Source organism: Scyliorhinus canicula, chromosome 28 (assembly GCF_902713615.1).
Source record: "Scyliorhinus canicula chromosome 28, sScyCan1.1, whole genome shotgun sequence".
Classification (NCBI taxonomy): Eukaryota; Metazoa; Chordata; class Chondrichthyes; order Carcharhiniformes; family Scyliorhinidae; genus Scyliorhinus; species Scyliorhinus canicula.
Genome location: NC_052173.1, coordinates 14320010 through 14464188, shown reverse-complemented (window position 1 = coordinate 14464188; position 144179 = coordinate 14320010). Strand labels below are relative to the sequence as shown.

Genomic DNA, 144179 nt, shown 5'->3' with positions numbered 1-144179 from the left:
TTGGGTCACTGTCTGTGCCGAGTCTGCACGTTCTCCCCGTGTCTGCGTAGGTTTCCTCCGGGTGCTCCGGTTTCCTCCCACAGTCCAAAGATGTGCAGGTTAGGTGGATTGGCCATAATCAATTGCCCCAAAAGGTTATGTGGGGTTACTGGGTTATGGGGATAGGGTGAAGGCGTGGGGTTGAGCAAGGCGCCCTTTCCAAGGGTGGTGGAGACTCGATGGGCAAAATTCATCTGTGCTGTAGGGATTCGATGATAATACTCAGAATCACAGAATAATACAGTGCAGAAGAGGCCCTTCAGCCCATCGAGTCTGCACCGATGCATGAAAGGCATCTGATCTGCCTACCGAATCCCATTTGCCAGCACTGGGCCCATAGCCTTGAATGTTATGAGTCCAGAACTAAAACAAAGCTTTCCTCGACTCAAGGCAAACAGAACCCCAGATATTTCACAATCGCACGATTAAGCACCAAGTGTAAGAAATGCGGTGTTTTATTTATTTGATATTTTCTCATGAAAGCTTTAATTCTGCTGGCTGAAGCGAGACCCCATAGTGCGAATGTGTGCAGTGTTCTCCATATCGCAGGATGTATCTGCAGTGTTTCGAATGTTTCCCTCCTGTCTCCCACTGTATGCATACATTTGTTTGTTTTAACAAACGAATTGAAGAAAGTTCAAGGACAAATAACAATGGTGTTTCTCACACCAGGGAGAGAGCGCTGGATCAAGGTTTCATTTTGGGAAAAAATGTCACGTGGAAAGGGAGAAGTGGGGAAATTGGGTGACGCGAGAGGAAGTGGGGTTGATAAGGAGGATGCGTGGAAAAAAGGAAAGAACGAGATAAAGGATGACAGGACAGAGTTGGGTACAGCTGACAAGAGAATTTGTAGTAGGGGTAGAGATAAGTCAGCTCCAAGCACTTTATAAAAGCGTTGATTGCCCAATGCCAGGCAACAGAGTGGGAGTAGGATTCTCCGTCCCACCAACCCTGTTTTCCGGCACGACACGCCGTTCCCACAGCCAGCCAATGGGATTTTCCATTGTGCCCACCCCCACGCCGTCGGGAAACCCGCAGGCGCGCTACCGGTGAAATTTGGGAACCCGAGAGAGAAAATTGGTTAAAATAAAAGCAAATGACTGCGGATGCTGGAATCTGAGACAAAACCAGGAAACACTGGACAATCCCGGCAGGTCTGACAGCGTCTGTGGAGAGAGAAGTCTGATTTGTGGGATGTGGCAAGTGGTGCCCCCCAGTGGGGGGGCTCAACATTTCACCTTGCATATTAACGACTTTCTTGCAAGACTGGAGAACTGTATATCCAAATTTGCAGATGAAAAAGTGAGAAGGCACAGTAAACTGTAAAGCAAAAGGTTATAAAAGGACATAGACTAAATGAGTGGGCAAAACCATGACAGCGAAAATTCAATGTAAGGTCTAAATCTGAGAAAGACTAATTGGGGTATTTTGTTAATAGTGAGAGGCTTAAAAATGTTGAGGAGCAAGTGAATTTAGGCGTCCAGATAGACAAAGCATGGTAGCACAGTCGTATCCCTTCAATGCTTCACCCTTTCCAATAATGGCATAAGATCAGAAACACTGACACAAATCTTCTGTTCAGGGTTGCAACCCCGAATTCTGACTATGAGCAGACAAAAAAAATACACACACACTTGTCTTCCTCCAATTTTTCAGGGCAATCTTCCGCTCGAGTGTCCTGCAGAACTCAGTCAGTCAGTCAGGAAATATTGGAGGGAGCAATGGTGGGAATCTGTACAGAAACCAAACCCCTTTTCAGGGGACTAGCTGCTATATTCTGCTAAGTAAGAGTTCAAACACCTCGCAACTTTTTCAAAAGCTACAAAGAGAAGGTAAGTCGATGAAGCATAGAACCAGAGAATTCCTACAGTGTAGAAGGAGGCCATTCAGCCCAACATGTCTGCACTGACTCTCTGAAAGAGCACCCTATCAAGGCCCACTCCCCAGCTTTATCCCTGCAACCCCATAACCTCACCTAACCTACACATCTTTGAACATGAAGGGACAATTTAGCACGGCCAATCCACCTAACCTGCACATCTTTGGACACTAAGGGACAATTTAGCATGGTCAATCGACCGAGCCTGCACATCTTTGGACTGTGGGGGGAACCCGGAGCACCCGGAGGAAACCCACGCAGACACGGGGAGAAAGTGCAAACTCCACACAGACAAGGCTGGAATTGAACCCAGGACCCTGGCGCTGTGAAGCGGTAGGTGGACAAGCTAAGTGGGGAAGGGAGTACATATGAATATGGGACTTAGGTGCAGGCCCTTTGCGTTTGCTCCACCATTCAATAAGACCATGGCTTATCTGGTTAGGGTCTCAGATCCACTTTCCTGTCGACCCTCCCATAACCCTTGACTCCCAATTCGATCAAAAAAAAGTCATCCAACCCTGCCTTGAATTAATTCAATGGCCCAACCTCCACTGCTTTCTGGGGAAGAGAGTTCCGTAGACTAACAACCCCTGAGAGAGAAAGAATCTTCTAATTTCTGTCTTAAAATGGAGACTTTTTTAGATCATAAAACGTAGGAGCAGAAGAAGGCCATTCGGCCCGTCAAGTCTGCTCCACCATTCAATGAGATCATGGCTGATCTGATCTGATAATCCTCAACTCCACTTTTCCACGTTAAACTCCAATAACCCCCGATTCCCTTACTGATTAAAAATCTGTCTATCTCGGTCAGCACAGTGGCGCAGTGGTTAGCACTGGTGTTCACGGCGCCGAGGTCCCAGGTTCGATTCGGGCTCTGGGTCACTGTCCGTGTGGAGTTTGCACATTTACTGTGGTACCTGTAATACAGTGGCAGTACCGTATGTGTTACCAGTGGTGTTTACCACAAACATCATGGGCCGAAGGGCCTGTTCTGTGCTGTATTTTCTATGTTCTATCTCAGCCTTGAACATACTTAACGGCCCAGCCTCTACAGCTCTCTGGGGTAAAGAATTCCACAGATTCACTCCCCTCTGAGAGAAGAAATTCCTCCTCATCTCTGTCTGAAATGGGCGACCCCCTTACTCTGAGATGATGCCCTCTGGTCCTAGACTCTCCCACAGGGGAAACAACCTCTCAGCATCGACCCTGTCAAACCCCCTGAGAATCCGATATATCTCAATAAGGTCGCCTCTCATTCTTCTAAACTCCACTGAGTACAGGCCCAACCTACTCAACCTCTCCTCAGAAGAAAATCCCTCCACACCCGGGATCAGCCTAGTGAACCTTCTCTGGCCTGCCTCCAATGCCGGGATATCGTTCCTTGGATATGTGGACCAAAACTATCCACAGTATTCCAGGGTGGTGTAACTTGTACTTTGTATAGTTTTAGCAGGACTTCCCTGTTTTTATACTCATTCTCTTTGAAATAAAAGCCAACTTTTATTCTTTTTTTAAAAAATGTATTTATTCAAAGTTTTTCAATAAGTTTACAAAACCCTTCAAAACGGAAAATAATACAAAGAAAGAAGGGCAACTTGCCAACAGAACAGAACAACTTAACCCTCTAAACGATAAACAGTTTAGCAAATTAACACCCAATTCAAAACAGGACAGAGCATGCAGCCCTTACAAAAAGGGAAAGAAATCGGATGGCGAATTTGATTTTCTCCATTTGGAGAGATTCCGAGAGGTCGGACAGCCAGTCTGCAGCTCTGGGCGGTGCTGCTGACCGCCAGCCAAACAGGATTCTACGGCGGGCAATCAGGGAGGCAAAGGCAAGGGCGTCCGCCCTCCTCCCCAGGAATAGATCTGGCTGGTCTGAAACCCCGAAGACCGCCACTATCGGGCATGGCTCCACCCTCACCCCCACCACTTTGGACATAGCCTCGAAGAAGGCTGTCCAGTACTCCACAAGTCTGGGGCAAGACCAGAACATGTGGGCGTGGTTGGCCGGGCCTCTTTGGCACCGTTCACATCTGTCCTCCACCTCCGGGAAGAACCTACTCATACGGTTTCTCGTTAAGTGGGCTCTATGTACCACTTTTAGTTGCATCAGGCTGAGCCTTGCGCACGTGGAGGTGGAGTTGACCCTATGCAGTGCTTCGCTCCAGAGTCCCCACCCTATCTCCATCCCCAGGTTGTCCTCCCATTTCCTTCTTGTTGCGTCCAGTACGGTGTCGTCCCTTTCTACCAGTCGGTCGTACATGTCGCTACAGTTTCCTTTATCTAATATGCTTGCGTCTAGTAACTCTTCCAGTAGTGTCTGTCGTGGTGGTTGTGGGTACGTCCTTGTCTCCTTTCTTAGGAAGTTTTTTAATTGCAGGTACCTTAGCTCGTTCCCCCTGGCTAGCTGGAATTTCTCTGTCAGTTCGTCCAGTGTTGCGATCCTGCCGTCCGTGTATAGGTCCCTGACTGTCAGTGTCCCTCCGCCCTGCCTCCACCTTTTGAAGGTGGCATCAGTCAGCGCTGGCGTGAACCTATCGTTGTCAACTTTTATTCTTAAACTATGTCCTCTTGTTCTAGTCTCCCCTACGAGAGGAAATATTCTCCCGGTATCCACCTTATCAAGTTCTCGCAGGATCTTCCATGTTTCAATCAGATCATCGTATCAAATGCCTTGTGGAAATCCACATCTACAGGTTCCCCTTTATCCACCTTGCTTGTTACCATATCAGAAAACTTTAATGAATTAGTTCAACATAATTTTCCTTTCACAAAGCAATGTTTTTTTCAAATAAATTTGGAGTACCCAATTATGTTTTTTCCAGTTAAGGGGCAATTTAGTGTGGCCAATCCACCTAACCTGCACATCTTTGGGTTGTGGGGGTGAAACCCAAGCAAACATGGGGAGAATGTGCAAACTCCACCCGAACAGTGAGCCAGGGTTGGGATTCAAACCCGGGTCCTCAGCACCGCAGTCCCAGTGCTAAACACTGTGCAGCCGTGCCGCCCCTTCACAAAGCTATGCTGACTCTGCTTGATGATATTATGATTTTCTAAGTATCCTGCTATCATCTCCTTAATAATGGATTTAAACAACTTCCCTATGACAAATGTTAGGCTAACTGATCCATAGATTGCTGCTTTCTGCCTCCCTCCTTTCTTGAATGAAGGTGTTACATTAGCTATATTCCAAATTGCTGGGACCCTTCCAGAACCTATGGAGCTTTGGAAGATTATAACCACTGCCTCGACTATCTCTGCAGCCACTTGTTTAAAGATCCATGGGTGCAGGCCATCTGGCCCAGGGGACCTGTCAGCCTTGAGTTCGAATCGTTTTCCCAGCACCTTCTCCCAACTGATGTTGATCGTTTTAATTTCCTCCCTCCCGTTCACCTCTTGATTTTCTTTGGGAAATTTTCCAAGTCTTCTGCAGTGAAGACAGACACAAAGTATCCGTTCAGGCCCCTGCTTTATTTGTCATTATCAATTCCCCGTGCAAACGCACTCTCTATAGCTAGCTTTGGTTACCCTTTTCATGTTTAAACACCTACAGAAACTCTTGCAATCTGTTTTTTTTATATTAATAGCTTGCTTTCTCTCGCACTCTGTTTCTCCTGCTTTATTTTATTTTAGTCATTCTTTGCTGGTTCTCAAAATCTGTCCAGTCTTCTGAACATCCTTGTAGATTTCAGTGTTTCTTTCATATATATACGAATCATATATATCAATTTCAATTTGATACAATCCGCAACTTGCTTATTTAGCTACGGATGATGCCACCTTCTCCAATAGTCTTTATTTCTCACTGGGATAAACCTTGGCTGAGAGTTATTAAATATCTCCTTAAAGGTTTGCACTGCATCTGTCCTATCTCTGAACCTAGTTTCGCAGATCACATTAATTAGCTCTGTCTTCATACTCTTATCATTATCTTTATTCACATTTCAATCACTAGTCTGAATTTCCCACTTCTCATCTTCAAGCTGAACGTGAAATTCCATCTTGTTATGATCACTGTCACTTGGAGGCTCCTTTACCATAAGGTTATTGATTAATCCTGTCTCATTGCTCACTGCCAGATGCAGAATATTCTGCTCCCTGGTTGACTAATATACTGCTCAAAGAAATTGTCCCCAATACATTCTAGGAACGCATGTTCTACGCTACCTTTGCCAATCTGATTTGCCCAATCTACACATAGATTAAAGCCATTTAAGATTATTGCAGTCCCTTTCTTATACCGCATTTATTTCTTCCTGTCTACTCTGTCTTACAGTGTAACTACTGTTAGGGGGACTATAAACTATACCTTGCTCTTTCAAACAAAGGTTAACTCTCACCACTGTACTAATGACATCCTTCATTAACAGAGCAGCCCCACCACCTTTTCCGTAAATTGGGCGAGTTAGGCGGTAAAGTGGGTAGGGTGGTAGGTGGGGTGATGAAGTTGGGTCAGGTCAGGTTGGGGGGAATTAGGGCATCAGGGACGGAGTCTGGTGTGAGAGCTATTCAGGTCGAGTCGGGGGAGAGTCAATGGTGGAGGGTGGGGACTAATCAGGTCAAGTCAGGGAAGCGTTAGGGATTCGGGGGTGGGGGAGTCGGAGGGTTGAGGAGGAGTCAGGGCGTGGGGGGTTAGTCAGGTTGGGTTAGGGGGGAGTTGAGTGATGGGGGCTAGTCAGGTCAGGTCGAGGATGCGGAGTTGGGTGGTGGGAGCTATTCAGGTCAAGTCAATGTGCGTGGGTGAGGCTAGTCAGGTCATGTGGGAATCAGGTGGGGGGGGGAGTCTCTGGGTCAGGAGGGAGTCGCAGGATGGGGGTGGGGTTAGTCAGGTTGGGGACTGAGAGGGATCAGTGTGAGTGATGGGAGGGGGGGAGGGCAATTCTGTAGTTACCCAGGTGTTAGACTAGGGTGTTAAACCTGGCTAACATTTCCTGGGTAAGTCAGAATTGGACAAAGTTTCCAACTCTCAGAATTGGAGACTTTTCCAGAGGACTCTGGGGAGCAGGGGGAAATGCCCATCAGTAGTTCAAACTTTCCAGGCAATTCCCACTGTGCTGGGACTTCTGAGGGATCCCGTCCCACATTTTGGGGGTTATGTCAGACTATTTGGAGACCAGAAGATCTGCATAACTCAATTTTCACTTTCTGACTCTCCTGATGGGGTCATGGTTTAGTTTTAGGGTTCTAAGTCACTGCATTGATGGCACTTTAGAAGCATTAATATGGTGCTGGTGAATATTGGGATAAAAATAGGCTCAAATTCTCCAGTTATCAGGATGCTCTATTCCTTCCTGCAGGTTTCCCAGTGGAGCGGCTTCAATGGGAAATCCTGTCCAAGAAGACCTCTTTCGGTTGACACTGCACTTCCTCCTGGAGAAGCACTGTTATCAGTTTTCTCACTGAAAGGTGGACATTTGTGGGATCATCTGGCACTGCCCAGCTTGGCATTCCCGAAAGTGTTATGGCAACAAGATGCCCATAAAATATGTATGGAGCTCCTCCACTTCGCAAAGAAATATCTTTCACACTGGAATATCTTTTCACGTATACTCAAGTGAAGGAGGGCCATATGCTGTGGACTGTTGGCCTGTGGACTTGTACCCAAGCCTAGAATCAGCACCTTTAGCAGAGAGAAACAAAAAGAGCGATAAATTGGGAGAAGAAAAAAAAGTTGGCAAAAATCACCTCATGATCTCATCGCGCAATGTGCTGAAATCTTTATCTTTATCCATTATTCCATCAATTATAAATGAATTACAGCAATAATGCTTGGTTGCTGAAAGAATAACTAAAGCATTACTGTAATTTAGACTCATGTCCGACAATGAATTGCCTTTTATCATCACAAAGATAGATCATATACCTGGCGGCCTCATCTTCACTTATTTCAGATCCACACACTGTCGGCGTATAGACTTTCTGGAGGGAAATCATGTGCACAGGGTATGACTTTGCAGATCGGAAGTGCAACCATTCTCCTATTCCTATGTCATATAAATCCCAAGATCAGACTTGCTACATCAATTCAATTTTCAGCAAAGCTGAACCAAAACTATCAAAAGCAATACTGCCCCTCAAAAACTATACCCCCAAGGGTCTACTGGGACAAATGACATAGACATAGAATTTACAGTGCAGAAGGAGGCCATTCGGCCCATCAAGTCTGCACTGGCTCTTGGAAAGAGCACCCCACTTAAGCCCACACCTCCACCATATCCCCATAACCCAGTAACCCCACCTAACCCAAGGGACAATTTAGCATGGCCAATCCACCTAACCTGCACATCTTTGGACTGTGGGAGGAAACCGGAGCACCCGGAGGAAACCCACGCAGACACGGGGAGGACGTGCAGACTCCGCGCAGACAGTGACCCAGCGGGGAATCGAACCTGGGACCCTGGAGCTCTGAAGCGGCAGTGCTAACCACTGTGCTACCGTGCCACATCATGTGGTGTGGAGGATTCCTTATCATTTCAGGAATTTAGGGTGGGATCTTACAGCCCTTCACATTGGCAGGATCATCCGGCCCTGGTGAAGGTGCCCCCCCCCCCCCCACCCACCCCCGGGCAGGGCAGGTGAGTCATAAAAAATGCCACAGGCATTTAAGGGGATTGGAAGTGCCTGGTGGCAGCCATCTTTGGGTTGTGGGGGTGAGACCCACACAGACACGGGGAGAATGTGCAAACTCCACACGGACAGTGACCCAGAGCCAGGATCGATCCCGGGTCCTATCATAAGGCTTTATGAGATCAGCAATCCACCTTTCGTTTCTGCTTCCTTTCTTTAATCAAGGTTGCCCAAATTGAAGAGTGTGTTGGTCCTGCAGGGGAACCATAACACGAGCTGTTGGGACCAATCTTTCAAAGGTGCAAAGAAGCATAGGAATACACAGGAGCAGAAAGGACAGTTTCAAGATATCTTCTGGCCAGTGTCAATGTTATATGCAGCATCACTGCTACCATCTTGCATGGATAAAGCCCAGGGACAGCTTACAGCAAATCCCCAGCTACTTCCTCCATATCGCGGTAAGGGTTCCAACTTTCTTTTCTCCCTTCAAAAAAATAAACGCGACTCAGGATTTCTCTACGTAGACTACAGTTCAAAGTTGACAGCTCATAAAATGAACATGAATCAGTTTCTTTCAACACACGATGTGGCTCTCTGAGGTGCCTCGCGACATTACAGGTTCTGTTTACAATATTTTTTGAGAATGTTTGAGGTTTGTTTTGTGAGTGAGCTAATTGATGTGTGAGGCAGGGTGGGTCGACGTGGACTGCACTTGATGCAGTGTAGCGAGACAGACCCCCAACACTTGATAAGATGCAACACGATTTCATTTAACGTCTTAACGACTATACATGTTCAACTGTGGGTTGACACTACACTGACTTGACTGGAGACCTGGTACTAGCCTGACCAGACTTACTAGCTACCTTGCACTGGCTATGCTCACGGGCTCTGACTGTCTCAGAGGCTGGGTCCCGAGAGAGCGGGAAAACTGGTGCCCTCTGGCTTTATAGTGGTCGTGTCCTGTCTGGTGATTGGCTGCTCTGTGCTGTGCGCTCACTGGTCATCCTGTGTGTCAATCACTGCCTGTCTACACACCATCATATACATAGATGTATATTATGACACTAATCAGAGCTGGAAACTGTAAAACCCCTCAGGCTGTGTGTCTCACATGAGATTAATATTGTAAACAGAACCTGTAATGTCGTGAGGCACCTCAGAGAGCCACATCGTGTGTTGAAAGAAACTGATTCATGTTCATTTTATGAGCTGTCAACTTTGAACTGTAGTCTACGTATAGAAATCCTGAGTCGCGTTTATTTTTTTGAAGGGAGAAAAGAAAGTTGGAACCCTCACTGAGATATGGAGGAAGTAGCTGAGGATTTACTGTAACCTGGCCCTGGGCTTTATCCATGCAAGATGGTAGCAGTGATGGACACACTCAATCATTCATTGCTCCATCTAGTGTTGAATAACTGCAATGACTTGGGTCCTTGTGTCAGAAGACATGAATAACGGTCTGAAAGTCCCACCATTGCCCTTTGCAAGACACATTTGAAGAACATTTTGGCTTTGCAAGCATTTAAAATGCTTTTGATTTATTTTGGGCATCCATGGTAGGGCAGCAGTTATTGTCAATCCCCAATTGCCCGACAAAAAGGTGGGAGCGAGTCACCTTCCTGAATCGTTTCATGCCGTGTGTACGTAATAGGTGCAGCCAGAGTACTGTTAAGCATCCGGGGTTCCAGGATTTTCACCTGGCAACAATGAAGAGACGACAATATATTTCCAAGCGACTTGGAGGAGAACTGAAAAGGTGCTTCCATGCGCCTGAAGCCCTTGTTTTTGTGGTGGCAGTCGAGCATTTCAATGGTTCTGTTGAAGAAGCCTTGGCTGAAATGCATCTTGTCGATGACACGTGCGACAGCCACAGTGGTGGATATGGTGCCAATAATCAAGCCGCCTGCTTTGTCCTGGGTGATGTTGAGCTTCTTTAATGTGTTGGAGCAGCAATCTGTCATGATATGCAGGCACACACACACACACACACACACACACACATAATGATATACAGTCAAGCAGCTAATGGGCACAGAGAACAGGACGTGACCAATAAGCAGACAGGACACTCAGGGGTGGGGTCTGACTATAAAAGACACGAGGCACTCACACTCCATCTCTTTCCACTGATTAACATCTAGAGAGTCAGTCAAGGGTGTTGTTACAATCTCACACCTCCACCACGTGGCTAAGACCTAGTCTGGTTCAGTCAGACAGAGTAACCACACTTAAGTTAGCAGAGAGTCGAACTCACAGAGAACTGTGCTAACTGTGCTATTAGTTCAATAAACCTGATTGAACTAACTTCAAGGTCTGGAGTATCTTTCTGATCTGAGCTGCATCCAGTTGCAGCCAGTGTTAGACCAGCGTACCTACCACGACACACTCATTCAGGAAAGGGGCGGGGAGGAGGGGGTTGCAGTGGGGGGAAAGTATTCCTTCATGCTCATGATTTGTACCTGAACAGGCATTGGAGAATCAGGAAGTAAAATCTCTTCTAATGCTGTTTTGTTTTTGATTCGTTCATGGGCATCTTATGACCCATCTCTAATTGCCCTTCAACGGAGTGCATTTCAGAGGGCATTTTGAGAGTCAACCACATTGCTGTGGATCTGGAGTCACGTGTAGGCCAGACAAGGTAAGGATGCAGATTTCCTTCCCTAAAGGACATTGGTGAACTCGATGGGTTTTTACGACAATCGGGCAATGGTTCATAGTCATCATAATTGCTACCCGACGCCAGGGTCCCAGGTTCGATTCCTGGCTTGGGTCACCATCTGTGTGGAGTCTGCATGTCCTCCCTGTGTCTGCGTGGGTTTCCTCCGGGTGCTCCGGTTTCCTCCCACAAGTCGTGAAAGACGTGCTGTTAGGTGAATTGGACATTCTGAATTCTCCCTCTGTGTACCTGAAAAGGCACTTTAAGCAGCAGAGATAACCACTGTGTTTTTTGATCATTGCAAATTGTACTGAGCAGCTCCCTTTAATAAGGACAGAAAGTAAAATAAAGAAACATAGTTTTATTTACGATACGATACATGGGCGACACGATGGCACAGTGGTTAGCACTGCTGCCTCACGAGCCGGGGTTCAATCCAGGCCCCGGGACACTGTCCGTGTGGAGTTTGCACATTCTCCCCGGGTCTGCGTGGGTCTCACCCCCACAACCCAAAGATGTGCAGGGTAGGTGGGTTGGCCACGCTAAATTGGAAATTTAAAATAAAAAGAACAATGTGATACGTACACTGCTTGGTAGATCCTGACTGAATTCTTGCTCTGGTCAATGACCTACTGGCCAACCTTTTATACAAAAGTTAATAGAGAACCACCCAGCCTCTAGCGGGAAGTTAGTACTCCATGAGGACCACGAGGAAGGTAACCATTCCTACCCCATCGGCACCCCCCCCCCCCCCCCCCCCCCCCCCCCCGCCCCGCCTTGGAGAATAAGATAAAATATTTCCTCAAATGGATTTGTCCTCAAAATAATTTTATTTCTGGAGTTTCTCCAGTGGTTTTGTTTGCTCGGACACAAGATAGACAACCTGAACAAATGTGAGTCTCAAGGTGATGTAGCATGTCCATCATCTGTCAGGTAAATCTGACCGGGTCATTGGTGACCATGATCGCCATGTTTGTCGCTGTGGCATCAGGCATGGCTTCCTGTACTGAGTTGCTCACCACAGTTGCAGAGTCACTTCGCGGTGTCATTGAGCGATCTTTCACTCTGGCCCACAACCACGTTATAATATCTGTGAGAAGGAGCTAACCTCTGCTTTCAGCTGCTTGACCTCTGCAATTATCGCGGCCACGTTTGTTGAATTAACGAGCCGCTCTGTGTAAACTGGCTCGATTGCTTTGCATCAACAGGTGGATATGGGCAACATCGAGTGCAGCTGCACCAAGTCTGTCAGTGAGTCTAATAAGAGGGCCATTTCTGCTGTGAGAACTGTGAACAACATGGGATTTCCTGTCACGGATTTTCATTTGGACCAATACATTTGCAATGTTTTGGATGAGTTGGGATCATTGTAAGTTATCTGTGTCACTTACTGTGACCCTAATATGTAGGATCGGGGGTCGGTTAGCTTAGTTGGCTGGACAGCTGGTTCGCGATGAGGAGAGATGCCAACAGCGTGGATTCAATCCCCGTACCGGCTGAGGTTATTCATCCTTCACCTGTGGTGTGATAACCCTCAAGTTAAATCACCACCAGTCAGCTCGTTCTCAAAAGGGAGAGCAGCCCTTGGCTGGGATTCTCCGTTTAGAGTCCGCCTGGGTACCGATGTTAGGGAGGGCGGAGAATTTGGCACTCAACCAGACCTCCCAATCATTGCAGCGGCAGCAGAGAATCCCGCTGCTGTTAACAGACGAGGAATCCTGTCCTATGGTCCTCGGGGACAATGGTGACTTCCATCCCAGTTTGTAGGAACACAATCAGGAAACTAGCCATCATTCTCGAACACCATTCCAAGATCCTGCTATTAGAATTTAGAATTGCAGGGCAGCACGGTGCTGCAGTTTTTTTTTTAAATTTAGATTACCCAATTATTTTTTCTATTAAGGGGCAATTTAGCATGGCCAATCCACCTACTCTGCATATTTTTGGGTTGTGGGGGCGAAACCCAGCAGACACGGGGAGAATGTGCAAACTCCACACGGACAGTGACCCAGAGCCGGGATCGAACCTGGGACCTCAGCGCCGTGAGGCGGTTGTGCTAACCACTAGGCCACCGTGCTGCCAACGGTGCTGCAGTTGGCAGTGGTTAGCACTGCTGCCTCACAGCGCTGAGGGCCCAGGTTCGAACCCGGCCCCGGGTCACTGTCCGTGTGGAGTTTGCACATTCTCCCTGTGTCTGTGTGGGTCTCACCCCCACAACTCAAAAAGATGTGCAGGGTAGGTGGATTGGCCACGCTAAATTGACCCTTAATAGGAAAAAAAAAATTGGGGACTCTAAATTTATGTTTTTTGAAAAATTACAATTGCAGTAAACTCCATCTCGCGCCGACTGACAGGACTAGACAGGATAGATGCAGGAAGGATGTCCCCAATGGTGGTGGTGTCCAGAACCAGGGGTCACAGTCTGAGGATTCAGGGTAGACCATTTAGGACAGAGATGAGGAGAAATTTCTTCACCCAAATAGTGGTGAGCCTGTGGAATTCGTTACCACAGGAAATAGCCAAAACATTGTGGGCTGCATCCTTCCGCCCCACCCGCTGCAAGATTGCCACGAGTGGGACATGGACCATGTGTCATGGGAATGTCACTTTAAGAAATGTTTGTCTGCTCAAGTGGCTGCAGTGATGTCAGAGTGTGGGTGGAACTGAGCGCTGGCTCTGCTTTTTAGTTTCGCTTTGAGGAAAAGCTTGGGTGTGTCTGTTTTTCAGTTTCGTTTACGTTTTGGAGAAGCTGCAATCATAGCAGGATGTGTGTGAATGTCAGCAAGCTTATTAGTGTCCATTTGCTGATTTCAACGTGGTATCTGTTCTCAATAGTGAAGTTAAACATGATGTATTTCTGTACAAAGGGTTCTTTTTGCCTTATGGATGTTGCAAGGAAAGATTAAGGATGATGCACGATCAATCACTACTGAAGCGAGATTGTAGTCCAAGGCTTTAATGAACAAGTAGTTACCCCAGCAGCTCCGGCACAGAATGACTGCTGTGGGTGAAACACAGACTCTTATGCTCTGCCTGCTGGGAGGAACCTAGGTACCGCAATACCCCTAATATAGCCTACCACAAAGGATTACTTGGAGTGTTGTATTCTTTGGGGGTTGTATTTGAATTGATAGTTGCTAAGATGTTCACTGTATGTTTTCAAAAGGCTAACTTGAGTTCATAAAATAAACATTGTTTTGCTTTAAAAAATCCTTTTCCATTTCTGCTGTACACCTGTAGAGTGGGCCGTGTGCTCCCCATACCACAATCTAGTAACAGGTGTGGGTCAGGTGAACTCCATGATACACTTTGGGGTTCTCTAAACCCTAAGCCCATAACACGTGACGGTCCATTGACCTCAGGTGGAAATTTGAGGACGCAGGGCAGGTGTGGTTAGTGAATCCCACCATGTATGTTTTCAAGATGGTTAGATAAAGCACTTAGGGCGAAGGGGAATCAAAGGATACGGGGAGAAAACAGGGTTACGCTATTGAGTTGGATGATCAGCTTTGATCAGAATGAATTTTCTGTATTTCTAATACATACGCTCAATCCATTTGTTCAAGAAAGCAAAGCTGAGTTTGTTAACCTTAAATCCCCTGGACCCACTACCATCATGGCTGCAGTATAGTCCCCTTCGCCTGCACTAGATTTCTTTGTTTCACAGGTGGCATGATGGCGCAGTGGTTAGCACTGCTGCCTCACGGCGCCGAGGTCCCGGGTTCGATCCCAGCCCCGGGTTACTGTCCGTGTGGAGTTTGCACATTCTCCCCGTGTCTGCACAAGTCTCAACCCCCACAACCCAAAAAGATGTGTAGGGCAGGTGGATTGGCGACACTAAATTGTCCCTTAATTGGGAAGAAAAATAAATGGGTACTCTAAGTTTTGGGGAATAAAAGCTTTCTTTGTCTCAAATAGGAGCTGTTCCAAGTTCAGAGTGAAATTGTGTTGTTTTGGCAATCTCTCTACAAGTTTGCCCAATTACCATGTCCACTATTAGGGCATGGGACCCAGGGATCTGATTCTGATGTGAGTGGATGAGTTTTAATCACATTTGATTCTCGTTGCCGTAGCCTGCTTGTCTTTTATCTACCTGATCATTTTCTCCCCTTAAGCAGTGGTACTGACAAGCTCACAGCAGGGTTGTCTTATTATGTTGTTAATAGCCATCCGCACTGTTCCACCCTGCTGACATGCTGCAGGGGGTGGACATTTTATCTCAGACCCCTTTTAAAAATATGAGGTGCTTTTTTTCCCCACAAAGTTGCTTGCACAGCGTGCCACAGTACCTGATCGAGAATTCCGATTTCCGTTTCTCTGCTCCTGTCTAAATTATTCTGCCGAACGTTTCAAGGGAAGGGAGTCTGAATCAATCATTGTGAGTTCCACATTCAAATTTATCACTGCTTGTGCAGCTTCAAAGCAATTCCACTTGCAGGGTGGTTTGACTAGCCTGAGCAGTCACCCCAGCGTACCACATTTGATTTCCTCTAATTTTGGAGTACATAAGATTGAAGGCTCAGTGAAGCGGCAAATCCAATCCCATCTCCAAAGAACCCTTCCTGATGGGCCACCAGGGAGTACAGATGCAACTGCTAATCAGGGCTACAGGCATCATCTGTTTCTTTATTGGATCATTGATTGGGCGGCACGATAGCACAGTGGTTAGCACTGTTGCTTCGCAGCGCCAAGCTCCAGGTTCGATTCCCGGCTTGGGTCACCGTCTGTGTGGAGCCTGCACGTTCTCCCCTTGTCTGCGTGGGTTTCCTCCTGGTGCTCCGGTTTCCTCCCACAAATCCCGAAAAACGTGCTGTTAGGTGAATTGGGCATTCTGAATTCTCCCTCTGTGTACCCGAACAGGCGCCGGAATGTGGTGACTAGGGGCTTTTCACAGTAACTTCATTGCCTTGTTAATGTAAGCCTACTTGTGACAATAAAGATTATTATTGAGGGTTAGGCTTTGCTCCTGAAAGCACATTAAGGTATCTGCCAACGTTGAAGCTACTGCAGGTGGTTGCCTCAAACGCACACTTTTTCCCTTCATTCAAAGTCACTTCATTCAAATTCTCTGATAAACCATTCAGTGCCAATTCCGACCTCGCAAATTATATTTGGTTCCTTCAGTGTGGCAAAGTAAAAGCAACATTGTCTGATCAATACTGGATCTTAAATCAAACTGGTAACTGAAAATAAAATCTGAACACGGCCAATTGCCAGAAGCTGGATGGTCCCACCAGTAAAACACCAGTCACTCAATTGTGCTCGGTTGCCACCATCTCCCAGGCTGCTTCAGAGGTTAAAATCTTTATATTCTGTCCAGAGCATTACATTGCGAGATACCCTTCCTCGAGGACCCCAGGCAACGTTTTGTTCTGCAAAGAGAAATACATATTCAATCAGACAGTTGATAACTTCTGTCCTTCCATTTGATTTTACATATGTCCATTCTCTCCAGCATTTGTTTCAAGTCAACAAAGTCAATCCTTAGGGCGAGATTTTCCCAGAAATCGGCAAAGGCCGTTGGCGGGCCAGGAAATCAGTGTTGAGCCCATCGAGGGCAATGGTGGCTTTTCCTACCACATAGTGTGGCACTTAGTGCCGAATATTTTTAATCCACGGCTGTATCGCGAGGGGGTGGCCTTTGATTCCTCTGCCCGCTATCACCTCAGCAATGCAATCACCATGGCGCCACATTTAAAGGCTTCCCCAGTGCTCCAGCCATTCTTCATAAATTGGCGGGAAGTAATGTCTGCCAGGAAAACCACTCCCAAGTTTTCAGATGCCTCCCTGGAGAGACTATACGATGCAGTGGAGGCCCGACATGATGTGCTGTGCACCCTCTGTGGATTGTATTGCAGAGCTCCGCCAGACTGATCCAGGCACAGGAACGTTAGCTTCACCATCCCTGCGGGCTGCTCCACCAAAGTGCAAGTAGCAGTATGAGCCTCATTGTATCTTGTCTCAGCTGCACTTTGTGGCCTCCACAGAGGTGCCATCAGCCACCCCCTCAGTGGGTAACCCTCGTCGCCGTGGCGACAACCCTGCAGCCTCTGTGGACCCTGAGCCATGTCAGGGATCTGAGAGTGGCTCAGAATGCCGGGGTCGTGCACATTCCCTGGGGATCGAGCACACACCTGGAGGATGTGCTTGGCGTGGTCGCAGACCAGCTGAACATTCAGCGAGTGGAAGCCCTTACACGGTAGCACAGTGGTTAACACTGTTGCTTCATAGCGCCAGGGTCCCAGGTTCGGTTCCCGGCCGGGTCACTGTCTGTGCGGAGTCTGCACGTTCTCCCCGTGTCTGCGTGGGTTTCCTCCGGGTGCTCCGGTTTCCTCCCACAAGTCCCGAAAGACGTGCTGTTAGGTGAATTGGACATTCTGAATTCGCCCTCTGTGTACCCAAACAGGCGACGGAGTGTGGCGACTAGGGGCTTTTCACAGTAACTTCATTGCAGTGTTAATGTCAGCCTACTTGTGACAATAAAGATTATTATTCACGTAGTTCACAACTTGATTCCCCGGAGATCTGAGTACCACATGAGTGCAGTCAATGGCATCCTGGTGTGACCGACCAGTTCTCTGGACATGTGTAGTCTTCAGCGACACTGGTTCTCGGACATCTGCAGATGTGTTAGGCGCTGTCTGCAGACTCTGGGTCTAACAAGATGCTTCCAAGCCGTGGCTCTCTGGGGTTCACCCTCTGTGTGAGGAGTAGGCCCTTTCCTCGTCACTGTTCTGCTCCTGCCTTTGATGAGCCAGGTGCCTCCATTGATGTATTCCTCTTCCCTCTTGCCTAAAAGCGAGAAGAATGGCAGTGAGAGTACCAGGTTCCATGTTTTCATGTTCTCCTCATTGCAGTATCAAAGAGAGAGACTTGACAGTTAGCATCTGTCTCCGAAGGACCACTCTTTGCCCAATCATCGTCAGAAGCTACCTCTCAAAGCCTCATGTTCTGACCATCACATTGATGGCCAGTCCTTACTTAACATTCTGCTTTGGCAAGATTCCACACCACATTTTCCCACAGCTTTGGCCCACTCTACTGCCTCCTGATCTCTCATCTCAGGTGCAGGTATTGTCCTAAGCTTCACTCCAAGGCCTTGCACACAATCTGGTGTATGGAGGGCACTTGTCAATACACACCTCAGCACACAGCCAAGCATTAGGAGTACCACTGTTAAATCTCTAAGGGAATATAATTGATTGCCCAGTTGACCAATGGTACAGGCACACCACGGCAGCCAGTGATTTCAGAAGTCAATGCGCCAAGGGTTAAATGCTGAGGAGCAATCAGTGGCACTCACACACATAAGTGGTGCTTGAGTGGACATAATTGCATGACTAGTTTCACTCCAGGTATGTCGATTGAGTTACAGCTGAACGGCTTAGCTGCAACAGGGTAATGCTCACTGACATGTTTCCATTAGCCTTGCTCTTGTTAACATCCCACCTCCAGAAGCCCCCAACTCCTCCCAGATTTGAGCAGAACCATCAGTCCGTGATGACTGCCCACCAACCCATCGCACTGCCTCAGGCTTCCCTTCCCTCTGTGAGGCCATTCCAAGGACCCTGTGGCCCAACAGCAAAAGGCATCTTCAGGAATGGCGCTTTTCACACTCGATAGTCTCCCCTCAAAGGGATGCTCGCCAGGTACACACCTTCTGACATCACGCCACCCTGGGCGGGGGAATGATTCTGACATGCGGGCCCGATAATGAGATGCAAATGTATTATAATGATGTTCCCAACGTTGAACAGCGGGAAATGCAGCCTGTCACTGACGGGGAGAATGGACAATCGCGGCAAGCTTCCACGCCAACATCAAACAGGACTTTGGCCTCCTCACGATATTTTCCGCTCCCTTCGCTAAACCGGTCCGACCCTAACGGAAGCGGAAAATCCCGGATATAATCTTTCCTTACTTGCACTTTTTGTAAGATGTTATCCTACAATGAATGATTATCTACTTAACATTCAATGGGTACGCCATCTTTAGTATATCCCTGGTACAGAATGTCATTTAAAATATTTCATAATTAGAATCCCATAGCCACTGCCTCAAGCCAGCGTTTCAGCATCTAAAGTACTTTTTAGCCAACGCTTTTTGTTTTCCTAGGTTCCCAAGCTAAGGTACAACGTTTCCCATCGGGAAGAGTAGAATGTGAAGCATTGCTAAAAATGCTGCGTTTCATGTTCTTTAGGTCACCTAAGGATGGGAACTAAAGTACACATTTCCCCAGATTTAATTTTAATTACTTTATTTGCCCTTAAACCATTCTCTACTTTAGAGTGTTTCATTGTAGCTCTCAAGTCCAATGCGTCAACATGAGCACCTGGTCTAGTCTGAGCCAGTTTAACTGACCAATCAATGCTCCTCATTTGCTTTGACTAGATATGACATAATATTTCTGTGATGACCTGTACGATAATCGGGAAGTAACGGGGCCTCACGGTAGCATGGTGGTTAGCATCAATGCTTCACAGCTCCAGGGTCCCAGGTTCGATTCCCGGCTGGGTCACTGTCTGTGTGGAGTCTGCACGTCCTCCCCGTGTGTGCATGGGTTTCCTCCGGGTGCTCCGGTTTCCTCCCACAGTCCCAAGATGTGCGGGTTAGGTGGATTGGCCATGCTAAATTGCCCGTAGTGTAAGGTTAATGGGGGGATTGTTGGGTTACGGGTATACGGGTTACGTGGGTTTAAGTAGGGTGATCATTGCTCGGCACAACATCGAGGGCCGAAGGGCCTGTTCTGTGCTGTACTGTTCTATGTTCTAACACTCTGAATAGGATTGTCGACTTACAGTTAGAACATTACGGCACAGTACAGGCGCTTCAGCCCTCGATGTTGCACCGACCTGTGAAACCAATCTAAAGTCCATCTATTCCATTATCATCCATATGTTTATCCAATAACCATTTAAATGCCCTTAATGTTGGTGAGTCCACTACTATTCCATCCCTATTCAACCTAATATTTAAACCAATATATTTTTTTAAAAACCAAGCCTGACTCAATTTTAAATTCTACTCAAATCCTATTAATAACACATTTCTCAAATTCCATAGTACCGCCTCATTAGAAATCAACATGCATTATGAAGATGCTGGAATATTTTCATTTAATACCAAGAAAACACTGCAGGATCTGCTTTTAATTCAATACAACCTATTTTAATCAAAATAGATCTCACCAGAAAATACCACACCCTGGAGGCATCATTCAGGCCATAGATACATTTGTTTAGCTTCCATAGTTTTCCTTCTGCATCTGCAGCCTCTTTCGGTGGATTCAAGAACACTTCTCTGTGAAAAGCATCACGGTTCAGAAATGCAGCATTCATGTCAATTGATCAACATTCCCATGAATGTGTAGTTAGAAGAGCTAGAAAGTTTAAGATTATTTTTCCAGCTGTGGGAGAGTCCACTCCAACATCTATATCACCCAGCCACTCTTCAAATCCCCTAGCAACGGGCCTCCCCTTTCAGGCCCCGCCTGCAAGGGCATTTTCAGTACAAATCTCCCTCTTGATAAAGCCGGTTTCCACTTGCCTCATACCTCAGAATAAACTTCAAACTCTCTTCAGCCATCTAATTCCCATTGTTTTGCCTTGCTTAATAATTTTTATCATTGTCACAAGTAGGCTGACATTAACACTGCAATTAAGTTACAGTGAAAAGCCCCTAGTCGCCACATTCCGGCGCCTGTTCGGGTCACAGAGGGCGAATTCAGAATGTCCAATTCACCTAACAGCACGTCTTTCGGGACTTGTGGGAGGAAACCGGAGCACCCGGAGGAAACCCACACAGACACGGGGAGAACGTGCAGACTCCGCACAGACAGTGACCCAAACCGGAATCGAACCTGGGACCCTGGTGCTGTGAAGCAACAGTGCTAGCCACTGAGCTACTGTGCCGCCCTTATTAGTGGACCCTCAGGCTTACTGGCAGCCACCCAAATGAGGATTTCTAATTCTGTTGCGAGAGTGTTCTGTGACCTTTATTACTTTCTGTAATCTATTCAAGCTGTGGCTCCAGTTGCACATCTGCGTCTGTCGGGCCTACTGGTGCAAGATCGTCCTCTTGCACTATTGGAGGAACATTCTCAGTACATAGGGACATAGGAATTTGGAGCAAAGGTAGGCAATTCAGCCCTTCGAGCCTGCTCCGCTATTCAATCAGATCATGGCTGATCTCTTCCTGGTCTAAAATCCACCTCCCTACCTGTGCCCCATATCCCTTCAACCCATTTTTTAATCAGAAACGTATCTATCTCGGTACGTGATTGTGTTTTGATGTAAGTGACATTTCCAAACTGACCGCCAGTACTTTCAATGCCCTTTATTACTCTGCCCATTCACACCATTCTGCCAGTCATGGACCTAGTTTCTTGGCCAACGTTCAACCAAATATTCAAACCAATATTTAAAGTTGCTAAGAGACTTTCATGCACATACAACAATGGGTGGGATCCAATATTCGCTGGACGCCTCCTGAATATATGTCACTTGTGGACCTACACTGGGTAATTGGCCTATGGATGTGATAGCTCTGTCCTCTGACTCATAAACGCTCATATTAACATTATGCAGCCCTTGATCGGCCACGGTAGCATGGTGGTTAGCATAAATGCTTCACAGCTCCAGGGTCCCGGGTTCGATTCCCGGCTGGGTCACTGTCTGTGCGGAGTCTGCACGTCCTCCCCGTGTGTGCGTGGGTTTCCTCCGGGTGCTCCGGTTTCCTCCCACAGTCCAAAGATGTGCGGGTTAGGTGGATTGGCCATGCTAAATTGCCCGTAGTGTCCTAAAAAGTAAGGTATGGGGGGGGGGGGGGGGAGGTGTTGGGTTATGGGTATAGGGTGGATACGTGGGTTTGAGTAGGGTGATCATTGCTCGGCACAACATTGAGGGCTGAAGGGCCTGTTCTGTGCTGTACTGTTCTATATTTTGATCCTCAAAACTTTCATCACAAAACACATAAGCATTTGTGGTACAAGTGCCTCATTTTCCTCATATCAGCTGCTCAGATTCTAGGATTTTGTAATTCATTCTGATTAATGGTGAGGACTGAATCTCAGTTTGATTGCCCTGTTGGGAAGTAGTGTCTGACCATCACAACCTGTTATCTATAATACACAGCAGCAGGCCCTTCGGCCCTCCGAGCAAGACTTTTCCATTCCTTATGACCCTTTCTGTTGTAATACACCAAATCTCTTGAATTAAATTCTGCTTTGGCTGATCTTACATGATGACCGAGTGCTCTCTGAGACTTTCGCCTTGATGAAAGGCCTTCCCCCTACATGTAAAATATTCAAATGTACACTAATTGTAGGGCCTGGAAGATGATCACACAACATTGAAGGCAACTTGGGTTTTTGCCCATGGACTAATTTAAAGGGACCATACCTTCCAACCGTCTGGAATGAAATATTTGCCCGAACTACCCATGTCAGGGCGGTTGTCATTTTGTAGCCTGGTTGATCAGCTAAATATTTTATGCAGCACTTCATTGATACCCACATGATTCCTTTGTTATGGGCCAGGGTTTAGAGAACCCCAAAGTGTATCATGGAGTTCACCTGACCCACAGCTTTTAATAGATTGTGGTATGGGGAGCACACGGCCCACTATACGGGTGTGGCACAGCAGAAATGGAACAGTATTTTTTAAAGCAAAACAATGTATTTTCTTGAATTCTGTTTAATTCCCTTTTCTTCCCATGTACTGAATGATCTGTTGAGCTGCTTGCAGAAAAATACTTTTCACTGTACCTCGGTACACGTGACAATAAACAAATCCAATCCAATGTTTATTTTATGAATCCCATTAACATTTTTAAACACACACCGGAAACATCAACTAAAATACTCCCCCAAAATAATACGTACTCTATAAGTAACCCTTCATCTTTCCTTACAACATCCAGAAGACAAAAGACCCTTTTTAACACAGAGATCAGGTTTAAATTCTCTACTGAGAGCAGTTATCACTTTCAAATCCTCAAATGATCTGGAGACAGTCTTTGGATTGCAGAGAGAGATCCTTATACAGCTGTTTGCTTTACCCACAGCTATCCAGCTCTCAAAACAAAACTAAAACACACTGTAGCTGCCCGCTAAAAAACAAAAGTGAAAGACAGACAGCACAGCTCCATCAACTCTCTGACATCACTGCATACATAGATACATAGAAGATAGGAGCAGGAGGAGGCCTTTTGGTCCCTTCGAGCCTGCTCTGCCATTCATCACGAGCATGGCTGATCATCCAACTCAATAGCCTAATCCTGCTTTCTCCCCATTGCCTTTGATCCCATTCTCCCCAAGTGCTATATCCAGCCGCCTCTTGAATATATTCAAAGTTTTAGCATCAACTACTTCCTGTGGTAATGAATTCCACAGGCTCACCACTCTTTGTGTGAAGAAATGTCCCCTTATCTCTGTCCAAAATGGTTTACCCTGAATCCTCAGACTGTGACCCCTGGTTCTGGACACACTCATTATTGGTAACATCTTCCCTGCATCTACCCTGTCTAGTCCTGTTAGAATTTTATAAGTCTCTATGAGATCCCCCCTCATTCTTCTGAACTCCAGCGAGAACAATCCCAACCGCGTCAATCTCTTCTCATATGACAGTCCCACCATCCCTGGAATCAGTCTGGTAAACCTTCGCTGCACTCCCCCGAGAGCAAGAACATCCTTCCTCAGAGAAGGAGACCAAAACTGCCCACAATACTCCAGGTGTGGCCTCACCAAGGCCCTGTACAATTGCAGCAACACACCCCAGCTTCTATACTCAAAACCTCTCGCAATGAAGGCCAACAGACCATTAGCCGTTTTTACCGCCTACTGCACCTGCATGCTTACCTTCAGCAAATGGTGTCTTCACAGCGCCAGGGTCCCAGGTTCGATTCTCCGCTGGGTCACTGTCTGTGCGGGGTCTGCATGTTCTCCCCGTGTCTGCGTGGGTTTCCTCCGGGTGCTCCGGTTTCCTCCCACAGTCCAAAGATGTGCAGGTTGGGTGGATTGGCCAGGATTATCATAGAATTTACAGTGCAGAAGGAGGCCATTCGGCCCATCGAGTCTGCACTGGCTCTTGGAAAGAGCACCCTACCCAAGGTCAACACCTCCACCCTATCCCCATAACCCAGTAACCCACCCAACACTAAGGGCAATTTAGCATGGCCAATCCACCTAACCTGCACATCTTTGGGCTGTGGGAGGAAACCGGAGCACTCGGAGGAAACCCACACAGACACGGGGAGGATGTGCAGACTCCGCACAGACAGTGACCCAAGCCGGAATCGAACCTGGGACCCTGGCGCTGTGAAGCAATTGTGCTATCCACAATGCTACCGTGATGCCCTTAGTGACCAAAAAGGTTAGGAGGGGTAATTGGGTTGCGGGGATCGGGTGGAAGTGAGGCTTAAGTGGGTCGGTGCAGACACGATGGGCCGAATGGCAGCCTTCTGCACTGTATGTTTTCTGTTCTAAAATGACTCCCCCAACCACCCACTGCCTGCACACATTAATGGTCAGCTTGGCCTCTGTCTATTTATAGGCGCTTCAGTGAATCTTCAGTGAATGCCGACATGCAATTAAGCACAATTAGTATACAATTCGCAATTTCTCCGAGCAAATCTGTGGCCAGGGTAGAGGGGGATGTGATAATGTTGTGGTGTTGGATAGATTGGACGCAGAGACGGAAGTGCTGCAAACTGAGAATGTCTGCTTGTCAGGCTGAGCGGGGACCTGGTATAATGCTGAATGAAAGCTGATACACAGAATAAGTCGAGACAGATTGGCATCCAGATGTGGTCAGTCGGCCCAACTAGGGTGCGGGATCTCAACTCAGTGAAGGGCCTGGATTCCTAAAGGAAGGAGCGAGTTTTCTTTTTTTCGAAATCCTGATGGCTCCCCCGTTTAGACAAGCGATGAGGACATGGTCGCAGCTGGAGTCGGGCATGCAGAGGAGGAACTGGAAAATCCTTTGGGGCAGCAGGGTAGCATGGTGGTTAGCATAAATGCTTCACAGCTCCAGGGTCCCAGGTTCGATTCCCGGCTGGGTCACTGTCTGTGTGGAGTCTGCACATCCTCCCCCTGTGTGCGTGGGTTTCCTCCGGGTGCTCCGGTTTCCTCCCACAGTCCAAAGATGTGCGGGTTAGGTGGATTGGCCATGATAAATTGCCCGTAGTGGCCTAATAAAAGTAAGGTTAAAGGGGGGGGTTGTTGGGTTACGGGTATAGGGTGAATACGTGGGTTTGAGTAGGGTGATCATGGCTCGGCACAACATTGAGGGCCGAAGGGCCTGTTCTGTGCTGTACTGTTCTATGTTCTATGTTCTATGTTCCTCTCCTCCCTGCCCCCAATGGCAGGCGTTGAATTTCCCATCTGGACAGGACAGGCTGCCATCAGAGATGCACCTATAGTGATACTTGTGTCTGTCTGACCCACATAAACAGTGTGCTTCCTCACTGATGTTAAACTCCATCAGGGTCAGTGCTGGAGGGCTTTGGTGGGCGCAATCCAGATTAACCACCATGATCAGATTGCAAGGATTTGATGGGGTAGATATCTTTTCGGACAAAGCATCTCAGAGTGCAGGTCAATATTTGCCCAAATATGGAAACCATTGCTATTAGTGAAGTGTACAGAGATTGGTCCCCTTCTTGGATATGTTATGCAGCCAAGATTAATTCTTGCAAACATTCCAATTCAAGGTATTTAGCTTTTTGATCTTGTCCACCGCTGATATATCACATTAGGAATAACTATTCGATAGAAACACTCTTCTTTTCCTCAGTTGAGCTTCTATAAAGTTGCAATTTGAGTATTATGTTTAAGAAACTTAATTTACCATCACAATCTATTCTTCTCTCTCTTCTTACCCCCTGCAAAAGAGGTTGTTGTGACCTTTGAGGTTTTGTTACTGTAGCATTCAAAGCTCCCGTGGAATCTTTGACTGGAGCAATCGCTTCCTGTGGTAGATAAAATGGAGGGTTTCCATTTGCAGCATAAACAATCCAGTTATTGTGGAGATGCCACAGTTACTTTGGCAGACGTGAGTTTAGTTTTGAGAAATGGTTTGTGTATATTGTGTGCACATCAGCATTCTCAGGGAATTTTAGATGGCATTCTTTTCTCCATTGAACATGCCCAGTAAACCTACTTGTTACCCAACCCAGCCTTCCTGCACTCTATCCCCTTTCGACTTCTCTCCCAATGTGTTCTCATCCGCAGCAATAGTCGACTGTATGAAATATTTTTAGTTGGCAATGAGCTTGGACGTGGTCCATCGAGTCGATTGTTCTTCGAGGATCCAAATGCTGCAAAGCCTTCCAAAGTCGAATATTCGGTACAAATTTTCTTGTTTTCTGTCTAATTCTTGTCTAATCTATCTAGTAAGTTTTCTTGAAGCTATTTTCCTGGTACCATGTTATATTATATTACTACTCCTGGTAACATGTAATATTACTTGTTGTAATGTATGTTACTCATTTGCTTCTTACCAAGATGCTCTTAAACTCAATGTTGATTAACACTCATAGTCGCCCAATGAAAGCAAATAATTTATTGAATAACTAAACAAATAAACTATGAGTTTGTTCTATTTCAAATACTTTTACTATCTATGAAATAAACAAGCTTGAATAAGAATAAATTATGACTATCTACACTCAACTCTGCGCTAACTCTCTGCTTCTAGTCAGTAGTCACAATACACAAGAAGAGGCGGGAACTCAGATTAAGTCTGTCTTTATACCCCTTGTTAGTGCTGCCATCTAGTGATCACTTAGCTGTAATGACTATAGATTCACCCTGTGTGCATGTACAGATATACAGATCACTACACCTCCTTGTTGCTGTTTATCAAAATGTGTTGCACTCCACAATTGGTTCAACTAGTAAACACTCCTTGAAGCTCAGCCACAAATTGGAAAGCTCCAATATCACACCAATTCAATATCATATCTGTACAGTAGCCTATTTAAGACAGGACATCTGAAGGGGTTGCAACAATTTCCCACATGTCTGGGCTAGTGGAGACGGGGAGGCAGCAAGAAAAATACATAAAATCAGCCAAGGTTCCTACTTCTAGTCATGAGTTTTGCTTAAAAAAAGATACATGTTGTCAAAGCTTTTTGTCTTGCACTCATCAGTACCTCATCCACATAATCATATTGTGTGGGTTTTCTCATGAAAAGAATGTTGATGGACTATTTACCCAGGTGTGGCAGCATTGGTCAGTGACCTGCCCACCTCTAACATCCATACATATCCATCTCTGGTGCCAGTCATTAGATAGCATCAGAAGTGGAATACGTGAATGGGGCGGCACAGTGGTTAGCACTGCTGCCTCACAGCACCAGGGACCCAGGTTCGATTCCGGCCTCGGATGACTGTCTATGTGGAGTATGCACGTTCTCCCCGTGTCTGCGCGGGTTTCCTCCGGGTGCTCCGGTTTCCTCCCACAGTCCAAAGATGTGCAAGTTAGATTTGCCCCTCAGTGTCCAAAAGGTTAGGTGGGGTTACTGGGTTCCGGGAATAGGGTGGAGGCGTGGGCTTAAGTAGGGTACTCTTTCCAAGGGCCGGTGCAGACTCGATGGGCCGAATAGCCTCTTTCTGCACTGGAAATTCTATGAATTCAGTGACTTTTCACTCGGTTGCCTAAGTGTACAAGGGATAATTGGAGTGATTGCTGGCTCTGTCAAACAAATGACCAAATGCAGCACAGATTGGGACTTGGGGCTTGACTTTCAAACCTTTTTTTTTGTCTGTGTGGCACAAAGCCACAAAATAATTTTAAGCATTGGGCCATCAGGGAAATTATACTGCGGTCAACTAAAAGTCATTTAATTTGACAAAAGGAACTTTGTTACTGAGCAAAAAAAGGAACCAATGGAAATTGAAAATTACTGAAAAGGCAAGAATAGAAAGTAATGATTCTTTTGTCAGAATATTCCTGATAATTGGCTCATTTGATTTGGCTTTTAACTTATCATATTTCAGAATTCTCTATCAGATTTCAGCTGGCTAGTTAACCAGTGTGTAAAAATGTACACAGAAGTTAAGATTGAGATTTCCAATTTAAAGTAGTTCAGCTTACTATAAAAAACGACTCAATATTTCAATATTAAAAATATTTGGCTCACCAAAATATATTCCGGGTATAATTTAATCACCACATTGTGCCTGGCGGCGATCTGGACGCGCTGGTTAAATAGCGGAAAGACCAAAATTGAGATTCACGCCAGGCGCGAATCAGTTTGCTGTCTAACCAGTCTGCTCCAAGTGGCAAGTTCCGGATCAGCGCTATTGAGGTCAAATGCAATGGCCTCCTGGGAATTAACCGGCTCCCCAGTGACAAATCACATGGGCGTCGTTTAGTGCTCCTTTTTAAAAACATGAAGGTGGAGCAATGGCTGTTCAGGGTGACTGAGGAGGTGAGTAGCCATTTTCATTTTCTGGCATGCAGCTCACGGGCACTGGAGCCTCTGCCCCCGTGCTCGGGGTTGGGGGTCTCCTCAGGAGGGTTGGCTTGATCAGGGGGGCTAAAGCTTTCCAGGTCAGGGGTCACCCCTGGGACGGGAGAGGTGGGGTGTGGGTAAGGGGCTTTTCGTCTGTGAGGCCTCCAAGCCCTCTTTAAATATTGTAGATACCCATAATGCCCATAACAGGGGCAATTACAGCTGCTGTCTGCATGCCCTACCAAACACTTCCAGGACAGAGCCCCGCTCTTAGTACTATCCTGAAGGTCACTTTAACTCCCTTTGACTGTGAGCAGCCTCTAGCTTCATATCTGAAGGCTAATGAGGAATTGGTTTAATAAGCTGTGAGAGCATTACACAGCTTTCAAATGGCTTCTCGAGGGTGCACAAGCCATGTCTCAGACGATAATTATTGCATCGCATTTCAATCGAACTTTGAAGCTTGAACAGTTCACCTGAACTCCAGAAGCTTCAGCACCATAGAGGCGTTTGACAAAGTCCTGTGTTAGAGATTATTATGCAAAATTAAAGCGCATGGGATTGGGGGAAATATATTGAGGTGGATAGAAAACTGGTTGGCAGAGAGGAAACAAAGAGTAGGGATTAATGGGTCCTTTTCAAATTGCAGGCAGTAACCAGTGGGGTACCACAGGGATCGGTGCTGGGACCCCAGCTATTCACAATATATATTAATGATTTGGATGAGGGAACAAAATGTAACATCTCAAAGTTTGCAGATGATACCAAATTAGGTGGGAGGGTGAATTGTGACGAGGATGCAGGGATCCGACAGCAAGGCCTGGACAGGTTGGGGAGTGGGCAATGGCAGATGCAGTATAATTTGGATAAGTGTGAGGTTATTTACTTTGGAAGCAAAAACAGGAAGACAGATTACTACCTGAATGGTTGTAAGTGTGCAGTGGGACATGGGTGCCTTGTGCACCATTCGCTGAAGGTAAGCATGCAGGTGCAGCAGACAGTAAAGAAGGCTAATGGTATGTGGGCCTTCATTGCGAGAGGCTTCGAGTATAGACGCAGGGATGTGTTGCTGCAATTATACAGGGCCTTAGTGAGGCCACACTTGGAGTATTGTGTGCAGTTTTGGTCTCCTTCTCTGAGGAAGGATGTTCTTGCTCTCGAGGGAGTGCAGCAAAGGTTTACCAGACTGATTCCAGGGATTGCGGAACTGTCATATGAGGAGAGATTGACTAGGTTGGGATTGTTCTCGCTAGAGTTCAGAAAAACGAGGAGGGATCTCATAGAGACTTATAAAATTCTGACAGGACTAGACAGGGTAGATGCAGGGAAGATGTTACCAATGATGGGTGTGTCCAGAACCAGGGGTCACAGCCTGAGGATTCAGGGTAAACCATTTCGGACAGAGATAAGGAGACATTTCTTCACCCAAAGAGTGGTGAGCCTGTGGAATTCATTACCACAGGAAGTAGTTGATGCTAAAACTTTGAATATATTCAAGTGGCGGCTGGATATAGCACTTGGGGAGAATGGGATCAAAGGCTATGGGGAGAAAGCAGGATTAGGCTATTGAGTTGGATGATCAGCCTTGATCGTGATCAATGGCGGAGCAGCTGGAAGGGCCAAAAGGCCTCCTCCTGCTCCTATCTTCTATGTATCTATGTAAGGCAGCAGCCAACAATCAAACACTCAAGAGCTGGACTTCAGTACTGGGATATGCTCGCGACCAAAGGGTAAGTGTGTGGTTCAGGGGAGGGCACTTGAATACGGTCTCTCTGATGTTCTCGGCAGGAGTCTGGGGTCTAGGGGTCCCAGCTGTGGCCGGGGGTGAGTGTGCAGAGCGAGGTTTTCCAGCACAACTGGCTCGGTGGATGGCACTGTGAGAGAAGGCGGGACATGTAAGGGTGGGGGAGGCTTAAGGGATTTGAAGGTCCCGGGATAGAAGCCCTAACTGATTGTTGGTCTCTCTCTTCCTCCAATTTCTTACAGATATACAAAGTATGGCTGGTCATGTCGGCCCCGCAGATGCTGCCCTCGCAGTGCTGGATGCCGGAGAAGATAGCAGCACAATTGCAACACAAAGGACCATGAAGAATGCTCACTGGGCAGGAGACAAACTCACATTTGGTTAAAGGCTCCCTTTCAAACTAAAAAAATGAATAAAATGGAATCATAATTTCGATCATCAAAAACTAAAAATACTAAACACTGAGCTATAATTGAGTAGCTGTGTCACAAAGAGGCCGTTCATATGATTAAATGTTAATCCAGAGGCAATAAATACCTTCCTCTCAAATATAACCTCCATTGACTGAACTGCTAAAAAATACTGCAGCAGATTGTCATCTCCAATTTAGCCAACGTTTGGTAGATTTCGGGGTACCTGGAGTCAGAAGAGAGAAAGTATGACACAGTGTGGTGGATGAGCCGTACAGCCAGGTAACTGTTCAGCTGGCCGATCTCAATTTCTGTCCTCAGCCTTGTTTGGGTGTGGTAATTTCTATATACTGCACAGTGATTTTTTCAGAAAGATCTGCATGCAGATATTTGTCGAGGGTAGAGCTGGGTTTAGTTTGTGATGTCCTCCAGAATCAAATAGTTTCTGAATATTCATCCTTAAGGAAGGGGGAATGAGGCCATTCGGCCCATCGAGTCTGCACCAGCTCTTGGAAAGAGCACCCTACCTAAGGTGGTAGAGGCGGGCACGATAGCGTCATTTAAGATATATCTGGACAGATTCATGAATGGGCAGGGACAGATCCTTAGAAAGTAGGCGACAGTTTTAGATAGAGGATCTGGATTGGCACAGGCTTGGAGGGCCGAAGGGCCTGTTCCTGTGCTGTAATTTTTCTTTGTTCTTTGTTCTCACGCCTACACCCTATCCCCATAACCCCACCAATCTTTTTTTTGGACACTAAGGGACAATTTATCACGGCCAATCCACCGAACCTGCACATCTTTGGACTGTGGGAGGAAACCGGAGCACCCGGAGGAAACCCACGCACACACGGGGAGAACGTGCAGACTCCGCACAGACAGTGACCCAAGCCGGGAATCGAACCTGGGACCCTGGAGCTGTGAAGCAACTGTGCTAACCACTGTGCTACCGTGCTGCCCATGGTAATAATCCAGGGAAATGGTACAATTTGAATTAAAACGTCGAAAGATGACCATGAAACCATTGTCGATTGTTGTAAAAACCCATCTGGTTCAGGGGCTGTTTAGCACACAGCTAAAATCGCTGGCTTTGAAAGCAGACCAAGCAGGCCAGCAGCACGGTTCAATTCCCGTAACAGCCTCCCCGAACAGGCGCCGGAATGTGGCGACTAGGGGCTTTTCACAGTAACTTCATTTGAAGCCTACTCGTGACAATAAGCGATTTTCATTTCATTTCATAATGTCCTTTAGGGAAGGAAATCTGCCGTCCTTACCCGGTCTGGCCTACATGTGACTCCAGAGCCACAGCAATGTGGTTGACTCTTTAACTGCCCCCTGGAGGGCATTTGGGACGGGCAATAAATGCTGGCACAGCCAGTGATTGACGCCCGCATCCCGTAAATGAATTTAAAAAATCAGGTGAAATGAAAAAATGAAATGAAAATTGCTTATTGTCACAAGTAGGCTTCAAATGAAGTTACTGTGAAAAGCCCCTAGTTGCCACATTCCGGTGCCTGTTCGGGGAGGCTGGTACGGTAATTGAACCGTGCTGCTGGCCTGCCTTGGTCTGCTTTAAAAGCCAGCGATTAGCCCTGTGAGCTAAACCAGCCCCTAGGTTCACATATAGGCCAGATTCAAGAGGGTCGCTGATGACCAAGGGCACAGAGGTTGAGCACAAGTCATGGTATTCAGGAGGAGGCGGCAAGCTTTGCGTTGTGTGGGTGAGGGAAGAGGAAGGTAGAACTAAACTATACAATATTTTCAAGATTTGCAATTTAGTAAGAAGCTGATGAGGGAAGGGTGTCTGTTCCATGTAAAAGTTTGGCACTGTTCACGTTGTCTCGAGTCTTGACAAATTGTTTTTTCAATATCTTCTCAACAATTGGCAATAGCTGTTAAATTGTAAGCATCAAATGTCAGCATCCCTCTGCTTCTCTATCCATTAATGGCTTCTAATTACAACTAATTAGCGCAATTTGGCATTGCAACAGTATGTCACATATCTCAATCTTCTGGTATCTTGGATCCTGCCATGACAGGATTTCACATCTCAATACCTATGAATGCATGAAAATAGCATCTTGTTAGTTTGTTCTTGAAGAGACCCAGAATCATGCTCTGGGGGATCCAGGTTCAAATCCCGCCAGGCAGATGAATTCAATAAAAAAAAATTCTGGAATTACGTAAAAACCCATCTGGTTCACTAATGCCCTTTAGGGCAGGAACTGTTGTCCTTACCCGGTCTGGCCTACATGTGACTCCAGACCCACAGCAATGTGGGTGACTCTCAAATGCCCTCCAGGATGGGCAATAAACGCTGGCCCAGCCATCGATGCCCACATCCCATGAAGTAATAAAAAAATATGTTTATGATCATGTTTGTAATTTAAAAGATGACACTTATGTAATTCTCCTTCCGCATAACTTGGTGTGCATGGACAAGTGTAGAAAAAGAAAAAAAGAGACAAGAAAGACTTGCTGATCCAGCAAGCCTAAACCTTAATTGCTATCTTTAGTCCCACTTAAACAACAAGAAAATAAACCATCTCCGCTCTCAATCCACCTTAAATACCAATGACACAGAGGAATACTTGCGTTACAGAGATATTCTTTGAGAAAGACATCTCTTCACACTGCTTTACAGAAACAAATCTGACTCCTGTCAGACCCCTGCAGCAACTCTGGCTGTATCTCTTCCAAAGCTGTTTTCAGCCGGCTTGTTTCAGCTCCCCCTTGTCTGCACTGCTTTAAATACTGTTAAATACTAACTTACAGTGAGAACAAACTGCCGAACTTGTGGTCTCAGCTTCAGCCAGATTAGAACTGAACTGAAAATGCTTTCTCAAAAAGCCTGGTGCCTTAGCTCTATCCAGCAATTACATCATGTCACCAAGCTGAAAACTAAGTTACTCCCCAGGGAATCCCCTTAATAAAAAAAAACTGCATTAGCCCAACCTTTTTAAGATAACTAATTGTACCCCTGGCTCCTAAAATATACTTGCCTTTCAAACTAGGATTTTTTAAAAAACATGACTACAGCAGTAAAACACTCTAACCCAAGGCTTTACATAGAATCTTAGCCCTTACTTCACCAAATACGTATCATACAGTACATCTGAAATTCGTACATTCCTCACAAGATGTTACTTCAGAGCCCTGCATGATATGTGCACGGATGGCACTAGCCCCAGCCATGTGTATAACACTAATTTATCCATGTTAAATTTGATATGCCAGATATAGGCCCATTCTTTTATCACATCTTACACAGAAACAAAGACAGGCCACTTGACCACAGTTGTTCTGTAGCATAACTCTGTATCCCTTGTTACCATGATATACCAAAAATCGTTTGATTTCAGTCTTGAAAATTTCCATTGATCCAGCATCCGCAGCATTGTGGTAGAAGAAACATCCAGAGCTGACTGTTTTCCTATTTTCCTCAGGAAAGGTTCTAACACACCCTCACAATTCTGTACTATCCACCAACTTGCAAATGGTTCCCTCAATGCTTCATTTCAGAATGTTAAAAGTTTGGAAACAGCAGCAGTTCCAATACCAATCCTTGTGGGTTTCCATTAGTAATGCACGCAGACCCACAAACATTCCCAACAACCTTCTGGCTAGAAGAGTAAAACCAATACGGCAGCACAGTGGTTAGCACTGTTGCTTCACAGCTCCAAGGTCCCAGGTTTGATTCCCCGCTGGGTCACTGCCTGTGCGGAGTCTGCACGTTTTCCCTGTGTCTGCGTGGGTTTCCTCCGGGTGCTCCGGTTTCCTCCCACAGTCCAAAGATGTGCAGGTTAGGTGGATTGACCATGCTAAATTGCCCCTTAGTGTCCAAAATTGCCTTAGTGTTGGGTGGGGTTACTGGGTTATGGGGATAGGGTGGAGGTGTGGGCTTGGGTAGGGTGCTCTTTCCAAGAGTCAGTGCAGGATCGATGGGCCGAATGGCCTCCTCCTGCACTGTAAATTCTATGATTCAATGTCTTCTCCAAGATCTGCCCCCCAATTACACAGGACTGTATCTTATATTTTGTGGCAGCTTGTCAGCAGCCTTTTTGTAAATCTAAGCATACACTGCTAACTGGGTTTACCCTCATACACTTAGTGACCTCCTTATAAATTTAAACCAGGTTGGTAATACGTGACCCCCCTCCCCCCCAGCCATACTAAAAGACTTCAATAGCCCCTTCCCTGTTCCAATACTCATACAATATATCTTTGATTTATCCCTTCTGGCAATTCACCCATAACCACAGTCAAGCTAATGGAGGTGGAATTTTCCAGAAGCACAGAAAAGTTACAGCACAGAAGGAGGCCATTTGGCCCATCTTGTCCATGCCAGCTCGAGGACACCCAGCTGCCCTTTCTAATCCCACCTTCCTGCACCCGGTCCATAGCCCTGTAGCTTAGAGCAGGCGTGGGCAGCACGGTAGCACAGTGGTTAGCACTGTTGCTTCACAGCACCAGGGTCCCAGGGTCCATTCCCGGCTTGGGTCACTGTCTGTGCGGAGTCTGCATGTTCTCCCCGTGTCTGCGTGGGTTTCCTCCGGGTGCTCCGGTTTCCTCCCACAAGTCCTGAAAGACGTGCTGTTAGGTGAATTGGACATTCTGAATTCTCCCTCTGTGACCCGAACTGGCGGCGGAATGTGGCGACTAGGGGATTTTCACAGTAACCTCATTGCAGTGTTAATGTAAGCCTACTTGTGACAATAATAAAGATTATTACTATTAAGGTGCAAATCCAGGTATTTTTTAAACGAGTTTAGGATCTCTGCCTCCACCAACTTGGGCAGCGAATTCCAGACTCCAACTACCCTCTGCGTAAAGAAGTTCTTCCTCATGTCCCCTCGACACCTTCTGCCACTTATCTTGAAACTATTTCCCCTGGTTCTAGAATTCTCCACCAAAGGAAACAATTTTATCCTGTCCACTCTATCTCTCCCCTCATAATTTTGTACACCTCAATTAAGACTTGTTACCCATTGAGAATTTTAGTATCCTATCCTTCTCTGCAGTCCAGCTGAAAAATCAGATCCTCTGTAAGCTGTTAAATATACAGGCAAGGGGCGCACTGAGTAAGTCGGTAGATCCCACCAGCCAAACCGGAGACCTCATTCTTCCAGAATTGTATCAACACCCATTTTCACACGGCTGACGTCTACTGCAGGTTGGATTGTTCTTCGGTGGGACAACAATTAGCCTCCAAGGCACAAGAAGATTGGTGGGACGCGTGGACAGCCAAGGTTCCCACTCTTGATTGCCAGAGATCCTTGTTAAAAAATGCAGGAGTGGAATTTAGAATCTGGTTGGACATAATACCCCAGATGATGGCATAGCCCAGAGACTCCGCATCTGGGCACATTTCCCACCATTCAAGTGAATGCAAAATTCAAAGTGAAAGCTAAAATGTGTGGGGCCACACCCAGTCAGGTTAAATACCCACAGAAGATAAACTTGCATGTATATTGTGCTTTTTCACAACTACTGGATGGCTCAAGTGTCTTACAGCCAATGAAATACTTCAGAAGTGCCATCATTGTTGCAATGTGTGATGAATATAGGATTTTTGATATGTTGGATTTTAAGTATTTGGTGAAGTAAGGGTTAAAAGCTTGGGTTAGAGTGTGTTTAACTGCTGCAGTCATGTTTTGAAAGAATCTTGTGTCAAAAGACAACCAAGATTTTAGGAGCCAGAGGTGGAATTAACCATCATAAAAATCTTGGACTCATGCTGTTTTGTTTTGATTAATGGGATTCTTTGGGGGAGTAGATTTGTTTTCAGCTTGGTGAGATGGTGAAATTGCTGGGTGGAGCAAAGGCATTAGGTTTTTTCGGGAAAGCATTTTTCAGTTTCAGTTCTGATCTGGCTGAAGGTGTCCACAGTGAAATTTTTCTGCTCTCACTGTAAATTAATTAAAATATATTAATTGTATTTAAAGCAGTGCAGATTTGTCGGAGGACAAGGGGGAGCTGAAACAAGACAGTTGACAACAGCGTTTGAAGACATCCAACCAGATTGCCAGATTGCACAGGTTCGGACCGGAGTCAGATCTGCTCTGTAAAGCATAGATCATAGAGTTTACAGTGCAGAAGGAGGCCATTCAGCCCATCGAGTCTGCACCATCCCTTGGAAAGAGCACCCTACCCAAGCCCACACCTCCATCCTATCCCCATAACCCAGTAACCCCACCCCACCTTTTTGGACACGAAGGGGCAATTTATCATGGCCAATCTACCTGCATGTCTTTGGACTGTGGGAGGAAACCGGAGCACCCGGGGCAGCACAGTAGCATGGTGGTTAGCATAAATGCTTCACAGCTCCAGGGTCCCAGGTTCGATTCCCGGCTGGGTCACTGTCTGTGTGGAGTCTGCACGTCCTCCCTGTGTGTGCGTGGGTTTCCTCTGGTTGCTCCGGTTTCCTCCCACAGTCCAAAGATGTGCGGGTTAGGTGGATTGGCCATGCTAAATTGCCCGTAGTGTCCTAATGGTGAGGTTAAGGGGGGGGGGAGGGGGGAGTTGTTGGGTTGCGGGTATAGGGTGGATGCGTGGGTTTGAGTGGGGTGATCATTGCTCAGCACAGCATCGAGGGCCGAGGGGCCTGTTCTGTGCTGTACTGTTCTACACCCGGAGGAAACCCACGCAGACACGGGAAGAACGTGCAGACTCCGCACAGACAGTGACCTATGCCGGCAATCGAACCTGGGACCCTGGAGCCGTGAAACAACTGTGCTAACCACTGTGCTACCGTGCTGCCCTAAAGCAGTGTCAAAAGATCTCTTTCGCAAAGAATAACTCTGTAAAGCAAGTATTCTTCTGTGCCATTGGTATTTATTGTGGTTTGAGAGCGGAGATGGTTTATTTTCGTATTTAAGTGGGAATAAAGATAGCAATTAAGTGTATTGTATTCAGTGCCTTGAGTAGTATCGTTTAAGGGTTTATTTTTGCCTATTTTCTGGTGTAATGTCAAAGATTTTAATACTGTATTAGTAATAAAGTTTTGTTTTAAAATACCATATCCCTATTTCTTTGTGAAACCACTCCTGGGGCGAGGTATCCTTTCCTCACTGTCTTACGAAATTCAAATAAAATATTAGCGTTGCTAGCCAAGCCACTGTTGGGGTCTGGTCTGGGATTGTAATAAATGGGAGGAAACATAGCAGTCGCAAGAACACAAGAAACTAGAAGCAGGGTAGGCCACCACATCCTTCAAGCCTGGCCCGCCATTCAATATGACCATGGCTGATCCATGCCGGCCTCAACTCCTTTTCTGTGCCATTTCCCCACACTTTGAACAACTCTGCTACTCCTCCTTGAAATCCATAGAATCCCTACGGTGAAGGAGGCTATTTGGCCCATTGAATCTACACCAGCTCTTTAAAAGAGCACTTGACCTGGGCAACTCCCCTTCCAACCCCTGCAACTCCACACATTGATCATGGCCAATCCATCTCACCTGCACATCTTTGGATACAAAGGAACAATTTAGCATGGCCAATCCACCTAACCTGCACATCTTCCGGAACACCCAGAGGAAACTCATGCAGACACTGGCAAGGGGGGGGGGGGGGGGGGAGACATGCAAACTCCACACAGATGGTCATCCAAGGCCAGAATTGAAGCCGTGTCTCTGGCGCGGTGATGCAACAGTGCTGACCACTGTGCCACCTTAATGCCATTGGAACTTTTGCATCCACCCAGATGGGGTAATCTGAAGGATAGCACCTCCGGACAATGCAGCATTTCCTCAAGTTTGTGCAGTCATGAGGCAGTCTTGATTTGTTTTTTTTTGCACTCAAACCCTGGAGTGGGACTGGAATGTGGAAGCTCAGGAGGTGAAAGCGCTACCAGCTGAACCGTCGGTGCAGAAGAAAGAAAGAGAAAATGCTGGAAAATCTCAGCAGGTCTGGCAGCATCAAGGGAGAGAAAAGAGGCATCTGGACTGGAAGCTCTTTTCTCTCCCTACAGATGCTGCCAACCTGCTGAGATTTTCCAGCATTTTCTCTCTGGTTTCAGATTCCAGCATCTGCAGTAATTTGCTTTCATCCCAGTGCAGAATAAAGAGGTGGCCATAACCCTACTGTTCAAAGAGAGAGCTTTGGGGCTCAGTACCACTCCTCATACTTTCCCAGGGGGGGTTGACAGGTTTGCAGACCAGCCAATGGAGCTCTGTTAAACGGTGCACGTGACCCTCCCCCTCGCGAGATCGGCCCGTGAAGTTTGCGCGGCGGCGGCAGTCTCGCCGCTCCTTCTTCAGGAACCTCGCCGGCGCCATGTTGTCCCGCTTATTGAAAGATCATCAAGCCAAGCAAAACGAACGCAAAGAGCTACAAGGTGGGTGCCGGGCATTGCGATCCTCAGCGCCCGGAGCCCGAGCGGCCATTGACCGGCAGCGCATTCGGCCGCTCGGGTCTTTGAGAGCGAGGCACAGATCTCCATGGAGACGGCCCTGTACTCCCCGCTGATTGGCCCAGCTGGCGGAAGGCCAGCCCATATTTGCATCAACGCGCGAAATGCTCATTCCCGATTGGTGCAATTAGATGTCAATCATGCTGCAAACTGAGGCTTTCACTTCCGTTTTCACCATCTGAAAACAAGTGTTGTTTAATTGTCCAACAGTGGAAAGACACTTTATCTGAGATTTAACTGCAATTTTTTAATGGAAAAGGTTCAGCCTCTCGATCTCAAACTATAATGTGAACTACTTTGTTAAACTTACATCGATCACAATACTGTTATGCTTCTGTTAGCCCATAATACAGTTGTATTTAAAATAAAGAACTGCCACCATTCAACATCTGCATTGACCTCTCCATTGAAAGCTGTCATGAGCTTGCACTTGATGCAGTTCAAGCATAGAATCCCAACAGTGCAGAAGGAGGCTATTTGACCCATTGAGTCTGCACCACCCCTCCGAAAGAGCACAATGCCTCGCCCATGCCCCTCTCTTATCCCAGTAACCATACCTAACCTTTTGTACACGAAGGGACAATTTAGCATGGTCAATCTACCTAACACACATCTTTGGACACTAAGGGACAATTTAGCACAGTCAATCCACCTAACCTGCACATCTTTGGACACTAAGGGGCATTAGCGTGGCTCTCCAACACAAAATTAGTGTTTGTACCGTTTGGCCTTGTATATATTTTTTACTGTAAAGATATGGCCAATCCACCTAACCTGCACATCTTTGGGTTGTGCACGGAGAATGTGCAGACTCCACACAGACAGTGACCCAGGGCCAGGATCGAACCCAGATCCTCAGCGCCGTGAGGCAGCAGTGCTAACAGCCTGCCGTTTCGCTCATTTGAGGTTTTTCAGTTTCCGTTGATCTTTGTTACATTCGGGCAGTGCCCCTATCAGGAGCGACCCTTCTTTGCTTTATCCCTAAGTTTGTTCCCTTCTATTTGGTTGACTGAAAAAGTGGCCAATCCACCTTACCTGCACATCTTTGGACTGTGGGAAGAAACCCACGTAGACACGGGGAGAAAGTGCAAACTCCACACAGACAGTCACCCAAGGTCGGAATCAAACCCAGGTTCCTGGTGCTGTGAGGCCACGTGCTAACCACTGTGCCACCCATATATATGCTGACTTGTTATGTTTTTACACCAATAATTAACATTTTGGACTCTATCCACTTGCTTGTTTAAGGGGTAAAATCATGCATTTATAGAATATTTTCATGACCTTGGGGGTGGGCTAAAGCGTTTCACAGACAATTAATTGCTCATGCTTTTGCAGTGTAGTCACTGATGCTTTTGCAGTGTAGTCACTGATGCAGGCAAGCAGTGCAATGAATTTTCAGACGTTAAAGGTCCACAAACAGCAAATGACCAGTACCACATCTTTATCTTGTGCAGCAACCTTTTGTGTGGCACCTTGTCAAAGACTTTCTGGAAATCCAGATATACCACATCCATTGGCTCCCCGTTATCTACCGCACTGGTAATGTCCTCAAAAACTTCTATTAAATTAGTTAGGCACGACCTGCCCTTTATGAACCCATGCTGCGTCTGCCCAATGGGACAATTTCCATCCAGATGGCTCGCTATTTATTCCTTGATAATAGATTCCAGCATCTTCCCTACTACTGAAGTTAAGCTCACTGGCCTATAATTACCTGCTTTCTGCCTACCTCCTTTTTTAAACAGTGGTGTCACGTTTTTTCCAATCCGCTGGGACCACCCCAGATTCTAGTGAATTTTGGTAAATTATCACTAGTGCATTTGCAATTTCCCTAGCCATCTCTTTTAGCACTCTGGGATGCATTCCATCAGGGCCAGGAGACTTGTCTACCTTTAGCCCCATTAGCTTACCCATCACTACCTCCTTAGTGATAACAATCATCTCAAGGTCCTCACCTGTCATAGCCTCATTTCTATCAGTCACTGGCATGTTGTTTGTGTCTTCCACTGTGAAGACCGACCCAAAAAACCTGTTCAGTTCCTCAGCTATTTCCTCATCTCCCATTATTAAAACTCCCTTCTCATCCTCTAAAGGACCAATATTTACCTTAGCCACTCTTTTTTGTGTTATATATTTGTAGAAACTTTTACTACCTGTTTTTATATTCTGAGCAAGTTTACTCTCATAATCTATCTTACTCTTCTTTATAGCTTTTTTAGTAGCTTTCTGTTGCCCCCTAACGATTTCCCAGTCCTCTAGTCTCCCACCAATCTTTGCCACTTTGTATGCTTTTTCCTTCAATTTGATACTCTCCCTTATTTCCTTAGATATCCACGGTCGATTTAGCCTCTTTCTACCGTCCTTCCTTTTTGTTGGTATAAACCTTTGCTGAGCACTGTGAAAAATTGCTTGGAAGGTTCTCCACTGTTCCTCAACTGTTCCACCATAAAGTCTTTGCTCCCAGTCTACCTTAGCTAGCTCTTCTCTCATCCCATTGTAATCTCCTTTGTTTAAGCACAACACACTAGTGTTTGATTTTACCTTCTCACCCTCCATCTGTATTTTAAATTCCACCATATTGTGATCGCTCCTTCCGAGAGGATCCCTAACTATGAGATTATTAATCAATCCTGTCTCACTACACAGGACCAGATCTAGGACCGCTTGTTCCCTCGTAGGTTCCATTACATACTGTTCCAGGAAACTATCGTGGATACATTCTATAAACTCCTCCTCAAGGCTGCCTTGACCGACCTGGTTAAACCAATCAACATGTAGATTAAAATCCCCCATGATAACTGCTGTACCATTTCTACATGCATCAGTTATTTCTTTGTTTATTGCCTGCTCCACCATAATGTTACTATTTGGTGGCCTATAGACTACTCCTGAAACAAACCTGTTGGGCTTTAACCTGGTGTTGTAAGACTTCCTACTGTGCTCTCCGCAGTCCAACGCTGGCATCTCCACACCATTGTTTCAGGTGTGCAGTGTTCATGGTTTATTCTCTTACTTTTAAAGATTTGCAGGTTCAAAGGTTGGCCTTAGTATCAATCATATTCTGGGGCTGATTTTATTTCTCTCTCTGCCTAATACCCCGCGAGCAGCACAGTGGATAGCACTGTTGCTTCACAGTGCCAGGGTCCCAGGTCCGATTCCCGGCTGGGTCACTGTCTGTATAGGAGAATTAAAAAAAAATTGTATTAATTACATTGGAGTGCTGTTATAGCATTTCATATGCTATTTATCCAGGCCTAACTTGGGCACATAAGTGGGCAGCCAAATGCCCATGGAACTTGAGAGTGTGATGCTGCTGAACTGGCCTTTCGATTTGTAGGATCTGCAAAGATGCATCCAGGACTTTCCTTGGAAAATTGCTCCCTTTATAATCATGTTTGAAGGGGAAAACAAAATCTTGACAAAATTTGCAGAAGTGGCATCCCAGCAAGTACAGAACCCATGTGGATAGAGATGGACGGTAATAAAGGATTAGTTACAAAGGAATAATCAGACTAGTTCATAGTGGAATGGGGATGGAGGGAGAAATATGCAGACAATTTATGGAAGTGAGTAAAATTACATCGAATAGTAATCACGGGGGATTTTAGCTATCCTGAGGTTAATTGGTCAGAAATGGTGAAGAAGATAAGGGAATGCAGTTCCTACATTGTGTACAGAAATCCTTTCTAACTCCATATTTAAGAATCTCAAAAAGAGAGGATTCAAAGAACATGCACTCCTGGATCTAGCAATAGGGAATTAACCAGAGCAAATAAGAGAAGTGAAAGAAGGGGAACATCTAGGCAATAGTGATCACAGTATGATATGCTTTAAGATAATACTTGATTTAGACATGGGGTTGAATTTCCTGGCCCTGCCTGCTGGCAGGATAATCCCGCCGATGGTGACCCCCCCCATGGCGGGTTCCCCAGCGATGTGGCCTGCGCACAACGCAAAATGCCATTGACATTGGTGGACTGTAAGTTCCCAGCACTAGCCGATGACGAGCTGCCACCAGAAAACACGCGGCGGAGGGTTGGAAAATCCCACTCACGGGCATGACAAGTACAAGGATAATTGATTGGAATTTGAAGGGCTGAGACTAGAACTTGGCGAAAATACAATGGGCAACCGTGTTGGCAAACAATGATGAAGGACAGAAACAATCAAACACCCCTCCCACCCGGGTTATTCTCTCTTCCAACTTCTTGGGCAGCACGGTAGCACTGGTTGGCACTGTTGCTTCACAGCGCCAGGGTCCCAGGTTCGATTCCCTGCTGGGTCACTGTCTGTGCGGAGTCTGCACATCCCATGTTTGTGTGGGTTTCCTCCAGGTGCTCCAGTTTCCTCCCACAGTCCAAAGATGTGCAGGTTAGGTGGATTCGCCATGATAAATTGCCCTTGGTGACCAAAAGATTAGGATGGGTTATGGGGATAGGGTGGAAGTGAGGGCTTAAGTGCGTCGGTGCAGACTCGATGGGCCTAATGGCCTCCTTCTGCACTGTATGTTCAATGTTCTTCCACGAGGCAGGCGATACAAAAGTCTGAGAAGACGGACTAACAGGTTCAAAAACAGCTTCTCCCCCGCTGTTAACCAGACCCCTGAATGACCCTCTTATGGACTGAACTGACCTTTTCACATATCTTTTCTACTTCACCTGATGTCTGTGCCTATGTATTTACATTGTGTATTTATGTATGTCCTATGTTTTTTCATTAATGGAACGATCTGTCTGGACTGTATGCAGAACAATACTTTTCATTGTACCTCGGTACACGTGGCAATAATTCAAAATCTAATCCATTTAAAATGGTGTTCCAACAAAACTTGGGAAACTATATTCTGCCAAAAAACACAAGACCAAATTAAACACTAATGAGCCACCATGGACCAATAAAGACATGAGGGAAAATTGAGGATAAAGAAAGAGGCATAAAGATGTGCAAGTTAGATGGATTGGCCATGATAAAATTGCCCCTTATTGTACGTGGATGTGCAGGTTAGGTGGAGTTATGGGGAGAGGGCAGGGGAGTGGGCCGAGGTAGTGTGCTCTTTCAGAGGGTCGGTGCAGCCATGATGGGCCGAATGGCCTCCTTCAGCACTAGGGATTCTGTATTAAGGACATGGAAAGTCAAAGAGAGAAAGACAAGGAGAGAAGTCTAAAACACAGTTAGCAAGGCAAAGATGAACTGAGAAATGTAATTATCAAAGAACATCATTTCAACTGCAGCCTCACGGCTCTGAGGTCCCAGGTTTGATCCCGGCTCTGGGTCACTGTCCGTGTGGAGTTTGCGCATTCTTCCCGTGTTTGCGTGGGTTTCACCCCCACAACCCAAAAGATGTGCAGGGTCGGTGGATTGGCCACGCTAAATTGCCCCTTAATTGGAAAAAATAATTGGGTACTCTAAATTTAATTTTAAAAAAACATCATTTAAAGAAAGTAAAACATTACATGGGCAATTTTTGAACAATAGGGAACTCGGAATGGTGCCACCGAAAGGGATGACAGGATAAATCTTTATTATTGTCACAAGTAGGCTGACATTAACACTGCAATGAAGTTACTGTGAAAAGCCCCTAGTCGCCACATTCCGGAGCCTGTTCGGGTCACAGAGGGAGAATTCAGAATGTCCAACTCACCTAACAGCACGTCTTTCGGGACTTGTGGGAGGAAACCGGAGCACCCGGAGGAAACCCACGCAGACACGAGGGAAAGTGCAGACTCCGCACAGACAGTGACCCAAGCCGAGAATCGAACCCGGGACCCTGGCGCTGTGAAGCAACAGTGCTAGCCACAGTCAGCAATAGTGAAATAGCAGCAATATGCTTCAATATTTACCAGAGAGATGGGATTAGAATTGATACAAACCCATTTAAAATAAAAAGAAATGTTAAATACACTAATCAAACTCGGACGATAAAAATTCCTGGTCTGAATAGATTGCATCATGCATTTTAAAAGAATCTAGAGAAGAGATAATAGAGGCACAATTCCACATATTTAATAATTCAATCATAGAATTTACAGTGCAGAAGGAGGCCATTTGGCCCATCGAGTCTGCACTGGCCCTTGGAAAGAGCACCCTACTTAAGCCTCCACCCTATCCCCGTAACCCAGTAACCCCACCAAACCTTTTTGGACACTAAGGGAAATTTAGCATGGCCAATCCATCTAACATGCACATCTTTGGACTGTGGGAGGAAACCGGAGCACCCGGAGAAAACCACGCAGACACATGGAGAAAGTGCAAACTTCACACAGACAGTCACTCGAGGCCGGAATTGAACCCGGGTCCCTGGTGCTGTGAGGCAGCAGTGCTAACCACTGTGCCACCGTGCCAAGTAACACAATCGGAAAAGACATAGTGCCAGAGGCCAGGGCTTTGATGTCCCTTTTATGACCCGTTGACCAAAACTGTACTCAGTACTCCCAAGTATTGTCTGGCATTAGAAGCTAATATTCCGATATTTAAAAGGTAGATAGAACATGTCCAGAGAGCTGTAGACCAGTCAGCTTAACATTGGTGGCAGAAAAAAATAATGGAATCCCACTAAAGGAGAAAAGGAGTAAATAAATCAGAAACCGTACATATAACAGAGAATTATTAGCATGGATTTCAAAAGGGAAAGCTTTGCTTGCCCAATCTTTTTTTTAATATAGAGTACCCAATTATTTTTTTCCAATTAAGGGGCAATTTAGAGTGGCCTAGTCTGCACATCTTTGGGTTATGTGGGTGAGACCCACGCACACACGGGGAAAATGTGCAAACTCCACATGGACAGTGACCCGGGTCCTCAATGCCGCATGCAGCAGTGCTAACCACTGCGCCACCGTGCCGCCCAGCTTGCCCAATCTTATTGAATTCTTTGAAGAGGTGGGAGAGTGGACAAGAGTAACGCAATCTGTCTAAATTTTACAAACTTATAGAATGGGCCGACAATTGTCAAGGGAATGGGCACTTTCAACCCAGGTAAGTGTGAGTATTGCATTTTGAAAATTAAGAAAACGAGGCCACATATTACTTGGAATCTAAATGGGGTGGAGAGCAAAGCAATCTTGGAATGCAAATACACAAATCACGAAAAATAACGACACAGATTAAGAAGGCCTTAAACAGGCAAGCCCAAGGGCAGCACGGTGGCACAGTGGTTAGCATTGCTGCCTACGGCGCTGAAGACCCGGGTTCGAATCCCGGCCCCGGGTCACTGTCCGTGTGGAGTTTGCACATTCTCCCCGTGTCTGCGTGGGTTTCGCCCCCACAACCCAAAGATGTGCAGGGTAGGTAGATTGACCACTCTAAATTGCCCCTTAATTGGAAAAAATAATTGGGTACTCTAAATTTAAAAAAAACAAGCAAGCCCAAGCACAAGGGGTTGTTTCCAGAGGGATAGAATTGAAAAGTAGAGCAGTTATGCTAAACTTGCATTGAACCTTGGTTGGATCATACTTGGAGTACTCTGTGCAGTTCTGGTCAATGTATTATAAAAGGGGTATAGAAGTAGGATGCAGAGGGGATTTACGAGAGCGGCAAGGTTACACCTATCATGAAAGGAAGGCTGGCTGGGTTTAATTTCTCTTGGAAAGCGAAGGCTGAGGGATGACCTCATGGAAGTCTTTAAATTCATGATTGGGTAAACATGGAGAGAGTCTTTCCACTTGTAGCAAAGATCAAATCCAGAGGATATCAATATAAGTTTTCACAAAGAAATCAAATGGGAAATTCGGAAGAAACTTATTTTAGCTGCTACCAAAGTGTCGTTGAGGTGAATAGTATAAATGTATTTAAGGAGAGGCTGGATAAGTATATGAGGGAGAAGGTAGTAGAGGGCTGTATTGATTGAGTTTGATGAGGAAGGACAGGGGGAGGCCTGACTGGTTGGGCTGAATGGCCTTTTCCTCTGCAGTAAATTTGCTGTAACTCGAAATAGTGACCCAGAACCGGTGGGGGGGGGGGGGGGGGGGGGGGGGTGTTAGTCACGGGCTCAGGGATGATGGGGTTAATCAGGGGCTCGGGAGGGTGGGGAGGATAGACAAGGGCTTGGGTGGGTGGGGGGGTGGTTGGGCGTTTGATGTGGTTCAGGTGGTCTGAGGGTGGGTTGGTAGTTGTTGGGGAGGATAGTCAGATGACGGCAGAGGTTGGTGGGTGCAGTGGTCCGTACCATCGTCACGCAGCAGTTAAACATGGTTTTAATTCTTCTAACTTTTCCTTGGTAACTATTCTGCTAAGAGAGTCGGAACCATCTGAAGTCTCCGATTTAAATCGGAGTATCGGATGGTTCCAGGCACAAGGTAATTACCAATCGGAAGTGTAAACTTCCCATGCCATGGGTACCCTGGTGCAACGTCGGAGGTAATGTTTCTTCATGGAAAGTTGTTTGTTATGACAGATTATAAAATAGCTCTGTTACATTCTGAAGGCTGTCTATTTTTCCCAGGAATTAATGGTACAAATGTCTAGCTATTCACCCTGCAATTCTGAACTTTGCATAAGACCAAATTGCTGTTCACAGGGAGTTTGGGGTTTTCTGGTGGAAGATGCCTTTTGCACTGGATATGAGAAAATGCATCCAGAGAAGATCTGAGTCGTGATGCTCACTGCCTTGATTACGCAGGGTTGCACAAATGTCTTTTCACTTCAGGATGCAGAGGAACCATTTCTGGTTTCCAACAGTTGCAAGTGGCTCAATTATATGTTTCACTGCAATGTTTGCAAACAGATTTAAGAAGGTTTGCCAAACCCTTCTTTGTCAAGGCTTTAAAAGTAACTGAAATTACAGAGCAATTTTCAAGAACAGCGGGGTCATTTTTTAATAAGCAGTGTTTCCACGATCTGCCTCCATTAATCAGTAATTGTCATGGAGGCGTGACAAGTTTAGAAAAGTTTCAAATCATTTGTCCGCTGGCCATCATTGCAAATTTAATGGTTCCCGCCATCATACCTGGGCACCATATTGAAAAGGCACCCAACATCACTGACCCACTGTTGAAGAAAGAAGATGGATCTCTGGGAACACTCTGAAGCTGGATGTCCTCGATGACACTGAATCTGAAAGATCCTCCTGTGGCTGTTCCCTCCACCCACTGCTCTGGTGTTCCAGGGTCCGGGACTGAGGTTTTGATACAGCTTTATAAAACTCTAGTTAGACCACACTTGGAATATTGTGTCCAGTTCTGGTCGCCTCATTATAGGAAGGATGTGGATGCTTTGGAAAGGGTACAGAGGAGATTTACCAGGATGCTGTCTGACTGGAGGGCATGTATTATGAAGAAAGGTTGAGGGAGCTGGGGCTTTTCTTACTGGAATGAAGAAGGCAGAGAGGTGACTTGATAGAGGTGTACAAGGTGATGAGAGGCATGGATAGAGTGGATAGCCAGAGACTTTTCCCCAGGGTGGAAATGGCTGTCACGAGGGGACATAATTTTAACGTGATTGGAGGAAGGTATAGGGGAGATGTCAGAGGTAGGTTCTTTACACAGAGAGTGGTGGATGTGTGGAATGCACTGCCAGCAGAGGTGGTGGAGTCAGAATCATTGGGGACATTTAAATGACTCTTAAGACAGTCACATGGACAGCAGTAAATTGAAGGGATGTAGGTTAGGTTGATCTTAGATTGGGATAAATGGTCGGCGCAACATTGTGGGCTGAAGGGCCTGTACTGTGCTGTACTGTTCTATGTTCTTTGCTGGAGGCCTCCAACCCAAACTCCTGAGGCAGCCCCAGGTCTTGTTCAGGTTAGTCCCAACATCTGCACGCCACCTTGTTCCAGATCTGTTCAGGATGGGCCTGTTTTCCTGCTGGCGTCGTGAAGAATTGGGAATGGTTGGAAGTTTCTGGTCAGACCTTCATCTGCATCCAATGAGCGGGACGCAAATCGGTTCCCCAACCCGCTATGGTGGGCACTTGTGGAAGGTCCCATGGGAAATGTGCACCGGGGTAAAACCAATTTTTGTGCCTCCTGCTCAACTCTCTCTCTCTCTCTCTCTCTCTTTTTCCCCACGCCCCCCCAGCCCGCCATTGAACCATTGTATCTTGTCAACATGGAAATGGGAGAATTCCACCCATGATTAATTTGGCCATCCCTCATTCTGCTGCACACTTTCCACTTCATTAGCTGCAGCACAATTACAATTGGTGAAAAGTATTTACAGTAGCATGTAATAATCTTTATTGTCACAAGTGGGCTTCCATTAACACGGCAATGAAGTTACTGTGAAAAGCCCCTAGTTGCCACATTCCGGCGCCTGTTTGGGTCACAGAGGGAGAATTCAGAATGTCCAATTCACCTAACAGCGCATCTTTCGGGGCTTGTGGGAGGAAACCGGAGCACCCGGAGGAAACCCGCGCAGAACGTGGGAGAACGTGCAGACTCAACACAGACAGTGACCCAAGCTGGGAATCGAACCTGGGACCCTGGAGCTGTGAAGCAACAGTGCTAACCACTGTGCTACCGTGCCACATCTCCTTAATGCTTCCCATGCACTGGAAGTTGTCTCAAATTAACTTTACATTGTAAAGCAGAAACCGGATGGAATGCAAGTTGGGAAAACCTGAGAGGATTGGAGGGGCAAAAAGACAGAATTGAACAGAAGGAATTTGGGGAGAGTTTCAAAGCACAAACCAAGCACAGTGACAGGGAGGGGGATGTCTTGCAGTCGCCATTGGTGTACAATGGGGTGAGGATTGATGTCTTATCATAGGAGCCGTGACTTCGCAAGGTCTTGTGCTGGAGAAGATTGATAATGCAGGTTTGAATAAACAAGGAGTAAGATCTTAGCAAGTCCACTGTGGCATGGGGAGTTACTGAAACCTTGAAACGACGTGACTGATGAGAATGTGCACTTGAGGACCCATGTCTTGTCTTTCTGAATGATGGTTGACTTTGGCTGGCCGAGTATTAGAGAAGTCTAGATTTGAGTTGGTGAAGCCACGGACTGTAACTTCAGCAGCAGGAAAGAGGTACGGGTAGAGTTTGACAATGTTGTAGCGATGGATGAAAGTTTATATCTGGCAAAGTATTTCACTTTTAAGGTCGAGCGACACTAGATACAGTCCGCAGCCGCCACACGAGGTCTCCGAAACGTGAGAGGTCACACGCCCCACGCTGTCGGCGCTCGGCCCATCGGGGGAGGGCCTCAAGTGGCAAGGAGGAGTACACTGTTTTTGAGGGGGCGGAGCATCGTAAAAACAGCGCCGCCCCCAATTTCGGTGTAAAAATGCATTCTCCGGCCGATCGCCAAATGCGATTTTGGCGTCGGCGATCGGAGAATCCAGCCCCTTGAATCACATTGGAGATATATAAGGTATCAATCTCATTGAATGTGGCAGCTGGAAGGGGAAAAGAGTTTATATTTCAATTGTATCTTTCATAACACAAAGTACTCAGCAAATGAGTTTAGAAGTGCAAATGTAGCAGTTTGCTTGTAGCAAGGCCTTCAAACAGTTAATCCATTTTGGCAGTGTTGGTTGAGGGATGAATTTGGCCAGGAAAACTCAAAGTGATTATGCTATCCTGGAGGAGGATAATTAGAGTAGGGATCTGCTGATTATTTGAATTATGGCATTTAAGAGTCAACCACATTGCTGTGGGTCTGGAAGTCACATGTTGGCCCGACCAGGTAAGGGCAACAGATTTCCCAGCGAACCTGATGGGTTTTAATGTCAATCGATGCTCACTGTCTTTGAATTCCAAATTTAAAAAACATGTAACTGGTTTGATTAGTAAGTTTGCAGACGACACAAAGGTTGGTGGAATTGCAGATAGCGATGAGGACTGTCAGAGGATACAGCAGGATTTAGACCGTTTGGAGACTTGGGGCGGAGAGATGGCAGATGGAGTTTATTCCGGACAAATGTGAGGTAATGAATTTTGGTAGGTCTAATGCAGGTAGGGAATATACAATGAATGGTAGAACCCTTAAGAGTATTGGCAGAGAGATCTAGGTGTACAGGTCCACAGGTCACTGGAAGGGGCAATACAGGTGGAGAAGGTAGTCAATCATAGATTATCATAGAATTTACAGTGCAGAAGGAGGCCATTCGGCCCATCGAGTCTGCATCGGCTCCTGGAAAGAGCACCCTACCCAAGGTCAACACCTCCACCCTATCCCCATAACCCAGTAACCCCACCCAACACTAAGGGCAATTTTAAGGGCAAATTATCATGGCCAATCCACCTAACCTGCACATCTTTGGACTGTGGGTGGAAACCGGAGCACCCGGAGGAAACCCACGCAGTCACGGGGAGGATATGCAGACTCCGCACAGACAGTGACCCAAGCCAGAATCGAACCTGGGACCCTGGAGCTGTGAAGCAATTGTGCTATCCACAATGCTACCGTGCTGCCCACAAGAAGGCATACGGCATGCTTGCCTTCATTGGCCAGGGCATTGAGTATAAAAATTGGCAAGTCATGTTGCAGCTGAAAAGAACCTTAGTTAGGCCACACTTGGAGTAGAGTGTTCAATTCTGGTCGCCACACTACCAGAAGGATATGGAGGCTTTAGAGAGGGTGCAGAAGAGATTTACCAGGATGTTGCCTGGTATGGAGGGCTTTAGCTATGAGGAGCAGTTGAATAAACTCGGTTTGTTCTCACTGGAACGACGTAGGTTGAGGGGCGACCTGATAGAGGGCTACAAAAGTATGAGGGGCATAGACAGAGTGGATAGTCAGAGGCTTTTTCCCAGGATAGAGGGGTCAGTTACTAGGGGGCATAGGTTTAAGGCGCGAGGGGCAAGGTTTAGAGGGGATGTACGAGGCAAGTTTTTTACACAGAGGGTAGTGGGCGCCTGGAACTCGCTGCTGGAGGAGGTGGTGGAAGCAGGGACGATAGTGACATTTAAGGGGCATCTTGACAAATAGAACATAGAACATTACAGCGCAGTACAGGCCCTTCGGCCCCTCAATGTTGCGCCACCTGTGAAACCACTCTAAAGCCCATCTACACTATTTCCTGATCATCCATATAGAACATAGAACATTACAGCGCAGTACAGGCCCTTTGGCCCACGATGTTGCACCGTCCTGTGAAACCCTTCTAAAGTCCCTCTACACTATTCCCTTATCGTCCATATGCCTATCCAATGACCGTTTGAATGCGTTTAGTGTTGGCGAGTCCATGACTGTTGCAGTCAGGGCATTCCACGCCCTTACTACTCTCTGAGTAAAGAACCTACCTCTGACATCTGTCCTATATCTATCTCCCCTCAATTTAAAGCTATGTCCCCTCGTGCTGGACATCACCATCCGAGGAAAAAGGCTCTCACTGTCCACCCTATCTAATCCTCTGATCATCTTGTATGCCTCAATTAAGTCCCCTCTTAACCTTCTTCTCTCTAATGAAAACAGCCTCAAGACCTTCAGCCTTTCCTCATATGATCTTCCCTCCATACCAGGCAACATCCTTGTAAATCTCCTCTGTACCCTTTCCAATGCTTCCACATCCTTCCTATAATGTGGCGACCAGAACTGCACACAATACTCCAAATGCGGCCGCACCAAAGTTTTGTACAACTGCAACATGACCTCATGGCTCCGAAACTCAATTCCTCTACCAATAAAAGCTAACACACCGTACACCTTCTTAACAACCCTCTCAACCTGGGTGGCAGCTTTCAGGGATCTATGGACATGGGCACCGAGATCTCTCTGCTCGTCCACACTACCAAGAATCTTACCATTAGCCCAGTACTCTGCCTTCCTGTTATTCCTTCCAAAATGAATCACCTCACACTTTTCTGCATTAAACTCCATTTGCCATCTGTCAGCCCAGCTCTGCAGCTTATCTCTGTCCCTCTGTAACTTGTAACATCCTTCTGCACTGTCCACAACTCCACCGACTTTAGTGTCATCTGCAAATTTACTAACCCATCCTTCTACACCCTCCTCCAGGTCATTTATAAAAATGACAAACAGCAACGGCCCCAAAACAGATCCTTGTGGCACACCACGAGTAACTGGACACCAGTCAGAGCATTTCCCATCAACCACCACTCTTTGTCTTCTATCAGCTAGCCAATTTCTGATCCAAACTGCTAAATCACCCTGAATCTCATGCCTTTGTATTTTCTGCAATAGCCTACCGTGGGGAACCTTATCAAACGCTTTACTGAAATCCATATACACCACATCAACTGCTTTACCCTCATCCACCTGTTTGGTCACCTTCTCGAAAAACTCAATGAGGTTTGTGAGGCACGACCTACCCTTCACAAAACCATGTTGACTATCTCTAATCAAATTATTCCTTTCCAGATGATTATACATCCTATCTCTTATAAACCTATCCAAGACTTTTCCCACAACAGAAGTAAGGCTCACTGGTCTATAGTTACCGGGGTTATCTCTACTCCCCTTCTTGTACAAGGGACAACATTTGCTATCCTCCAGTCCTCTGGCACTATTCCTGTAGACAAAGATGACTTAAAGATCAAAGCTAAAGGCTCAGCAATCTCCTCCCTAGCTTCCCAGAGAATCCTAGGATAAATCCCATCCGGCCCAGGGGACTTATATATTTTCACACTTTCGATGTCTATCCAATGACCATTTGAATGCCCTTAGTGTTGGCGTGTCCACTACTGTTGCAGCAGGGCATTCCACACCCTTACTACTCTCTGAGTAAAGAACCTACCTCTGACATCTGTCCTATATCTATCTCCCCTCAATTTAAAGCTATGTCCCCTCATGCTGGACATCACCATCCGAGGAAAAAGGCTCTCACTGTCCACCCTATCTAATCCTCTGATCATCTTGTATGCCTCAATTAAGTCACCTCTTAACCTTCTTCTCTCTAACGAAAACAGCCTCAAGCCTTTCCTCATAAGATCTTCCCTCCATACCAGGAAACATCCTGGTAAATCTCCTCTGCACCCTTTCCAATGCTTTCCAATACATGCATAGGATGTGAATAGAGGGATATGGACCCAGGAAGTGTAGAAGATTTTAGTTTAGATGTGCAGCATGGTTGGCACGGGCTTGGAGGGCCGACGGGCCTGTTCCTGTGCTGTACTTTTCTTTGTTCTTTGAATCCAAATTTCACCATCTGCCGTGGTGGGATTTGCACCCAGGTCCCCAGAGCTTTATCCTGGCTTTGCAGAAGAGTCCAGTAACCAGTAACGCCAACATCTCCCCATTGTTCAGATTGGAAATTGCAATAGCAATTTCAAAGATCAAATTCTTGTCTGAGCCCTCGCCACTGTTCCCCACTTGAGATTGTCGGCAGGTAACCTACTTGGTTCATAGGATAAATCTACAGGGGAAGAGAACAGTGGAGTGGGATTCATTGGATACCTCTGGTAAAGGGTCACCACTGGCATGATAGGTTGATTAACCTCCTTCTGTGCTTTTCAAAAAATAATTTGGAGTACCCAATTCATTTTTTCCAATTAAGGGGCAATTTAGCGTGGCCAATCCACCTGGCACTCTATGGCATGGTTTTATTGGTATCATTGGTTCCATGTACGAATCTCTTGTAATAATGGCGATTTGTATCAAGTCACCTTCTGTTAGCTGTGCACTTGCATTCTGGTCGCACCTTGCACCCGAAGAGCATCTTTTATTTTTTGATCTGATTATAACTGCGGTCGTCCCAATAGTGGAATTTATTTCCAATCCAGACCATCGTTAAGATAGAATAGCTGCTGTGCAGAATGTAGCTGTTCGAAGCTTTGGAGTTGTCAGATCTGAATTTTCTGGACCTCTGCCTGAATGGCGTATACTTGCCAAAAGCATTTTGAATTCCGTCACTTGTATCTAAGATCCTGAAACTAGGCCATGCATAATATTGGAATGAAAGCAAAAGACTGGTATATTAGGGATATCTTGCTCTGGTTGCCATTAGTATATGCTTTGTAAATTTGCAGTACACTAAAGATGGCAGTGATAGCAAGGATATAGAACTACAGAATTCCTGCAGTGCACAAAGAGGCCGTTCGGCCCATCGAGTTTGCACCCACCTTCTGAAAGAGCACCCCACCTAGACCTACTCCCCTGCCCTATCCCTGCAACCCCACCAAACCTGCACATCTTTGGACTGTGGGAGGAAACCGGAGCAGCCGGAGGAAACCCACGTAGACACAGGGAGAACGTGCAGACTATGCACAGATAGTCACCGATAGTCACCCGAGGTCGGAATTGATAGAATTATCATAGAATTATATTTTATAGAAATTGGAAGCCATTCAGCCAATTGCGCCTGTGCCAGTGCTAGCACCTCTAAGGAAGCTATATTTTCCAACCCCCTTTTATATTATCCCCTTTGAAATGCTGATTCAATCGTCTCTTTTCAATTACCTGACCCCTGCCTCAATAGAAACTTTCAGGAAAGCATTCCATGTTCTAATAACTGTGTGTGATCAAATTTGTTCCAATTCTAGCTTTGCTGTCCTCGTCAAACTGGGGCCAGCTTCATTTTTGAGTGGGATTTTCCTTCTGCCCCCCCCCCCCCCCCCCCCCAATCGCTGGATCCCCAGCGACAGAGGGTGCGAACAACGGGAAACCCCGTTGATAGCTGCGGGATTGGAAGATCACAGCAGTGGGCAACCAGTGTCGAAGATAGACTGAGGCAGACACCCTTTAAAATATATTGTTCCTGGTCCCGATAAAGTGGCAACACCTACCAGTGCTGAACTGCCAATCTGTTGTATCTGAATTGATTTACAATCCTTCTGGACATATAAAATCCTTGCAATGGGCATTGCACCTCGTCTAGGGTCGATATTGAATACTCCCATTTAGTGTTGCTGAGGAAATAATAATCGAAATGTGATACACGACAGAACAGGTACCGCAGCAGGTTGGTTGAGTTTTTAAAAAATATTTTTATTCTCTTTTTCACATTTTCTCCCAAATTTACACCCACCAACAATAAACAATAATCAGCAACAAAGATGTCAATCCCCATATCAATAACAATGATCCCATCCTCCCACCAAACCCCAAACATTAGCCCGCATGTTCACACAAACAAATAACAAAAAGGAATTAGGGATCACCCATAGTTGCCATTAACAGCCCCCCTCTCCCCAACCCTCCCACCCACCTGCCCCAACTAATGTTCGATGTTATCCAGTTCTTGAAAGTGCACAATGAATAATACTCATGAATTGTAGAACCCCTCCATCCTTCCCCTTAGTTCAAACTTAACCTTCTCAAGAGTCAAGAATTCCAGCAGGTCCCCCCGCCACGCCAGGGTACAGGGTGGAGAGGTTGCTCTCCAACCTATCAGGATACGCCTTTGGGCGATCAACGAGGTGAAGGCTACGATATCTTCCTCCGCCCCCGTTTCCAACCCTGGCTAGTCCGACACCCCGAATATGGCCTCCCGGGGGCCCGGGTCCAGTTTCACATGCACCACTTTAGAAATTATCCTAAAAACCTCCTTTCGGCTCATCCTCACCCTCGTGAGGTGTGCTCTGTATACCACCGACAGCTGTATCAGCCCCAACCTCATGCACGAGGTGGAGGCATTCACTCTCCAGAGCACCTCACACCAGAACCCCTCCTCCATATCCTCTCCGAACTCTTCCTCTCACTTTGCTATGATCCCTTTCAGTGGTGCCTTCTCCTCTTCCAAAATAGCTCTGTAAACTGCCGACATTACCCCCTTCTCCAGTCCCCCTGTCGTCAGCACCTCCTCCAGCAATGTGGAGGCTGGCGCCATCGGGAAGCTCTGTATCTCCTTTCTGGCAAAATCTCGAACCAGCATATATCTAAATATTTAGGTTGGTTGAGTTAACAAGGTGCAATGGGTTCGCAGGCAGCAGAAACATCAAGTGCAGTCTGCCCCAGTGCCAGTGTAAATTAACTGTGTGGTGTGGTACTCAGCACTTTAATTCCTGATCTGAGTGAGTTGATCTCGTATGGAGGGTTCCAATTTTTCTCTGTGGGCAGAATCTTCCCAAAATTTTACAGAGTGCTGGATCTGGCGAGGTGGTTTCACATACGCCTTTTCCTGCCTGATTAAACAGCACTCTGTGCAATTCCAGAGTGCTGGCGAGGATCTCACAGGCAGGGGGGTGAGGGGATGGGGTGCCTAATCATGGCCGGTAAAGCCGGGATTCTGAGATAAGGGTGCTCCGATCCCAAAGTTTCAAATAAGGCCCCCCCCCCAAAAATGGAGATGGCCCCCGCCCCCCCCCCTCAAGCATCCCCATGCTGTCATCAGGGTCCCCCCATCACTGAAGCAGGGTTCCCCCCCCTCCCAGCCAGAACCCTATTGGTACTCCCCATCATGTGCCTGCTTGGCACTGCCAGGGGGCACTGCTGAGGTGCCAGGGGACAATATCAGCCTTGCCCCTCAACCCCAGCACTTCTAGGCACCCCCGCGCCTCCAGCTGGGTCATCATGACCGGCTTTTGCTTTTGAAAAGCAGTCGTGATTCACGCCAGTGTGACGCCACACCGCCTGGGGGTGGGGGAGGATACATCGTGGGCGGACTCCACGGCTCAAAGCCATTTAATTACATTAAAATGTATTCAAATTCATTGAACGAGGGCGTAAAGCTAATCAAATCGAGATCTCGCTGGCAAAAATCCCGCTCTGACCCTATCACAAGATTTAGCAGCGAAAACGGGATTTGCGCCTGCTGCAAATGGGGCTAGACCTTGCTGCGCGATTCTGGTCGAGAAAGCGAGCCCCTACTCCCAATCGCTAAAGGGCGTGACTCCCAAGAGAGAGTGCATGTTGGATCACGTGTGATACCCATAGCAATCGAATGACCAGTTGACACTCACTGTCTAGGCTCCGCACATGAAGTGGCAACCAGTTGCGCAAGGCACCGTGGGGAAGCTGGCATGTGTGCAATTGTACCCCAGCAAGACCTGGAGAAAACTGGCATAAAATAAAGTATAGCAAGTAAAATGAAATGCCCTGGCACAAGGACATTTGGCTATGTGGCTCTTCATTTTATGCTCTGTGTAGCAAAATGTCCCCTGCATGATATTTATTGCTTTCCCTTCACTGGTAGTTTTTTGAAAAAGCTATTTGCTGCAATAAAAGACACAATAAGTCAATCCAAAGTTATTCAGCTGTGATTTGCCCATAATTTCCAAGTTGACTCTGCTACGGCAATGCTGCCAACTTTCTGACTGGATCGATGCGGCTGATATGTGAAGTGTTTCCAACCCCTTATCCCATAGTGTTTATTCCTTGAAACCATCCATTACTCGATCACAGCAGCCTCTGTTCTCGAGTTAAGATAAAGCTATTCCACAGTCTCAGTTAGCCCTTTTCTAATTACCCTGGAGACTCGAGTTATTCTCTTAAGCACAGAAGTTAAGGCCTGGCCAGCATCTTTTCCCACAGTCAGAGTAAGGAATAATAATCTCCAAAGCTGTCGTCATTTACTGTCGACCCAGCATCAGAGGGCAGAAAAAAAGGTTTTTTTCTTTCTTAAAATAATTTAAGCAACCACATTGTTGGATCAAATGGAGTGTGATGCAAAGGATTTGCAACCCTGCTACCAAAACTAGTTAATCAGCAGCCTTATTTTTGCATATTGTACCAGTACAGTGTAGGAGATGGTGTCTTAACGGGACACAAATAAGATCAAGACAGCAATGGTTAAAAAAATGCAAATGCTTGAAATTCACAAAAGGTCAATATCTGAGAAGAGAAACTGACAGGGTCACATTTCGGGTCATTGTCAGATCCTTTGTCAGAATTGATTTGCCTGATGCCGTCGATTTTAAGGGATCTGCAAATACGTATGAAGTCAAGCTTTGATGATTAAATCGATATTTCTTTCCTGATTCATTTAATGCATTGGTGATAGAAGCAACGAGAAACACATGACTGACCCGTGACTACTAGTACTCCACCACAGTGTTATTAAGCTTAAAATCTTCAATGACAGAATCTATAGCTGCTTTCATATTGTACCATGCTGTGCGAATGCTGCTGGCTGCTGACACGCGTGTCTTGCATGTCACTCTCCCTCACATTCCCTTCCTCTTACTTTGAAGTCTTTGTACGTTCTTGAGAATTGCCAACAATGGTGTTAAAAGTTAATGAGGTAAACGCTGTATAAAATGACAACATAGAGGTAGCAGCCATATGTAGATTTTTCCAGTTCGGGCACAAGAAAATGCGACTTGGGTAAGCAGTGATAATTGGCCTGTTATTTCTTGAAAGCAACAGTAATTGTTTCTTTCCCTTCAGTTTCTGGATTTTGCAAACTTCATCCATGAGCTGTTTTTGATATTACTGCTTGGAATTGTGGGGACTCATTGGGCGAAATTTCCCAGGTTCTGAGTGAACCGGCGTTTAGCTCTCCAGCTATACAGCCAAGTTTTAACCCAGATTTTGAGGCACTCTGGGTTGGGGGGGCCGGGGGGGGGGCAGAAATTCAAGGGCGTGGTTTACACCATAACTGTGGCGGGGTGAAGCCTGATGAAGCCCGCGCTACACAGATCACCATTTAAAAATGGTGCCCTGATCACAGAAAATACTCCCCCACATACAAGCATCGAGGGGCTCTCCCCCAACACCAGCATCAGGGACTCCTCTCCCACCACCCTAGGGGGCTCGGTAATGAGATTAAAATGAGGTTCTCGCCCTTTGTGGGCGTGAACGTTGTTCCGCTACAGGCGAGGGACGTGGAAAATCAGGAAGCGGAATCTCATTTCCCAATTCTTGCGAGATTTAGCACCCACGTTGCTGTTCTCGTTGATGGCAGACGCGATTGCAAATTTGCCTCCATTTTCTTTTGCTGCTCTGCTTTTTCCTCTCTTTGGGACCAGTTCCTTCTTCCACTGAGCACTTAAGCACTTTATGTCTCCTTGTCTGTGGTAATACCAAGATGGGGAATTCACCATGTGAGGAATTGCATCATCAATGTGGTGCATAATTTCTCCTGTTAATCTAATCAAAATACAATGAAGAAGCAAAGCATCTTTTAATGTTGAATCAAACACGGCCGTTCTGGAACTCCCAAAAGTAAGTAAGTAGTGGGCAAATGCACCATGTGGTGTGGTACCGACCTGCACAGACCAGGAAGGCCGCTGCCTCAATCTTTGGGTTGTGCTGAATGCGTCGACGAGGTGGGAACCGCTCCGGTTACTTTGTGTTTTAATTTTTGGGAAGGAAAAAATCATTCTGTTTGTGACTCCTGAAACCACACCCTGTCCACAGGAAAGGGCTTAGCTGTGATCCTTACCATTCAGCTTGGAAGAGGCACTAGAGAGCTGCTTGTGTCTATAGAGCAGTATCCCAGTTTGGAAGGGAGGGAGAGATGGATGGGTGGGGAGAATGGGGAGGTCTTTTTAAAAATAAAAGCGGGAAGGCATTTAGATTGGTGTGCAGGCCAGAGAGAGGCGAATGGTAACTTTGTGTTCTGGAAAGCTCGAAAGTGTGCTTTGAATGTGTTGTGGCGTGATAAACCATTCTGTCTGCCACAGAATGACGCTTAAGTTATAAACATACATAGAACATTGAACATACAGTGCAGGAGGAGACCATTCGGCCCATCGAGTCTGCACCGACCCACTTAAGCCCTCACTTCAACCCTATCCCCTTAACGCAATAAATCCTCCAACCTTTTTTGGACACTAAGGGCAATTTAGCATGGCCAATACACCTAACCTAACCTTATGATGCTCATTTGGTGACCCACACGATGGGCTGAATGGCCTCCTACACTGTAACAATTCTGTGACAATCACTTAACGGCAGTACAGAGGTCAGTTGGAGCATTTGGATGTGTCCAGCCCATTCCTACATGAGGATGAATGATGTGAGGGTCCAGAGGCTATTCGAATTGTGCATTTTGATATTTGGGTCACGCAGGTGTGGCTACTTTTCTCCCTCATTAAGAGTGCGCAAATAGTTCAGGGTGGCCGTGCAGTTCTTCACCATCTTTGTGTCTTCGTTTTCTTTCAGAAAAAAGGAGGAAGGAAGCTGTTGCAGCTGCTACCTGTCTCACTGAAGCACTGGTGGATCATCTGAATGTTGGGTGGGTATTTGCTTCATCAGTGATCGAAAACAAAAAGAAGCAGAAAACATTTAACCTTTGTCCAATTCTTCAGAATTTATGAAGAGGCAGAAGGTACATTTCTGTACATATTTTGCCATCTTTATGCTAGGTGTTTCTTACTCCTTCAGTATGACAATGTCGTAAGATTTTCCTGACAGCCTTATTTGTTAAAAGTGTTCAAATCGCCCACGATAATTACAAGAGGATAATACTGTAGTCTGATTGCCCCAAGGCAGGATTAGGCTCTGCTCTAGGTACTGTTTAGACAAAATCAGTAATTTGTACTCCCTGAGTTTAAGCCTTTTCACTTGCCCACTGATCCTTATAGTTTGTAAAAAGCCAAAGGCCATCTGTAAAACATGTAAGCATAAAATCCTCCCAAGGTGAGGAGCTGTGCTTGAAAATAGACATAATTTTCCAGTTGTCATCAGTAAACCCACATAGGGTGGACTCTCCACACCTTCCAGGGGTGTGTTTGGGCCATTTTTTCAGCCGCTCTCTGTCCCGTTTATGAGGTAGCTGGCATTTGAAAATGACAGGGAAATTGTGACCGTTTCGTGAGCCCTCGAGGCCTGCCAGGCATGGATTTTCAGACAGGTCTGTAAATGGATGCTCAGCGCTCCTGTCCGAAATGGGTGTGACGCTGCCAGCGCAAACCGGAGTCCTTTGCGATTTCTTGAACCCCGTTCGCAATTTTCCAGAATAAAACGCATTGGATAATTTTTTGTTGTGCCAGGAAGAGTGGCAATGTTGTTACTCGCCTCATAGCACGGTACCACAGTGGTTAGCACAGTTGCTTCGCAGCTCCAGGATTCCACGTTCGATTCCCAGCTTGGATCTCTGTCTGTGTGAAGTTTGCACGTTCTCCCCATGTCTGCGTGGGTTTCCTCCGGGTGCTCCAGTTTCGAGGAGACGAGGGGGAGACGAGGAGGAGAGAGATAAAGCTTGTAAGTTTGGTGCTGGGCAAGTCATTTGAAACAAGAATGTTTGTCTTTCCAAAGCAAATGAAGATACTTGGTTTTGCTTCTCTGCCATGATGAAAGGGCAGAACAAAAGGCCCTAAATCTGTTAATTTGATCCTTCATACACCACATGATTCCAGTTGAAAAGGGCGGCATGGCGGCGCAGTGGTTAGCGCTGCTGCCTCAAGGCGTCGAGGACCCGGGATCGATCCCAGCTCTGGGTCACTGTCCGTGTGGCGTTTGCACATTCTCCCCGTGTCTGTGTGGGTGCCAGCCCCACAACCCAAAGATGTGCAGGGTAAGTGGATTGGCCACTCTAAATTGCCCCTTAATTGGAAAATAAGAATTGGGCAATCTAAATTAATATTTAAAAAAATTATTCCAGATGAAGGGTGGGATTTTCCGTCCTCCCCACAGCGTGTTTTCTGGCGGCAGACGCGGCTCGCCACCAGCCGCTGGCGGGTACTTCAGTTCCTGCCGAAGTCCACACTGTTTTGCGTGGAGTGCCTCTCCCACCGCCAGGGAGCCTGGTGTTTTTGGGGGGGGGGGGGGGTTGTTCGCCTTGAGCAGGACCGGAAGATCCCACCGGCGGGAAGGGCTGTAAAATCCTACCTGATATCTTGGAAAGTCCAGTGGGTGGGATTCTCCGGTCTCGTCCGTGGCGGGACCCGTTGCGAGCGGGAACACCAGTCCAGCCAAAGCTCCGTTAACTTCCAGCGGCACCAGAAAACATCATCCACGAAAGAGGGTGGAAGGTTTCAGCCAAAGGGTCTGACGATAAATTCTGTATACTGCCTGAGCTGAAGCTTCCATTTCATTTTCTTTAATTTTATAAATAAACTGCCATGCTTTCACGTATGGAAAATGAAGCATGGTGTCGAGAGAGCTCAAGGGTGCGGTCGGGAATATTAAATGCTGACGAGGGTATAATTTTCATAATAACAGGTATGATATTTATAGAGATGATAGCGTGTCATTGAAAAGTACCAGCTGTGCAAAACGGCATTCACAGAAGGTAGTCAAGCCAGCGAATGGGTTAAACTTGCAATTGCTTGCAAAATTAGCCGAGTGAGTGGGGCGTTATTACCGATAGATTCTCAGTGTTTCGTATTTCAACACTGAGAAATGTAACCGCTGTAGTAGTAATTGAGTAACTGCGGCCTTCAAGATTGTGCATTGCTGGGCATGGTTATTGTTTTACTTCCACTGTGAAATCCGCTGCAATGGTAGCTGCTTAACCTCAGCCTGACCTATCACTCAGCAGCACTATAGCAGCTGTTGAAGCAGGTGTTGTGGTGGGTGCTGAAATGCTTCACGCGCTCATGGCGAACCCCTGTTCTTTCCTGGTATCACAGCTGCACTTAGGCTAACAATTCCACGCTTCCTTTCTTTCCTCTGTGTCCTGCCATCTCTGGCACGCACCAAGCCCCCTCTCATGTGTGTGTAACGTTTGCAGCCACGGCTGCCTAATTTGGTCAGCTATCTAACAAGAAAGATGGCCTGTCAGTGGAAGGGCAAAATTGGATGACAATGCAGAGTCTGGGGAGGCATGCTGCTCATGACAGAAACATTAAAGCAAAGCTGAATGTTTATGGGGCATGTGCGCGACCCCTTATTTTTAAACTGCGTGTCCCCGAGTTCTAGACTCTCCCACAAGGGGAAACATTGGGTGGGATTCTCCGGTCCCCCAGCCGCGTGTTTCTCTGCGGCACGCCGTTCGATGGTGACGGGATTCTATCTTCCCACCGCTTGTCAATGAGGTTTCCTGTTGTAACCACCCCATGCTGCTGGGAAATCCATGGATGAGAGTGCGCCGCCAGTGGGAAAAGTTAATCGCAACAACTGGAGAATTCCGGCCATCCACTCTGTCAGGTCCCCTCTGGACCCCGTATGTTTCAATAAGATCACCTCTCATTCTTCAAAACACCAAAGGTATACCAAACCTTTCTTCATAAGATAACCCCTTCATGCCAGGAATCAGCTGAGTGAACAGTCTGTGATCTGCATCCAGATCAATTTTATCTGTCCTTAAATAAGGAGACCAAAAAGGTTAAAAAATCACTGTGAAGACTGCACCCCACTATCTCTGGGCAACACGAGATGGGCAATTAGTTAAGCCTCATAAGTGTCCCTCACATCCGGGGAACAAATGTAAAATGCCTCAGTTTCTTTGGGATGTTGCCAGAATACGGTCAGGCAGACACAACCCCAATTTTGCTAATATACATAGATTTGAGGTTTGGGTCCTCTTCCTGCCTCGTCCCTTCTGCAGGCAGATATAAAGAATGTTTTAATACTGTTTTCAGCTGCTACACATGTGGTGAAATTGCATGCAGGAAATTCTACAGCCGTGGCACTTCCTCGGAGCCAAGAAATTTACAGCTGGGCAGCGTTACAATCGAGGGAAAATTCACTACAAATGTTGGCGTGTGATTTGCCAACTTTTTTTTAAAAAGGGGGTGTTTGTTTACTGGGGGGGAGGGGGGGGGGGTGTCAGATTCCCAGAACTATTAATGGAACCATAGCTGAGACCAAGGGAAGCAATTTTCATTCAATTTGCAAAGTTGAAGTGGAACACATTTAGAGGCTTGCGAAAATCCTGTCCAGGTGAATATTTCTTTTTGTGCAGCAATAAGGACTGTAGCAAACGAGTCAGAATCAGTTGTCTAAATCTCACTTCAAGCCTTAACGGTATACCTTTCCTTAGCTTCTACCAAACGTGATGATAGATTGATATGCTGAAAGTCTGTCAGAGATCTGTGGCCTGAGCATAAAGCTACAGTGTTGTAGGTTTTCTAGATTAAAGTGTTTTTTTTTAAATAAAGTTTTCTGGAATGACTCTTGTAAATCAAAAAAAAAGCACTGCTGTAGCTCTTTCCAGAATTCAAATACTACTGAATACCTGAACCACACCTACAGTACCCATTGGCGCCCTTTTATTTTCTTGACAAACCAATTCTTAATTAGTGTCACCCACATCATGAGTGCTATCAATTTACTTCCCTTTTCAGTTGGGAGTGCATCATCCGCTGCACCTTGAGCTCATTATGGGCTCAATACTCTGTTCTGGAGACAAAGTGCTCTCGCCAGCATGGACTTGCTCCTAGTCTCCGCAACCACTCGGAAGGGAGTCCAGCTGCGACTCCCTCTCCTTTACCATGCTAATTTATGCATGGAAGTGAGCTTGCCGGATTCCATGGGGATCCCGGTATTGGGCTGCCATTTTGATCGGGCGACCGGAGATCCAGTGATGCCCCCCCCCCTCCCCATCAGAAGCCCCCTCAGACCCTGCCCCCCTTGGACCCCGCCCCCCCTTGGAACCCCCCCCCCCCCCCCCCGGATGCCGCCTCCCCTCGGACCCCGCACCCCTCGGACCCCGCCCCCCAGACCTTCCCAATGAAACTCTCAATCAGAACCCCTCCCAATCAGAGCCTCCCCCATTCCCCCATCAGTTTTCCCCCAATCAGACTCCCCATAAATCCCCCCATAAGACACCACCCCCATCAGATGCCCTTCATCAGATCCCCCACCGATCAGATCCCTCCCCCATCAGACTCCCCCATGTCACAAGTAGGCTCCAGGTTCGATCCCGGCCCTGGGTCACTGTGTGGAGTTTGCATTCTCCCCGTGTCTGTGTGGGTCTCACCCCCACAACCCAAAGTTGTGCAGGATAGGTCAGTTGGCCACGCTAAATTGCCCCTTAATTGGGAAAAATTAATTGGGTACTCTAAATTTATTTTTAAAAACCACTGCAATGACGTGACTGTAAAAAGCCCCTAGTCGCCACACTCCTGCGTCTGTTTGATAACACAGAGGGAGAATTCAGAATGTCCAATTCACCCAACAGCACGTCTTTCGGGACTTGTGGGAGGAAACCGGAGCACCCGGAGGAAACCCACGCAGACACGGGGAGAACGTGCAGACCCCGCACAGTGACCCAAGCCGGGAATCGAGCCCGTGTACCTGCCACTTTGAAGCAACTGTGCTAACCGCTGTGTTACCGTGCTGCCCCTCATTGCAGTGTTAATGTAAGCCGACTTGTGACATGGGGGGGTCTGATGGGTGGGGGGTCTGATGGGTGGGGGGTCTGATGAGGGGATCTGCTGGGAGGGGGGGTCTTATGGGGGGATTTATGGGGAGTCTGATGGGGGGAAACTGATGGGGGAGGCTTTGATTGGGAGGAGTTCTGATTGGGGGTTTCATTGAGTGCGCATCGGATGATGCACAAATGAAGCAGTTTGACAGTCACGATCAAGCTTGTGAGCAGCCCCCCCCCCCCCCCATCCCCCAAATAAAAAATAAAAGGTTGCACACAAGAATAAACACTTGGCGAGCGGGGAGCATTGTCGAGTTTGTGTCCGCTGCCGATACAGGTCTTTGCTTTTTCTTTGGAGTCGACAGCTTGTTTTAATTTCTACCTCAAAAAAAGTGGACAGTAGCAGTACCCCTCCAAATGAAACAGTTGCCCTCCCAGAACTGAAACATTCTGATTGCCAACCAGTCACAGGCAGGTTAATACCCAGTATTTGTGAGTAGAAAAACAAAGGAGCTGGTCAGCATCCACGTTGCTTCAGCTAGACACGCCATCATCTTCAATCCTTATATTGTTAAATCCTGCCATTTCTTGTTGCGTTTGATCCACTGTGAACTTTTGCAGGTCTTTGTGATACCCCCTCTGATTGGCTTCTCTTTTATATTAAGGATGGACTTTATTTCTCTCTTGGATTAGAAGGGACCCAGAATGATAGTGTAAAACCTTTACACTTCCCCTTGTGGGAATCCTGAGCAGGGTAGCTCTTCTGGCCCTCCCTGCTCCCTACCAACTGCTATCCATATCAAACTCACCCAACCCCCTCTGCCCGATCATTTGCCTTAGTGTCAGGGACAGTTCCCTCTGGTCTGGGCAAAGCCCTCCTCCCAAACAGCTTCTCACCGGCTCCAGATCATTTTGATCGGTTAACATCACCTGACCCTCTGCTCCGCTTTCCCTGACTCGTCTCTTGGGCTCTGTTCCCATCCTGGATGTAAAGTTCAACTCGGATGAGTCTGCAGGCTGTTGAACTGTGGAGTGCATCACAGCTTTGCACAATCTTTAGATTGGCTATGCTGATGCAGTCAGTTGAAGTAGGATGCTAGGCAGCCTGTGTGGAGTATAAGCACTGGCGTAGAGCAGACTAATTGGCCTGTAAATTCTGTGTAATTCTATGTGATCTCACCCAATGGAATTTCTTATTTAAGGTCACTGGGCCAACTGCTAGGACTGGAATCCTGGCTTATTTGTTTCCATGCTCTCGCCTTTTTAGTTCAGTTGGATCCCCAGTTGCTCTCCCAAGATGGGGCGGAATTCTCCAATGTTTCTGTTGGCGGTGTGGCAGACACGGTCGCGGGGGGGGGAGAATTTGGCAGGAGGTATGAAAATCAGTTTCATGCCGGCGTAAAATGACAGCGGAATCTTCTGATAACGCCCACCATGTTGGATCGCGATTCTGCTGGTGGCCGCCGTGAATCCAGTTTGCATCCGACGAATGGGATGCAGTTTAATCCACCCCCCCCTCCGCCACCCACCCGCCAACTTAAAGAAGCCATGGGCAGTTCACAGACATCCGAGAAGGGAAGGTGAAGGACCTTGGAGCGCTACATGTGGCATAGGATGGGTGAGTTTCATCCCCGTGGTTCCTCCGCGAAGCAGCTTACAGAAGGCGGGGGTTCTCCACCCAGCCCTGGGTCCAGCTTCGGACCCCCTCCCAGGAACTAGGTCATAAGTTCAGACCTTTTCCCAGTGTCAGTAATGCATCTAGGGAGAGATAAAGGTGTGACTCCATGTGCGGAGGTGGGGACAGGGACTGTTTCCCACTGCAGAGGCTGATTGCGGGGGGGGGGGGGGGGGGGGGGGGGGGGTTGTGGAGAACAGATCAGTGGTGACAGAAGTGGCATTTTCGAGGGTGAAAGGAAGATGTAATTTCTCCTGGGCATTGTCAAAGGATCATAGAATAGAATCGTTGAATCCCTACAGTGCAGAAGGAGGACATTCAGCCCATCGAGTCTGCACTGACCCTTTGAAAGAGCACTCTACCCATGTCCACTCACCCGCCTGATCCCCATAACCCCTTAATCTAACCTGCATATCCCTGGACACTAAGGGACAATTTATCATGGCCAAGCCATCTAACCTGCACATCTTTGGACTGTGGGAGGAAACTGGAGCACCTGGAGGAAACCAATCCAGACACGGGGAGAATGTGCAAACTCCACATAGACAGTGACCAAGGTCGGAATTCAAACCGGGTTCCTGCCGCTGTGAAGCAGCAGCACTTACCACTGTGTCACCGTGCCGGAAAGGAAAAGGATTTGGTTGCTGCAAACAGCTGAAGTTTGTCCTATTGTGCCATTGTTTGGCTGACCTGGGCTGGATAGCCTGGACACTTACAGCATCAGCAACTTGCACCCATGCAGGGTTCATTTCCCTGCGTGGCCACCTCTTCCCATCTGCAAGGTTGAGTACATCCCACCTGACTTCGACAAAGTCAAGTGGGAAGCACAGAGAAGTGCCACTGAACTTGGGGGCTGGCCCGTAACCTCGCCTTCCTGACATCTCGATAGGTAATGTTGACAGGATATCTGGGCACCTATGGCACCCGAATATGATGGCGGGCCGCACGCCACCCAGCACGTCCCACCGCTCCAGACATCGGGAATCCCCCTGGATGCTAATTAATGACGAAAGGTACGTCTGCGGGATTTCCCGTCGGCCTCCACAGTGGGAAACCATCCCTGTCTCCACCATGCAACTTAGTCCCAGATGGGAGAATTCCGCCCTTAGAATCAAGTGCTGGATCATTCAACGGGATCCTTCGTTTCACCGGCAGCGCACGCACGCCTGCGGATTTCCCAACGGCGTGGGGGTGCCCACAGTGGGAAACCCCATTGGCCGGCTGCCGGGATGGAGGGTCCCGCTGCCGGCGGGGCGCGTCACACCAGACAACGGGTGCGGCGGGACAGAGAATCCCACCCCAGGTCTTTCAGTGTGTACTAGAAATCACACCTATGACCGCTGTCTGTGTTGAGTCTGCACGTTCTCCCCGTGTCTGGGTGGGTTTCCTCCGGGTGCTCCGGTTTCCTCCCACAAGTCCCGAAAGACGTGCTGTTAGGTGAATTGGACATTCTGAATTCTCCCTCTGTGACCCGAACAGGCTCCGGAATGTGGTGACTAGGGGCTTTTCACAGTAACTTCATTGCAGTGTTAATGCAAGCCTACTTGTGACAATAATAAAGATTATTATTATTATCTGCCGTACAGCCACACCAGACAACGCCCTTACCCATTGCACCATCTGGAAAGCTCTGTTTTTCATGGTGAAAAAAATAATGAGGTGCAGGAACACAGTATATTTTCCAACACTGGCATGCGCCACTGACTCAGCCTGTGGGCATGCAGGGTTGCTTCAGAAAGCAGTCTGATGATTGCACATTGAGCAGCCCGCCCAGTCCAAATTGTTTTTAGTAGCAGTTTGAACACGGGACCCGGCAGATGAAACAGCACTTTGAAAACGATTTAATGGCTTGCCACGCCAAACAGATTCCACCAGGAATGCAATGCCGCCTGATCTACAGACATGAAGTAGGCGTCGCCCGTTCTCAAAATCCTGATGTAGGTGGCGAAGTAAAAGCTGGTCTTGATTGTGTTGTTTTGCAGAGTACAAAAGGGAGCCTGTTACATTACAGAATTAAGGTCAAAATCAACGTTTATATGATATTTAGAACAAGCCCCACTTTTAAGTAGACTTAACAAAAGTTCTATTTAATAGCCAAGCTCTTGCAGAGTAGCATACCCACTGTGATGGGTAAACTGCAGAATGTAATTTAATTATAATGTAGTTGAATCCAAATAAATGCGCAAGTAGTTTGCCAAGAAATTTAAATGTTTGGATCAAACTTTTATGGGATGCATATGAAAAAAATTACCAATTTTCAATGTGCTGCACCCCTGCCCTTTCTCCTCATAGTTTAGAAAAAATGAAGACCAAGGCCTCAAATCACTATTAAAATATCAAATACATACATGTGAAGTAATGCAGCTTATTACAGGCATGTTTGTCGGTGCTATTGTGTTTGAGGGGGTATTCAGCTTGTTATAATCATTCAGTTTACTGTATAGCTCGGTTAGTGAGTGTATGAGTTAGCAGCCAATATTCAGTTTTGGCTAGAAATCCCTCTATGAATTACATTCGTCTCGGGAGCAAAGTCTTGTAACCATTATGATTTCCCCATTGGGGAAATGTGACATGTGGAGGAATTTGTAGCCACTTCAGCTTCAGTAATGAGTGCCTCCAACCAGAAAAATGTTACTTGCAGCCTTCGAATGTGCCACCGCCTCTTGACAGCAGCTGGTCTGAGAAATGTCTGCATTAGTGCTGATCAAAAAATGAGCCATCTGCTGTTTCTTCCACTGGTTTCAGAACTTCAAGGCCCAGGAGATGAAACTTGTGCTTTTTCGAATGATGGTGCCAAAGAGATTTCCCCCTTGATTGATTCACCAGTTCAGCCATTGTTTGTGATGCGCCTTACAATTCTTTGAGCATTCCTTACCTCTCATAGCAGCCATCAGCAGGAGACAGGGAGCGGGCCGGGGGAAAAGAAGAATTTGGGAGCCTCGCCCTACCACACAAGCTGTTGCCTGTCAGTCGACACTGAGAAACATCGATGTAGGCCTCGTCCACCTTGTGTGAAAGAAGAGCAAGCATGAAGTGGGGAGGATGTAAAGTTCTCAAACTTTTTAAATAGCTGACTAAACTTTAAATTGAGACATTTAGTTCAACGTGCTCCTTTGTCACATCTTCACTTCAAAGGTAGGTATCAGCAAGGTTGATACCTGTAGTACCGCCACAAAAAATCAAAAACAGCTTGTCTTGCACGAAACCCTTAGCCTGTGTAGAGAGTTTCAGCAAGACGGGGCACGATCTTAAAATGGCACCCCAACCTCTCGATCCGTGCCCCCCCCCCCCCCCCCCCCCCCCCCCCCCCCATGCCTGCACAGCTTTTGGCAGTGGCAGGAAACCGGAGCACCAGACACGTGATCGGCGCAGGCTTGGAGGGGCCGAAGGGCCTGTTCCTGTGCTGGATTGTTCTTTGTTCGTTCACCCGGAGGAAACCCACGCGGACGCGGTGAGAAAGTACAAACTCCACAGTCACCCAAAGTCGGAATTGAACCCGGGTCCCTCGCGCTTTCAGGCAGCAGTGCTAACCACTGTGCCACCAGAGATCAGCTTTAAGGAGTGTCTGAAAGGGATAGAGAGTTTAAGGAGGGAATACCAGAGCTTACAGTTTAATATCCTCTTGTGAATCATTCATGGGACATGTAAAATGTCACACAATTTTGTACGGTTCATAATCTCGGGAGGATTTTCTTTGATTGCAGCTTTGAATTAGATTTATCCGTGTGCTCGTGGCACATTTTAGCTGATTTAATTGAGGGTGATTCACTTTTAATTTAATGGTCTCCTGCAAAGTGTGTGATCATCAGTTTTGGGTGAAGGTAGCATTGAGCTTTCTTTTTTTTTTGCTTTCCTTGTCTGTCTCCATGGCCAAACAACTTGCCAACCTTTTTTTTAAATTCTTTCATGCGTTGCAAGTGTCACTGACAAGGCCACTTGGGCAGAGTATCAGGTGCCTGTGAAATTTATAAACCAACGTGCATATCATTCATCAGCAGAGAAAGGCAGGCAAGCACAGTGGTTACACTGTTGCTTCTCAGCGCCAGGGTCCCAGGTTCGATTCCCGCTTGGGTCACTGTCTGTGTGGAGTCTGCACGTTCTCCCCGTGTCTGCGTGGGTTTCCTCCGGGTGCTCCGGTTTCCTCCCACAAGTCCCGAAAGACGTGCTGTTAGGTGAATTGGACATTCTGAATTCTCCCTCTGTGACCCGAACAGGCGCCGAAATGTGGCGACTAGGGGATTTTCACAGTAACTTCATTGCAGTGTTAATGTAAGCCTACTTGTGACAATAATAAAGATTATTGTAAATAATTTCTCTTCGAAATTCTGTGCAACTCCTTTTCTCTTTGTAGAACTTGCTGTGTGTTTCCATGGAGTCATAGAGCGTGTCAGAGCGTTTGTACACATGGAAAGAGGCCCTTCAGCCCAACCTGTCCATGCCGGCCATCAATCACCAATGCCATTTTCTAGCACTTGGTCCGTAACCTTATGTGTTGGGGTGCTTCAAGCGCTCATCTAAATATTTCTTAAATGTTGTGAGGGTTCCCGCCTCTCCCACCCTTTCAGGCAGCGAGTTCCAGATTCCCAGCATCCTCTGTATGAAAAGGTTTTTCTTCAAATCCTCTCTAAATCTCCTGCCCCTTACCTTAAATCTGTGCCCCTGGTTATTGGCACCTCTACTAAGGGGAAAAGTACCGTCCTGTCTATCCTATCTATGCCCTTCATAATTTTGTCCACCTTGATCAGGTCCTCCCTCAGCCTTCTCTGCTCCAAGGAAAACAACCCCAGCCTAACCAGTCTCTCTTCATAGGTGAGATGCTCCAGCCCAGGCAACATGCTGGTGAATCTCCTCTGCACCCTCTCCAGTACGATCACATCCTTCCTACAGTGAGACGACCAGAACTGCACACAGCACTCCAGCTGTGGCCTAACCTAACATCTCTTCTCCCACAATCTTTTCTGTCTCTGGAGAACAGCGGCAGCATTTGAGTTTAAAAATGGGATGAGGTCCTGAGATTTGAAAATGAGTGTCACCATGAGAACCTTTTTTTTCTATATTTATTTCCAAGCTATTACAAGAAATGTGATAATTCTATCTTTCCCTATTTTTGCCAAGTATTTTGAAAGTAGTATTTTTGGACAGTAAATGCTGCTAATCTTGGGGGATAAGGTTTGCTGGGCCCAACTGCACGTAAAAGCTAATTTATCAACAGTTGATATTGTGTGCATGTTCGAATCTAGTGGGTTTAGTTATCCCTCGACTCACTCACTGTGTGGCCAGTATTCTGTCCAAAGCATTTTCACCTCAGAGTTTGTCAGTACGTTTTTAAAAAAAAAGAACTTTTGGGTACGAATATTTTGAGCTTTCTCGGTATCTCCATTGATTAGTGCCCCAGAATATCAGGCCGTGTATGGGGTTGAAGGCCAAGCACCATTTTGATGGACGCAGGTTAGGCAGCTAGCTAGGCTGAAACAGTTAAGGCCTGATGACATAGCTCAGGCCCAGCTGACTATTACACAGTGTGCACACAATGTCTGGTGGCAACTTCACTAGGAACGCATTAGTGGGTGTCATATATAGACCCCCAAACTGCACTGGTGAGGTTGGGAATGGCATTAAACAAGAAATCAGTGATGCATGTAATAAGGGAATATCGGTCACCATGGGTGATTTTAATCTTCACGTAGATTGGGCAAATCAAATTAGCCACAATGTCGTAGAGGAGGAATTCCTGGAGTGCATACAGGGTGGTTTTCTTGACCAATATGTGGAGGAACCAACTAGAGAGCAGGCCATCTTAGACTGGGCACTGTGTAATGAGAAGGGAATCATTGCCAATCTGGCTGTATGAGACTCCTTGGGGATGAGCGACCATAACATAATAGAATTTTCTATCAAGATGGAGAGTGAAGTAGTTGATTCGGAGACTAGGGTGCTGAATATTAATAAAAGGAACTATGAGGATATGAGGCGTGAGTTGGCCTTGATAGATTGGGGAGAGTTACTTAAAGGGATGACAGTGGATAGACAAACATTCAAGGAATGCATGGAGGAACTACAGCAACTGTTCATTCCTGTCTGGCACAAAAGCAAAGGGGGTAAGAAGGCCAATCCATGGCTTACAAAGGAAATTAGAAATAGTATCCGATACAAGGAAGAAGCATACAGATTGGCCAAGAAAAATAATACGTCTGAGGATTGGGAGCAGTTTAGAATTCAACAAAGAAGGACGAAGGGATTGATAAAGAAGGGGAAAGTACAGTACGAAAGGAAGCTTGCAGGGAACATAAAGACTGACACTAAGGGCGCGAGTCTCCGCAAATGCGGAGAGTCATAAAGGCTGCCGTGAAACTGGCCGTGTTTCACGGCAGCCTCCGCGCCCCCTCCCGGGACCCGATTCTCCCCCCCCCCCCGGGCGGGGCTAGCAGCGCGGCCCCGTGAAGCACGGCATCGCGGGCTTAGCGACCGTCGCTAAGCCCGCGCGCCAAACGTCACGGCGGCTGACGCGCACGATGACGTCAGCCGCGCATGCGCGGGTTGGACGGCTCCAACCCGCGCATGCGCGGAGACGTCATCACGCATGTGTGTCAAACCCGCGCATGTGAGGGCCGTCATGCCCCTCAGCCGCCCCGCGGACTGATCCTGCGGGGTGGCGGAGGAACAAAGAGTGCGCGGGTATCAGACCCGCTGCCCACGATCGGTGCCCACCGATCGCAGGCCCATGTCACCCTTGGCACAGTCGTGGTGCGGCCGTGCCAATCGGTGCCATGGTTGTCCGGGACGGCACTTTGCGGCCGTTTTCACGAACGGTGAGAGCAGGTGTGTTTGCGTTCGTGAAAACGGCCGTCTGGGGAGAATCGCTGTTCGCCGTAAAAACGGCGAGCAGCGATTCGTGTCGTGGGGCGGCCGTGGGGGAGGGGGGGGGGGGGGGGAGAATAGCGGGAGGTGGGGAAAAATGTCGGGAAGGCCCTCCCGCTATTCTCCGACCCGTCGTGGGCAGCAGAGAATCGCGCCCTAAGAGTTTCTACAGATATGTAGAGAAAGAGATCGGTAAAGAGAAATGTAGGCCCCCTACAGACAGAAACAGGGGAATGCATAATAAAGGGGCAAAGAAATGGCTGAGCAATTGAATACATACTTTGGTTCTGTCTTCACAAATCAGATCCCAGAAAGGTTTAGTGAGAGGGAAGAACTGAGGGTGATCAACATTAGTAAAGAAATGGTGCTGGGAAAACTGATGAGATTGAAGGTGGATAAATCCCCAGGGTCTGAGAATCTGCATCCCAGAGTGCTTAAGGAGGTGGCTCTGGAAATAGTGGATGCATTGGTGGTCATCTTCCGGGATTTTATAGACTCTGGAACTGTCCCTGTAGATTGGAGGGTAGCTCACATCACTTCGATATTCAAAAAGGGAGGTAGAGAGAAAGCAGGGAATTATAGACCAGTAAGCCTAACATCGGTAGTGGGGAAAATGCTTGAATCCATTATCAAGGACTTTACAGCGGAACATTTAGAAAGCAGTGGCAGGATCAGTCAGAGTCAGCACGGATTTATGAAGGGACAATCATGCTTGACAAATCTGTTGGAATTCTTTGAAGAGGTAACCAGTACAGTTAACAAGGGGGAGCCAGTCGATGTGGTATATTTGGACTTTCTGAAGGCGTTTGACAAAGTCCCGCATAAGAGATTATTGGGCAAAATTAAAGCGCATGGGATTGGGGGAAATGTATTGAGGTGGATAGAAAACTGGTTGGTAGAGAGGAAACAAAGGGATTAATGGGTCCTTTTCAAATTGGCAGGCAGTAACTAGTGGGGTGTCACAGGGATCGGTGCTGGGACCCCAGCTATTCACAATGTATATTAATGATTTGGATGAGGGAACAAACTGTAGCATCTCAAAGTTTGCAGATGATACCAAATTAGGTGGGAGGGTGAATTGTGACGAGGATGCAGGGATCCTACAGCAAGATCTGGGCAGGTTGGGCGAGTGGGCAAACCAATGGCAGATGCAGTATTATTTGGATCAGTGTGAGGTTATTCATTTTGGAAGCAAAAACAGGAAGGCTGATTACTACCTGAATGGTTGTAAATTGGGAGAGGGGTGTGTGCAGCGGGACCTGGGTGTCCTTGTGTACCATTCGCTGAAGGTAAGCATGCAGGTGCAGCAGGCGGTAAAGAAGGCTAATGGTATGTTGGCCTTCATTGCGAGAGGTTCCGAGTATAGAAGCAGGGATGTGTTGCTGCAATTGTACAGGGCCTTGGTGAGGCCACGCCTGGAGTATTGTGGGCAGTTTTGGTCTCCTTCTCCGAGGAAGGATGTTCTTGCTCTCGAGGGAGTGCAGCGAAGGTTTACCAGACTGATTCCAGAGATGGTGGGACTGTCATTTGAGGAGAGATTGACTAGGTTGGGATTGTTCTCGCTGGAGTTCAGAAGAATGAGGGGGGATCTCGTAGAGATTTATAAAATTCTAACAGGACTAGACAGGGTAGATGCAGGGAAGATGTTATCAATGATAGGTGTGTCCAGAACCAGGGGTCACAGTCTGAGGATTCAGGGTAAACCATTTCGGACAGAGATAAGGAGACATTTCTTCACACAAAGAGTGGTGAGCCTGTGGAATTCATTACCACAGGAAATAGTTGATGCTAAAACTTTGAATATATTAAAGAGGTGGCTGGATATAGCACTTGGGGAGAATGGGATCAAAGGCTAAGGGGAGAAAGCAGGATTAGGCTATTGAATTGGATGATCAGTCATGATCGTGATGAATGGTGGACCAGGTTCGAAGGGCCAAAAGGCCTCCTCCAGCTCCTATCTTCTATGTATCTATGTAACACTGAGCCCAAAGGAACAGCAGAATAGGGTAGAAAAAGTTGTTTTGTTTTAATTTTTAAAATTTTTCCTTGCAGGCGCCACACACGAAAACCTTGGCCCCTGGCCTTCCCACCCTTGCTGAGTGCTTCGCCACTTAGCTGAATGCTGGGGACCATTTCCGAACATGTGCGGCCACATCCTCTTATGGTGTTCACTCAACCCATGCCATCTGGCCTGATGTCATTAATGCTAGGTTCAAGTGGGAGTCGGGCCTAGTATCTTGAAATGAGCCCTGGGAGTTTAAATGGCAAAGGCCTCACACCCATGGGCCAGGGCAAGCTTATTGCCACACATACAACATTTACAAAAGCAGGGAGGTCATGTTGGAGTTGTATAGAACATTTGTGAGGCCACAGCTGGAGTACTGTGTACAATTCTGGTCACCACATTATAGGAAGGATGTGATTGCGCTGGAGGGGGTGCAGAGGCGATTCACCAGGATGTTGCCTGGGATGGAAGATTTAAGTTATGAAGACAGGTTGGATAGGCTTGCGTTGTTTTCGCTGGAGCAGAGAAGACTGAGGGGTGACCTGATTGAGGTGAACAAGATTATGAGAGGCATGGACAGGGTGGATAGAGAGGAGCTGTTCCCCTTAGTTGAAGGGTGAGTTATGATGGGACACAAGTTCAAAGTGAGGGGCAGGAGGTTTAGGGGGATGTGAGGAAAACCCTTTTTACCCAGAGAGTGGTGACGGTCTGGAATGCACCCCTTGGGAGGATAGGAGAGATGGAATGCCTCACATCCTTTAAAAAGTACTTGGATGAGCACTTGGCACGTCATAACATTCAAGGCTGTGGGGAGGCAGTGGCGTAGTGGTATTGTCACTTGTTCAAGTAAACCAAATCCCACCACTGTAGATGATGAAATTTGAATTCACTAAAAATCTGGAATTGAAAGTCTAATGATGACCATGTTGATTGTAGTAAAAACGCATCTGGTTCACTAATGTCCTTTAGGGAAGGAAATCTGCCGTCCTTATCTGGTCTGGCCTACATGTGACTCCAGATTCACAGCAATGTGGTTGATTCTTAAACTGCCCCTTCAAGGGTAATTATGGATGGGCAGTAAATGCTGGCGCAGCCTGCGGCGCCCACGTCCCATGAACAAACAAAATGAATTAAACAAGTGCTGGGAAATGGGATTAGGTCGGCAAGTCAAATGTTTTGCACGTGTTGGTGCAGACTCGGCGGGCACTGTATTTTCTGTATTTTTTGTGAGTTGAGCACAGGATTGGGCTCTGTGTCGATGACTCGCACGGCTGAGTAACCCACTTGGCCTGGGATCACGCAGAAAGGAAGATCGTACAGGTGGATAACCGCAGCTGAGATTGCAGGGAAAAATGGATTTGCGGGATTGAGTCAACTGCCGAGATTGCTTATGCACTTTGACTGCAGGGTTTTAAAGATGGGTATCCGTTGCAATTATCGCGTCGTTGAGGTACTGCGCAAGATGTGTGAGGTCATCTCTTCATCTCGTTTCTAACGCTAAACTGGTGATCTGTGAGCAAGCGGGAGCATTGTATCCACATTTGGTGCACCACACCCTGCGACCCACAGTAAAGTCAAACTTTTAACAGCAGGGCTCATAATAGTTATCATTTTTTTTTCTTTTCTCTTTCTATAAAATGTCCCATTTATTCTCTCGTGTATATTGCAAGATTATCTTGGTGGGAAGTATTTGGCACCCAACTGTCTTTTACAGAAACTTATTTTTTCCATCTGTTCCCTCACAGAAATCATGTGCATGCTTTTGGAAAACTGCGAGGCCCATTCGGTGCTACAAACAGCCGCTTGCCTTTTTAAGTTCCCACGTCTGGCTTGGTTTTCCCCTGTGCTCATGAGTGCTGTTTGTTTTTGATATTCCAGTTCAGAACCTTTTTTTTTATTACTGGTCCCACCCTTGGACTGATCCAGATCAACCCTCGTCATTTTTTCCAGCTTCCCACTAATAAAATCTTACAGTTGTGCTTTACTAGAGTGAGGTTTACAATGTCTTAAGCTACAGTGGCCGGCAGCTGTGAGGGGCCGAGACTCTGAGATTTGGCAAGAGAGAAATTCTCCAGCAACGTGCCAACAGTTTTTAACCCTTTCCTTTTAACAACAAACACCCAGCATATTTTCAAAGAAAACCTTTTTTTTTTCAAAAAATCAGCTGAAATGTTAAAATGCAAACTGTGGATGATCCACTCGTTCACAGCTTTGATTAATTCGGTGCTCTCCTGGCCAGTCTCCCATCCTCAACCCGTCCACCATTGCCGCTCTTCCACATTCCCGCGTTAGAATAGTCACCGTTCTTGGCCTGGCTCCCCTCTTATTTCTGTACCCTCCTCCACCCCTGCATCTCTTGGGCAGCACAGTGGTTAGCACAGTTGTCTCACAGCGCCAGGGACCCGGGTTTAATTCTGACCTTGGGTGAATGTCTGTGTGGAGTTTGCACGTTCTGTCCGTGTCTGCGTGGGTCTCACCCCCACAACCCAAAGATGTGCAGGGTAAGTGGATTGGCCACACTAAATTGCCCCTTAGTGTCAAGGGGTGTACAAGTTAGGTGGATTGGCCATGATCAATTGCCCCTTAGTGTTCAAGATGTGCAGGTTAGGTGGATTGACCATGTTAAATTGTCCCTTAATGTCCAAAGATGTGCAGGTTAGGTGGATTGGCCATGTTAAATTGTCCCTTAATGTCCAAAGATGTGCAGGATAGGTGGATTGGCCGTGCTAAATTGTCCCTTAATGTCCAAAGATGTGCAGGTTAGGTGGATTGGCTGTGCTAAATTGCCCTTTAGTGTCCAGGGGTTAGATTGGGTTACAGGGATAGGGCAGGGGAATGGGTCTAAGTACGGTGCTCTTTCAGAGGGTCGGTGTGGATTTGATGGGCCGAATGGCCTCCTGCACTGTTGGGATTCTGTGGTTCTTCCTCCTATCTCTGTTCCATTGACTCTGGCCTCTGCTGCTGCTTCCTCCTCCCCTTGCCCTACTATTGGCAGCTGCCTGTTTCCCACTTGCTGGAATCTTCTTCCTGAACCACTCTGCCACATCTTCTCCTTGGGGAATTGTATTTCAGATGTAGAAAATATATATTTCCAAGAGGAATAAAAAATCATAAATAACAGGTCCTTGAATATGGAGTGTACTATGAAACATTTTTTTAATAAAGCAGGAGCAATTCCATTATTTTAATGTGCTACTGTACTGGTAAAACTCCTTTATGTAGTCCAAAATCTCCCAGATCAAAAGATTCCCACATTGCTCCCCAGTCTAGCTGAGTGAGCTCATCTCAAACATTGCAGCAATTGGGGCCCCTCAGATGGCTTTCGATGTCCCTGGGCTAAGAAGTGGCGAATCAGGAATTTTACCCAATTTGTTGTACTGGGACCTCTGCTAGAAAGTACACATGGATGGAAATTAAGCAAGGCTGTGATCAATCTCTACTTTGCTGCCCCCACTGTGCGATTTATTTCCACCTCTGGGCTTGCATATTTGAAAGTGACCCCCGGGGCTGAGGTACTCGTGGGTTGTCACTCTCTTTGAAACAATTGGCCGGGGTTCTCTGATACGGGTCCGGCCCGCTCCCACTGGCAGCGAGGACGGAGAATTTGGCGCTCAGCCAAATCCAGATGGGAGAATCCCGCTGCTGTGCACGGACGGCGAATCCTGCCCATTGTGCAAATCTGTATTTCCAGGAAAGCAGGCAAGAAAATCGAATGGGAAATTAGGCCTGTAGCATACTCAAGTAGAATCTTGCTTGTGCTCCTGTTACCATGGTCAGCCCCGTATTTGTGCTCATTATTGAAGAGCAGTAAAATTAGAACTAATTTCGATCAGGAATTACCACAACTTGCATGTGTCCAGTATTAAAGATCCATCTATAAGTACTAAGGCATGTGCCTAGCCCTGACCTCTTTTGCTTCACCTGCCTTTTTGAACAGCATAAAACCCATCATCGTTCCACCTCTCTTCATTTCCAAGTCGTATTGGACGCTCAATGTTAGGCGGATTTTCTCCCAAGACCTTGCTGGCGGGTGTAATGGCGGGTCTGGGGGGTGGGAGATTATGGTGGGACGCCCAGAAATCGGTTTCAGGCCTGTGTGAATTTCCCACTAGATTTTCCGTTGGTGCCCGCCATGGTGAGTCGGAAAGCTCATCGAAGGCCAGCGTGGACAAATGAAGGCCCACCCACACCTGATTCTCCACAAAACCAGCGGGAAAGCATGCCAGCGGATGCAGACGTTGGGTATCACTCGTACAACGTCTGGGGCTGCCTCCAGAGTGTAGAATGCAAGCCACCTGCAACTCTGGGCCCCGGAACACCACAGCATTAAATGGGGGCGGAGCATCTGCAGGCAGACCTTCCAGATTCCGTGCCCTGGTAACCTCTGAGTATTCCATCTTCCTTTTCCATCTTCATTTTCATCCATCTTCTTTCTTCATGAGTGGCACAGTCAATGATGGGTGCGTTTTCAATATAGCGCTTAGATACAATAAGTAATAACGTATTATCTCACCGGTCTCTGCATCAGGAAGCACTTCACATTCCCGCCTCCACCATGGAACTTCATCCCAGAATCGGAGAATTCCACCCATTAACCCTGTTTCTCTCTCCACAGGTGCTTCCAGACCAGCTGAGTTTTTCTGGCATTTTCTGTTTTTATTTCAGTACCAGAATAGGCCCTGTTTGTCCAATAACCCTTGTTGCCATGAGCAACCAGCCAGTGGTTTCAGAGCTTATTTCCAAGTCCCACCAGCATTCGGATTTCATGGGTTGGATTCTCCGATTTGAAGACCCAAGTGTTGACGGCGGCATGTGAACAGTGGCGTTTTACGGCAGAACAAAACGGCGCAAAAGCTGCGCCGATCCTCCGACTGGTGGGGGTCTAGCAGCCACGCAGCGTAGAGCACCCGGCTTTATCTGCGGACACGGCCGGAGAATTGCCGGGTCCGTGGCCGTGCATGCGCACGCCGGCAGCCGCACCTGTAACATGGCGGCGGCTGCGCATGGACCCCGCCTGCCACATAGTGTCCCCCAGTAATCCCACTCGCCACCCCAAGACACCCCCCCCCCCCCCCCCACTAGTGCCCCCAGCTCCCGGCAAAGCCCCTCCTGCCTGCGGAATGGCTCTCCCACCGACTGTGGCGGTGCTGGACTCAGTCCTCAGCTGCCATGCCAGGTTCATGAAAAAGAAAGGATAAGTTCCACGCCGTTGGGAACTCGGCCCATCGGGGGTGGGCCTCAGCTGATGTCCTGAGGCCGTTGCGACGAGCATGCCGTTTTCAAGGGGGTGGAGCATCATAAAAACAATGCGGCCCCCGATTTCGGCACAAACTGGGATTCGCCGGCCGATCGCCAAACGCGATTTCAGCATCGGCGACCGGAGAATCCCGCTCCATATCTGTTTTTATGCATAGTGGAAAATCTTCGTTTACCTCCCGATTCATAGGGCAAAATGTTGCTCTCCCCGCAAGGCGGGTTCTGATGGGGGGTTGTGGGGGGGAGGAGCTTAAAATTGCATGGATGGGATTCCCGCCCGGCCTGACCCAGGCAAAATTTCATGGTTGAGAAATAAACTTTTCACCATCGCGGGCGAGAATCTGAACAGATAGAAGTCTTGCCCACTGCCAGTTAAATAGCAATGGGCTTCCTTCCGAGAATCAGGGGTAACGCGTTATGCGCAAACTTTCAAGATAGTGAGTGCTTCTACCCATAGTTAATAAAAGCACTTCACAGGTGTGCCTTTTGTGCTGAATTTTATCGGATTATCATGCCACAAAGGTGTGTGCCATCTGCATCAATTCTGTGTCTGTCTGATTTCTCTTTACTGAAGAATGATAATTGTCATTTATCCACATGTTTCAGAATGCATCAGTAATGGTGTCATGGATCCTGGAAAGATATATATATATTAAAATTCCCTCTCAGTGAAAGACAAGACTTCATAACAAACTTTTTCCCTGTGATTTATGATGCCATCCAAGCCCTTACTTCAATTACTGTTGTCCATCTCACTAATAGTTATCTATTAACCTCTGTGTGCGCGCATACTTCCAAGTCTTTTTCAGCAATATGCTCTCTTCCCATCGTTTGGTGCCCAAGAAGCTCAAATGGGAGAGAGTAATGTGGGAACTTCAGCTGCTAGACACTGTGTCATGCTCTCGGGGATTTAGAGGACTGTGTAAACAGCTTAATCTTCACTCGTGTGTATGTTTCCAACATTTTCTGTGTTTGTACAAGATCTGCCACATCTGAAGGAAGAAAGATAAGCTACTATTTCCCATGAAGATGTTCAGGCCTGAGGAAGGGTCTTTACCTGAAACGTGAGCCTGTCTTTCTCTCCGCAGCTGTGTGTGTTTCCATCCTTTCTTGATTTTATTTCTTAACCCCAGCAATTCTGGTTTTCGTTGTTTCTCTTCACTGTAACAGTTTGTGTTATCCAACCAACCCCTCGGGTACATTACAATCCTTGTAAAGGCCTGCCTGGTGTCTGTTATTCTCTCTGATATGGGTACAAAGAATGCATTGAGTCTACAGCACAGGAAAAGACCTTTCAGTCCAACACGTCTATGGTGATATTTATGTTCGACACGTGCATGGGCCCACCCCTTGTACCTCACCCTTTTGGCAGAGCATTCATATTCCCTTCTACCGCGTATGTTGATCTATCCGTACAGTACATATAAACAGTGCATCATAATGCTGTAATACTGATCAACACAGAGTACCAGATAATGGGGCAGCAAAACCACATTTGTGACTTGACCCGTGTGACTAAGACTGGACTTTCCTGCAGATTTTTGGTAACGTGCTGCATCCCTCTGACCAACAATAAATCCAACCCTGTATCGGAGGGAAAACATTTAGCTGAGCCAATGGGGGACGTTTTCCAGCCCCATTAACAATCCGGCGCAAATCCTGCTAAGGCCGGAAACTCGGAGAAGGCCATGACAGGATTTGCAACAGGGAAATATCAGAATGAGATCTCTTCTCAACCCCCCCACCCCGAAAACTAACTACTAATTTGCACAACATCGGTTCAATGATGGAAAGAAGCTAATCATAGAATCCCAACAGTGCAGAAGGAGGCCATTCGGTCCATTGGGTCTGCACCGACCCACCGAAAGAGCACACAACCTCGGTCCAATTCACTGCCCTACCCCTGTCACCCCACCTAACCGTTGAACACGAAGGGAGAATTTTAACTTGGCTAATCCACGTAACCTGCACACTTGGACTGTGGGAGGAAACTCGGAGGAAATACATGCAGTCACGGGGAAAAGGGGCAAACTCCACAAGGTCATCCAAAGCCAGAGTCGAACCCGGGTCCGTGGCACTGTGAGGCAGCAGTGCTAACCATTGTGCCACAAATTAATAAACAATTAGGGCTGGATTCTCCAGGACCTGGCGTCCACTTAGCCACTGAGACAGGTGAGAATTCCTCACCTTGGGGGCCCGTTGACGCCAGAGTCGTGGTGCCGGTTTTCCCGCTGACTTAGTCCCCGGAAGGGAGAATCCTGGCCTTAAATGTTTATTAGTGACCAGTGAGTTTCCAAGGCATAAGGTGGAAGATTAACTGGCACCACAGTGCAGTGAGGAAGCGCTATAATAGCAGAAAAATCATGTTTTGAACTGAGTATTAAGCTGTTCAGTTACCTTGTGGAAGACAGCAGGAAGTGTTCGCTTAACATTGGAGTTGATGTTACTTCGGTAAACCGCCCTAGCCAGGAAACTCATATGGGCCTTTTATTAAATTTTAAAATAATAAAACATCTCCTTTCACCTACATTCTCAATGCTCAATTAAGTAAATTGGTGTCTTGAGCCATGGAAGCCAGAATGTGCAAGTTATAATGCCCTGACACTGTTTAGTCAGCTAATCTCAGAGAGGGCACTATAAATGCAGGCTATCTCCCGGCCTCTCAAATCCAGCTTTACTAGTGGTTATTGCTGGAAAGTGTGCAGCAGGGCGGGTGAATGTTAGGTAAGAGCAGGACTGGGCTTTGGCGGTTGCCTTTTGACAGTTTTTTTCTCTCGCTCCAACTCAATCTGTGAAGAATAGATGTTTGTGTACTGGAGAACTGTCAACATTGTAAAATTATAACCCTGCAACAGTGGTTGATGTGGGCTTTTCAGAAGTGGCATTCAGCCCCTCTCTCCATCACTTCAACACTTTTATACCTGTAGCCTGCAATGTTTCATCTGCCCAACAAACTCTTTGAATTTACGTAGCGCCCTATATGCAACCAAGTGTCGAGAACTGGTGAAGTTCCTCTGCCCAGCAAGAGCGGTCACCTTCATGAAAAGAGGGTAGAACATTGGAGATGGGGAGTTTTAGTATGTAAATATTAATGTTTTGCAGTGCAGTACATAACTGTAGCTGACAGACAGATCTCTTTTATCTTGTTGTGCTTTAGTTTGGAAGTATACAGCTGAACAAACTTTGTTAATCCCAAGTCCATAATCTTAAAATAAATGGGAAAAGGTCACTGTTCGTTCTGAGGTGAAGATGGTAAGCATGTTTCACAAGGGGCTCCTGTGACTCTTGTGGGTTATGTTCCAGTTTTGGACTGTTCATCCATAAAAGCAAGTCTCCTCGACACTAAGTAGCATGCCAAGCAAAATAATAAATTAATAAAGCCGAAAATATCTTGCATGTTTTGCTTTACTGTCCCTGAATCTGAAGCATTTGAAATGGGGCAGACGTTTTAGATTTTACTTGTCACTTGCTTTTTTTTTACTTGCGGGAAGTGCAAGTAATGTACTGGAAATCGGAAGGGCATTCTCTGACAGGCTGAATCCACCCTGTTGGTTTATATTGGCATTTGTCTGAGATGGGTAATAGGAGTGGAATGTGGACTGCAAATTACAAGACTGCAAGGAGCACAGCACACAATGCTTTAAACGAAGAAGTGTTTCTCCCAGGGACTGGGTGTGTGCCATTCAGGCCTTTTTTTAATATGGTGCAGTCATCCGACTGAATCATATATTTCCACCCCTCCTTTCTGCAATAGATGCATTCCATTTGAACATCCATCAAAATTGCCAGTTGTTCAAATCAATTTTCAAGGTGCAATATTGAATGATTTCATGGATCATAGAATTTACAGCGCAGATGGAGGCCATTCGGCCCATCAAGTCTGCAGCGCCCCTTGGAAAGAGCACCCTACTTAAGCGCACCTTATTCCCGTAACCCCACCTAACATTTTTGGACACGAAGGGCAATTTAGCACGGCCAATCCACCTGACCTGCACATCTTTGGACTGTGGGCGGAAACCGGAGCACCTGGAGGAAACCCACGCAGACACGGGGAGAATGTGCAGACTCCGCACAGACAGTCACCCAAGCTGGGAATCGAACCTGGGACCCTGGAGTTGTGAAGCAGCAGTGCCAACCACTGTGCTACCATTTCACCCGTCCGGCTGAATAGTTGAGAGGGGAGATTATCTTCAGAAGGCATTAAACTGACAACATTAAGCATTGGAAGAGAGAAGGATATATTCATGCATCTGACAAGTCAGATTTTTTTCTTACATAGGAAGAAATTCGAAAATTCCCAATTTATTTCAACATTGATATCACCCATGAGAACTTTAATTTATTTTCAGTGAATCTTGCCAACCCTTATATGGCAGATTATAAATGAAAAACAAAGCTATTAGTCCTGGAATTTTCCCCCCTCCTCTGTATTTCTCCTCTCCTGAAGCCAGTACCTTCCCAAGATAGTTCCAGAAGTGTTGATTGCATACTTACCAACCGAGCCATCAGAACTGCGCAATGTAATCTCCTGCAGCCATACAGTTACTCCGAAGAGCTCCGCCAATCCTGGCCTCCTGAGCATCCTCGATATTCATCGGTGGCCGTGTCTTCAGCTGCTTCCACCCTCAGCTCTGTAATTCCTTCCCTAAACCTCTTCACCCTCTCTCCTCCTTTAAAATGCTCCATGAAGGCCCCGCCTTCTCAACCTTGCCCTTCGATTAAGGGTGGCACGGTGGCGCAGTGGTTAGCACTACTGCCTACAGCGCTGAGGTCCCAGGTTCGATCCCGACTCTGGGCCACTCTGTGTGGAGTTTGCACGTTCCCCCCATGTCTGCGTGGGTCTCACCCCCAAAACCCAAAGATGTGCAGGTTAGGTGGATTGGCCACGCTAAATTTTCCTTTAATCTGAAAAAAATAATTGGGGATTCTAACCTTGCCCCTCGCCTGATGTGTGGTGACCTTCGGGTTAAATCACCACCAGCCAGCTCAAAGGGAAAAGCAGCCCATGGTCATCTGGGTCTATGGCGACTTTACCTTTATCTTCAAACCTACGATTTGACCAAACCTTTGATCAGTTTCCTCTAATATTTCTTTATGTGGCTTAGTGTCAAACTTTGTTTGCTAACACTCCTGTGACCCACCTTGAGCTGTTCTTTTACATTAAAGATAGCTACATAAATGCAAATTTGTGGTGTTCAGTCACTGCTGTGACAATTCCCATCGTGTGACCAGATTCAAAGGTGGATTGTTGAACACGAAGAGTGTTACCATTTCTAGCCAACTGGACCTGAAGGATTGCACTGCTCCTGATTGGGGATGGTGGCAGGGCACATTGACACAATAATACAAGCAGGCATCTTCTCCCTGGAGGGGGTGCTGCACCTCGGTCTCAATTTACCCTTCTCCAGACAGCTACATATCCTGAGTCGAGAATGCTCAATGCTGATTTTGGAAAGACAAAGCAAACTTGGTGTTATCTCTGTGCAGAGACATGAGGCTGCAATAACCATGACTAACATCCCAGTCCCAGAGGATGCACGCCTAATACTTGTTGGGCATTGTCCCGACACAAAGAGAGGAGTATGCAGACCAGTGTTTCTGTATTGCTCCCAGATCAGAGAAATGTATCATTGGTTCAAAGTCACAAATTTCCGAAATAGCTCTCTGAAATTTCACCTCTGCATGCTGGATTTTACCCGGTAATTGTCTTTTTAAAATTTAGAGTACCCAAATTCTTTTTTTTTCCAATTAAGGGTACAATTTTAGCGTGGCCAATCCATCTACCCTGCACATCTTTTTGGGTTGTGGGGGTGAGACCCACGCAGACACTGGCCAGTAAATTGTCTCCAATACAATGTGGGCGGCACGGTAGTACAATGGTTAGCACAGTTGCTTGACAGCTCCAGGCTCCCAGGTGCGATTCCCGGCTTGGGTGACTGTCTGCGTGGAGTCTGCACGTTTTCCCCGTATCTGCGTGGGTTTCCTCCGGATGCTGCGGTTTCCTCCCACAGTCCAAAGATGTGCAAGTTGGGTGGATTGGCCGTGCTAAATTGCCCTTAGTGTCCAAAAAGGTTAGGTGGGGTTGCGGGGATAGGGCGGAGGTGTGGGCTTGGATAGGGTGCTCTTTCCAAGGGCCGGTGCGGACCCGATGGGCTGAATGGCCTCCTTCTGCACTGTAGGCTGTATGATTCTACAGTAGTACATTCTATAACATTTTTCAGCTGTGTTCAATGTGATAAATGTTTTCGAGCATTTTTTTTTAATTGGATCGCACCTCTTTAATAACAGCCTGAATGATGAGCATTCTTTTTAGAATCTGCCCTGCGCATTTCACTCGGTATGTGGAACCTTTGAACCCCCACTGTAATTACTTGCACTGTGCGTCTGTAATGAACTAACATCTGGTCCTTAATTGCAAGCCGCTCAGTTGCATCTCGACAAATATGGAACTTGTTTGCTCAGATTTTATACTTTGATCAAAGTACGTTGGCATGTGCAAATGCACAAAAAGAAGCAATTTACAATGTCTGTACAGTCCCTTATTTAATTTACTGAATTGATTGGTAAAATGAGGCGGTATGCTTTCGATGGCTTCTGTGATGTGTGGCGAAAACTACAATGATTGCAAGGGCGGGATTTTTTTTTTCTTTTTTGCAGCAAGCTCGCCAATGTTGTAACTATTAGTTGAAACCCTTTGCTCCCTTGGATCGAAAGCTGACGTTTCGACTCCGTATGACTTCTACAGAGCTCTGAATTGAACCCGAGACCCTGGAGCTGTGAGGCAGCAGTGCTAACCACTGTGCCACCCCTTCAGTTCTGTCTTCATGGAGGAATACACAAATAACTTCCCAGAAATGCGAAGGAATGAAGGGTCCAGTGAGAAGGAGGAATTGAAGGAAATTAGTATTGCTAAAAACATTGTGCTGGAGAAAATAATGGGGCTGAAAGCCGATAAATCTCCAGGGCCTGATAATCTACATCCCAGGGTACTAAAGGAGGTGGCCATGGAAATAGTGGATGTGCTGGTTGACATAGAGTCCCGGCAGGTTGGAGAGTGGAAGATATTATCCCACTGTTGAAAAAAGGATGGAGTGAGAAAATAGGGAATTACGGACTGGTTAGTAGATCAGTGGTTGAGAAAATGCTAAAGTCTATTCTAAAGGATATAATAACAGGACACTTAGAAAATATCAACGGAATTAGACAAAAGTCAACATGGATTTATGAAATTATGTTTGACAAACCTACTAGAGGTTTATGAGGCGGTAACCAGTAGGATAGATCAGGGTGAACCAGTGGATATGGTGTATTTAGATTTTCAGAAAGCTCCCAAATAAGAGGTTAGTGTGCAAAGTAAAGCACATGGATTTGGGTAATATATTGACATGGATTGCGAATTTGTTAGCAGACAGAGAAGAGAGGGCAGGATTCTCGGTTCTCCGCGCTGCGATCGGGAATCCCGATGTGGAGAATGGAGCGCCGAAGTGAACTGGAAGATCCCGCCGACGTTAACAGCCGTAAGATCCCGCCTGTTGTTTCCTCTGACTGATGGATCTGAAACAAGGGGTCACAGTCTCAAGATATGGGGTCGGCCATTTAGGACTCAGATGTGGAATTCTCTACTCCAGAAGGCTGCACAGGCCAAACTGACTATAGTTAAGAAGGAAATTGCTAGGGCAGCACAGTGGCGCAGTGGTTAGCACTGTTGCCTCACGGCACCGAGGCTCCAGGTTTGATCTCGGCTCTGGGTCACTGTCCGTGTGGAGTTTGCACATTCTCCCCGTGTCTGCGTGGGTTTCGCCCCCACAACACAAAGATGTGCAGGGTAGGTGGATTGGACACGCTAAAGTGCCCCTTAATTGGAAAAATGAATTGGCTGCTCTAAATTTATATTAAAAGAAAGAAGGAAATAGATTTTCAGACTCTAAAGGTGTCAAGGGGTATGGAGAGAGCATGGGAGTATAGTGTTGCGATTGAGGGTATTGAACGTTGGAGCAGGCTCGAAGGGCCGAATGGCCTACTCCGGCTCCGAGTCACTGTGGGCAGCACGGTAGCACGGTGGTTAGTACAGTTGCTTCACAGCTCCAGGGTCCCAGGTTTAATTCCCAGCTTGGGTGACTGTCTGTGCAGAGTCTGCATGCTCTTCCCGTGCCTGCGTGGGTTTCCTCCGGGTGCCCCGGTTTCCTCCCACAGTCCAAAAATGTGCAGGTTAGGTGGATTGGCCATGATAAATTGTCCCTTAGTGTCCAAAAAGGTGAGGTGGGGTTACTGGGTTACGGGATAGGGTGGAGGTGTGGGCTTAAGTGGGGTGCTCTTTCCAAGGGCCGGTGCGACTCGATGGGCCGAATGGCCTCCTTCTGCACTGTAAACTCTATGAGTCTGTGACTCTATTTAAGCCACGGCACATCACAGCAGCTGTAAGCTGTGGAAGGATCTTCCATTCCTCAGGGCGAAAGGTCTTCTCTGGGAAAAGATCATTAAAAAATATATAAAGTGGTGATTTGCGTGGCTGGTAAGGGTAAAAGGAACAAATATTCTACGTTCAAAATTGCAAACTTTCCTGCACAGAACTGAAGTTTGGAATATCTATTGACGCCAACTAAAGGAATCCTATTTCTCAAGGCATCCGAAAGTACACTTGGATGGAGACCCATTTATCTAATGTCAACTGATTTATCTGCCTGTCCAGATGCAGACTCGAGCCTTTGTTCTGACTTTTGGTTAAGGAAGGAAGTTTAAAAATAGATGTATCTTGTAATTGTTTTGTGACTTGATGAGTAATATTGCTGGAGTCATGTGAGTGGGCAAGAATAGTCATAATTGTTGCTTCTGAGTGGAGAATTGAAAATTGCCACCATAGCCAAGTGACTTTCGCTTTTTGTGCTCCACATGAACTGGGGTGGGGCAGAGGCAAGGAAGGAATTAGGATTAAGCCTCAAATTCTGCTGTTTGCTTTGATGCCGGTGAACTTCATAAAATTTTGAATGTAGCCGTGTTCACAAGACACAGGTCTATGTGGAGGAAAAATTGACTTTTATTTTTAAAAAGACTTTTGATGTTTGACTAGTTTTGAATGTCTAGTTCATGGTTCATGTTAACAGTTCAGAGGTCATGGTCACGATCTAACAGAAAGGTTTCTGAGTGCCATTTGTGAAGGTTTTGCTGGGAGATCCTCGCTGCTATCTAACGACATTTAGGGTGGGATTTACCATCCAACCCGCGGCGTTATTTTTGGCAGGGGAGACAGCCTGCCAGTGGGATCTACCATCCCGCCGTTGTCAACAGGGTTTCCCATTGACAGCAACCCTCCTCCTGGTAAACCTATGCGCTGGCGTGGGATCGGAATTTCTCCCGGTGTGAACAGCCGGCAAATCCTGCCCACAGTCACGTTTCGGGCCCTGGGGAATTTCTCACCGCTTTAGCCCCCGCTTAGAATTATTTTTATCACTGGGAAGCTGCACTCCGAAGTTGGGCCGGCAATTTAAAGGGTGCCCCAATCTCTAAGTGAACTGGTGGGTCCCCCACACCCCCTACCCCAGGGAAATGTCACCCCTGCACAAATGGACCCACCCCCCCCCCCCCTCCCCGGCTGTGTGGTCCCTGGGGACTCCCCTCTTCAGGCCTCCACACCCCCTTACAGGCCCCCACCCGTCACCTCCCCCAGAGACCCCTTCTCACCTGCCCTGCATCCCCCCCCCCCCTCACCCTCACCCCCCCTCACCCTCTTTCATGGGCCTAGCCCCCTCGAGGACCAACCCTGGCACCCAGGCAAGTTTGCATTGGCACCCTGGTAGGGTGACAGTGCCAAGGTGCCAGCCAGCAGTTCCAAGGTGCCCACCTTTCAGGGGGAGGGCCAGGGGTCTGCCCTGCCCTGTCCCTGACCACCCAGGGGCCTCCGATGGCTTGGGAGACTCCTGGGTGTCATTCATGTGGACCAGTACTGAATGGTGCCCGGCTGAGGCCTCCCTGGGGAGACTGGTAGATCACGGGTAAGCATGCCCAAGTAGGTTTTAAACCGAATTAAGTGCACAAAGCCTGGTCCCGCCCATTGTGGGTGGGTTTCTGGTTGCGCTGTCTTGTGGGACTTGGGTATCCCGCGAGGCGTCGTGGCTGCCGGGAGACCCGTTGGAGGCTTCTCCCGACATCTACCAGCCATGTTGCGCTTCCAGCCGGCGCACGTGGCCGGTAGATCGTGCCCAATGTTTAGTTCTGGGAAGATTATTGCTTTGAAGGTAAGGTAACTAAAATGATGGGCTTTTGAGATTGTTGGAACACCACTTTAAAAAAATGGCAGCTCAGAAGATTTTAGAAATATTTCAGGGGTTGTGGCGTTGCCCATCCCTAATTGCCCCTTGAGAAGTTGGTGGTGAGCTGCCTTCTTGAACCGCTGCGGTCCATGTGGTGTAGGTACACCCACAGTGCTGTTAGGGAGGGAGTTCCAGGATTGTGACCCAGGGACAGTGAAGGAACGGCCGATATATTTCCCAGTCAGGATGGTGAGTGACTGGAAGGAGAACCTCCAGGTGGTGGGATTTCCAGGTATCTGCTGCTCTTGTCTTTCTAGATGGTAGAAGTTGTGGGTTTAGAAGGTGCTACCTAAGGAACCTTGGTGAGTTGCTGCAGTGCATCTTGTAGACGGTACACACGGCTGCTACTGTTCATCGGTGGTGGAGGGAGTGAGTGTTTATGGATGGGGTGCCAATCAAGCAGGACTGCTTTGTCCTGGATGGTGTCGAGCTTCTTGAGTGTTGTAGGAGCTGCACTCATCCAGGCTAGTGGAGAGTATTCCATCACACTCCTGACTTGTGCCTTGTAGATGGTGGACAGGCTTTGAGGGGGAGGCGGGGGGGGGGGGGGGGGGGGGCGGCGGTCAGGAGGTGAGTTCTTGTAGCCACAGTATTTATATGGCTGGGTACAGTTCAGTTTCTGATCAATGGTAACCCCCAGGATGTTGATAGTGGGGGATTCTGCGATGGCAATGCCATTGAATGTTCAGGAGAGATGGTTGGAATCTCTGTTGTTGGAGATGGTCACTGACTGGCACTTAAGAGGTGCAAATGTTACTCGTCACTTATCGGCCCAAGCCGATCTGAGGAGTCACGGTTGGTGCTGAACATTGTGCAATCATCTACGAGCAACCCCCATTTCTGACCTTATGATGGAGGAAAGGTCTAATCATAGAATAGAATCCCTGCAGTGCATAAGGAGACCATTCAGCCCATCGGGTCTGCACTGACCCCCCGAAAGAGCATCCCATCTTGGCCCACTCCCCTACCCTATCCCGGTAACCCCGTCCATCCCTGGACACTAAGGGACAATTTTAGCATGGCCAATCCACCTAACCTGCACATCATTGTACAGTGGGAGGAAACCGGAGCACCCGGAGGAAACCCACGCAGGCACGGGGAGAATGTGCAAACTCCACACACACAGTCAATCATGGTCGGAATTGAACCTGGGACGCTGGCACTGTGAGGCAGCAGTGTTAACCACCTTGCCACTGTAATGAAGCAGCTAAGATGTTTGGGCCTCGGACACTGCCCTGAGGAACTCCTGCTATGATGTCCTGGGACTGAGGTGATTAACCTCCAACCACCACAACCTTTGTGCGACATATGACTCCCAACCAGCGGAGAGTTTTCCCCCCTGATTCCCATTGACTCCAGTTTAGCTGGGACTCCTTATCGTAATACTCGGTCAAATGCTGCCTTGATGTCAAGGGCAGTCACTCTCACCTCACCTCTGGTATTCAGCTCTTTTGTCCATGTTTGACCCCAGGCTGTAATGAGGTCAGGAGCTGAGTGACCCTGGCGGAACCCAAACTGAGTGTCAGTCAGCAGGTTATTGCTGTGTAAGTGCTGCTTGACAGCACTGTTGATGATGATCCCTTCCATCACTTTGCTGATGATTGAGAGCAGCATGATGGGGCGGTAATTGACTGGGTTGAATTTGGCTTGCTTTTTGTGGACAGGATATACCTGGGGGGTTTTCATATTGAGGGTAGATGCCAGTGTTGTAGCTGTACTGGAACAGCTTGCCTAAGAGTGCATCTAGTTCTGGAACACAAGTCTTCAGTACTATTGCTGGAATGTTGTCAGGGTCCATAGCCTCGTTGCATCTGCAACTGGTAAATTGATGAGGATGCGGTCAAGTAGATTTTTCCCTCACCACCTGCCACAGATGTGGGAGGGAACAGGAGCACCCGGAGGAAACCCACGCAGACACGGGGAAAACGTGCAAACTCTGCACAGACAGTGACCCAAGCAGGGAATTAAGCCTGGGACCCTGGTGCTGTGAAGAAACAGTGCTAACCACTGTGCTGCTGTGCCGCCCATGTGAATGACTCAACTACTGAAATATTTGACATATTCAAAAGAGGAGTCAAAGTGAACAACACTTGATAAACTTGAGGACAAATAACTGAGGCTGCTGAACTTAAAACATTCCAAATTCATGCTCTCACTGTCTTACGCTCCAATCTATTCTTTGCCTCATCACATTGTGCAGCACTGACCTTGCAACGAAAGCAAGAGGCCCTCAAAGCAACGGAAAAATCAGAGGGTATGAGAACAGAAATTTAAGGACAGTCACATACTCACAACCCTGTACAGTTAAAGATTTTAAACCTTGAGAAACTATTTCACTTCTCTCATTCCACTTTATGTCTATGATCGAATGCTTTGTGAACATCTTCTTACAGGCTTCCTCATTTTAGACCTGCAACAACATTCTTGTGTTTTTTTACAGAAAAAGAATTGTTCATTGCTGCCCCAATCTATTCCTTTTCCCTCTTCATCCGAGAATGAAACCTTTGTCTAATGCAGGAAATTGTGGGTTTTGAGGGAAATCTGGACTCATCAAGATGCTGAGGAATGTTTACTTTTCCATTTGGCACTGGCCAATCCAAGCCTTTCAATGGTCTGGAGCGGTTGAAAATAATTGGAAGTTGGATGTTTTACTTTTTTTATACAGGATGATATTTTTATTCAGGCGTTCTGCATGGATATGACGCAACATTATATTTAAATTGCTGGAAGTATTCACTCCCGAAGCTTCCTTGATGACTCAGTTGGTCGAGGAAATGAGTCACTGTGCTAAACATACCAGAAGGTCCCAGGTTCAACTGAGCTTTATTCTGGACTCGCTTATACCTCAGTGCCACTCAAGCAAGATATGCCAAGGTGGCAGGTGCCCGGATCCACCAGTGCCTTCAAGAAAGTAGCTAAAGTCACTTGAAGGAAATGATCAAAGTACAACTATACTGAACCCTGACAACACTAAAGTAGATTCATCGAGCTGCAACAGAACAAGACAACTATAAGAAATATTGGTGGGGGGCACGTTCCGGGCGCACCCACGCAGTGTTTCTCAGTGGTGGGAGGCAGTCCACCATTGTCTGTCAATGGAATTTCCCATTGAATCCACCCACGGCGGGGCTTTGCCGTCAGCGGGACTGAAAGATTCCGCTGGCGCGAATGGCCAGAGAATGCCCCCCCCCCCATTGTTTCTTTATTCAACAAAATTACTGACTTCAATCCATTTTTAGCATCAGTATGTTCCTAAGTCTAGTGTCTCAGAAGCTTTCACTTGGGTCACGGTTTTGTCACGTGTCGGCATCACTTTAAAATGTAAGTTTTGAGTACCTTCCATTGGGCTTGCCTTTTGGTTAGGCCAGCCTGAGGTGGTATTGCTGGTTGTCCAAAGTCCATCTCCCCGGTGCTTTCCTCGTCATAATGTTATACGTTTGACTGCTGTTGTATAGAGTCAAAGGTACTGCTCCTTTTTACAAACACCTTTATTTCACTTTAACAGACTCTGCACAAAACTCTATCTTCACATCACCTGACACAAAGGCCATCTGAAGCCCCTTTACATAATCAATGTCAATTATTGGATACTTAACATCAGTGAGACAACTAATTGGAATGTCTCAACACATTAATTAACACATAACAGCAAGTAATTACATTTTATTTTCTCACTCGCTCTCGCTCTCTCTCTCTCATGCTCTCTCTCGCACTTTTTTTTGCTCTCCCCCTCTCTTAGCCTCTCCTTTCTCCCATCCCTCCGGGATTGCGATCCAGCCGTAGCCTCCTATTTACCACAATCCTCGCAGTTGAAAATCCTCCACTTGCTTCCAGCTACCCTTGGGCATGGCAGTAGAAGAGCTTGGGAGCGCTTCCCTCCGAACCCCCCACCCCCTTCAAACTAGTGTCTCTCACGAGTATTTGGCGAGGTTTCTAGTTTAGTTTGGGAGCAGTCCAGAGAAGGTTCACTAGGTTGATCCCGGGTGTGGAGGGATTTTCTTCTGAGGAGAGGTTGAGTAGGTTGGGCCTGTACTCATTGGAGTTTAGAAGAATGAGAGGCAACCTTATTGAGACATATCGGATTCTCAGGGGGTTTGACAGGGTCGATGCTGAGAGATTGTTTCCCCTGTGGGAGAGTCCAGGACCAGAGGGCATCATCTCAGAGTAAGGGGATCGCCCATTTCAGACAGAGATGAGGAGGAATTTCTTCTCTCAGAGGGGAGTGAATCTGTGGAATTGTTTACCCCAGAGAGCTGTAGAGGCTGGGTCGTTAAGTATGTTCAAGGCTGAGAGACAGATTTAATCAGTGAGGGAATCGAGGGTTATGGGGATAAAGTGGGAAAGTGGAGTTGGGGATTATCACTTCAGATCAGTCATGATCCCATTGAATGGCGGAGCAGAGTCGATGGACCGAATGGCCTACTTCGGCTCCTATGTCTTATGGTGTTATGGTATTGCACTGAATGCTTTCAAAGCAAAACTGTTGGTTGCCTGGCTCAGTGCCTGGGAGTTGGCAAAGATCAGGTGCCACACTAGGGGCCTGGGGATGGCAGTCATCACACTGGGAAAAACTTTGGAAGTCTGAGCAGCGTCGGGAGAGGAGGAAGATGGCACGATGGGGGTAGGGGAGATGGAGGAATGCCAACGGTGATGACAGTTGGAAAAATACCCTGGATTGAGACAAGAAAGTGGATGGGGTACGCTAATGAAATCTCAGTTGAGAGCAAAAAGTGGGAGGAAGTAAAATATACCAGCCATGTATAAAGTGCTTTTAAAGTTTTAATGTTCTTCCTTCATTCTGCCGAAAAACAGGTTTACTCACCATTGTCGTTGACCTTATGGCTTAATTGTGTGACTAATACAAAAGAGGTCCCACGTGAAAATTAACTAACATCTGCAGGAAAATAATTGAAATCTCGGCTTTCTTTTTTAAAAAATTGCAAGTTCGGTTTCTTCCATCTTTTTCTTCCTGTCATCTTTCCTCCGTCAGACTAAATACCCGGTGAAGACTTTTTATTCCTCTTCAATTTTTGCTCTGCGTTCCCCACCCCTTCTTTCCACGAAAACGTTTAACCCTTGCACTGCCAGCCTTGTATTTACATGGCCATTCTTCAACCGCAAGACTCATCATTGAGGGCGAGGCGGTTTTAGGCCTGCCACTTGCTAATGGGGCAGAGGGAATCTGAAAATGGTGGGGAATGACAGAACGTTCTGTTTCCCTCCTCGTCGGTGCGGTTTTTCACTGTGGCACGTCGGAACTGTCGATCGATGAGTCTAGCTCCATATCTCGTTATTAAGAGGGCGTCTCAGCGTCTGTAAGTATCTGTCGCGTTCCGCACACAGAAGGACGACCTCAACCGGGATCTCGGGTTTATGTCACATTACATGTAACCCCCACCATACTGCCCGGGTTTACAGAATCCGACTAACTGTCCTGGCTTGAGACAATACACACCTCGATTACCTATGATTATCACTCAATCCACTCACTGTACCCGTAAAGACTTGTTTACCTGTGAAGACTCACATTCCAAACAGTCTTCACATTCCAATCTGTAATTATCTTGCATTTGTGTCTCTGCCTGTATATGCTGTGATTGTGAACCTGCCTCCACTTCACCTGAGGAAGGAGCAGCACTGATGATGATCAACTTTTCCACAAGATGGTGCCCAGAAAAAAAAGTATGCCAGTGACCAAATGGCCCGTTTTTGCTCTGACTTTTTTGCAAGTAAACCTGATCATTTGCGGCACTATAAATTCCATCAAGTAGTTCTAAGAACCTGCGAGAGTGATGCTTCAGGCGTCTCCTAAACAGCAGGAGAGACCCGAGATTGGACTACTGCCTGAAGCATACTGCAAGCTAATTATTTCTTTATAATCTGCAATGCCGAGTCGAAGCTTTGTTTTGAGATTTTTCTTTCCGTGGAGATTTAGGCATGCTGAGCGTGCTGAAGGCGATATGGTGGAAAGAGCCATGAATGATAATGATATTCGTGACTGTTGGAACAATACAAGTTTCCATTTCTATTTCTCAGCGGCAGAAAGCTGGGAAATCATTGATATGCAGTGCTGTCCGATCGAATGTTTAAACCTCAAGTTGTGTGTGTGTGTGTGTGTGTTTTCTTGTTGAGATTGGATGGGAACCCTTTGGTCATTGGCAACAAACGTTGACATTGTTGCGGCACATTTTTTTCTGTATCCAGTGATGTAGTAATTCTGTAAGTACTGTATTAGAGAGCGTGGTTAGTACAGGGGAGCATTTATCTCCGTGGGTTTACCTGAAGAATCTTGGAAATAATAGTCTCCCTTTTCTGCAAGAGCTCTGCATGAATTGAAGTCAGAGCGTGTGCTGTGTCTGCACTGACTCTAAATGTGCACACCAAGTGCAAAGAGGTAGGGAAAATAATTTAGATTTTAAAATGCAGAGCAATGAATCAGTAAATATCCTATGCATTGTTGAGGCTTGGACAGAAAATGGAGCTTTCACTTTCACGATCTGGAGGTATCACAGTGATCTTTCTGAAGGACTTTTTGAAGTGTAGTCACTGTTGAAATGTAGGGAACATGGTAGCCTACTCGTAGCTTCCACAGTCATTTTTAAAAAAAATTATAGAATGCTGGCTTAATCAGTATTTATTGCCCATCCCTAATTGCCCCTTGAGAAGGTGGTGGTGAGCTGCCTTCTTGAACTGCTGCAGCCCATGTGGTGTAGGTACACCCACAGTGCTGTTAGGGAGGGAGTTCCAGGATTTTGACCCAGTGACAGTGAAGGATCGGCCGATATATTTCCAAGTCAGGACAGTGAGTGACTTGGAGGGGAAATGCGTCTGCTGTCCTTGTCCTTCTAGGCGGCAGAGGTCACAGGTTTGGAAGGTGCTATCAAAGGAGCCTTGATGGGTTGCTGCAGTGCATCTTATACACACTGCGACCACTGTGTGTCGGTGGTGGAGAGAGTGAATGTTTAAGGTGCTGGGTGGGTTTAAGGTTTAAGGCGGGGCTGCTTTGTCTTGGATGGTGTTGAGCTTCTTGTGTTGTTGGAGCTGCACTCATCCAGGCAAGTGGAGAGGATTCCATCCCACTCCTGACTTGTCCCTTGTAGATGGTGGACAGGCTTTAGGAGAGTCAGGAGGTGAGTTACTTACCGCAGGTTTCCCAGCCTCTGACCTGCTCTGGTAGCCACAGTATTTATATGGCTGGGTCCAGATCACTTTCTGGTCAATGGTAACCCCCAGGATGTTGATAGTGGGGGATTCAGCGACGGTAATGCCATTGAATTTGAGCAATGTATTGATATTGCAAAAGATTGGATAACCTGTTTGTCATAATATACACATCAGTATATAATGGTGCAGAAACACACACACTGACTGACACACAGGAAGACCAATCAACACACACAACACCGCAGCCAATCACTAGTTAGAGCACACTCACTAAAGCCAGAGGGCACTAGTTTTCCCGCTCATTCGGGATGCAGCCTCTGAGAAGGACAGAGCTCACAGCCTGTAGCACAGATCTTCACCATGTGCTAACAGTTTAGACTGGTCAGGATAGGCATAGGTCTCCAGTTTAATCTAACATAGTGTCGACCCACAGTGCAAGTATGTTCAACAGTTTCTAGCTTAATAAAATAGTGTTGCACTATTTCAAGTGTTGGTAGCCTGTATATGTCATTGCTAAGGTAAACGCAGTCTCCACAGATCCAGAGTACCCAACACGTCACTGTTGTTTTGGAAATTAATGTCAGGCGGGACATAGAGGAGAATGGTGCTGTGGCTTTTTGGAGAGTAGCACGGGAGTTTTTCGGCCTATCTTATCCGAAAGACCGATGATTTTATTGTACTTGATAAATCTGATAGCTTTTCAACTTGGTTGGCGTCCTGCAACATCGACTTGGAGCTTCAATGAGATTTCTCAATTTGGCGGGGGTGGGGGGGGGGCTATTGCACAGACCAGAATCGACAGAGATTCTTGGGCAGATGTTGTGTTACTGAAACCACGCAGATGGTCAAAGGTACGATGATTTGGAAGAGAACAGTTTAATCACTGGAACAGCGAAGAATAATCAGAGGCCAAATTAATTGTGTTCTGCACAGTTGTGCATTGCACCTAAAAAGTGATTTTTCCCAGAACACAAGGTCTTTGTTTTGTGTTGCAAATTAGCTATATTATCCAATGTCAAACGATGTGAACAAATCCTGGTTCTTGTGTGACAAACATCTGGTTTGATCATTCCAGTAAATTTGGTTAAAGTGTTCATGGGAATAGAGTATATCAGAATGTCCCAGGCATCATCAAGTCGTACTGACAATACTGTTTATTGTTTATAATTTCACAAATCTAGAATGCGCAGGAATACAGAGATATGTTTTTGCATTTTATTTTTGTCCCTGTCTTTTGAAGACACTGGCTGTTGCTGGGGGACAGTAACCTGGGTGTAGCCAGCACTCCTCTGTCGCTCTCAGTGGATCTTTTTCCTTGTGCAGGCTTGGTCAGTCAGCAAGCTACTTGGCATCAAAGCTCTGCCCCAACACTGTTCTCCCCCGGTAATCAGTGCACTTTCTAGCAGGATGGCGATGGGAAATGAGAGCCCTAGTTAGTTCCTTTCTTGTGCCCACCAATTATCATTCTGTGGGAGATCGGCTAATTCAATGCAAACAAGATCAAATGTGTTAGTTTGTGAGTGAGTATGAGCGTATGTTTGTGTGTGTGAGTGAAAGTGTGTGTGAGAGAGAAAGTTTGAGTGTGTGTGTTGGAGAGAGCGCAAGAGTGCGTGCGTGTGAGAGAGAGAGCGAGAGTGCATGCCTGAGAGAGTGCGTGTGTGAGTGAAAGAGAGTGCGTGCGTGAGAGAGAGGGCTATGTCCCCACACCGGCGTGAAAACCGGCGCCGATGACTCCGGCGTCAATGGCCCCCGAAAGTGAGGAATTCTCACTTTTCTAGAGGGCAAGGTATCCGCCGGAGTCGTCCCTGCAGTTCCAGCCGGCGGGGAATGGCCCACGCGAACGAGGAACGGCCGACGTATTTCCGCGCATGAGCAGGGGTTCCCTTCTCTGCGCCGGCCCCCGGGCAATATGGCGGAGTCCTACAGGGGCCCGGCGCGGAGTAAAGTACGCCCCCACGGAACCAGCCCGCCCGTCGATCTGCAGGCCGCGATCGCGGGCCAGGCCACCGTGGAGGACCCCTCCCCCAGGACGGACCCGCACACTTGACTTCCAGGTCCCGCCGTGTGGGAGGTGAGTAATACACGCCAGTGGGACTCAGCCAAACTCGTCGGCCCATCGGGGCTCAGACAATCGCCGGCCCCCGCTCGGCCCTCGACCGACGTGGCGGCGATCGGGGAAGCTGGCGGCGGGGCACGATTCACGCCATCCCCCACCCCCCTCCGGGATTCTCTGACCCAGCGTGCGTGAGAGAGAGTGCGTGCGTGCGAGAGAGAGTGCGTGCACGAGAGTATAATAATAATAACCGCTTATTATCACAAGTAGGCTTCAATGACGTTACTGTGAAAAGCCCCGAGTCGCCACATTCCGGCGCCTGTTCGGGGAAGCGGGAACAGGAATTGAACCCGCGCTGCTGGTCTTGTTCGGTATTACACGCCAGCTGTCTTAGCCCACTGTGCTAATCCAGCCCGAGAGTGCATGCGAGAATGCGTGCGAGAGAGAGAGAGCGCGTGCGAGAGAGAGAGAGCGCGTGCGAGAGAGAGAGAGCGCGTGCGAGAGAGAGAGAGCGCGTGCGAGAGAGAGAGAGCGCGTGCGAGAGAGAGAGAGCGCGTGCGAGAGAGAGAGAGCGCGTGCGAGAGAGAGAGAGCGCGTGCGAGAGAGAGAGAGCGCGTGCGAGAGAGAGAGAGCGCGTGCGAGAGAGAGAGAGAGCGCGTGCGAGAGAGAGAGCGCGCGTGCGAGAGAGAGAGAGCGCGTGCGAGAGAGAGAGAGCGTGTGCGAGAGAGAGAGAGTTTGTGCGAGAGAGAGAGTGAGTGCGTGAGAGAGAGACACAGTATGTGAGAGAGAAAGTGTGCGTGCGCGTTTACTCAAATAGTGCTCAGGATGAGCTTTTCTGCCACTGAGCATGTTTGTTGGCCTTTCTCTTGCTCACATCTTTTCCTTGTCATGCAGTCCTCTGACCCTCGGATCTTGTTTTCTGAACATTTTTTTGTCTTAATGAGCAGACTGGATGCAGTATCCAAGGTGTGACGTGATGAGAGCACCGTACAACTTCAGCGTAGCTGCCTCAGCCTTTGACTCAACTGATTTGAAAGCATAGCTCATCATTGTTTGTTTACTGCTTTAATTGCAGCTCCAGAGTGACATGAGCGCTGTTTAGTATGCTCCTGCATCTCTCTAAGCCTCTTGCCTTCCTTTGTTCCACTCTATAGAAAGGATTTTGAATCGAGTGGGCAAATGCGAATTAGGTCTTTGCTCACGTACAGGGTAGTTGCCAGTCTGGACTGAAATGAAATGAAAATCGCTTATTGTCACAAGGAGGCTTCAAATGAAGTTACTGTGAAAAGCCCCGAGTCGCCACATTCCGGCGCCTGTTTGGGGAGGCTGGTATGGGAATTGAACCGTGCTGCTGGCCTACCTTGGTCTGCTTTCAAAGCCAGCGATTTAGCCCTGTGCTAAACCAGCTTGTGTAGTTCAGCACGTATGTCTGACTTTTGTCTTCCATTGTGTCGAACTCTGAATTTATCTATGTTGTATGCTATTTGCCATGGTTTTGCCCACTTACAACTATTCTCTGGGTCCTTCGCTGTTTGCTGAAGCTCTACCCGCTTCACCTCCCTATTTTGTGTTATCAGTGGGTTCCGAATTTAATAATAATAATAATAATAATCGCTTATTGTCACAAGTAGGCTTCACTGAAGTTACTGTGAAAAGCCCCTAGTCGCCATATTCCGGCGCCTGTTCGGGGAGGCCGGTACGGGAATTGAACCCGCGCTGCTGGCCTTGTTCTGCATTACAAGCCAGCTGTTTAGCCCAGTGTGCTAAACCAGCCCCCGATTTGGGGCATTTTCTACATCAGCAACAGGGGGGGGGGGGGGGGGGGCCTCCGCATTAAACAATCCACTGAGGACATCACAGCCTGACCTTGCTCCTTCCTTCCTCCTCCACCTCCATGTTTATTGTCAGCTACCATTGCCTCAAGCTTGTGTGGAACCATATGAAGTTATTCCTGGAGGTCTTGGGTGGACAATATATGACTTTTTTTGACATCCATTTCTTTTTTTATTGATTCCTGCGATGCTGGCGTCGCTGGCTGGCCCAGTATTTATTTCCCATCCCTAATTGCCCTTGAACTGAGGGTCAGCCAGGTAAGGACAGCAGATTTACTTCCCTGAAGGAACCAGGTGGATTTTTACGACAATCGACATTGTTAGACTTAATTCCAGATTTTTATTGAATTCAACTTTCACCATCTGCCAGGGTGGGGTACCCGGAGCCCCAGAGCATCACCCTGGGTTTCTAGATTACAGTCCAGTGTCAATCCCACTACACCACCACCTCCCCTTCCGTCACTTCTTCAAAAAGATCAAGGATATTGGTCAAGTGGAATTTAGTCGAGTTAACCACGTTTCTGTGGACTGTATTGTTTTCCATGATCATAACAGCCCAAAGTTCTGGCACATTGTTCCAAATGTTAGCAGTTGATCTTTGGTTGGAAGGGACTTCCATCCAGCCCCCTGTCGACGCACCTAACCCTGGCTGATTTCCTGAGCTTGATAATTATAAATTTGAGCAGGCGCCGAGATCATTTATCCTACCCGTGGGTCACTCCCCTTCACAGGGGATGGGGAGGGGAAATTGCTGAAGTACACTAGCGAAGCCAGCAGTGGCAGATATTTTCATTTTAATTTATAAAATTCTCCGTTTAATGGTGCCATTGATTTATTGAATTGATAAAAATGCACCCATAAAATTTAACCGCTTCCCCTGGCTCACAACAACACTGGGTGCCAGGAACATGCTTGCAATCTGTTTTGTTACTGTGCAACGAGCCGGCAATCCATTGCCTGATGTATTCCCATCATTCGTTTGGATTTATTATTTATTGTGTGGTCAATGCTCCAGCAGTGGTGGAAATGCAGCCCAATTATGTTTAAACCTGTCATAGAACACTACAGTGCAGAAGGAGGCCATTCGGCCCATCGACTCTGCACCGACCCTCTGAGAGAGCACCCTCCCCGGGACCACGCCCCCACCCTATCCCCGTAATCCCACCTAACCTTTGGGACACTCAGGGCAATTTAGCAAGGCCAATACACCTAACCTACGCACCTTTGGACTGTGGGAGGAAACTGGAGCACCCGGAGGAAACCCACGCAGACACAGGGAGAACATGCAGACTCCGCACAGACAGTGACCCAAGGCTGGAATTGAACCTGATTCCCTGGCTTTGTGAGGCAGCAGTGCCAACCACCATGCCGCCCATTCTGAGATCTCTTCTTACTGATGTTTTTGCCAGTAAATTCCAATAGTATCATTTTGGGTTGTTCCCTTCTACTGGGGCTAATAAGTTTAAATCCTTCCACACTGCTGTATTCACCCTGCTCTGCAAGAATATGGCTACCATTCCAATTTGGCTGTTAGACATCTCATCGAAACAGCTTCCCCATATCTTGGGGATCTCTGACCCCCACCCCACATAGTCAGCCTCACCACACATTGACACCTCTAGGCTGGAATTCTTTGGCTGTTGGGATTTTCTTTTCCACCCTCCGGCGGTGGGTTTCCTGACGGAGTGGGGTGGCCTCAATGGGAAATCCTGTTGCCAAGCTTCAGGTCGAGAGAATCCCGTCGCCAGGGACCGACGCGCCGCTGAGAAACAGGACAGGAAGATATTGATGCACGGTCTCGCACCTCGAGAGAGCCAAACTCCTTCAGGAAGACCTCCCCCTTCCTGTTCCTGGATCACCAATTGCTGCATGAACCACTGCTTCTGATTGGTTTTCCACATCTTCACGGAACTTCTTGCGCTTCTTGCCCATTCTTTCCTGCATCCTTTGCTCTTTTATTTTCTCCCACTTGTTCTCCTTGCAACCTCCTCCCCAACCAAAGGACATTAGATGATTTGAAGAGCAGTCCGGGGAGCTGAACGCGCCACCTTTTCGATGAGAATTTTGCTTTGTGTTGAGCAACTTGAATCTCTGGCTTGTCCTCACGTTCCTCTTCTAATCACTTGCCGTAACCAGCTTTGTGATGAAGCCTTGCACTTCCCTGGATTATTGCGAGCCCAAGCATGACTGTGGTTTTACATTTTTATTTCATTGGTCAGTTTGAAAACAGCACGAGCATGTCAGGCACTGCGATAATCTGCTGACGTAAAGATAAAAATACACTTGCTTTCAGCCAAAGTGTAGCGTCTGATTGACCTCCATTGCAGAATACAAACTCACTACCCAGAAATTGGGGACGCTGTCATAAAAGGAACAATTTATCGGGCCAGTCACACAACGGCTCAGTGTTGCGACCAACTTCTAAAGTGGGCATCTCTGTAACATCAACAAAGAAATGATTTCACATCCATAATGGGGACACTTCCTCCTGCAATTTCTTTGAACGCCTGGGTAGGTATGTTGGGCGGGATTCTCCGGCCTACCAACCACGTGTTTCTCGGCAGCGCGCCAGTCACTGGCTCTGCGATTCTCTGTTCCCGCCGCTTGTCAATGGGATTTCCAATTGAAGCCGCCCCCATGCCGCCGGGAAACCCATGGGCGGGGGTGCGCTGCCAGCGGGAAAGAGAATCCCGTCTCCGGCCGTAATCATCCTTCAATGGAACCTAAACATTGGCGTGTTGCTATCATATTGTAATATCGGGCAGCACGGTGACACAGTGGTTAGCACTGATGCCTCACGGCGCTGAGGTCCCAGGTTCGATCCCGGCTCCGGGTCACTGTCTATGTGGACATTCTCCCCGTGTTTGCGTGGGTTTCACCCCCACAACACAAAGATGTGCAGGTTTATCATTTTTTTTAAAAGAATTTAAGGTGGATTGGCCACGCTAAATTGCCCCCTAATTGGAAAAATGTTTTTAAAAAAGGAATGGCAAATAAATGCTGGTCCAGCCAGTGACCCCCATATCCCATGAATGAATAAAAAAAAATCTTCAGCCAGTTTCTTATTGATTCCCAAGATTTACTCTTGATTCGCCGCAGTTTTGAACGTTACAGGCTACGTGTCCTGTATCCGAAACCCTCAGAGCTGATTTGCGTTTCGGATTTCAGATCATTTTGGTTTTCAGATACTGCATATGGGCTGAGGCCTAAGCCAGCTATAGTCTAAGGTAAATAAAATGGCTATAAAAGTAAGTGGCGGGATTCTCTGTTTCTGAGACTACGTTTTGATGCCGGGGCAGGATTCGTGGACTTCCGCAACAGCAAAGCTGGCACCGCACGTGGAGGATTCAGCGACTGTGGAGGGGCAGCACCGACACCACGTGGAACACAATCGATTCCAATGGGAAACGGTGCCGGATTCACCGGGTCCGTGATTGACACTCGTGAGGCTGACAAGCTGCAGCCGCACATACACATTACACTCCCCACACACACTCATCCCAGCCTCACACACACATTACACTCCCCACCCACACTCATCCCAGCCTCACACACATTACACTCCCCACACACACTCATCCCAGCCTCACACACACATTACACTCCCCACACACACTCATCCCAGCCCCACACACACATTACACTCCCCACACACACTCATCCCAGCCCCACACACACATTACACTCCCCACACACACTCATCCCAGCCTCACACACATTACACTCCCCACACACACTCATCCCAGCCTCACACACACATTACACTCCCCACACACACTCATCCCAGCCACACACACATTACACTCCCCACACACACTCATCCCAGCCTCACACACACATTACACTCCCCACACACACTCATCCCTGCCCCACACACACATTACACTCCCCACACACACTCATCCCAGCCGCACACACACATTACACTCCCCACACACACTCATCCCAGCCGCACACACACATTACACTCCCCACACACACTCATCCCAGCCGCACACACACATTACACTCCCCACACACACTCATCCCAGCCACACACACATTACACACCCCACACACACTCATCCCAGCCACACATACACATTACACTCCCCACACACACTCATCCCAGCCGCACACACACATTACACTCCCCACACACACTCATCCCAGCCGCACACACACATTACACTCCCCACACACACTTATCCCAGCCGCACACACACATTACACTCCCCACACACACTCATCCCAGCCGCACACACACATTACACTCCCCACACACACTCATCCCAGCCCCACACACACATTACACTCCCCACACACACCCATCCCAGCCGCACACACACATTACTCTCCCCAAACACACTCATCCCAGCCCCACACACACATTACTCTCCCCAAACACACTCATCCCAGCCGCACACACACATTACACTCCCACACACACTCATCCCAGCCGCACATACACATTACACTCCCCACACACACTCACCCCAGCCCCACACATACACATTACACTCCCCACTCACACTCATCCCAGCCGCACACACACATTACACTCCCCACACAAACTCATCCCAGCCGCACACACACATTACACTCCCCACACACACTCATCCCAGCCACACACACACATTACACTCCCCACACACACTCATCCCAGCCCCACACACACATTACACTCCCCACACACACTCATCCCAGCCACACACACACATTACACTCCCCACACACACTCATCCCAGCCCCACACACACATGACACTCCCCACACACACTCATCCCAGCCGCGCACACACATTACACTCCCCACACACACTCATCCCAGCCGTACATACACATTACACTCCCCACACACACTCACCCCAGCCGCACACACACATTACACTCCCCACACACACTCATCCCAGCCGCACACACACATTACACTCCCCACACACACTCATCCCAGCCGCACACACACATTACACTCCCCACACACACTCATCCCAGCCGCACACACACATTACACTCCCCACACACACTCATCCCAGCCACACACACACATTACACTCCCCACACACACTCATCCCAGCCGCACAAACACATTACACTCCCCACACACACTCATCCCAGCCGCGCACACACATTACACTCCCCACACACACTCATCCCCGCCGCACACACACATTACACTCCCCACACACACTCATCCCAGCCACACACACACATTACACTCCCCACACACACTCATCCCAGCCCCACACACATTACACTCCCCACACACACTCATCCCCGCCGAACACACACATTACACTCCCCACACACACTCATCCCAGCCACACACACACATTACACTCCCCACACACACTCATCCCAGCCGCACACACACATTACACTCCCCACACACACTCATCCCAGCCACACACACACATTACACTCCCCACACACACTCATCCCAGCCGCACACACACATTACACTCCCCACACACACTCATCCCAGCCCCACACACACATTACACTCCCCACACACACTCATCCCAGCCGCACACACACATTACACTCCCCACACACACTCATCCCAGCCGTACATACACATTACACTCCCCACACACACTCATCCCAGCCCACACACACATTACACTCCCCACACACACTCATCCCAGCCGTACATACACATTACACTCCCCACACACACACTCATCCCAGCCGCACATACACATTACACTCCCCACACACACTCATCCCAGCCCCACACACACATTACACTCCCCACACACACTCATCCCAGCCGCACACGCACATTACACTCCCCACACACACTCACCCAGCCCCACACACACATTACACTCCCCTACACACACTCATCCCAGCCGCACACACACATTACACTCCCCACACACACTCATCCCAGCCGTACATACACATTACACTCCCCACACACACTCATCCCAGCCGCACACACACATTACACTCCCCACACACACTCATCCCAGCCCCACACACACATTACACTCCCCACACACACTCATCCCAGCCGTACATACACATTACACTCCCCACACACACTCACCCCAGCTGCACATACACATTACACTCCCCACACTCACTCATCCCAGCCTGACACACACATTACACTCCCCACACACACTCATCCCAGCCGCACACACACATTACACTCCCCACACACACTCATCCCAGCTGTACATACACATTACACTCCCCACGCACACTGATCCCAGCCCCACACACACATTACACTCCCCACACACACTCATCCCAGCCAACAAGATGGCACTGGTTGTGCTGGAGGGCGTCCATACAGCTGATGGGTCGGCTGGGGCCAGAGGGCACCTAGGGGGTGGCCTGAGGGGACACCTATATGGCCTGTGGCACTAAGTTCACACTGGGCAGTCAGTGGTGTGCATGGCTGCCTTGCCGGCTGCGGCAATGGTGTTCCATGTCGGTCCACCCCGACCCCACAGATTAATTTTAAATCTGAGATAGATATAATCTTATTAAGAAAAGATATGAAGGGATATGGGCCAAAGGCAGGCATATGAAATTAGGTCACAGATCAGCCATTATCTCATTGAAAGCAGAGCAGGCTCGAGGGGCTGAACGGCCTACTCCTGTTCCTATGTTCCTGTTGCTTTTTGCCATCTTCATTTGAATAAGGACAACATTGTGGCCTGTTTCAAATCTACTGGTGATTCCTGGTGTCCAGTGACTCCCTCATAATGATCGTTAGTGCCTTCTGGACTCTGGGAGCATGTCATCTATCTTTGAAGCTTCTTTTGTTGTTGCAAATTCGCTGGACAGTATCATTCCCGTACCAGCCTCCCCAGACAGGCGCCGGAATGTGGCGACTAGGGGCTTTTCACAGAAACTTCATTGAAGCCTACTCGTGACAATAAGCGATTTTCATTTAATTTAACAAATTGATTGGCACATTTTGTAAACTGGCCACGTGGTTGTTTATTTAGAGATTTATGAAGTGAGTTAACCGAAGCTTTTTGATTAAGTCTAATCTATTAAACCTAGTGGATATCTGAGCACCTCTGATGCTCGGTATTGAAATGTAGAACGTCCTCACATCAGCTCACATGTCTTTCAGCTTCCCCATTGCTGCCTAAGCTCACTCAAGTCAAGTTCGCAAGCTGACATTGAGAAGTGGCTGCCTGTGACACTGAGCTAATCACGTCCCTATAACTGCCTGCTGATGTGAGTCAAGGTAGATGCCACTGCTTCAGGGTTTTGAAGACAGTAACCCTGGAAAGTAACTGATGTGGTTGTTAAATTTTCCTCTGCTGGAAGTATTTTGCATTAGAACATTTTCGCCCTGGAAAACAGAAAGCTCTAATTATTCTCCCCCCCCCCTTCCAAAATCAAACTGAGGGCAAGGGGGAGCCCAAAAAAGAGGAGAAAAGTAACATAAAAATGGAAGTAGATAAATCTTCCTAATTTCTTGCCTCCTCTCCTGAAAGGACTAACTCGTACCCAGAGACAGTTCCCCAAGCGTGAAGCATTCTTCACTCGAAAGCCTTGGCAATGAGTTCTGGCAAGCTGTTTGACTATGGCAGGACATCACAGTTGAAAAGTGCGATCTCCATAATTGTGCACATACTACACTTGGTCAGTTCCTTGGAATGACGTTTTGTCAGCTGTTTCTTATTGCACGTCGCCATTAGTGCTGGCTTGTTGGTTGCAATTCATCCTGGAGTTCAATTTGGTATTAACCAGTTAATCCTTAAATGGATTTTCCAACCTTCTCCAAATCCAATGCAACCTTATTCTCCTGTTCACGGTGGTGCACTCCTCCAATTCTTGTCATCCTGCCATCCCATTTGCTGCCCAGGAATGTTTGTCACATTCAAGGTGCCATCTAAATGCAAGAAGTTGCTGTTATTTACCCAGTGGGTGGATTCTACATCATCGGCAGCAACCCACAATCAGTGGTTTCCAGCTTTTCTTTTCCCATTTGGACCTTCCTCAATAGCTGTGCAGCCAATAATGTGAAAACCACAATGTTCAGCCTGTATAGACAGGTTGTATGCTTCGCCTGTATGCAGCCAGGCATGATGCTATCTTGTGCCAGCAGCATGAGCAGCTGTTCTTAGCTGCTGCCAGAGGCATTTGTGCTTCTGAAGGAGCAGGCACATATCATCGCCTCAACAGGCGGCAGAATTCTCCCATGCCCCCGCCGTCGGGATCAATAGCGGGGGAGAGGAATTCGGCGGGAGGCCCATCAACTAGTTTGCCGCCAGCATTAATTCACTGGCCAACGTGAAACTGATTTACATCCTGCCAATGGAATGCAAATGAAGGCCTGACCAGAATCCCCCTCCCTTCCCCAATGCCCGATTCTCCGCAACGCCAGTGGGTATACAATCCCCATAGGGGCAGAAAACCTGCCCCCGAAAGCTGATGGCCAGTTGGAGGCCGGCATCCCCTCATTGCCGGCAGCGCCACCAGGTGTGGTGGCTGCCGCTGGTCATGCACTGAGACCAAACCCCCAGGATCAATGCTGGATCCCAAGAGACAGGTGAGTGAGGGCAGGATGGGGGTGGTGGGGAGTGAGTCACTGGCGGGGTGGGGAGGTAGAACAGTGGGTACAAGTCAAGGGCAAGGGGTTTGGCTTTCAACACCTTTCTTTGCAATCGATTGGGCAGAAAGTGCCTGTTAAGAAAGGAGCGGGCCGCAAATGAGGCTGCAGTCAAACCTGACGGGGTTTTCTGGGCAGCTTCTGGGAGGTATGGGAGGGTTGTGTGAGTCCTGTTAAATCCCTGAGGAAAAACGAAGGGCGAGTTTCTCTGGCATCTACACGCACATTTCTCTCCTGCCATTGGTCGGCAGCAGGATCATCTTGGATCACCGCTGTTAATGCGGTTTCCTATTGAATCCACCCCACACTACCAGGAAACCCACGGCGGGGGCGTGGAACCGGAAGATCCCACTGCAGAGTACTGCCGGGCGGTCGTGCCCGAAATTACAGCGGGCTCAGGAATAATTCACTTCCTGTCGTGGGTGGGTGGGATTCCCACATTCGGCCCTTCCACCCCCCCACTTAATTGGAGACAGTTTTCCCTACATCAGGAATCTCATACAGGTACTCACGCCCAATTATCCCCTCACCATCACGCCTACTGCAGTGAGCTCCCCGAAATCCAGCCCAGTGACTCGAAAGTGGGTGTGAGTTTGCCATCTTGGAACATTAAAATTAAGGGAAGTCATTAACAGTCAGGACTTTTATTATGTATTGCCATCAATATTTGTTTAATCCCAGTGACAGACTCTGAAAGCACCATTGAAGTAAAGTCCTTATTGGATGCACTTGGTTATAACTCAAGGGGAATGGGACTTGTAAACTGTTTGGGTTAGAATTCAGTTTGGTTTGGTTTGGGGTCCTATTTGGCACAGACTTTTGAAACAAAACTATTTGTTGGAGGATGCTGGTAGCACTGGAATGGATGCCCTGCGAATATGGTGGCGCCTTCTCCTTGATTCACTGAAATCCTTTTGTGATGGTACCCCATGATGATGTTCGGGGAGGAATTTCAGGATACTGGCCTAGCCACGATGACGGATAAACAATATACATTCAAACCAGGCCGCTGTGTGACTTAAATGGAGAACATGGCGAGGATGGTGCCCTTTCTTTGTCTTGAGGGTAACTGGCACAGGGGAGCAAAGTGCTGTTGCAGAATGCAATGATTATGTGAGCACCCAAATTTAAAGAAAGTGCAAATATGCTGTACTTTAAGCAAAATAGTAGATTCGGACTATTCCTTGAGATAAATACTGAAAGTGCAATTGTGATAAAATTGGTTCACAAGATCAAATTTTGCCATTTGTGTGGCTGCATTAGTAACCAGCCAGTTATCACCTCGGCAAGAATACTGATTGGTATGTTGTTGTCTCCATTTCAGAGTGGCACAGGCCTACGTTAATCAGCGGAAGCTGGACAACGAAGTAAAAACTCTGCAGATTCAGGCCGCCCAGTTTGCCAAACAGACTCAACAGTGGCTCGGTATGGTGGACAACTTCAACCAGGCATTAAAGGTAAATTGCAACAATAAACAGTAAAATATCCCAAAATGTGTTCATCATGTTTGATTGCGTCTTTAATCGACTGCGCTCAAAATCAACTCAAAATAGCTTGGGTGATTTATTTATTTTTCAAACAGGAAAAAATTATATGTCATCCCATCAAGTGTTCAATCAAAAGTGTTGTTTTTTTTCCAGCAGAATCTTACTTGAAACAGATGGAGTAGCAGGGGCTGTGAAATAAAACAAGACTTGCATTTATATAGCACCTTATTGTGTTGTAAGAATGCCCCAAAGCTCTTCGCAGCCAGTGAATTTCCTCGGAAATGCTGCCTCTGTTGTTTTGGCGGTAAAAAATGGCAGCCAATGTGCACACAGCAAGATTGCATAAACAGCAGTGAGGCGTACGAACACTGTCACCCCTTTGTTGGTGTTGGTTGCGAGAGTAATGTTGGCCTCGGGAGTGCTCCCTCTTAGATAGTAGCCTTTTGACTCTTGGGTGAGAGTGCTAGCCACTGAGAAAACTAACACTTTGATCCACAACCAAATAATTTTACAATCTCCCTGCTACCCAAGCATGTACAAGGTTAAGGCGCTGGGTGGAAGTTTTGGTGTATGATATCTGTACAACCCTGTCAACGCTCTGAACACAGTGTACCCTTACTGAACCTGATGTGCAAAATGTGCTTTTAGTCATTTTAATTTTCCTTGGAGGGGTTGGGGGGAGGGGGGGGGGGGGAGAGAGAGAGAGAGAGAGGGGGGGGGAGAGAGAGAGAGAGTTGGCTTAATTTACACATTTGGCTTCTAATTGTGGGAACAGGGATTAAGTGTATCTGATGTTTTGGCACACTGCCAAACCTACTTTAACTATCGGCAGTCAGGAAATGTTGAACCTTGAAATAATCAGCTACCATATCTTTCCACCAGCTGTCAGAGAGACCATTGCAGCCTTCAGCCTGGAACAACATAATCACTTAATTATCCTAGGTTAATGACTATCTCCATTGATGTCCTAAGTCAGAGAAATTGAATCTCCATCGGTCGCAATATACAATCATCAACAACTTTGCCTTTAGTGGGCTAAATTTTTTACTGGGTGGCATTATCGCTTGCTCTTTTACCTTCTTGCCCTTCGGTCACAGTTTCGCAGCATGCTTGTAGTATCTGCCTGGTAAAACTTTTATTGATACCACCAATGCTGCTGCTGTAGAATAAAATGCTTAAACTGACATGATCAAAGCACAGTCTAACATCTAAAAATGTTTTTAAAAGACTAATCCCGCATTTGGCATTTGGTCAGAGAGGAAGAAGGTCTTCTTTTTATTTTAATATTGCATGCAAGTTTTTAATATTGCACGAACGCTCGTCTGGTGATACATTTCAAAAGGTTCTGTTGTGCATTCTGGCCGTTTCAGAAGCCATTCGTAACATCCTCCTCACAAATATTCTCCAGCACTGGGACAGCTGAAGCACGCTGGTAGCCTCAGATCACGAGCCCCTATCTGTAGGACGGCAGGGTGGCACAGTGGGTTAGCCCTGCTGCCTAACGGCGCCGAGGTCCCAGGTTCGATCCCGGCTCTGGGTCACTGTCCGTGTGGAGTTTGCACATTCTCCCCGTGTCTGCGTGGGTCTCACCCCCACAACCCAAAGATGTGCAGGGTAGGTGGATTGGCCATGCTAAATTGCCCCTTAATTGGAAAAAAATAATTTGGTACTCTAAATTTAGAAAAAAGATGCCATACCTATGTGTATGAAGCTGATCAATCTCTTCAGAGGCCGAACTAACTGTACTTATTTTCAGCTCTCCACCTGTTGCTCAAGCGACTGGATAAACAGCCTTTACCTTCATTCGACTGTTTGAAGCTGCTGAGTTCTTGCTCACTGATTATATTTCAGGAGAGTTGTTCTTTGTGTGGAAAGTACAGCTCAATATGTCATGAAGGTTTTGATATTTACTTTGGAATCTTCATTTTTCCAACCTACTGTCATAAATCGAGTGATTCTATATTTATAAGATTCTACTCTGCCAATCACAGTCATTGAATAAGTGAGGTTGTTTCGGATAATGTCGCTTCACTAACCCATCAGCTGCCAGAACGCTGCAAATTTGTGAGCAAGTAGCCACCATTGACATCCCCATGGAAGATGTTTTTAATGCTACTGAAGTCCTGGCAATCTGTAAAGTTTGTCAATCGTTTATCCAGGAAAACGCCACATAGGGGCAGATGCGGATGGCAATCTATGCTGTGAAACCATGCTTTGTGAAAAGTGACTTCATTTTCTGGCTGGAAACCCCGAATTGCATTTTTATGAACTTATTTCAGACAGAGATGAGGAGAAATTTCCTCATCCAGAGAGAGGTCGGCCTGTGGAATTCGTTACCGCAGGAAGTAGTTGAGGCCAAAACATTGTATGTTTGCAAGAAGCAGTTGGTTATCACACTTAGGATGAAGGGGATCAAAGGATATCCCAGGGGTTGAAGGGGATCCCAGGAAAGTGGGATTAGGCTATTGAGTTGGATGATGAGCCATAATCATAATGAATGGTGGAGCAGGCTCAAAGGGCTGAATGGCTTCCTGCTCCTATTTTCTATGTTTCAACCTTGGGAAGGCCCCCAGCCCGATCCCTGGAAGTGCCAGGGTGCCCAGGTGCCAGGGTACTCCCCGACCACCCATGGGTCTCCAGTGGCTTGAGACCCCCTGAGGTGCAGTTACCCTAGTCCACGTTTGTGTGGACCAGCACTAAACGGCACCCTATTGAGGTCTCCCAGGCATGGCCGTTGAATCTTAGCGCCAGATGAATCCGGTGTCTGGGCATTTAAATATGCAGGTCTGAATCTCGCCCAGTGAGGGCAATTCAATTTTAAAAATCTGGACATTGTTGATCTGGTTCACTGATATCCCTTTCGGGGAGGAAAGCTGCCGTCCTTACCTGGTCTGGTCGACATGTGACACCAGACCCACAGTTGACTCTCAACTGCCCCTCTGAAATAGCCTGACAACCCACTCAGTTCAAGGACAATTGGGGATGGGCAGCAAATTTTGGCCCAACCCAACGATGCCCACATCCCATGAATGAATATGAATCAAATACATTCAGTGACTCTGTAGCCACAGCCCTCAGGGGTTGTGAATTCTAAAGATTCAAATCCTCTTTAATGAAGACATTTTTCTCCATCTTAGTTTTAGATGACAGACGCTTCTGCAGCCAAGGAATCATCCTCCCAGCCGCTCCCCGCCATTAGCAAATCATGTAATCAATATGGGCAAGGGAAATCTGGGATGATGGGTAGTCCCCCATGATTAGACAATCTATTGACATTAACTGTTTCGGCTCACAGACAAAGTACTTGTTTGCCCTGTCTCCTTGGTCGATTTGCCCACTTTGGTTGACTGTATTCCTGGAGATGTCATCACATGACCTACTTCCAAACACCCTGCCCCCAAACTGCTGCCATTGGATGTCACCTTCAATACTTTTGGCACCCCAAGCCCCCAGACCAATCAGAAAGCAAAGAAACTCTTTATTACCCATTGGGATGATTTTCGAACGTCAAACAGTCATTTTTCACCTCACTGATATTTGTTTGAACAAATTCAGAAACGTTCAAAGAAAATTTTTTGAAAACGCACTTTTTTAATGTTTTTTTTCCTCCAGGGCAGCAGTACTGGAGGGTTGGCAACCCCAACTCTGGGTGTGGGAGCAAATACTCTTGAACTAGGAGGCCGGTTTAGCTCAGCTGGCTGGACAGCTGGTTCATGATGCAGAGTGCGGCCAACAACGCGGGTTCAATTCCTGTACCGGCTGAGGTTATTCATGATCCCACCTTCTCAATCTTGCCCCCAGCCTGAGGTGTGGTGACCCTCTGGTTAAATCACCACCAGTCAGCTCTCTCCCCTCATAGGGGAAAACAGCCTATGGTCATCTGGGACTGTGGTGACTTTACTTTACTTTACTGTTGAACTATACCTCAGAATTGGTCAGTCAGTCCTTCAGGCAGAAAGGTAGAAAACTAGATGGAGAAAAGATGAAACCTCTTTGGCGAGCAGCACTGAACTAATGCAGCACTGAGCACCATCTGCTGGCTTGTGGAGAAAAATCAAATCCATCTTGCCATTCCCCTGGCAAATCCAGTTTTAACTTGAATCCTTAGTTCAAGAGAATCACCGCTCGCATGGAGAAGTGGGTTCAGCGTGGCAGGCGAGCCAGGTGCTATTTTTGTCACAATAATGTCATGTTTTTAAAAAATAAACTTACAGTACCCAATTCATTTTTTCCAATTAAGGGCCAACTTAGCATGGCCAATCTACCTACCCTGCACATCTTTGGGTTGTGGGGGTGAGACCCACGCAGACACGGGGAGAATGTGCAAACTCCACACGGACAGAGACCCAGAGCCGGGATTGAACCTGGGACCTCGACGCCCTGTGAGGCAACAGGGCTAACCCACTGCGCCACCGTGCTGCCCTATTAATGTCATGTTTAAGTGATGGAGCCATGTGTTTTTGGCTTGATCAGTGTATATCTGTGTTGCATGAGCCATTACACTCCACAGCTCTCCAGTTATCCTTAAATTGTACGGGCGGCACGGTAGCACAGTGGTTAGCACTGTTACTTCACAGCACCAGGTTCGATTCCCGGCTTGGGTCTCTGTCTGTGCGGAGTCTGCACATTCTCCCCGTGTCTGCGTGGATTTCCTCCGGGCGCTCTGGTTTCCCCCCACAAGTCCTGAAAGACGTGCTGTTAGGTGAATTGGACATTCTGAATTCTCCCTCTGTGACCCGAACAGGCGACTAGGGGCTTTTCACAGTAACTTCATTGCTGTGTTAATGTAAGCCTACTTGTGACACTAATAAAGATTCTTATTATTAAATTCTCAATTCTGTTCATCCAGCTTTTCAAAAAAATCGTGGGAATTAAATAATAAACGCCCAAATCTAGGTCCCTTTTCCCTTCTTCCTGATGCCGTAATTCAGTCCTTCCACACACAATCTGTGGCTACGATCTATGACCAGGCGTTGTTATTGGTACTATCTCGAGAACAGAGCCTTAAAGCCTGGGTGTGGGAAAATAAGGAAATTGTATTTATACAGCACATTTTGTGTCCTAAATCATTTAACTGCCGACTAATTACTTTAGAAGTGCAGTTACTATTGTTAAGTATGTCAACACGGTACAAGTCTGAGCACAGTGAGGTCCTGCAAAGTGGCATATAACGAGTTAATCTCAATGTTGATTGAGGCATAAATTTTAGCCAGGAGAAGGCACAAACTCCCTGTTGACTGTCCGTTAGTGCACTGGGATCTTTTTAAAGGCAGATTGGGTTTCTGTTCAACATCTCATTTGAAAGATGACACCTCCAACAATGCAGCACTCGCTCAGTGATGCATTTCCCCAACTCTTTTTTTCCCAATAGGACTCCATTTTAACACTTAGCTGAACCCCGGATGCCAATAAAAACGAAATAACGTTGCATTATTACATTCAGTGCGTTACAGTTTGTGATGTGGAAGCCCATGATGAAAATCCTGCACCCTCAGGGATCGGTCGCTAATTCTGTGCCTGACTCTCACCCCCACTCCAGGCAATCTGACAAATTCATGGGCGTACATAGGTACGTCACCACATGTCTGGATCAGAAGCCAGCCAATCAAAGTGCCCAGTCATGTCATTGGTTACTTTTTAAAAATCCATTCATGGGCGTCGCTGGGCCAACATTCATTGCCCATCCCTTGAACTGAGTGGCCTTGCCAGATCATTTCAGAGGGGCTGTTAACAGTCACATCTAGGCCAGATTCCTTTCCTGAAGGACGTTAGTGAGCCAGATGAGTTTTTAACAACAATCAACAATGGTCATCATTGGACTTCTACTTCCAGACTTTTTATTGAATTCAAATTCCACCATCTGCAATGGCGAGATTCAGACCATTAACCTGGGTCTCTGGATTACTAGTCCGGTGACAATAACACTACACCACTGCCTCCCCTTTGGAACAAGCTCCCACTGCCGGGGGCGAGAGATTATCATGATCTCATTTCTCACAACCCCTTCTGCTATTCCTGTGACCCCAGCTGTGATTGCGACTGGCGGATTGGGAACCACTGACTGGGGCTTGAATCCACATTCTGACTCAAAGAGTCGATTTTAACTGAAGTTCGGGGCAGTGCATTACAGGAAGTAAACCCACACTGGGAAATTCAGCACACGACCCTGGACATTTTAATAATATTTATATAATCCAGAACAGTCTCCAGTCAAAACTGATCGGAGTGATGTCAGAGCTGGTTGGGCAGAACAGATATTGGATTGGGTACTCAAACACGTCAGAATCTCAACTAAATAGTTAATAAAATTAACTTTGGGTAGGGGCTTCGGAGGACAATGTCAGTGGTCAAAGGGAGACGTTTGGGAGACCCAAGGATCTGGAGGGGTAAAATACTCTGCCCCTCCTGGCCTCTAAGGATACCAAGAAAATAGATTTCTTTTTTAAGCTTAACCTGATGCATGCTCAGACTTTGAGACAGAAGCAAAATACAGTGAACGATGGAAATCTGAAAGAAAGACAGAAAATGTGGGAAATACTTGACAGGCCCAGCAGCATCTGTGGAGAGAGAAACAAGAGTTAATGCTTCAGGTCTGTGATCAGAAGTTCTGATGAAAGAAAGGCCTGAAACATGAACTCTAAATTTTATTTTGATTGCAGCCAACATGGAATAGGAATCATGGTAAAATGTAGCACAATGTGGAACTGAACAAACTTTCTACAAACCTGTAGTCAAGCCTTCAATTAGCACCATGCTGTGATCTGGTTCCAATATAACACAAGATGGACACGAGCAATAAATTTTTATCGAAATATTAGTTTCCTATTCAAGACAGAACAGAAATAGTGCTCTATATCTCGCTCCACAGATGCGGTCTGACCTGTAAGTAGTTGGAACATTACTCAGAGAGTCCTCCGCCATCTTATCCAACTGCCCATTTTCTTTTGTGGCCTATTGTAGCCTAGACAGCAAGTGTTGGTGAGATATTTAACTGTATGGAACACCACAGTGGAGCCCAATCCTGTCAACATACTCCAGCTAGCACAAGTATTGTCCTTAAGTTAATAATAATAATCTTTACTATTGTCACAAGTAGGCTAACATTAACACTACAATGAAGTTACTGTGAAAAGCCCCTAGTCACCACATTTATTACATAGAACATACAGTGCAGAAGGAGGCCATTTGGCCCATCGAGTCTGCACCAACCCACTTAAGCCCTCACTTCCACCCTATCCCCGTAACCCAATAACCCCTCCTACCCTTTTTGGACACTAAGGGCAATTTAGCATGGCCAATCCACCTAACCTGCACGTCTTTGGACTGTGGGAGGAAACCGGAGCACCCGGAGGAAACCCACGCAGACACGGGGAGAACGTGCAGACTCCTCACAGACAGTGACCCAGTGGGGAATCAAACCCCAATCAAACGACGTTTCGGCGTGGCCGATTCGGCGGGGCCAGTTCGGCGTAGCCAATTGGAATGGGACGTTTCGGCGTGGCCAATTCGGCGGGGCCAGTTCGGCGTAGCCGATTGGAATGGGACGTTTCGGCGTGGCCGATTCGGCGGGGCCAGTTCGGCGTAGCCGATTGGAATGGGACGTTTCGGCGTGGCCGATTCGGCGGGGCCAGTTCGGTGTAGCCGATTGGAATGGGACATTTCGGCGTGGCCAGTTCGGCGTGGCCGATTCGGCGGGGCCAGTTCGGCGTAGCCGATTGGAATGGGACGTTTCGGCGTGGCCAGTTCGGCGTAGCCGATTGGAATGGGACGTTTCGGCGTGGCCGATTCGGCGGAGGAGTTTTTCGGCGGAGGGACGTCAAATTAGTTATAGTCGCAAAATGTTTGTGCAGCCCATTTCTTGTATCTTTTCCTTCCAGCCGCCTCAGATATTGTGGGCGAGATTCTCCCAAAACGGGAGAAATCGTAATGCTGCCGTAAAACCCGGGCGGGTTATACGGCAGCGCGCCCCTTCCCGACGGGGGACCGATTCTGGTCCCCGGTCGGGGCTAGCAGCCCGACGCCATAGGCTCCGGCAAGACGGGCTTAACGAAAATCGTTAAGCCCGCTTACCGGAGTTAGCGCCGGCTGACGCGTCATATGACGTCAGCCGCGCATGCGCAGTTTGGAAGACTCCAACCCGCGCATGCGCGGGCCGGGTTGCCCCTCAGCCGCCCCGCGAATGGATACTGCGGGGCGGCGGAAGGACAAGTAGTGCGCGGGCATCGGGCCCGCTGCCCGCGATCGGTGCCCACCGATCGCGGGCCCATGGCACCCTTGGCACGGCCGTGGTACTGCCGTGCCAATCGGTGCCATGGTTATAAAAAGCGAGTTAGTGACGCCGTTTTTACGAACGGCAAGACCAGGTGTGTTTGCCGTTCGTGAAAACGGCGGAAAGGGCTGGGACTTCGGCCCATCTAACAGCTGAGAATCGCTGCCGGCCGTAAAAAAACGGCGGCAGCGATTCGGGTCGGGACTTCGGCGGGGGGGTGGGAGAATAGCGGGAGGGCGGGAAAAATGTCGGGAGGGCCCTCCCGCTATTCTCCCACCCGTCGTGGGGGGCGGAGAATTTTGCCCTGTGTTTGTGCACCAAACCGGGTCTGACTTTACACAGCCGGTGTTACTGAAGATATTGTGACTTTACACAATGTGTTAAGTCAGACAGCAGTGTAGATCACTGGGCAGCTGCTTCAATACTTTCAGTAACACCGGCTTTCTTTAAGAGACCCGGCTTGGTGCACAAACACGATATCTTCAGTAACACCGGCTGTGTAAAGTCAGACAGCAGTGTAGATCACTGGCCAACTGGTTTAAAGTTGGTGCCTTTCTTTAAGAGACCCGGTTTGGTGCACAAACACGATATCTGAGGCGGCTGGAAGGAAAAGATACAAGAAATGGGCTGCACAAACATTTTGCGACTATAACTAATTTGACGCTGAAACGTCCCTCCGCCGAAAAATTCCTCCGTCGAATCGGCTACGCTGAACTGGCCACACCGAATCGGCCACGCCGAAACGTACCAAACCCGGGAATATAATATGGTGAACTGTGATTTTTAAAAATCCTATTACATATTGGCTAATGGCTCCATTAAACAAACAGCTACATAGTATAACCATGTGATGGCCAGATAGATAGCACAAAATCTAACATAGCTGACACGCCCTAGCCAAGTTTTTCTGAGCTCAATGTCTTTTGAACATACCCCTCCACAATATAAATGGAATACAAGGAGCCAGATTACCAGTTTCCTGTTATTGTCATGTTCGACCGTTAAGTTCTTCGATTGATTGACCATCACATCTTGCCTTTGATATTCTGTACCTCCTGTGTCGCGATTAGCCAGTTAACATTAACAGTGTTACATTTAGCAGAGGCTGGTGGGATATAGAGGCAATCCTCACTCTGCTTAATTGCACAATCTCACTGGTTGTTCTCTGCTAACTCTCTTCCAGACATTTCCAGAGAGGCAGAAAATAATCAGGTGACGTCCATCACTATTGTACAGCTCAAAAAGAGGACAGGAGTAGGTGACCAACCCATATGTTTTGTCTGCCTCAAGAGGTGGGAAGTGCAAACAATATAATTGAATTAAAAGCACCCTAAACAATTCAGTTTCCATACTGCGTGTAGTTCTGGGCTACACACTATAGGAAAAATGCATGGGTAATAGAGAGGTGCAGATTCACGAGAATGTTGTCTGGTTAGAGGAGATATAAATACAAATTTAAAAATTGAGGCATTACTTGCTGGAGCAGAGGACATTGAAGGGTAATTTGAAATGGGATAGGGCAGAGTAGATAGAAACAGATTAGCCCCAGTTACGTACCAGGCATGCTGGCAGGGGAAGAGTTATGGTTGGAAGTGCAGTTTTTCCAAATCAAAGGGGTTTTAACTCCAGGGCATGTTTCAGTTCTTTTCTCGGGTTCCCCGCCTCAAAGTCAGCCAGATCGACTGGCGTGGCTGCCTAGTTCATGAGGAAGGCTACAACACAAAGCTGCAGTCCAGAAGCAAATAGGCTTGGTGACAGGTGTCTATTTAGCTTTAGCTCACAAGGCTAAATCGCTGGCTTTTAAAGCAGACCAAGCAGGCCAGCAGCACGGTTCGATTCCCGGACAGGCGCCGGAATGTGGCGACTAGGGGCTTTTCACAGTAACTTCATTGAAGCCTATTCGTGACAATAAGCGATTTTCATTTCATTTCATTAGTGGGAGAGTGATCACAGGGTAAAATCAGGTTTCCCCAAAGTTAGAACAATCTGGTCATCAGTAGTTAAAATGGAGGCATGCAGCCTCCTGGAAAGTACCTGTGCTGCCCCCTGAGAGGTGTTTGGAGCTCACTCCCCCATCCTGCATTCACTAAAATTCCAACCCCACCTGCCATGGGGAGTTAAAATAATCACCATTGTTTTCAGTGGATATTGGACCAAGAATGAGGAAACATGAGATTAAATGTAAATGATTTAATTTGTGTGCAAGGTTAGGGTTGACACAGTTGAAGGCAGTGCAAAAAGTCTATTTGACTCGGTATAGGATGGGTAGGTTGTTTGTGGGAGTGGAGGATAAGTGTGAGCATTGTGGGAGGGGTTCAGCTAACCATGTGCACATGTTATGGTCGTGTCCTAAGCTCGCGAGGTTCTGGGTCTCCTCCTTTAGCACCATGTCGACAATTCAGCAAATGGAACTGAAGCCCCTGTCCCTTGGGGGCCATATTTGGGATGTCAGACCGTCCAGAGCTGCAGACGGGGTAGGGTCTGGCCTTCATCTCGATGATTGCTCGAAGATGGGCGGAGGCCAGCTTCTCTCTTTCCCCCCCCCCCCCCCCCCCCCCCCCCCCCAGTGCCTCAGTATGGCTGGGGATCATCTGGAGTTTTTATATCCTGAGACGATCAAGTACACCGTGAGGGGGGGGGGGGGGGGGGGTGGCAAGTGAGGAGTTCTACCAGAGATGGCAGCCGTTTATTCTGTACTTTAAAGAGCTGGTGACCGGTAGTTGCGAGGGAGGGGGGGTAGGAGGAGAAGGGAGTTGGCAGAGGGGGGGTGGGGGTGATGGATTTGGGTTGTTTGTTATTGTTTCATTGTGTATAAAATTGAAAATGTTGAACAAAAATATCTTATTTTTTAAATGTCAATGATTTCGGATCGAGAGCAGCAGGAAGCGTTTTACACAGGAGGATTGTGAGGCTATGGAATGTACTCCCGGAGTTAGGGATTGAAGTCGAGGACATTTCAACATTTAAGAATAGGTGGTTGGAGGTATAGGAACAGGGCAGGATCATGGGATTCGGACTTGCTGCTCTAGTGGAGGCTGATTTGTTTTTTATTTGTTCATGGGATGTGGGCGTCGCAGGCTGTGCCAGCATTTATTACCCATCCCTAATTGCCCCTTGAGGGGGAAGTTCAGAGTCACTCACATTGCTGTGGATCTGGAGTCACATATAGGCCAGACCAGGTAAGGACGGCAGATTTCCTTTCCTAAAGGACATTAGTGAAACACATGGGTTTTTACGACAATCGACAATGGTTTCATGGTCATCATTAGACTTTTTATTCCAGACTTTTTATTGAATTCAAATTTAACCATCTGCAGTGGCGGGATTTGAACCCGGGTTCCCAGAGTATTACTCTGGGCTCTGGATTACTAGTCCAGTGATAATACCACTACGCCACAGCCTCCAACATGGACCTGTTGGATTGAACAACTGTTTCCTTTTCCAGTTATAATGTAGTAATCTCTGCAATGGCCTAGTAAGCACTACCTTCTGTAACCTTAAACCAGACAGACTGGAACGGCCCATGTTTGATTTCCAGGCAGGATGCTGGGGAGCAGAGCACACAATCTGTCAGAATTCCTGCTCTTGACTGGTCCCAAGTAAGCCCTACTGGTAGGTTCCAGTGTAAGGACGGAATTGGGCTTGGCTGTGATGCCTCCTGTTCACAAATATCTTGCCAAAGCCCTTGCCTCAAGTCAGATGTTTGTGGGATCAAGTCCCACTCCAGGGCCATCCAGATTGATACGCCTATCCTGTATTGAGTGATATGTTCGGTTCGAGGGCCGGTGCAGACACGATGGTCCAAATAGCCTCCTCCTGCACCGTAATAATTCCGTGATTGCTGCACTATCAAAGGTGCTGTCTTTTGTCTGAGATTTTAAACCGAGACGCCTCTGAAACATCCCGTGACACTATTTTGAAGAAGAGTAAGGGAGTGCTCCCCAGTGTCCTGGTCAGTATTTATCCCTCAACCAACATCCCCAAAACAAATAATGTCAACTGTTCATTCAAACTTGCTGTGCACAAATTGGCTGCAGCATTTGCTGCCAAAACCTAATTCACTGATTGTTAACTACTTTGGGACATCAGTCCCATACACCCTAGGGTGCATTGGTTCATGGACTTGCAAGATGCCTGTCCTTTTTACGGCCCTGTGGAGTCTGTAGACTATGCTTATGTAGGTCGTTTTAGGCTGCACCCCATTTGCAGTTATTTAAAAAACTTTTTGTTGAGTTTTGTCTGCGCTTTAGCCCCACGCTCTTGTGTTACGAGCACCCAGTGCGAGAGGTATGGGGAAGGAGGAGGACCTCTTTGTGAACCCGCTCCTGGGCCTGGCAAAACTTGCCATCAACAGTACCAGGCAGCGGGCAATCAAAGGGGTCATCCAATACAAATGTCTGCCCCTCTACCATGGCTACATTCGCGGCCGCGTGTCCCTGGAGAGGGAGCATGCCGTGTCCATGGGCACTCTTGAAGCTTTCCGTGCTCGTTGGGCACCTTGGGGGCTGAGATGCATTATTGACCCTTTTAATCACATTTTGGTTTGATGTTTTAAGTTTAATTTGTGATTCGCTTTTTGTTTAAGGCAGTTTCCCTTTAAGGACTCTCCCTTTAATTTGTCCCGACAAACATTGCATTTTGGAGGACCATAGATGACACCGGTGCAGATTCGATGGGCTAAATGGCCTCTTTCTGCACAGTATGCATGAAAGTGTAAAAAACATCTATGTAAACGAGCTGCAGCAGCAAGCGGATGTTGCTTGTGCCTGGTCTTGCTGAGCGTTTATTTTTCCCCCCAGGAAATTGGTGATGTGGAGAACTGGGCACGAAGTATTGAGATGGACATGAGGACTATCGCCACTGCCCTGGAGTACGTCTATAAAGGACAGCTACAGCCTGCAACATGAAATGTCAAACGTGGAGCTGAGAAGCGGCCATTTTGTGAGGAAGATGCTGAACTGCCTCCACAGTTCAAAGCTGATATTTTTTCCACAATTTGTGAAGCAGGGTTTCCAACAGGAAGGTAGCAGTAAGACTGGAATGCCCTTCCCGATGCCGACTATTATATTGTCCACCCACTGTGATGACCGTTAACCACAATAGCCTAAGACTTGATGCATTTGCTTTTTTTTTTTCCCCAGGACGTAATAATCCAGGAAGGATAATGTGTAAACCTTGAATAAAGTACATGCGGACCTATTTCATCTTTCAGTGCTCAAATAATGCCTGGTCACCAACAGCAAACATTGTTTCAGTAAAACACACCAGTGAACATTCTTGGTTAGAAACAATAGTCAGTGGAATACTGGTTTGAAAACAAAATGATTACATTTTCATTCGATCCCCCTGAAAGGCCAATCCTCTGTGCCATCATGTGTTGCCCTATTGTGTAATACTGCACTCCTATTTATTTTGCCAACTCGAGGACATTGTTACTTATCCTTCCTGCAGTTTATCGTCAGTGGGATGATATCAATTGTCAGTCTGCAGTTATTGCTTCTCCTTGCAGTGTACCGTCACGAGGGTGACCTTCCTTGCCAGACTTCACACTGCAGCTGCTGCCCCCTCTCCCCTTCCTGCAGTGCATTCTAGGTGGACGGCCTCACTTGCCGGACTGTTTGTTGTATCTGTTGCTTCCCCTCACCCCCATTCTGCAGCTTATTGTCAGGCGGATAACTTGGCTTGCCAGCCTCTGCTCCCGTGGCTGCTTCTCACTGGGATAGAACGCGTTCGCTTGCTCCGTTCCTGCAATTTGGCATCCAAAATAAAACAAATGCTTTTTTTTGTTTAAATGAGCCATCATTTTGTGCAGAAGTATGATATTGCCCCACGCAAAAGCATCTTGTCAGCATACTGATGTCTATAAATGAATTATTGAAAATGAACTGTCTGTAGTGCATATTTAATAAAGATGATAAATAATCTTTTGATACAAATGAATTCATTATTTGCTGATTGCTTGGTGTTTACATTCTCCCCGCCCCCCATCGACCGTGGTGCGTATGTGGGCTAGTTGGACTGATTCTTTGATAACAGAATGCAGTACAACTGCACTGTCCTTTACCTTCTTTTACACTCCTGGCACTGGTCTCTGCCGGCTGGCTGTAAAGATCCCTCGTGAAATAATTTTGGGCAGTCTCAACCCAGTTCCTTCCAGGTATAGCCCATTGTGTTATGGGGATAGTGGGTGTAAAAGGCATTGAGGGCTGGAATTCTGTAGCCGTTGGGATTCCCTGTTCCCGCCGGCAGCCCACCCCCGCCCGTGGGTTTTCCAGTGGGATGGCTTCAATGGGAAGTGACATTGACAAGTGGCGGGAGTAGGGAATCCCGCCACCAGCGAACTGCACACCGCCAAGTAGCAGGTGGCTGGGGGGGGGGGGGGGGGGGGGGGGGCGGAGAATCCAACCTGAAGTGTCCGATCAACCATGATCGTATTGAATGGTGGAGTAGGCTCGACGGGCTGAATGGCCTCCCCCTGTTCCTATGAATCACTCTATAATATAATAATAATCTTTATTATTGTCACAAGTAGGCTTACATTAACACTGCAATGAAGTTACTGTGAAAAGCCCCTAGTCGCCACATTCCGGTGCCTGTTCGGGTCACAGAGGGAGAATTCAGAATGTCCAATTCACCCAACAGCACGTCTTTCAGGACTAGTGGGAGGAAACCGGAGCACCCGGAGGAAACCCACGCAGACACGGGGAGAACGTGCAGACTCCGCACAGACAGTGACCCAAGCCGGGAATCGAACCTGGGACCCTGGAGCTGTGAAGCAACAGTGCCAACCACTGTGCTACCGTGATGTCCGTTTATCTATTGATAACCTGCAAAGATGAACATAATCCTTAGAATGGGAAATATGTGGGTGAGATCTTCTGGCTGTGAGTCTTGAGGTTGGGGGGGGCGGGGGTGTATTCAATGGAAAATCCCATTGGCAAAGACAGGACCAGAAGATACGGCCAACAGTGGGCTGCCTCCCGCTACCAAGAAACACGTCGCTAGGAGGCCAGAGAATCTCACACATAGTTTTACCAACGTCTCGTTCTCCAGTATGATGGAAATGAGTGGCAGAGTATTGAGATCACGTGCCCTAAAACTAAATTCCTGGACTATTTGGATTTCATATGTCAACTTTACTGTATAATTTTTTTAAATCCAGGTTGGGTCGACCAATTTTCCCTACAAATATTTGTGGTGTCTCATCTTTAATGAGAAATACTTGATTATGTCCCTGTGGAACCAGGCTTGTTCCACTCCTGCCAAGAAACTACAGTACAGAAGGAGGAACATGCTGTCGACCAGGTCGCTGCTGCTGCAGCCTTTTTCACAAGAGATATCACAGAATCGCTGCAGAGCGGAAGGAGGCCATTTGGCCCATCGAGTGCACTCACCCTTCGAAAGAGCACTCTACCCATGTCCACTCAGCCGTCCACCATGCCCGATTTCCGTAACCTCATATCTTAACCTGCACATCTTTTGGGACTTGTGGGAGGAAACCGGAGCTCCCGGAGGAAACCCACGCAGACACGGGGAGAACGTGCAGACTCCGCACAGTCACCCGAGGCTGGAATTGAACCCGAGTCCCTGGCGCTGTGAGGCAGCAGTGCTAACCATTGTGCCACTGTGCAGCCCTGATATCTGACATCAGAGATATCTGCTCTTAATCCTGTTCCCTTTAATGTATGCATTTTCTAATTTTTGAAATGTTTTTCCAATCCCATTTTAAATGTCAGTCTCTACTTCAGTAGCAATGTTCGGTAAAGCATTCCATGTTTTAATAATCTCCTGTGTGGGGAAAAAATTCCTTCAATCGTCACCCTTCATTGCTCTTGTGATAATCCTCCATCTGTTAGTCATTTGGCAAACAGTGGAAACAATTTTTAACTTAACCCCTTTCATAATTTTCAAAGTCTTTATTAAATTCTCCTGCTAAACCTTTTTCTGTCCCATTGGGAAAAACGTACAATCTTTTTAGCCTTTTTTTTCATAATTAGAACCTCTTATTTGAGCTATTCTGGTAACTATACTGTACCTGTTCTGTGCCGAATATCTACTTTCGAATGGAGTGCCCAAAACTACATGCAATACTCAAATTATGCCCAACCAATACTTTGCACTAATTGAACATTAGTTCTTGCTTTATTGTTCAATGGCTTATGGCCATCCAAAATGGCCGCCCGCAGAGATCGATGGGAAATTTGGACAAGCCTGAGCACAGACAGGCTGTAACCTGCAAATATACAAAAGGCTGCAGCTCAGCCTTAGGCAGAAACTAACATCGGAAAAAGACCTTTAAAAGGCCATCCCGGGACAATGGGATCCAGGTAGAAGCTGACAATAAGTGGCAGACTCAGCATCGCCTGCTTTCCTTATTTGGGAAGGCCTACGTGCCTCGGACACTAACAGCTATGGCCGACTGGGACCCGCCCAACCATCGAGTTGTCCGTCCCCAATTGGTCAAGATCGATCAGGGTGATCGAGACCTGATCGATCCATTGGACCTTCACCTGGGTCCGCCCAAAAGAGCGCAAAAACCTCAGGGATGAAAGGTGCTGCGCAGCCCACTACTCGCTCTCTTGACTGCAGCCCTCTCGACTACAGCTTCGACAGCCAACAACAACTGTGAACCCTTCACCAGCCAAGAAGAAGACCATCCACGCCATCCACAGAGGGACCAGAGCCAAGGACACACGACCAGCAACAAGAACTCCAGCACTGCCAGACAACAGGATTCCAGATAAGGCCATACCTGCTCTGTACTTGCCAGTCACCTGGAAGTTAAGTTAAGGTCGTTTAGTGTATTAGTTTAGGGTTCAACTTGCATGTGTGTGATTGATTAATAGTAACCTTGTGTGTGTATTAATAAACTATTATTGTATTAAACAACTTGTGTGATCATTTGCCCATCATATACGAGTTAAATACACACGGTGGTTCAGAAGGCACAACAGGCTGCATATATAAAACCCAGAAACCAATTTGCCATTTTCCAGTTCTGATGAAAGATCATTGACCTCAAATGTTAACTTCAGCCGGGATTCTCCATCGTGAGTCCGCCCCGCTACCGCTGCGAGCAAGGACGGAGAATTTGGCGCTCAGCCAAATCTCCCATTCACTGCAGCGGGAACGGAGAATCCCGCTGGCACGATTCTATCTTCCAGTGGTGCGATTCTATCTTCCCGGCGCTTGTCAATGGGATTTCCCATTGAAGCTGCCGCACACACCGGTAAACACGCGGGCAGGGGGGTTGTTGCCAGCGAGAAAAGAGAATCCCAACGACCAGAGAATTCCGGGCTTTGTATTTACATCCCTTAGATCTTTTCTTCAGAGTCTTATTTAAGGTGACTTTCTTATAACTCTATTTCGTAAAGTATCCAACTTGGGTGGGATTCTACGACCCCCCGCCGGGTCAGAGAATCGCCGGGGGGAGCGGCGTGAATCCCACTGCGACGCCGGCTGCAAATTCTCCAGCGCCAGTTTTCGGGCGGGGGCGGGGATCACGCTGCGCGTTCGGGGGCTGTTGGCAGCGCCCCCCCCCCCCCCCCCCCCAGCAATTCTCCGTTCCCCGATGGGCCGAGCAGCCGCCCGTTTGCAGCCAGTCCCGCCGGCGTGAAATTTACATGGTCCATCCCGGCGGGACCCGGCTTGTCGGCCATCTAGCGGGGGTCCTCAGGGGGTGGGGGGGGCGAGTGCGGGGGGATCTGGCCCCGGGGGAAGGGGGGGGGGCTTCCACGGTAGCCTGGCCCGTGATCGTGACCCATCGATCTGCGGGCGGGCCTGTGCCAAGGGGGCACTCTTTCTCCCTGTGCCAGCCTCTGTAGGGCTCCGCCATGGCTGGCGCAGAGAAGAAACCCCTGCGCAGGTGCAGGAAACACGGCGGCGGCCCTTTGGTGCCGGTTGGCGCGATGCCAACCCCTCCAGCGCCAGCCTAGCCCCCGATTCCGCAACTTCCGGGCGGCCCGACGCCGGAGTGGTTCGCGCCGTTCTGGGAGCCAATGTCGGGCCGCCCCGTCGATTGCGGGAGAATCCCGGCCCATATTTTCTCCAGTGAACTCTTTCTATCAATGACCTCCACTAACTTCGCTAGTCCCTGTAATTTTCATTCTTCCTCACAGATTGTAATCTCCTCCAATTTGCTTTCATCAGCATTTTAATATTTCATCCCTCTTGTTTACGTCCAAATCATTGATAACATTTGGAAACTAAAATATCACAGAACAGCTCCTGGGCACTCATTCCTGCCTACAAGCTGCTAATCGGTCAATCATCCATTTATCCCTTTCCCTTGGCTTCCTATTATTCAGCCATCCCTGTATTTATGTGGGCAGCGCGGTGATTAACACTGCTGCCTCACAGGGCCAGATACCCAGGTTCGATTCCCGGCTTGGGTCACTGTCTGTGCAGAGTCTGCACGATCTCCCCGTGTCTGCGTAGTTTTCCTCCGGGTGCTCCGGTTTCCTCCCACAGTCCAAAGATGTGCAGGTTAGGTGGATTGGCCATGATCAATTGTGCCTTAGTGCCCAGGGATGTGTAGGTTACAGGGATAGGGCGGGGTGGATGGGGCAGTGGACATGGTAGGTTGCTCCATTGAAGGGTTGGTGCAGACTCGATGTGCTGAATGTCCTCCTTCTGCACTGTAGGGATAATGTGTGTCTATGTGTCTCGTGTGTGCCTTTGACAAGTCTCTTGTCTCACACCTTATAGAATGCCTTCTGAAAATCCACACCCTTCATATTACCTTCAGACTGCAATTTACTCGAATCCTCCAATTAAATAGATCAGGCACAACTTGCCATTTACAAACCCTTTGCAGTTTACCCACAACTAACATAAATCTGACTGGTCTATAATTTTCTGGCTTATCCCTTCATTTCTTCTTGAACAAGGGTGTAACATCTGCTATCTTCCAGTTTTTGGCATAATTCTTGTTTCCAAAGATTTTTGGAATGTGAGAGTGCACATTTTTGTTATCAAGTATTATGGTTTGCATCTTATGTGGGCTTGATGACGTATCTATTTCCAATTGTATTAATTTTGAATATTTTCACGTCCTTGCTAATTATGCCCCTCGTGCCATCTTAACCTTTCTCATAAGTACTTTGCCTAATTTTCTAAAGACTTCTGTCACTCCTTGACTCTTCTAAGCACTTTACATATTTTTTTATTGACCGCCGTTCTTCATTCATAAACCATTTTCTGTTCCTCATCTCCCATTTTTGTTGCGAGCTATGCTTCTTTTTCATAATTTTCTTCTGTATTATACTCTCTATATTCATATGAACAGACAAAATAGGAGCTGAAGGAGGCTATTCAGCCCCTCGAGCCTGCTCCCCATTCATTAAGATCATGGCTGATCTGTTTGTGTTGAGTTCCACAATCCCATCTACCCCTGATAACCTTTGACCCCTTGCAGAATCTAACCTTTGACCCCCTCGCCTAACAAGAATCTACCTCCACCTTAAAGATATTCAGTGACCCCGCCTCCACCGCCTTCTGAGGCAGAAAGTTCCAAAGTCGCACAGCCCTCTGGGAGAAAAACATTCTCCTCTCTGCCCTAAAAGGGTGGCTCCTCATTTTAAAGCACTGCCCCCTCATTCTGGACCCACCCACAAGAGGAAACGTCCTTTCCACATCCACCTTGTCAACACCATTCAGGATCTAAAATACTTCAATCAAATCACCCCCTCACTCTTCTAAACTCCTCTGGAAACAAACCCAATCTGTCCAACCTTTCCTCATAAGACAACCCGCTCATTCCAGCGATCAATCCAGTAAAACCTCCTCTGAGCCGCCTCCAACGCAGTTACATCCTTCCCGAAATAAGGAGTCCAAAACTGCTCCCAGTATTCCAGATGTGGTCTCACTAATTCCCTGCATAACTGAAGCAGAACATCCTGACTTTCATGTTCAATTCCTCTCATAATAAAGGATAGCATTCCGTTAACCTTCTTAATTACTTGCTGCACCTGCATACTAACCAGCACTGCAACACTCAGATCCCTCGGTACCTCCGAAGACTGCAGCCGTTCTCCATTTAATCAACAATCTGCTTTTTTATTCTTCCTGCCAAAGTGAACAACGTCACGTTTTCCCATCTGCCAGATTTTTGTCCACTCACTCAACCTGTCTATATCCATCTGCAATCTCCTTGGGCAGGATCGAACCGAATTGTAACAGCGTCCCGTGACGAGCGCTTTTAGTCAGGAATTTCCCGGCGCTCGCAGCGCCAAGAAACACCACGCTATCTAACGGGACTGTCGCAATCCGGGGCCTCAGTGCGGACTGTCTCGCCGAGGCCCCACTTACTCCCATTTCCTGCACTGAGGAGCTCAGACACCATTTTTAAATGGCGTCCCAATCTCTCGACTCCCCTGTGCTACCGTGCTGCCCGTATCCTCTGCAGTGAAGACAAAAATAAAATATTTGTTAACTTAATCTGCCATTTCCTTATTATCTACTATTAACTCTCCACAGCATGGTAGCACAGTAGTTAGCACTGTAGGGGTTGCAGGGGATGAGACCCACGCAGCCACTTTGACAAAGAGTCACGGTGGCACAGTGGATAGCGCAATTGCTTCACAGCTCCAGGGTCCCAGGTTCGATTCCTGGCTTGGGTCACTGTCTGTGCGGAGTCTGCACGTTCTCCCCGTGTCTGTGTGGGTTTCCTCCGGGTGCTCCGGTTTCCTCCCACAAGTCCCGAAAGACGTGCTCGTTAGGTGAAATGAAATGAAAATGAAAATCGCTTATTGTCACGAGTAGGCTTCAATGAAGTTACTGTGAAAAAGCCCCTAGTCGCCACATTCCGGCGCCTGTTCGGGGAGGCTGGTACGGGAATCGAACCGTGCTGCTGGCCTGCTTGGTCTGCTTTCAAAGCCAGCGATTTAGCGCAGTGAGCTAAACCAGAATTGAACATTCTGAATTCTCCCTCTGACCTGAACAGGCGCCGGAATGTGGCGACTAGGGGCTTTTCACAGTAACTTCATTGCAGTGTTAATGTAAGCCTACTTGTGACAATAATAAAGATTATTATTATTCAAACTCACTAGAGGGCCAACTCTCACTTCACCTACTCTCTTCCTTTTTAAATACCTGTAGAAACGCTTCGGGCGTGATTTAACGGCCACATTGCGCCCGGCGAGGATCCGTGCGGGCCGGTTAGATAGCGAGAGAGGCCCAAATCGGGAAGTGCTCCGGGTGATTGGAGACCCCGGGTGGTCAGGAACAGGGCAGGGTGGCACCCTGGCACTGCCACCCTGACAATTTGGATGAGGTTGATATGTGTGCAACCCTGCAGCTTCAGGAGAGGTAGAGAGGAAAACGCTTCCACTCCCCCTCCCACATATGAACCATTGCACATAACAATTGTGAATCCATATTTCCCGACCCACGAGCCGCTTCGTATTCATCTTCGTGAAGAAAATCACTTTGTTTTGCAGGGGTTGGCTAGTTCTCCTTACTGTGCCCTGGTTCCACTGCAGTTTGTTTTGCTCTGAATCCCCCAGAACCTGGCGAGAGGGAAGGCCTTCCTTTTAATTTCCTCCAGGAGACACATGGAAGCCTGACATTACAGGTCAGGAAGTCTCCCAAACGCCACTTGCCTAACAGTGAGAAACTCCACTGAATTAGCGGAGATTAGCATCCCTATGGATTGGCAGCTCAAAGGAAGCGTTCTGCTATTAGGTCGGGGAGCTTTGTTTCAGAACAAAATACTTGGCAGTGGTAGAATTGAAAAGGCGGATACAAAAGTGACCCTATTGACCTCGCCTGTGCACATACGCACACAGCGAGTTCCTCTTTCACATTGAAATGACTGAATGATCTACCAGCTTTGCCATTATGGAAAGAGAATCGTGCAGCTTCCATCATTCTGATGGGCAGTCAGGCACAGACTGCTCTATTTGAAATTATCCAGCATGCCAATGAGTAATGATTGGTCATGTCCGATGAGGAAAAATAAGTAAGCCAGCTGGCAAATAGAGCTGTCTGTCCAGTTCCTCACGTGCCGGACTCCTGGCTTTATTTGCAGCATATGTAGTTATGGGTATTGTAATAAATGATAAACCTGCAGTGTTTTTCCCAACTCAATTTCACATTGTCAATTGATGCATCTCCTTGGGGCCCCTCTCCTTCCACACTTTTTTTTTAAAAGCCATATTAACCAGACGATCAAAGGCTTGGTTTTGGCCCTGTGCCGAATTAGCTCATTTCAACCATGACAAGTGTTTGAGCCTCCTAATCCATTGTGTTGTTCGGACCCCTTGCCGTTTTCTAACCTGTTGTCATCATTATACTGCTCTCCCTTTCAGGACAGCCGAAGGCCTTTCACTACGTCCTGGGGAGTGTGTATTTTGCTTGCCCAGAATGCTCGCATTCACTAAATTAATGATGAAATTTAAGGTGTACACAGATGAGAATGTAATCCTTTTTTTTTGGGGGGGGGGGGGGGGGGGGGGGGGGGCTGTGGATGGGATTTACAATCAGGCTGGGCATGTTTCCAGGGCAGCACGGTAGTGCAGTGGTTACAGTGGTTAGCACTGCTGCCTCATGGCGCCGAAGACCCAGGTTCAATCCCGGCCTTTGGGCCACTGTCCGTGTGGAGTTTGCACATTCTCCCCGTGTCTGCGTGGGTTTCACCCCCACAACCCAACGCTGTGCAGGGTAGGTGGATTGGCCACGCTAAATTGCCCCTTAATTAGGAAAAAGAAAGAATTGGGCACTCGAAATCTTTTTTAAAAGCTGGGCGAGTTTCTGAGAACAGCTCAGCAGCACCACTTACTGGCATTTAGCAGCATTGCAGTTATTAGTTCTGCGATTCTCCACACTGAAATCATGTCCAATTCACCTCACAAGCACGCCTTTCGGTACTTATGGGAGGAAACCGGAGCACCCGGAGGAAACCCACGCAGACACGGGGAGAACGTGCAGACTCCGCACAGACAGTGACCCAAGCCGGGAATCGAACCTGGGACCCTGGTGCTGTGAAGCAACAGTGCTAACCACTGTGCTACCGTACCGAGAAAGGAGGTTACGCTGAACTTATACAAGACAACAGTTGGCCCTCAGCTGGAGTATTGTGTACAGTTCTGGGCACCACACTATAGGAAGGCTGTGAACACATTGGGGAGAGAGCAGAAGAGATTTACAAGAACGGTTCCAGGGATGAGAAACAGTTGTGAGGATAGATTGGAGAGATTGGGACTGTTCTCCTTGGAGAGAAGAAGGCTGAGAGGAGATTCGATAGAGATGTTCAAATCATGGGGGAGCTGGACAGAGTAGACAGGGAGAAACTGTATCCGAAGATCAAGAATGAGGGGACACAGCTATTTTTTAAAAATCTTTTTATTGGTATTTTCAAAATTATATACATTGCCGTTCCTTGTCATTTATTGTACAGTCACAAAGGACTCTTCTTAGGTTTCTCTATTTACAGTCTGTTGCCGTCTTGCTCAGCACGCAATCTTTCCTACACCCCTGCCCCCCCATCCCCGTCCAGCTCCCTTCTTCGCTGGGTTTCTTGCTGGGTTTTGCTACCTCACCTTGCTCCCCCCGCCCCCCGGGACCTCCCTCGCTTTGCTCTTTCTATCTTGTCCAGGCTATTACCCCCTGGCTACTGGCTAGTTATTTATTCATGTGTTGGCCACAAACAGGTCCCGGAACAGTCGGGTAAATGGCTCCCATGTTCTGTGGAAGCCGTCTTCCGACCCACGGATGGCGAATTTGATTTTCTCCATTTGGAGAAATTCCGAGAGGTCGGACAGCCAGTCTGCAGCTCTGGGCGGTGCTGCTGACCGCCAGCCAAACAGGATTCTCCGGCGGGTGATCAGGGAGGCAAAGGCAAGGGCGTCCAGGGGACGGATTTAAAGTGATTTGCAAAAGAAGCAAATGTGATGTGAGAAAAAAACCTTTTCACAGAGCGAGTGGTTGGGAGTCTGGTTTAGCTCAGTGGGCTGGACAGCTGGTTTGTGATGCAGAGTGAGGCCAGCAGCGTGGGTTCAATTCTCGTATTGGCTGAGGTTATTCATGAAGGCCCCGCCCTCTCAACCTTGCCCCTCGCCCGAGGTTAAATCACCACTAGTCAGCTCTCAAAGGGGAACATTATGTTCGAGTCTGGAATGTGCTGCCTGGGGGTGGAGGCAGGTTCAATCGAGGCATTCGACAGCACATTAGATAGTTACTTCGAGTAATGTGCAGGGGTATGGGGAAAGGGCAGGGGAATGGCACAAAGTCATAATGCTCATTGGGAGAACTGGTGCAGACACGCTGGGCCGAATGGCCTCATTCTGCGCCGTAACAATTCTGTGATGTGTGAAGATTAGATCTGGTTCGACAATTAATGCCCTGATTGTGCAATCGAGAGGCAGCTTTCACTGGGTGTTAGGTGCATGACATCTTCACTTTGATACAGGCACACAGACCCGAGAAATAGAGGGATGTCTGATTACTAATTGTCAGAACCGTACGAATACAAAACCCGAACATTACAGCGCTTTCTGAGGTCACCACCATTGAATTTTATCTTCCAACTGCTCAGGTAGCCTGATCACAAAAGTCCCAAGTTCCTCCGTGTTTTATTTGGTTAAAACAAACACAGTGTTTGTTCCCTAATAAAGTGTGGTTAATGAGTAGGCCAGCAGAGTTAATACATAACGGCTGATGGCCACACAGTCCACTTTCCCCAGCCCCTTTGCACATGCTCATCAATGATATCTGTTTCTTTTGTGTTCTTGCATGAGCAACGAAGGTCAGCCTTCAGAATGTTCTCATCTTCCAGATATTTATTAAATTGAGGCCTATTCTTCATTCACAAACTATGGGCGGGGTTCTCCGGTGCCCCAGCCGCGTGCCTCTTGCGACGTTCGCTGGCGGCGAGATTCTCTATTCCCACCGCTTGTCAGTGGGATTTGCTATTGAAGCCACCCCACGTCGCCAGGAAGCCCACGTGCGGGGGCGCACTGCCAGCGGGAAAGAGAATCCTAACAGCCAGAGGATTCCGGGCCTATGTATTATATTGTCTCCAGTTGTCACCGTTTACTTTTCTACTGGAGCTGTTAACTCATTCGCCGATTCAGTTCCCTGGGGAGTGGCAGCCCCTCACAACTCACCTGAGTGACTATGTTCCGAATATGAGCCAAAGTGAAGGATTCCTGCTGCCAATCACCAGGGAAGGCATCACACGTAGGCCTGTTCCTTAGCAACTGACTCCATTCCTCTCTCCAGCAAATGTCTGAAGCTGATGCACACCATTTGCTATTTTGGCATCGTACTCGAATAGATGAGCTCCCAGCCACCAATCAGCTCCATCATAAAGACTACCTTTTCCCACCTCCATCACATTGTCCCTGCCTCATGTCATCAGTTGCTCAAACCCTCATTGATATCTTTGTTACCTCTAGATTGACTATTCCAACACACTCTTGAGACTCTCACACATTCTACCCTCTGTAAACGTGAGGCCATCCAAAACTCTACAGCCCTGTGTCCCAACTCACACCCAGTCCCGTTCCCCTATCACCCCCTGTGCTCGCTGATCTACACTTGTTCCTAGTCAATCAGTGCCTTCGTTTTAAAATTCTCCTTGTTTACAAATCCCTCCTTGGCCCCTCCCTAACTCTGGAATCTCCTCCACCCCATACAACTCTCCGAGATCTCTGCGCTCCTCTAATTCCGGCCTCTTGAGCATCCTCGATTATGATCGCCCCGCCATTGGCGGCCGTGCCTTCAGCTGCCTGAGCCTAAAGCTTTTCCCAATCAAGTCCCTCCCTGAACTTTTCCGCCCCGTCTCCTCACTTTAAGACACACCTTAAAACCGATCTATCTCTTGTGGTTCAGTGTCAAATTTTGTTTGATAATTGCTCCTGCAAAGCACCTTGGGAAATTATACAACATTAAAGGTGCCTTATAAATGCAAATTGTTGCTGTTCTCGCCTGATGATTGGTATGTGTGTACTTCAAGCCGAAAGTCATTGGATAATCAGAGGCAGGAATCCAAGTAATTCCCTCCTTTCCTTTCCAGACGAAGTCCTGAGCTGGCATCAACTACATTGGCACAAAGCAGTCATCAAACCTGGGACCTTTCCTGGTTGCTATTTGCATCCTGTGGCCTAGGCCTTGTCTGTGTTCCTATTTCTATGCCAATGCTATTCTTGGATCAACTAGTAAGAGACCTGTGACATTGGTAAAAATGATGAAACCAGCTTCTTCCTCTGGGTGGAAATATCCTGGCTTACTCAACCCGATGACACATCTGAATTGAGGAACTCACTGTGAAAGAAGCTTTCTGCATATTTCAAAGGCACATTTTATTTTTAGAACCGAGTCTTTCTGGTTGAAGTTCCAACTCACCAATTGAGTTGGTACCGTGAGGAGGGGAGAGCGCAATTGGAGAGAAACTGAGGACGGAAGAACGAGAACAACAACAATCCTCCGTGGCCCCAGATGGCTGTTCTGTGGGATAGAGAACACCTACAAAGGGCCTGAAAGCTGAAACGTGGGTCAGTAAACTGCGACACAATCAGGGGTAGAGGGATAAAGACACCAAGGCTGCAAACAAGCTGGGGAGACCTTCCCGTTTCAGCTCCTGATCAAAGGTGGCAAAGTAACCTTGGCCTGGCCTAGTTGGCAAATGAAGGTTTCTTGTCCTGCTCAGCGGCATCTTTAAAGTGCTTGATGCGCAATCAATGAACACAGAAACGAAGGAGTAGTCCGAATCAAAGGCTTTAATCTACAAGACGTGTGCCCAGCAGCAGGAGTACAGAAATGACCTGGCTGCTGGGAAACACGGGTTCTTATACTCCGCCTCGTAGGCGGAGCTACCTTCCTCTCGACCAACGAGAAGACAACACTTGGGCCAATGGACAGCGAGCCTTCTACACCAATAGCAGCTCACACTCCTAGGTACCGTAATACCCCTAGTCATACTACCACAGTGCTCTCTCTCTTAAATTAGAGTTTTGCTTCGGGTGGGCTTTGCGCTGTAACCATCGTTGGAAGCGTTTCAGCGTTCTGTCGCAGTTTTCCAAATATCACCGGAATCATAGAACATAGAACAGTACAGCACAGAACAGGCCCTTCGGCCCTCGATGTTGTGCCGAGCAATGATCACCCTACTCAAACCCACGTATCCACCCTATACCCGTAACCCAACAACCCCCCCTTAACCTTACTTTTTAGGACACTACGGGCAATTTAGCATGGCCAATCCACCTAACCTGCACATCTTTGGACTGTGGGAGGAAACCGGAGCACCCGGAGGAAACCCACGCACACACGGGGAGGACGTGCAGACTCCACACAGACAGTGACCCAGCCGGGAATCGAACCTGGGACCCTGGAGCTGTGAAGCATTTATGCTAACCACCATGCTACCGTGCTGCCTCGTGTTTCAGGTTGTCAAGCAGCATGGTTATTTTGGAAGGCTTTCTACAATTAACATAATTGCTGTAGACTTGAGTTTTCCACATTGAGTGAAGCACACCCCACTGTGTAATGTAAAGGAACAAATCGGTGATTAAACCATTCAGTGAGGTGTGTGTGTGTTGAGGTGGGGCTTCTGGAATGCGGAGCGAACAAAACGTTTCCACATATTTCTCATGGATTAAAAAGAGACACAATCGAAAAACAAGTTTAAATAGTGCAGGCATATCCTCGGCGAGGTAAGGACTGGATGCTTCCTATTTGGTCTGATGTTGCATCCATCCAGAAATACGCAATGCTCCATATTATTATTATATTTATGTCCGGTGGGCAGCACAGTGGTTAGCATTGCTGCCTCACGTTGCCGAGGACCCCCAGGTTCGATCCCGGCTCTGGGTCACTGTCCGTGTGGAGTTTGCACATTCTCCCCGTGTCTGCGTGGGTTTCACCCCCACAACCCAAAGATGCGCAGGGTAGGTGGATTGGCCACGCTAAATTGCCCCTTAATTGGAAAAAAAGAATTGGGTACTCTAAATTTATTTTAAAAATATATTTATGGCCGGCACGGTGGCACAGTGGTTAGCACTGCTGCCTCAAAGAGCCAGGGACCCGGGTTCGATTCCGGCCTTGGGTGACTGTGGAGTTTGCATGTTCTCCCCGTGTGTGCGTGGGTTTCCTCCAGGTGCTCCGGTTTCCTCCCACAGTCCAAAGATGTGCAGGTTAGGTGGGGTTAGGGCAATAGGGTGGGGGAGTGGGCCCAGGTAGGGTGCACTTTCAGAGTGTCGGTGTCGACTTGATGGGCCAAATGGCCTCCTTCCACACTGTAGGGATTGAATGGATTCAATTTTATTGTTTCTTAAATGATTCCAAGATTTATGCCTCCGTGTTTATGCCTCCTGGATATGGTGAGGCATTTTTGGGGGAGACAGTGTCACAGTGGTAGGGGCTGGTTTAGCTCACTGGGCTAAATCGCTGGCTTTGAAAGCAGACCAAGACAGGCCAGCAGCACGGTTCAATTCCCGTGCCAGCCTCCCCGAACAGGCGCCGGAATGTGGCGACTAGGGGCTTTTCACAGTAACTTCATTTGAAGTCTACTCGTGACAATAAGCGATTATGTACTGTCACTAGACGAGTTTTCTGGGGACCTGGGTTCTAATCCCACCAGGGCAGGTGGTGAAATTTGAATTGAATAAGAATATTAAAAGTCTAGTGAGGCAGCGTGTTCCGCCATCCGTATTCTGGCACTGTCTTCAGCTGCATTAACTTTATTCGCATCTTGCCCCACAAGAAAAAAAAAAAATTTCTCAAATTACTTTTCCTCCCTCCAAAGAGTACGCCCGGCAACCTTCATCCACCCCACAAGGTGAATGCCCGGTTCTGATTGGTCAGTTGGAGCCCAGCGTGGACCTTGCCAATCACTCTATTTACATTTGAGGCCAGCATCTGTTGTCCATCCCTAATTGCCCTTGAACTGAGTGTCTCGTTTGGCCATCTCAGAGGGGCATTTAAGAGTTGACCACATTGCTGTGGGTCTGGAGTCACATGCAGGCCAGGCCGGGTAAGGACGGCAGATTTCCTTCCCTAAAGGACATGAGTGAAGCAGATGGGTTTTTACGTCAATCGGTGATCATTTCAAATTCACCATTCCTGAGGCGAGCTTTCAACTCCAGATTTATTAATAGAATTTAATTTCCATCAGCTGCCATTTGAGCCCATGTCCCTTAAACCTTAGCCTGAGCCTTTAGATTATTAAGCCAGTGATATTGCCACTATGCAACCCCTACTCACCTGAAGTGAAGGATGCAGTTAAATCTGTTAATCAAAGGGATCAAGTTTGGACTCTGGGCTGTTCAAATCCTCCTCACACTTCCATTGCCATCCAATATAAGAAACAGTGATGATAGATTTGGCCTATTATTGAGATAAATACCCTTTTCAATGCTTTAATTATTCGAGGCCGGTGGATGTGAGTGTGATTAGCAACGATAAGACCCAATCTCAAACCCCCAAGTGGGGCTAGGCAACCAATGAGATCCAAGAATCAAGGCCAAGTTCAGCCAATGGTTTGTAATGGATTTATTGTGCGCGATGTCATCACATGACCTCCCACCTTCAACTGCCCCTCCCCCAGACTCCTACCATTGGTTGCCCGACATGTCAATCATCACTGAGCCCCACCTTCCCGAGGCTTTGCAGTGTGTCCTGGTTTTGACTTGTGAAATTCTGGTCAGCCTCATTAATCCGAAAATTGCCTTTGCTAGTTTGAACTTGTGCACTGTTTTTTACACGATTTAACAGAAAGCAATGCTCATGATTGACCTTTTCTATTCCCCGAACTATTACTCATCTGGATGAAATCTTTCCTGTCTCTCTACATGATCTCCCTCTCGTGTGCCATCCTCTTCTCTACTCTTCGCTCAAATTGTACAAAAACAGATTTTCGGCAGTTTCCATAGCTGGTAATTCCCGGAACAGGTTGCTAGTCTGTCACCAGGGGCTTATAGCTCGAGGGCGCCACTCCACATCCAGCCTGGGTGACCAGGAGTCTCTCCCGCTCTTACCGCCAGCCATTGGCGTGTTTGTAAGGATTTACAGGTTGACACTCAGCCTGTTTGACTGAGTTATGAACGCACCTTCCTCGGCCATCACATGCTGGGGTGGGTCTCGAACCCAGAGCTTCTTGCTCAAAGGCAGGGACGCTACCCACTGCACCACAAGACCTCCTCTAATGTTCCATGGGCCTACCTTCTGGATCCTCTCTGCACTGCCTCCAGTTCTCAAATCCTTCCTCGGTCGATCAGTGACTAGATATGGGCACAGTAGTCAAGGCCACAGACCCTCTTCCTCTACCTTGTGTTCCACAGATTTGACCATGCCATTCAAGTTCTGTTTGCTTTATTAATTGGACAAGTTGAGCTTCATGTCAATGATCAACTCTCGAGTCTCATTCAGCTTCAGCCTTAACTATTTCGACACTGTTCATAAAGCAGGTGTTGCCCATTTTCCCCTCCTACTTTGCAAAACTTTGCAATTAATTTTGACCACCATCGTTCCCACAATTAGTGTTTGATAGGTCATCACTTGGTATCATGCATCTGTGAGCACAGTGTTTAGCACTGTTGCTGCACAGCACCAGGGTCCCAGGTTCG

The 144179-nt window shown here is 47.4% G+C and overlaps 1 protein-coding gene across 1 annotated transcript; it reads left to right on the top strand.

Moving 5' to 3' along the window:
- Positions 1-38949: 38949 nt before the first annotated feature.
- bloc1s1 (biogenesis of lysosomal organelles complex-1, subunit 1) lies at positions 38950-127546 on the top strand. Its single transcript, XM_038786566.1, has 4 exons — positions 38950-39095; positions 61052-61124; positions 113183-113315; positions 126414-127546. Exons 1-4 carry the CDS (start codon positions 39035-39037, stop codon positions 126519-126521), a joined length of 375 nt encoding a protein of 124 aa, XP_038642494.1. The 5' UTR covers positions 38950-39034; the 3' UTR covers positions 126522-127546.
- The last annotated feature ends 16633 nt before the right edge of the window (positions 127547-144179 follow it).

Excerpts from the sequence above, each read along its gene's own strand:
- bloc1s1 (XM_038786566.1), top strand. The coding sequence starts at position 39,035 with ATGTTGTCCCGCTTATTGAAAGATCATCAAGCCAAGCAAAACGAACGC. Across the intron at positions 39,096-61,051 it reads CGAACGCAAAGAGCTACAAG|AAAAAAGGAGGAAGGAAGCT; the intron begins GTGGGTGCCGGG and ends GTTTTCTTTCAG. Across the intron at positions 61,125-113,182 it reads GTGGATCATCTGAATGTTGG|AGTGGCACAGGCCTACGTTA; the intron begins GTGGGTATTTGC and ends TCTCCATTTCAG.